General features: G+C 43.0%; 2 protein-coding genes and 1 non-coding gene across 5 annotated transcripts; 1 reads left to right on the forward strand and 2 right to left on the reverse strand.

Moving 5' to 3' along the window:
- Positions 1-19,821: 19,821 nt before the first annotated feature.
- PIK3CG (phosphatidylinositol-4,5-bisphosphate 3-kinase catalytic subunit gamma) lies at positions 19,822-80,488 on the reverse strand. 3 transcript variants are annotated; one of them, XM_088480214.1, is made up of 12 exons: positions 80,427-80,488; positions 80,129-80,263; positions 49,098-51,116; positions 44,347-44,412; positions 40,578-40,803; positions 38,633-38,736; positions 37,233-37,379; positions 35,390-35,480; positions 31,571-31,701; positions 30,853-30,964; positions 24,293-24,450; positions 19,822-21,555 (listed from the first exon to the last, which is right to left on the reverse strand). In XM_088480214.1, exons 2-12 carry the CDS (start codon positions 80,144-80,146, stop codon positions 21,274-21,276), a joined length of 3,354 nt encoding a protein of 1,117 aa, XP_088336340.1. In that variant the 5' UTR covers positions 80,147-80,263; positions 80,427-80,488; the 3' UTR covers positions 19,822-21,273. The 3 variants fall into 3 exon arrangements, 2 of the variants coding, with proteins under 2 accessions (XP_088336340.1, XP_088336341.1); XR_015879419.1 differs by having other exon boundaries at positions 21,469-21,555; positions 30,866-30,964; XM_088480215.1 differs by lacking the exons at positions 80,129-80,263; positions 80,427-80,488 and adding an exon at positions 64,775-64,980.
- Positions 36,923-37,109, reverse strand: LOC148515278 (U2 spliceosomal RNA). The gene has a single exon (XR_015879425.1). It is a non-coding gene; the product is annotated as a U2 spliceosomal RNA (small nuclear RNA).
- A 44,954-nt stretch (positions 80,489-125,442) lies between the features above and the next one.
- Positions 125,443-127,781, forward strand: CCDC71L (coiled-coil domain containing 71 like). The gene has a single exon (XM_088480263.1). It carries the CDS (start codon positions 125,638-125,640, stop codon positions 126,265-126,267), a length of 630 nt encoding a protein of 209 aa, XP_088336389.1. The 5' UTR covers positions 125,443-125,637; the 3' UTR covers positions 126,268-127,781.
- Positions 127,782-144,179: the final 16,398 nt, after the last annotated feature.

The following is a 144,179-nucleotide window of genomic DNA, read 5'->3' on the forward strand; positions in this document are numbered from 1 at the left end:
TTGAGAACCACTGGTGTAAGTCACACAAAGAAAAGGGAAGACATTTTCCCAATTGACCAAGCCCTATCTTAGCAGTTGTAGAGGATTAGATGGTGATGACTGTAGGAAATGTTTAGAAAAGGAATGCTGAACACAGAGGAGGACACATCTGTGCACACCAAAGCAGAGCCGTAACTCCACATTCTTGTGCTTTGTATACATAAAGAACATAGGTGTACCCATTCACAATTGAAGTAGGGAGAGACAGCAGCACAGATAGAGTGTGTGCCGTAGGTGTGCGGTGAAAAAATTTGGTGTGGTCTCATTGTGAAGGGGCCTGATCACACAATAGTACTCCCAATTCAAATTATGCCACACAGTAGTGCCCCTTCATCACATTACACCCATACTTGTCAACTCTCCTTCATTGCCAGAGAGACTCTCTGAAGCAGTAGTAATCTCCCTGAAGAGTCTAGCAATCTCCCTGATTGCACCTTACCCCCATTATGTAGCTGTTATATAAAGAAAAAAACTAAATCAGATATACAAATTCAAATGGGATTATCACTGCCATTTCCCTGCATTGGGTATAAGGCACAATGATCCCTATGGGATGTAGTTGGTATCCAGGTGTGTGGGATGCCAACAGTCTAAATACTGGTGTCTAAATCGTGACAGCAGTATCCCCACCGCTGGCATCAAGAAGGTAAGTATCGCCAGTTAGGGGAGGGTTAGGGTGCGGAGTTAGGGGTAGGGTTAGGCACCGGGGAGGATTAGGGTGCGGGGAGGGGAAGGTTAGGATTAGGCACTAGAGGGGGGAGGTGGTTAGGTTTACGCACCTCTGGTGGGGTTAGGTACTAATGGGGGAGGGTTAGGTTTAGGCAACAAAGGGGGAGACTTAGGTTTAGGCACTAACGGGGAGGGTTGGGGTGTGGGGTGGGGAGGGTTAGGGTACAAGAAGGGAAGTTTAGGGGGAGAAGGGTACTTACCTGACCCCTGTTGGGATACCAACCATCGGGATGCCGCTGTCAGTATTTTGACAGGGGGCATCCCGACAGCCGGCATTACGTACAGATTCCTTAGATAGTCTTATATTGCCAAGATAATGCATATTTGTATGCCCAGCTGGCACTCAGCCAGAAACAACGCCTACCCTCCCAGCTTCTCCCATAGAAGATGAGAACATATTGCACCCCTGCAGAGACCCCCCTCTTGGCCAGCAAATCTATTTTCACTATAAAAATGGGTTAATTTCTATAAATATGAGTGCAGGTATATCTGCCTGAAATGTAAATGTTCCATTTTTATAAATAATCTTCAGAGAGAAGAAAGCAATAAGAGGAAGGATCTAAAACATAAAGTGAATTGAAATAATAACACAATCAGGTATAATGAGCAAATATAATTGAACAAGTTCCAGTGTTGTTAAAACATAAGACCAGATCTGGCTAATATTTTAAAATTACTAGTACATTACATGTACGGCGCCGGCGTCTGCAAGTAGGATCCATCAGTTGTCTCTGAAGAAGGCTTTACTCACATTCCGCCCCCGCCCACACTAGGCTTTTCATAACCACAGGAGCTGTTAGAATGGCATCCAGCCAGATTAGATGACCCATGTGCCCCACCCCTGCCGTGCATCTTCATACCCGGCCGCGTCATGACGTCATGATGCAGCCGCGTAAAGACGTCACTGTGTCATGGCACGGCACCACAACACCGGGCAGCTCTGCACGCTGCCAGCTCACAGGAGCTGGCTGAATAGTGTGCAGCCCACCGCTCGCCCGCCCGCCCAGATTCCAAATGCCCCAATGTAACTCCACACAAAGCCACCATCCACGTGATGACGTCATGACGCGGCTGCGTCATGACATCATTACGGCCGCGGCACTTAGTAAACATGGCGCCGCCCAGGAGGCGGTGCTGCAGTGCTGTGTAAGCGTGCGCTTGGCTGGACCGGCCCATTTGACCATCGGCCCTAGTGGAATTTGCCAGAAGTGCCAGATGGCCAGTCCGGTCCTGCCCCTTTTACACCAACCGAATAACCCAGGCTATTGCCTAGTCGATCCGGGTCGAGCCTCAGTGTGAACAGTTCCCCAAAAAATAACCCAGGACGATTTACCCGGCAATCTTACATGGGTTGAGAGCAGGGTTGAAAACAGGTTGGTACCGTGTCATGCGGCAGTGTAAACGGGTGCTGACCGGTTTATTTGACACAGCTAGCTCCGAAAGATGCTGACTGGAGCTTCTGTGTGGCGCTGGCAGATAATGTCATTTGTCAGTGCCCTGCAGTGAGAGACAGCACATGCAGCCATCACCTGCCTGCCTAACCTCCTGCACCACAGGAGCCTGACCAGCAGCCTCAAAAGCAGGCAGACACACAGCCTGACCAGCAGCCACAAATGCAGGCTGATACATAGCCTGCCAGTGCCACAACTGCAGCTTGCACCACAACCTGACCAGCAGCCATAAAAGCAGGCAGACACACAGCCTGTCATAGACAGAACTGCAACCTGACTAGCAGCCACTACCGCAGGATGATACACAGCCAGAACTGTAGCCTGACCAGCAGCCACAAATGCAGGCTGACACACAGCCAGAACAGCAGCCTGACTTCCAGCTTGAGCCTCACCCGCAGCCTGACCCCCAGCCTGTTCCTGCAGCAGCATGTGTGCTCCCACGAACTGGACCGATGCAGAAATCTGAGAGCTACTGCTCATCAGGGCGGAGGAAGAAATTAAGCGCCAGATGACCGGCACAGTTAAAGATGCATTAGTAAACCGCAATATAGCCCAGGTGCTGGAGTCCCGAGGGATAAAACACACAGCAGCAAGTGGTAAATAAACTGAAGGCCTTGTGTAAGCAGTTCACTAAAGTGCACGATCAGAACCGCAAAAAAAGTGGTGCAGCATGCCAGGAATGGGTGCATTACGAAATACAGCGCTTACAAACCCCATAGCACTGTTCTCCTCAATCGCACCATCCTGCTCCAGCCAGCGTGAGGATAGTCAAGAGATACCGGCTACACAGGCTACCCCGACATCCTCGCAATGCAGCCCAACACCACCGCTCCTTCTGACCGACGAGCCTGGAGAAGGTAGTGGGATGGATTCATCTGTGAATGCTGACAGTATCAATACCACCAAAGATGATGTATTTCAGGCAAGCTCGGAGACAGCGGAACCTTCCACTACGCGCTAATAGTAAGTATAAAAAAAAACACACACACACACATTACACACACTATATTCACTTAAATTCATATAGTGACTGTTGCAGAGTTCTGCTAGTATGCAGGTGAAGACAAGGCCACAAGCACATGTACGTAAACACCACTGATATCTTTATATCACCTCACTGCATATTATCATTTGTTTTTTCTTTCTTCCCTTTGCAGTCTACAATGTGCCGCCCAGAAAGAAAAAGCTAAATAGTTCGGAGCAAGCTGCTAGAGCGATGACTTCTGTGACTGTGGAGCATATCTGTGAATTGGATGCCGACATACAGAATCTTTTAAGTCAGAAAGGCAAATGCAGCAGTCATTAATGACGGAGTTAGTAGCTATGCAGAACAGACAAATGTGTCTTTTTGAGCACATGTTTGCTCGGGGATTTGCAAACCAAACACACCATATACCACAGGCACCAGTGTACCCAGAACACTCATATGGGCAGTACAATAGGGGGCCCAGGGCCGCCATCAGGAGGGGACTGTTGGGACTGGAGTCCCGGGCCCGGACACTCAGGCATAGGAGCGGGGTGGCCCCCCTTCTATCGTCTTTACCCGCTACTACCCCCGTGTAATACAGTGTTATGACAGGCAGCTGCGGGAGGCAGAGGAGTGGATGCTTCTTCCTGGGCCCCGCTGGTTTGTTTTCCCCCTTTGCCTGCGCAGGCTGTCATCAACTTGCTGCAGGATAGCCGAAACATGTTGTCCCAGCGCAATAACGTTTTTATTGTTTAGTTGTCAGGTCAGCGCGCGTGACGTCATCACGTACTTTAGAGATTGAGTAATCCTGTGCACTGAGCTCTATTATGATGAGATGGCAAGCTGCTAACAACCAAATAGGCACCCTTGCCTTATATGTATATATATATATATATATATATATATATATATATTTTCGAAATAAACAAAGGTGTAGCGCTCAGCCTATTTGTGAAATAGTGTGTTGCTAGTAAGTATTCAACCGTTCAGGAAGCAGTCTTATAATCAATAGAGGAATGGTCTATCTCTGTAAATCACCCCAAATAAGACATAATGATGATATTGTGCATGTACTAATAGAATAAAAAATGCTTTAATTGTCTTAAGTGACACAAGGATACAAAAATACTGTTAAGTACAGACAAAATACAATACTAATGAATTGACAGTACATCGTATGGACCTCTTAAACATCAATCGTAATACAAACAGTTCACTCTGAGTATAGTTGTAAACTTCAAACCCGGCTACTTGGTGTGGTGGGGTGTTGGGCAGTGCAGTGTGACAGGTTCTGTCACTGTGCAGGAACACTGGAAAGTCTCAAACAGTCCGCAGCATCCCGCTTGTATGATTAAAATGTTAGTGAAAACAAGTATGGTCAGCTGTTCTTCAAGGAAAAGAAAAAACCTATTAGTCGATGCCTGGGATAGTCTTCTTAGGAAAGGGGAGCTAGGGTACTGACAGTGGCGAGGGTCTCCTGGCTTACTGTCCTTCCCTTCTGACGGGACACCCGGTATTGTATCTGTTACCAGACGCACACCGGGACTTGTACTCGGAGGGGGCTGGTCAATGCCTGTGGAGGGGATGTTCCGGCTGGGGCTTGACTGAACCTGTGACCCCTGGGCACCCCCTCTAACTTGGAGACTTACCTGACGTACCCACTCATGATGTACGCGCCTTGCATAAGGTCAACAGAGGAGCCGCCGCGATGAGGAGCTCAGCAGAAACCAGGCCATGATAGGAAAGGTAGGTGGTTGCTTGAGAGAAGGGGAAGGAGCTGAGGGAGGCCGTGGGGTAGGAGACTAAAGATGAGAGCTGAAAACCATGGAGACACACAGGGAGGGAGACAAAAGATGGGAGCTTAAAATCATGGAGACACACAAAGGGAGGGGGTGGACTAAATATGTAAGCTGAAGACCATGGAGATAAAAGGGAAGAGGAGCTGGGACCATGGAGACACACAGGGGGAGAGGAGCTGGAACCATGGAGACACGGGGAGAGGAGCTGGGACCATGGAGACACAGGGGGATAGGAGCTGGGACCATGGAGACACACAGGGAGAATAGGAGCTGGGACCATGGAGACATACAGGGGGATAGGAGCTGGGACCATGCAGACACACAGGGGGATAGGAGCTGGGACCATTTAGACACAGTGGTAGAGGAGCTGGGACCATGGAGACACACAGGGGGAATGGAGCTGGGACCATGGAGAGACACAGGGGGAATGGATCTGGGACTATGGAGACATACGGGATGGGGGGAGCTGAAACCATGGAAATAAACAGGGAAGGGGGGCTGAGGCCTTGGAGAGCCATGGGGGTTGGGGGAGCTGAGGGAGGCAATGGAAAGACACAGGGTAGGAGCTAAGGGAGTCCATGGAGTGACACAAGGTGGGAGCTGGGGCCATGGAGAGTCACAATTTTAAGATTAGCAGCAAACGGCTGAGGTACAATAATCTTCATTACGACACCAGTTCTATAAAAATACATACTATCTTTGTTGTATGATGATGACAGTGGTTATATTCCTATGCAAACAGATGTCTTCCGGACCTTGTGATCACCTACATGAATAGTGAATACTGACTGAAGTTACCATCTGCCCAGGGAGGATCAATTTCTTCAGAGGTTCCCTGTTGCTGATAAACCACGATGTAGGTAAGAAAAGTCTCAAGCTGTCCATTCTGTACTTTGGAGGGAGGTGGGAGGTTTACAAGACCCCAAAATTTCTGTTGCCGGCCCAGTATTGACTTCTCATTGATGGGGACAGGGGGGGGGGTGCTTTGAGGTTGAGGTGATTAATAAATATATGGAGGAGTATTCTAACTCAATAACCAGACTGTAAGTGTAAGGCCACTGAGATAATTCCTCTGTGTATATCTGTATTGAACCAGTACTTACACCAAGAGACTTAGTCAGACAGTGTCAACTCAACTAGTAAGGCATGTATGAAGAATCCAGATGAGGGTTTATTTCAAGCTGATATTCTTGTAATTATGCATAACATAGTAGGTGAAAAGATGTTAGATTACCAGAGCTCAACAGGTGCAACTGCAAGCTAAAATGGCAGACACACACACTGAGCTAGAGACAGGAAGAAATGAGGGCTGATGACATCAGACCCTAGCTACAGAGAATCAGGAAGGACAAAATTAACAAGATGCAAAGCCTTGCAATAGTAACATAACAGAAACTAAAACAGCAAATGAAACACATATATCCTGGGACATGACACTCCCCGTCTGAAATATTTAGATTTCACGAAAAATCAAACATTATAATAATGTCCTTGTCACGACCAGGGTATTTCAGCATGGTGCTAGGCAGGTGTTACACGGCACGGGCTGTCTGGTGGCGGAGCTGGTGTCTGGTGGGGGGCTTTGGCTGCGCGCGTTGTTGTGCAAGCCTGTTGTCACTCTGCGCTGGTAAGGCCTGGTGGCATCTCCGTTCCGTTTGGCATGGGCGCCGACATTTTGCCTTCTGGCCATGTGATGCGGTTGGCCAATCCTGGTGAGTCACATGTTCCCTCCGGCCAGTAACAGCATGGCATGGGGTATTTAGGAAGGTTCAGTGCCTTCCTTCTTTGCCAGTGCAACGTGTATCTCAGCCTAGCTGAGAGGGAGTTCTCTGTGCTTATCCTGTTCCTGTGAATTGCTGTCTGCCAGTCTGCCTGTCAGCTCCTAGCTTCCGCTGGACTACCCCGCTTCCTCCACCACCCTTGCCCATATCTGAGTGCCTGAGCCTGCTGACATCCTGCTTATTTGCCTTAGTTCACTACCTGCATACCTGGCTTATTATTTCCTGCATCACTACCTGCATACCTGGTTGATTATTCCAGTCTCACTACCTGCACACCTGGACAGTTCGAATTGTTTCTACTTGGACATTAACCCATTACTCCCACCACAGAACTCTAGTGCACGTTTATATATACTTGGACTTTTATTTACTGACGTATTTTATGTCTACTCAAGCACGTATTAAAAAACCTAGTTTTATATTGAAACCCGCTTCTGTGATCGCTCCTGCTACCACCCCGGGTCCACAAACAACCCAGAACATAACAGTCCTTAGATGATGTCCAGAATTGATCTCGGGACCTGTAACCTATAACAGAAGGGAAATGTTAGATCAAGTTCTAAGTAATAACCCATCTTCAGATTGGGGAAGTCGCAACTTGCAAACACTTCCACCAACCCATAGTATAATCCAAATAATACAGTGTCGTTGGTATATCATAGCTGGAAGTTTGTGGTAGAATACTCTAATGATGATCTGAATCTGGTGGCCAAGTCCTTCTTTACGTGATATCTTTTTTTGGAAGAAGAAGCAATAGTTCAGTGATTGGACGGAGGAAAACTCGGACAGAGTCTCCTTTGGTCACTTTGGCCTCCACCTTATGAACCTTTCCATCATCACTAGGAGCAACCTTGGTGATAAGACCCATTGGCCATTCATTGCCATGGGCCTCCTTATCCTTCAAAAGAACAAGGTCACCGATCTGGAGGTTGGGTTTTGACATCTGCCATTTGTGATGACTTTGAAGCATATGTAAATACTCTATCTTCCAGCGATGCGAGAACACATTGGACAGGTGTTGAACCTGTTTCCACTGACTCCTGTAAATGTCACTGTGGTCTAAGATTTCAGGAGGAATTGAAGCAGCTTCAATCTTCTGGGTAAGAAGAGTGGCTGGAGTAAGAATGTTTGGAGAATCAGGGTCTGAGGATACCGGGACAAGTGGTCTTGCATTGACTATGGCAGATACCTCTGCAAGAAAGGTAACTAAACTTCATGGGTAAAAGATGACTTGTGGTGCAGCAACATCTTGCCATGGATGGTGACTGGGGCTACAAACTCAAGAGGATCATAGATACTGTGTATGACAGATAGGACTCCTCGTTTGGTGAAAGGTTTGTCATAGGATGATACTTGGAATGTAAATATGTCCTGTTTGATGTCCCAGAGTAGGCCTAGGTTGCGTTGTATGGGAGGAACATCAGAACCAAGATTAAGGGCCTGATTCAGACTTGGGAATAGAGTGAGATATCTCTCTCAACTGATCATCTTGGTGAACCCATGCTGCACTGCAGGTGGGACAGATTTAAAATGTGCAGAGAGATTTAGATTTGGGAGGAGTGTTTCCAAACTGACATCTAAATTGTAGAGTAATAATAAAGCTGTGCAGTATTTGTGTGCTACATGCAAAATCAGCCAGTATTTTACCTCACATGTAAAAAAATGTATGTATTTACACCCCTTGCATTGCAATATGGTTTGTTCAGGTTCACAGTTGAAAGAGATATCTCACTCTATTCCCATCTCTGAATCAGGCCCAAAGATCCTTCAAGTTGGTGGCATGATCATCAGAGGGAAATGCTTCCATTACCTTTTGGCTGTTGGAGATAATCTTGTGGAGCCTGAGGTTTGCTACAAAAAGCATTTCTTGTGTTCTGGTGAGAAGATCAATTGCCTCTTCGCTTGTGGGTAAGGATTTTAGGCCGTAATCAATGTAGAAGTTATTTTCAACAAGATGATGAGCATCAGATCCATAGTCCTTCTCACCCTCCTGGGCAGTTCTCCTGAGTCCATAGATTTCTACCGCAGGAGAGGGGCTGTTGCCAAATACATGCACCTTCATCCAATAATCCATGACTTCATTATTGACATTGTTGTCCTTGTGCCATAAGAACCTCAGGTAGTTCCGATTGTCTTCCCTGACTATGAAGCAATGGAACATTTGCTGGATGTCAGCTACTACTGCAACAGATTCATGTCTAAAACGAATTAGCACTCCTATCAGGCTGTTGTCTAGGTTTGGCCCAGTAAGGAGCAGGTTGTTGAGGAGACACCATCATACTGAGCTCTGGAATCAAAAACTACTCTAATTTGGTTGGGTTTCCGCGGGTGATAAACTTCCTTTACTGGTGGTGCAGGTTCTGCGTGATCTCTGTCAAATATGTTTTGCATGAAATCCACAAAATGTTTCTCCATCTCTGGTTTCTTCTTTAGGGTTTGTTTTAAAGAGGTAAATCTAGCAACTGCTTACTGTAGATTGTTTGGTAGTTTCACTCTTGGAGAGCAAAAGAGTAAAGGTGCTACCCAGCTGCTGGAGTCGTCCTGGGTGAAATCTTTGTCCATTACCTTGAGAAATTCTTTATCTTCTCTTGCAGATGCTAACTTGTTGTCCTCACTCATTGAATTGAACACTGACGGTCCAAGACTGTCATCCCAAGACAGGAGACAATGTTCATGTTATCTTGACGATCATGCTGCAATTTACTGCTGTCCAGCCTTTCTTTCACCCAGTAATGATGTGGGCATGGCTGAAAACGACCATTAGGCAAGATGTTTGTCTTAAATGAGGAAATCCTGGTAGGCTTCTTCATCTTGTCTTTACAGACATTGCCTATGATAACCCAGCCAAGATCAAGACGTTGGGCAAACTGAGCATCATTTGGTCCATTGATCTGCTGGCATACTTTATGTACTTTGAGGATGTCTCTACCGAGCAGAAGATCTCTACATTTTTGTCAAGGGCTGGTATTTCATTGGATATAGCCCTTAGGTGAGTGTGATGAAGAGCGACCTCTGGTGTAGGAATCTCCTCTTTGTTGGATGGAATCTGGTTACACTCAACAAGTGTGGGTAAGGGTATCTCAAGATTGTCCTTGAGAGAAGCTACAACAAGTCCACTTGCTCTTCTTTCAGAGACCTCTGTAATTCCACCACAGGTACCCAAGGTGTAAGGGTAAGTGCCTCCCTTTAAGTTTAACAGATCAAAGAGCTCTGGTCTTGTGAGTGATCGGTTGCTCTGGTCATCCAAAATGGTGTACACCTTTAGAATTCCTTCTGGCTGTCCCTTGGGGTATACATTGACTAGACATATCTTTGCACAAGACCTGTCACAAAGATCTTCCCGACAGACTTTAGTGCATGGAGAAGATACAATAGTAGGACTTGCTGTTTGATCTGCATTCTCCTTGCCATGCCTTGGTGCGGAAGGAAAATGTGCAGGCGGTGTAGGATTGGATTGAGATGGGTGAAGTGCCTGCACGTGGTCCTCACAGCTGCATTCTATGCACTTAATAGTGGTTTTACAGTCCTTAGCAAAATGTTCAGTAGAGGCACAACATCTGAAACAGTGGCGGAACTCCCGGAGACAATGGAGTCATTTGCCGCCGGGCGTCAGCCCTGAAGGGGGCACCTGGCTCCATTGTCCCCGGGAGCTGCATGGAGAAGGAGCGCCGCTGATCGGCGCTCCACCTCAATTGGCATAACTACAGAGGGTGCAAGGGGTACGGTGGCACCCCCTGCACCCTCCATTTGCCAGGCGCCCGCTGAGTGTGTTACCAGCGGGAGCCCGGCTCCTATTCAAACCCCCGGCGGCAGCCGGAGGACGATGCTCCCTCCGTCTTCCGGGCCCCGAAGTGTACTATGGGAGTGACATCATAACGTCACTCCCATAGTGCCGAGGAGTGGACGCCGGGGACGGAGCTCAGGAGTGAGCTCAGTCTTCCGGGTCCCACAGTGCACTATGGGAGTGATGTAATGACGTCACTCCCATAGTGCCGAGGAGCGGACGCCGGGGATGGACAGCAGCAGCACTGGAGCGGGGATAAAGGTAAGTGTTTGTTTGTTTTATTTGTGTGTGTGCGCGCGCGGTGGGGACCATCACTACTGGGGGCAACTACAGGGGCCTCACTACTGGGGGTAACTACAGGGACCTACTACTGGGGGCAACTACAGGGGCTCACTACTGGGGGCAACTACAGGGTGTTCACTACTGGGGCAACTACTTGGTGCTAACTACAGGGGGCTCACTACTGGTGGCAACTACAGGGGTCTCACTACTGGGGGCAACTACAGGGGCCTCACTACTGGGGGCAACTACAGGGGACTCACTACTGGGGGCAACTACAAGGGGCTCACTACTGGGGGCAACTACAGGGGACTCACTACTGGGGGCAACTACAAGGGGCTCACTACTGGGGGCAACTACAGGGGTCTCACTACTGGGGGCAACTACTGGGGGCTCACTACTGGGGGCAACTACAGTGGCCTCACTACTGGGGGCAACTACAGGGGGCTCACTACTGGGGGCAACTACAGGGGGCTCACTACTGGCGGCAACTACCGGGGGCTCACTACTGGAGGTACTGCATAGGGGGACCATTACTGGGGAGCACTACATAGGCGGGCACTGCACGGGGGACCACTGCTGGGGGCATTATATAAAAGGAACTGCATAAGGGGGGCGGCAGCAGCTGGGGCTGGCATAGGTGCTGGGGGGTGGTACATTTTAGTTTGGGGGGGCACCAACATTTATCTTGCCTCCGGGCACCTGGGATGAAGTTACGCCACTGATCTGAAACATACCCCAAATTTCCTTAGAAGTTTCCTGTGTTCCTGGAGAGTTTTCTTTCTGAAACCAATGCATTTCTTGAGGGGATGAGGCTTCTTATGAATGGGACACAAGCGATTGGGGTTTTCAATCCTTTCACCTTGGCTGCTCTTGTCAGGAGCTGATGTTGGAGTGTGAAGGATTTCAGTCTTTTTTACTGACACTGGACCTCTGTGGCTCTTGTAGTTAGAGCGTGGGCTGTCATACTTGGGAGTAGGTGAACCAAGATGACTTGACTCATTGTAGGAGAAGCTTGGGTCATTCTTGGATTCTGCAATGTTCCTGACAAACTCTCAGAAATAGGAAAAGGGAGGAAAGGAGACTAGATTTTCCCTTTGGTTTCTTCAACCGAGTGTAGTCCATTTTTCTTGAATACCATACGGCAGCTTGGAAACTATTGGGTTTACCCCATGAGCTGTGTCCAGGTAACCTAGGCCAGGTAAGTGAGTATCCGTTTTGGCCAGCTGGAGCTCAAAGAGTAGGTCACTGAGCTCTTGGAATTTCTCATTGTCCTTGCCAGATATTTTTGGAAAATATTGCATAATAAGTATTGAACCGTTCAGGAAGCAGTCTTATAATCAATAGAGGAAGGGTCTATCTCTGTAAATCACCCCAAATAAGACATAATGATGATATTGTGCATGTACTAATAGAATAAAAAATGCTTTGATTGTCTTAAGTGACACAAGGATACAAAAATACTGTTAAGTACAGACAAAATACAATACTAATGAATTGACAGTACATCGTATGGACCTCTTAAACATCAATCGTAATACAAAGAGTTCACTCTAAGTATAGATGTAAACTTCAAACCAGGCTACTTTGTCTGGTGGGGTGTTGGGCAGTGGAGTGTGACAGGTTCTGTCACTGTGCAGGAACACTGGAAAGTCTCAAACAGACCGCAGCGTCCCACTTGTCTGATTAAAATGTTAGTGAAAACAAGTATGGTCAGCTGTTCTTCAAGGAAAAGAAAAAACCTATTAGTCGATGCCTGGGATAGTCTTCTTAGGAAAGGGGAGCTAGGGTACTAAGACAGTGGTGAGGGTCTCCTGGCTTACTGTCCTTCCCTTCTGACGGGACACCCAGTAGTGTATCTGTTACCAGATGCACACCGGGACTTGTACTCGGAGGGGGCTGGTCAATGTCTGTGGAGGGGATGTTCCGGCTGGGGCTTGATTGAACCTGTGACCCCTCATTGTCCTTGCCAGATATTTTTGGAAATATTGCAGCTGTTTGAACAGAGCATTCTGTATGGCTTCAGGACTTCCAAAGCTTTGTTCTAACCTTTCCCAAGCAGCAGTAAGGCCTGCCGCAGGATTATTAATGTGAACAGATCTGAGTCTTTTGACATGTTCTGTAGACTGTGTGCCGAGCCATGTGATCAGCAGATTTAGTTCTTCGGCAGCAGTAATGCCAAGATCACTAATTGCGGTTCTGAAGGCACTTTTCCAACCTCTGTAGTTCTCAGGCTGGTCGTTGAACCTAGTGAGGCCGGTGTTTGCAAGATACATGGTTTGCCATGAACTTACTAAGTCTGACATATCTGTTTTCTCTGACTTTGGGCAAGGAATTGCTGGCTGAATAGAGCTGTTCATATTAATTGTGGTGTTCTGGGTAAGAGACATAGGGGTCTATTTACTAAGCAGTGTTAGGAGACAGAGTGAAAAGTTATAAGAAAGTGATAAGGTGTCAGCCAATCAGCTCCCAACTGTCATCTCACAGGCTGTGTTTGAAAAATGACAGTTGGGAGCTGATTGGCTGGCACCTTATCGCTTTCTTATCACTTTTCACTCTCCTAACATTGCTTAGTAAATAGACTCCATAGGGAGATACGGGGCTGCATAGGCATTCAGCCTAAGAGCTGGTATAAAGTCCCTAGGTCTCGCTGCATGTGGAACTGTGTGGTTGCCAGGAACCTGGTGACTTACTGGCATATTGGTTTGTGACCAGGTGTTTGCATATTGGGCTTGTTGAGGTGTTGGACCTTGGTGCACTGTGGTGTGTGAAAATGGGTCAGGATTACGAAGTGGTTGTGCATTGTACTGACCTTGGATGTGGCGTGTTGCATAGGGATCTGAGTCCCTTTGTTCTGGAAAAATGTCTGTTAGGAATGCCTGCAGCAACCATTGGTTCACTGTTTTGGCTTAGGACGTAGTCTCTTGTGCGCTTAAGAGAATCCTCTGCATCCACTTCACTTAAACTGATGCTGTCCCTTTCACTTCCACTGGCAGCTTGTTCCAAAACCTTTAACCGTACCATTCCTGTGGCATGCTCACATTGTTTCTCTAAAGCTTCTATTTCCGCTGCTCTGGCTTCCTATTCTGCCTTTTCACGCGCTGCTCTGGTTTCCAGTTCTGCCTTTTTTGTGCAAAGTTGGCTTGTATTTTGGTAGTCTCTGCATCTGCACACGTCTTTATAAGTTGCTCGCTAAGCATGGAATATTTTGAGCATCGTGACTTAGATGATCGTTTTGAACGCTGGTGGACACAGAAATATGTGTCGATGTTTGCAATAACTGTGCGATTCTTGCCGCTGTCTTGGATTTAACTTCACGTAATAAACTGTCTCGATCCAAATTAAGATCATTAAAGCTTTGCAATTCTTTTAAAGAATCCTGAGTATTGAGTTTCCTTAGAATGCTTACATATTCCTGGCTTTTCAGTGTATAAAGTTCATTTACTGAACAAAGCTGTCCTAGGGCTCCCTCTAGTGGTGACACGTCAGAAACAGGTTGAGAGATGGTGGACATATGATTTAGCAACTTTTGCCATGAGTTTATGACATCGGAAGATAGTTCATGCTTCCTACCTTCAAGATTCTCTTTAACCTTCCATGTAGGCTTAGCAAGGCGTTTAGACTGCAGGCTGGGATCCAGTATTTCTCCTTGTTCTGATTGTAGATATTGTTCATCTTGAACAGGCTGTGCAGTGTTCCCTTCAGCCATGATATCACACATGTAGAATGGGTTTGAATAATAGTGGAGTGAGTTTGTAGCTTGCTAGAAGAATCTATGCTGTAGTGTGTAGCTGCACACACTGATGATTTCTTCTTACACTGTAGGCAAGCTTGTTATTGTCTTTGTATCTGCAGAACCTCCCAAAAGTCCCTCTGAATGTCCTGGGAAAAAGAGTATCCACTTAAAACGCGACAAGCGGACGCAAGGGACCATTGCAGGGATCTTGGTATTCGCCCTTTTGCTGGGAAGACAGAAGGAGGGCTGGTTGGGGAGACAGAGGGGGCCTGAAGAGACATAAGGGGACTCTGTGGAACTAGAGAGACACTGCGGAGCTAGAGTATCAGAAACATGGGAGGGGAGAGGGGCCGTCTGTTTTGTCATTCCCCGGCCCCACATTTTCTGATGACAGCCCTGAGGGGGCCCAATTATTACAACCCTAGCACTAACACAACACAAACAAACCTAGAGTCACCAGAGTATACAGTGTATAGGCAATTGCCTTAAACATACAAATACAAAGATGGAGTGGTTCACAAGCGCTATTAGATTCGGATTAATATATAGGACACTTGATTTCCTTTGTAGTAATTTTCTATTGTTATAACAAATCAGAAGACAAACAAGGGTTTATCAAACACTGTTTTTTCTCTCCTTTTATGTATTCGTCTGTATATCCAGACTCACCATCACTTAATGAAAATGCGTGCATCAAAAGGTATCTCTGATCTTCTCTATATATACCAGATATCATATATTCCCCCAGTGTTCTGACACTCACCAATTGAACGGTGGCTACATCCACATAAAGGTTTCTTTTTTACTTATGTCCGAGTAGGTAGGTCATCCATAGATCCTATATAAAGTCCCGAACAACCACAAATGTCCAAATAGAAAAGGACTTCCCTGAGGAAGGAAAACATTCCGAAACGCGTTGGTGAGCTGGAGGATCCCCCCATCTTTTTTGGACAAACTCCCCTCTTGAATTGGCTGAAATTCGATCAAAAAGAACGGTTCCGTATCCCATTCCTATGTCCGGGATATGAGTGGTGAGAGGAATATGTTCTTAGTCCAATTGGAGTAGAGGAGAACATATCCATTTATGGGGGACATTGTATATTGTTCTTATATTTTTTTGTATATGTCAGAATAAATTTTTTTGGATTTTAAAAGGGAAGTCCTTTTCTATTTGGACATTTGTGGTTGTTCGGGACTTTATATAGGATCTATGGATGACCTACCTACTCGGACATAAGTAAAAAAGAAACCTTTATGTGGATGTAGCCACCGTTCAATTGGTGAGTGTCAGAACACTGGGGGAATATATGATATCTGGTATATATAGAGAAGATCAGAGATACCTTTTGATGCACGCATTTTCATTAAGTGATGGTGAGTCTGGATATACAGACAAATACATAAAAGGAGAGAAAAAACAGTGTTTGATAAACCCTTGTTTGTCTTCTGATTTGTTATAACAATAGAAAATTACTACAAAGGAAATCAAGTGTCCTATATATTAATCCGAATCTAACAGCGCTTGTGAACCACTCCATCTTTGTATTTGTCTGTTTAAAAGGTTTTGGTGCCCTTGTTGAGTTGGTATTGAACTGCAGTTAGGGGGCGCAAGGTACTTTACCCTATCTTTCTCTTTAGAATTGCCTTAAACATGCCTGTTTTCAAAATTCTATCATTGTACTAACTGGCACTTTTACTATTTTATTATTGTTTTTTCTATTGTGTCGGTAAATTTAAAATGTTTATTGTGTGAAGACACTTTTCGAATATTTTCATACGTTACAAAGCAAAATTTTATAGTGTGGCCCAGGGATCTCCTCCTTGTCTGGCTATGTTACTTGACACTTGTTTAATACTATTTTTATACTGTATTTTTGTGTGTTACAAAGCACCATTTTATAGCGTGGCCCAGGATCTCCTCCTTGTGTGGCCAAACGATACTTGACACTTGTTTAATGCTGTTTTTATACTGTATTTTCGTACTTTTGTATTGTGTCTAGTTTTATCTGCAGGACTCTGAAGGCACTTTTCTTATATATTAATACTTAAGTAAAGATATCTGCAACATTCTGAGATTGTGTTAAAACTGTACATTAAAGTGTATATTAAAACATCAATATATTCACATATTTAATGTTCAAAAATACACAACTTTCAAACCAAATAAACAATATTATTATGTCTTTTATTTAAAAAAAACAACATTTTTAATGACATCTATAGGGAAAAGCAGGGATTACCCAGGTTCAGTGTAAACAGGGCCAACCTGGGAACAACCCGAGTTGAGGTACAGTGTAAATGGTGTCTGAAGCCGGGTTCGACCCGGGATTGACCAGTGTTCAAATTCCCGGGTAGGACCTGGGATTTTGGTGAAAAAAGGGGTATTAAGTCTCTACCTGATTCATATATTGCAGAGATCTGTGTGTCAAACTACATTCTAGGTATGCACAGAGTCAGGCCTAAGCCAAATACTAAGGGGTCTAACATGATTTAGAAATCCAAATGCTAATTTACGTACTATGTTATTGTGCAGAGTCACTGATTAGTGCTAAAATCAGTGATTCAAAGCCAAAAAAGAGAACAAAACTTGATAAATCTGTTCTACACATTGAAGACCTATCTCTTTATTTGGGTCCTGGTTAATCAAAGTCTACAAACAATAGGTATATCTGAAGATGTTGAAACAAGGTCTGAGGCACTTCTGCAAACTAACTCAAATTGATTGATTAAAGCAAATTTTTTATATTTCTGTGCTTGGGAGAACTAGGCATATTGGAGAGCAGCACATGCATTTCAGGGTAATGTTCTGTACCTAGTAGAACAGGATATACATTACTGGGTAATGTTCTCTACCTACCTGGGCATATAGTTCAGGGCAATGGACTATACATGGGAAAACTGGACATACGTCTAAGGGTAATGGTTTATACCTTGAAGAACTGGACATAAATTTCAGGGTAATGTTTTATATCTGGGATAACTGGACATACATTTCAAAGTAATGTCCTATACATGGGAGAACCAAACACACTCTTACATTTCATGGTAATGGATCTATTCATATATATAAATTTCAGGGTATTGTACTAGAGAAGAGGGCATATATTTAAGAGTAATGTTCTATATCTGCGACAACTGGACATATATCTTAGGGTATATCACGGTCTGGGTATTATGTAAATCCTGCTTGGGACCCTTAGGTATGACTGACGTGCATAGGAAATGAGGTGGCTTGATGATACTTTGGCTCCTGGGTATGAACAGGAGTTTAGGTACACTAATGACAGTGTAGGAACCACAGACTTGTGATATACATGGATACTAAACTGGAACCAGAGTGAACAGACCAGGTCCACTGGGCAACCCCTCGTCCAGTTACTTGTGAAGGCTAGACAGACCAGGAATATACTACAGGGACAAGGGTGACCCCCCGGAACTCAGAACAGTATAGTACTGGTAGATAGGAACTCAGAAATCAAGCCAGGAATCACAGTCTTATGTAGTCAGAGTACAACTTGCGGAAGCTGCAACTCTGGTACTGCTCAGACACAAGACCTGAAACTGGAACCAGTGAGGAACTCAGAAACTGAGAGTCAGGATAAGTTATACAGCTTACTGGACACCTCAGTGTACAGACCGTATACTGCACACTGAACCCTAGCCATGGAACCAGAACCTTTCTCTGTTCCAACCCAAGACAATAGCACACAGTGCAGAGAAACCAATACAAGGTCAGCACAATAGTATAACCTGGACAACCACTAAGCATAGAGTAAAATAGCATAAGTAACTTGCATGCACTGTCAAAGCAGTATGATGGAATGAAGACTGTGGCTGTAATCGTCGGCTCTGCAATGAGGAGTAACAAGTTGGTATGCAAAGTGGTTGGAGCAGGTCTGTATGCAGCGTGGAAGCTGTGGCGCTGACAGGTGATGCTACACAGCAGGAGTTGGAAAGCTGGTAGTTGTAAACTCGCTGGATGATCGGAGCGGAAGAAGCAAGTCTGTATACAGCATGGAAACTGCGGTGCTGGCAGGTGATGATACTCAGCGCAGATGGTAAATAGTGAGAATCCATGAAGTAGCTGTCACAGAGGACACGATCACAGGATACAGGCATAAGCCTGGAGCCTAGAACAAGAAACATGTTGTGCAGGCAATGGGTTGCTCACAGGAACTGATTTAAATAGGAGGTGGTGAAGAGCCATTGGTCTAGCTGACCTGGTGAGAACACAGATGCATTAGGTAATCAGAGGGGGGCATCCCTGGGATGTCTTGGAAACTGAAATAAACGAATGTCTGAGTCTGTAAAGAATGCTAAGACCCCGATTCGTGACAGGGTAATGTTCTATACATGGGAGAACTAGACATACATTTCATGGTCATGGTTCTATTCTTTGGATAACTGGACATACATTTCAGGGTAATATCATGTTCTATACCTGGGAGAAGTGGACACAAATCTTAGAGTAATGCTATACATGAGAGAACTAGACATACATTTCAAGGTAATGTAATATACTGTACATGGGATAACTAGTCATACATTTTAGGATAATGGTTCTATTCTTTGGATAACTGGACATTTCAGGTTTATGTTCATGTTCTATACCTGGGAGAAGTGGACGTAAATCTCAAAGTAATGTTCTATACATGGGAGAACTAGACATGCATATCATGGTCATGGTTCTATCCTTTGACTAACTGGATATACATTTCAGGGTAATGTTCTATACATGGGAAAATCAACCACACAGTGTGTGTGTGTGTGTGTGTGTGTGTGTATATATATATATATATATATATATATATATATATATTACAGTCAGGTGCATAAATATTGGGACATTGACAACATTTTCATATTTTGGCCTCTATTCACCACCACAATGGCTTTGAAATGAAACAAACAAGATGTGCTTTAACTGCAGGCCAAAATATGAAAATTCTATCAATGTCCCAATATTTATGCACCTGACTGTATGTATATATATATATATGTGCGCATGTATATATGTGTATGTATATATTTATAGTGTGTGTATATATATATATATATATAGAAATATATATATATATACAAACACATAGTCATTCCATGTGACTCACATCACATTTCATGTAAATTTTTAGAAGTTTAAATGCACCACGCACAAAAATGTACACTCTTAGTAGTTACATTTTATTGTTTATATGCGTGACTCATGTTACAACAGAATGGACATAGGAACTGAGGGGACTTATATATTTATTTAAGCCTGCTCTCCTAATTATTTTTACAATAAGTTTGTTATATTATACACTTATAAGACCCTAAACTTATGATAGACACACAAATAAAAAACTGAATGTTAACCAAACTATACTTAAAATCAATTTTGACATGTGACTAATGTAACATATGAACGTGACTCACAATTCTGTCCCCAGTCAAAGGGCTCTGATACACATTGCTCAAACCTGTAGACTCCACGTTAATTAATCAATGTAGGCCTGTTTATCTTACTGATTAACTGTGAAGATGTATAAAATATTTAATCTATTGATGATGGCCATTTTCAGTTGCTGCCATTGTGCTCACTGATGCTAGGTACACATTAGACGATGTGTGTACCCAGCGATGCGACGGGCTCATTCTATTGGATTGTTCTTGTTCAGATGCAAGGAATCAGCAGCGTATGTATAGAAGACACATTTTTTTATTATCAGCAACCATTTAATTCCAGTTTTCTTACTCTACAACAGTGCATTCAGTTCTAAAAAGTTAGGCGATATTGTATCATAACAGTAGCTAGCTTTACCAAAAAAAGTAATTGCAAAAGGAGCCTGTAAATACGTAATTACACAGATTCCTTCCTCCACACTCACCTCACAAGAATTACCGTTGATTTTTTATTAATTCTGCTCTATAGCCAAAGTATACTTAATTGATTTATGATTTTAAATGTAATTTTTATGTGGTGTGATGTTTCATGTACTGTTACAAGGAAATCAGAAGTCTTTGTGCAACAACCTACAATCTTGTGTAATTATACTCTATGGTCATGGACATCCTGCGACTTTTATTGTTATAATCAACTATAAAGAATATATGAGGAGGAATGTATCAAGCCTTGGAGAGAGAGAAAGTACCAACCAATCAGCTCCTGTCATTTTTCAAACACCGTCTGTAAACTGACTTGGTTGGTACTTAATCTCTCTCCACGGCTTGATACATCTCCCTCATAGTATAATCTGAATTGTTTCCTAAACCACAAAGGAGTGTGAATTATTTTGTGCTCATCACCCCTGGTGGGAGTTAACATTCCCTCTGAATTGAATAATCCGGAAATGAAAGAAATAAAGGCATAATCTGATGTAAACTCTGGACTTTAGACTTGTATTAGGAATCTGCAACCATGCATGGTGGATTTTCTCTAACAAGTTTCTAACATAATTTCAAGATTTTACAGCTTAAAGAGAACGGCGATGGTAAGTCCTTTGAAAAGCTGAAGACTGGTCGGTCATTCTTGTCTTATAACTTCTACAGACTCTCACATATAGAGTTTACATTAATGTAGAGATTAGTTCAACAAAGAATGATTAGTGCAATTATTTTCCTGAAGTTCATAAATGTTACATAATATTCCCTATTCTGCATGCCTCCCTTATTTTGTGTGTTTTCAACTGATTGATTATACACTGGTACTGGAACATATCCATATTGGATCTAGGCAGAATGCTTCTCAACGCCTTGTTTAATGCCTAGTACAAGGTGAAGGAACCAGTTGAACTGCACAGTCCAGCCTTTATCTCTGCAGACCTCAATTTGGTCTAAGAAATGCTTTTTAGCACTGTCTTCATTTTTCCCAACAGTCAGTGAATCCCGAATATATTCAATGTCCTCTTTACTGGTCAGCTGGGGCATGCCGGTCATCAGCATCATTGAGAACAGGATGATCATAAGATTTGTATGATGTCGCAGAGCCAAATACGCTTTAACGCACACATCCTAAAAAGAATAAGGTTTTATATTTAGTTATTAAAACATTTCAAGAAATGGCATTACTCCTGTGTGAGTTACAGTATTCATGCTACTGTTTCCACATATAATTGCATGTTATAAAACAATACATTTGGCAGACCTTTTCTTTCATATAAACATCACATACTGTAATGTAATTCTGCCACATCTTTAATATTAACTCTTTCATGCATGTGTATGTAAATGTTGTAATTTTATTTCTGGGAATACATTTTCTATTTTTTAGCTACTGTATATCTGGCCCTGCTAGCCTTTTTTTTTTTTTTTTTTTTTATATCTGCATGAATTTATAATTTATATATGTGCATTATCACATAGTGCCTAGAATTATGAATACTACTGCTGTGTCCTCTATAATTGTTATATTTATTTGATCCCCTAGGAAACAATTAGGGAGCTGTGACCCTCCTGCTCACAGGTTCTGGGTAATTGTCTTAGCTCCACGAGGGATATTGTATATTATTCCTAGTAAGTACACTTACACTCATGTTAACAAATACAAGATACATATAAATGAACTGGAAATAAACTGTATTGTGGATAGGCTATATGCTCCTATGAGGGAATATGGCTAAATAAGCAGTATAGCACTAAAGACAGAAGACCAGTAAACATTCTGTGGATGATTCATACTGTAGTTGTGTACAAATCCATTTGCAGATGGATCTTGCTACTTTTCATACTGTGCGAGCTGCAGAGGCGAGCATCTCCGCGCCCAGGCTAAATGTTGTGAGATCATGTCATCGGCATGTAGGCCAAACTTGGGGCTATCCAGAATTCAGCATACACAGAGATCTGTCCAATTTCAGACGGATCTCTTGCTGATAGTTATAATGGGTTCTATCACAAGTGGATGGATAGGGGTGGTTTGGTTTATTTATTATGGTTTATTTCCAAGACCGCCTCTGCAGTCAACGTGGGTGCAATGCTGAATCAGACCCTTTATCTGCAGTTAAAAACTTTTACAATTCGAATTATTTAAATATTAATATTTGCCTGGATTGCAAAAATAATGCTCTATATTAAGTAGTTATGTGTCTTCAATCATAAATAAAATGGGATATATATTTGATAATAAGGGGTATAGCTACTAGTATCTTATTATTATATATAAAAAAATATTATTTTTGCAACTAATCATCTAAAATATATAGTGTAGGTACCGCTGCTGGCCCATTTGTCAGTTGCTAATCTGACACAAACAACCACATAGGCACAAGAAGAAGAAGAGGCAGAGCTGCGCTGGTGCCTATAATATATGATGTAGTATGTGAATAATACCAATATGATTCGTTTATCTTAATAATCAGACTTCTCTTACTTATATAAATTTTATCAAATATTAGCATTAGCTACCATAACATCACAGTTAAAATATAACCTACATATAAAAGCTTTGCATAAAATACAATAGTATCTACTCTGTTACTTTCATCCATAAATTTGTTACTACGTTGCGATATAGTCCTCAAGTGCTCATGAATCACACTAATGTGCCTATGTATCAAAGCTGGGAGAGAGATACAATTGTGAGAGATAAAGTACTAACCAATCAGCTTCCAATTTACATTTTGCAGGCTGTGTTTAAAAAAGGATAGTTAGGAGCTGATTGGTTGGTAATTTATTTGTTACAATTTTTTCTCGCAGCTTTGTTACATAGGTCCCTTAATCTGTTGGAGACCAGTTCCACATTAAAGGAAAAGTAATGGTGTGCTCACCCACAGAGTAATACTGTCCAGTACTAAGAGGATTTTAATTTCAGTCCTCAATACACTGATATAAATGTATGCGATGTAAACCAGGTTATAAGGTATACATGTAATCGGGAGTGTTGCGGCTTCTCAGCAGAGAGTATATATTTGATGATTTATTCATTTAATATGTTATTCACCATAACTATTTGAATTGCATACAATTGTATTATTATCATTTCTACAGATCATATCATGTTGTGTATCCTAAAAACTGGTCATTACAGCTTAATAGGCCAATGACAGCACTATAGGCCTGATTCATTACGGATCGCTATTGCGATCGCGGCTGCGATTACGCATGCAGATCTGCAGTGAAAATATGCTAATGAATGCTATCGCACAGCCAGCATAGAGACACCCACTACTGCTATCTCACATCTGTAATACCTTGCAGTCCTGCGTATGCATCGCGTAACATCGGCCCCTCAGGCACAATTACGACAGGTCTGACCTTACTCAGAAATTGCTAACCTCGTCGCACAAGCTGTGTATGCCGACGCAGTGGCTAATTTATGCACAGCCAAGTAACGGCGCTCAAACGGACAGGCACGTCTGCGTTTCTCCGACTACTCCCTCTTCACCACCCCCAAACACTGACCTGACGTCACTCACTCTGCGATGGCTTTCTTTCTGCGTAGACAATCGTAATCCTAGCTCGCACACTGCGATGCATACGCATGCTCAGTACGCACCATTGGCCGATATGCGCATGCAGTTGCAATTGCGATTCATGATGAATCAGGTCCTATGTTAATATCTGTACAAGGTATAAATTACCACAAAACAAATATGCATAAACAATCATCTTGCTTTTTATATCAGATATAAAAAAGTGCAAAAAGAGTTAATGGAATATTAATCTTTCAATCACACATTTAGCCAATGTGCTTGATGCTCTATATATAACACATTAAATTGATATATCCCTCATAAAATGCAGTGGCCCATACCTGAAATTTAAGAAAGTATTCACTTGTTTTCTTTCCTGAGGTTCCCATCACATGTAGGAAGTCTGGAGTTAGGACAAATGGTACTCTTTCCTTGTTAATTCCCAGGAAGCTTTTGTAGTTGCCAAGAATGTGTCCGAAATCAATGTGAAATAGGTTACCTAACATAAATAAATGAGGAAGATAAAAGTCGTGAACACACATTGAACATTGTACATTTGAGTTCTGATGAACCTTTGGGTTTGCTTAATATGCAGAGCCCAGTAAAATTAGCATTGATCTGTCATTACTTTGATTACATTGACAAGTGAGAGAGACAGCCAACCAGCACCCCTACAATCTGCAAAGCACATGACTTTTACACATTCTTAAGAGATCGAGCATTGATCTACAATTTTAGTGATAAACTTTTGGCATAGCTATTGAGATGGGAAAACGCATTTATACAGCAGGTGTACAAATATCAATGTAAACAACCAGTATATTAGGTGAAAAATATTAACGTTCACAATTATTATTAAAGTTCACCTAAAATGACTGTAGACAGGACTCCTAACTTTTCCACTACGTGCAACTGTTGTGCCAAGTGCTTGACAGGGGCACATTCCAACTGGGAAATAAACGTACACTATGTATGTGTGAGGTGGACATACAGGGGCATTTGTGCCAAGTGCTTGACAGGGGCACTTTCCAACTGGGAAATAAGCGCACACTATGTATGTGTGAGGTGGACATACAGGGGCATTTGTGCCAAGTGCTTGACAGGGGCACATTCCAACTGGGAAATAAACGTACACTATGTATGTGTGAGGTGGACATACAGGGGCATTTGTGCCAAGTGCTTGACAGGGGCACTTTCCAACTGGGAAATAAGCGCACACTATGTATGTGTGAGGTGGACATACAGGGGCATTTGTGCCAAGTGCTTGACAGGGGCACTTTCCAACTGGGAAATAAGCGCACACTATGTATGTGTGAGGTGGACATACAGGGGCATTTGTGCCAAATCAAATGTGCTTCATGTCCACATGTTCCGTGCTTAGTAAATGAGCCTTAATATTTTGAAGTACAATGAAAAGTTTAATTATCAAGGAAATTTACATAACAAGTGAAGTAACAAATGTTTATATGCATTTTGTACTGGATGTTTTTATTTGTATTATAGTTGGTGTAAAAGTACTCTGGTTGAAAATACAGGCCAAAGTCCAAACTCTGCCACCTCAACAGGACTGCATCCAAAAGTGAGCAGTTTCCTCTGCTGGATTTAATGACTTTATTCTGCAATATAATTTATATTGTATGAGGCAGCTATATGAGGAGCATTCCTGTACCTAGCCTGTGTTTAGCAAATCTGCTATGTGTCCCAATATGGCTGCAATCTTGAGGTACTAAGCACAAAACAATACCTGAAAAAAACATGCACAGAGAAAGAATGATCACATATGTAGTTAGGTCCGATTTATTGTACAAAATAAGTTAAAACACAAAGCAATCAAAGCAATTGGTAAACAGATTTTTCTTAGTCTTTCTATTTTTATATCTGCACCCTTCCCACTCACTAACATACAACTATGGCCCATATTCAATTTGAAGCGTTAAGTCCGGATCCGCGTTAAGTTACCGCTGATGATGTCATTATCGCCTGTTTTGGTTTTACCCCGTATTCAATTTGAAAGACTTTTTCTGCTTAGGCGGAAAGTCAATGCAACGTAATAGGCGGTAAAGTATCGCCTATGAATGGCAGGCGGAAAAAAGTGCAGAATTGGGGTTTTGGGGTGCAACGTTTTGGGAACCCCTGTGCAGCCTTCAGACAGTCCACCAAAGGTAATCTGCGTCAAAATTTTTTTTTTTTTTTAAACTTAAGGACACCCCAAAAATTTACTTTGAAAAAGGGGGGCAATAAAAAAAATGTTGGGGTACAAACTTAAAACTAGCTAACTTGACTCTGGGGGGCTCCCCAAGTATGCCCCAGGTGTTTTTTTGATTGCAAGTGTTTGCGGCAGGTGGATTTTTCACAATTTTTTCAAATTCACTTTTTCAACTTTAAATATGCTGACCCCCATTATCAAGTACCTCAAATTTGCTGGGATAAGTTATTTTCTGGAAAAAATACTCCTAAATACTATTCTGCATCAGGTATAGAAAAACGCTATTTAGCAGCTATAGAGCCCATTTAAAAACACCAAATACCTTCAGTAAGCCAAATCGGGGGGTACCATAGTGAACCCCATGTCAGAGCATCATTTGGGGGGTGTCAGGCTGATTTCCCCAAAACTGACAGTACTTTCCGCTTGTTAAAGTATCGCCGGGTCCCGTTTACGCCTACTTTCAAATTGAATACGGGGTAAAGCGTGCACGTGCGCAATATTTTTCCACCTCCAAAACAGGCAAAGTCAGTGTCAAGTCCAAGCCGTGTTAACTTAACGTGGCTCGGCTCAAATTGAGTACGCCTCTAAATGTGATATTACCGGAGAGATAAAAGGGGCGAACTCTTGTAAACACCAATGAAAGTCCTAATGTGTCTTCAACCATCACCTCTGGTAAGTACAGAATGTCTTATCACTGACAATTCATCAAAGAGATTTCTGAACTGTACAACAAAGTACATAGCAAATACAAACAAAAAAGAAAAAAAGAGCCCTATACAGAAACTCATAACCAATGCCGCAGATACACTTCATTTCCCAAACCTAGTCTGAATTACATCCATTCAGCCAGTGCAAACTTCAGGCCACCATTGAGCAGTATCACAAAGGCAGCAGTGTAACATCACAAACAAGCATTTGTGCTGTAGTTGTGCACTCCTGGGTTTTCAAAATTATAATTTCCATTATTTTATAACCTAACTACATTCAATATAAATACCCCAAGAAGAGTAAGATGAAGTAATAGCTCACTTAATTCTTTGGAACAATAAATGTTGCAATAATGTTTAAGGGAAAGCTAAAAAGGAACATTCTAGTCTTAAGTCTAATCCATGTTCATTTCCCATGTGACGGAGCCATTATGAGTTCTTACATATTTTAGTAGACATTAAATAATTAAAGCAATCCTGTGTTGGAAGACAAAAATAAGACACGTTCAGTATATTTTCATTTACAAAATACAAGTTGTATTTATTATCTATGGGCCTGATTCGGAGTTGGGAGCAAATAAAAAGAAATGAGCAATTCTCACCTTGGTAAAACCATGCTGCGCTGCAGGTGGGGCAGAGCTAAAATGTGCAGAGATTTAAGGTTGGGAGGGAGGTGTCCTAGCTGAAATCTGAATTGCAGTATAAAAACAAAGCTGTCCAGTATTTGTTCGCTAGATGAAAAAGCAGCCTGTATTTTTCCACAATGCACTCCTTGCATTGCAACGTGGTTTGTTTTAACAAATTGTGCCTTGTTTGCTTCTATTTTTATTTGCTCCTAACTCTGAACCAGACCTTATGTAATGTAAGAGTCATTTTTGTTTTTAATGTCACACCTGTGCTAGAACACCCTCCATACTCGCCAGATCTAGCACCGTATGACTTCTTTCTTTTCACTAAAGTCAAATCTGTGCTCAAGGGAACCCGTTTTGCATCAGTTACTGAGGTAAAGAAGAAAATGACGGAGCTGTTGAAACAGCTGAGCTACAGCACGGCTTTGACCAATGGAAAATAAGAATGCAGCAGTGTGTGGGTGCAGAAGGGAATACATAGAAGGGAACTGAGTTAAAATGTAATTAATATACCGTATATACTCGAGTATAATCCGAGTTTTTCAGCACATTTTTTGTGCTGAAAAAGCCCCCCCTCGGCTTATACTCGAGTGATGCTCCAGGACCAGGGCCGATTCTCCCGTTACGCAGCTGAGTAGGGCGCCACATATTGGAGGGCGCCTTACTCAGCTGCGTACCATGCGGGCCGCGGTGCAGACTGTGTCTCTGTGACACAGCTACACAGTGCCAAACAGCGATGCCAAACACACAGCCGCCGGTGCTGGCAGCTGTGTGTTTGTTTCAGCAGCTGATGAGAGTCTGTCAGACTCTCATCGGCTGCTGCTGCTCCCACTGCGGGAACCATCTTCCGGCTCCCGCAGTGGGTAATGGGAGAGACGTCATGATGTCATGACGTCTCTCCCATAATGCAAAGCGGCCAGAGGAGCCGGTAGCAGCGTCGGGACCAGGAGCTGGGTTTCAGGTAAGTGTTTTTTTTATTTTTTTATTACCAGTACGACTCCCTCTACTGGGGGGGGGGGGCTACTACTGGGGGCACTACCAGGGGGGAATATTACTACTGGGGGCACTACCAGGGGGGGGGTTACTACTGGGGGCACTACCAGTGGGGGATTACTACTGGGGGCACTACCAGGGGGGATATTACTACTGGGGGCAGTACCGGGGGGGGGGGGGGATTACTACCAGTAGCTGCTGCATTTCCCACCCTAGGCGTATATTCGAGTCAATAAGTTTTCCCAGTTTTTTGTGGTAAAATTAGGTACCTAGGCTTATATTCGGGTCGACTTATACTCGAGTATATACGGTGATCAAACAAATGATTGCATCAGTCTCATTATTTAATAGCAGACCTCGTAACTTGTTGATCCTAGATTTTTAATGTTTAAGGTGCTAGATTGCCAGGGCAAACCAGTTTTAGAAATAAGAGAATCATTTATCATTCAATGGGCAAAATTTACTAAGTGGCGGGTTCTAAACCCCAGTGGTTTGACGGCAGTTTTGCTATCCGCAGATTAACTAAGGCCAAAACCACTGCAAAACCGCCGTCAAAACACATTTTAGAATAGAATAGAACAGGGCTGTCATTTAGAAACCACGGCAAAACCACCATCAAACCCCCGGGGTTTAGAACCCGTCAAACCGCCACCAAACCGCCGGGGTTTAGAACTCGCTGCTTCGTAAATTTTGGCCATCATCTTTGACAGCTTCATGACCGTCACTAAATCTTTTGTGCCACTCAAACACACGTGCGCGTGACATACAATGCGTGACAATCTGCCTTGGTTAGCATACGGTGTGGCTATTAAATAACGAGACTGGTGCTATAATTTATGTTTAATTAGATTAAGTATATTTTAACTCCGTTCCCCTTCTATGTATTCCCTTTCTGCATCCCAACACCGCTGCATTCTTATTTTCCACTGGTCAAAGCCATGGTGTAGCTCAGCTGTCTCAACAGCTCCTTCATTTTCTTCTTTACCTCAGTAACTGATGCAAAACGGGTTACCTTGAGGACAGATTTGACTTTAGTGAAAAGAGAAATCACACGGTGCTAGGTCTGGTGAGTATGGAGGGTGTTCTAGCACTGCAATCTGTTTCTCGGCCAAAAACTGCTTCAGAGAGAGAGCTGTGTGGGCTGGTGCGTTGTCCTGATGGAGAATGAAAGCATTTTTCCACAACTCTGGCCTCTTTCTTCTGATTTAACACATTACCCCCGATCACCCCTGTAGTAACACATTCCTCTCCCTCACCTCTGTAGAAACACATTACCCCTGCTCACCCGTTGTAACACATTTCCCTCCCTCGTCCATGTTGTAACACATTCGACATTCCTCTCCCTCACCTGTGTAGAAATACAATTCCTCCCTCACACCTGTAGTAACTTTCCCGCAAAGTTGCTAGAACATTTTTGTAGTAATGTTGCGCCTTCTTGTACCCAATCTTACAAAATAACACCTTTGATATCAAAGACAACAATTAACATGGCTTTGAATTTGGAATTGGTTTGACTTGTTTTCTTCATTCTTGGTGATGATGATGTTTTCCAGTTCATGTACTGGCATTTGTCTAAGGATCGTACTAGAAGATCCATGTTTCATTACAGGTAATAACTTTATCTAAGAAATGTGAATCCGCTTGAATTTGTTCCAAAAGATCTGTACAAATTCACTTTTGATTCTTTTTCTGCTCAGCAGTGAGAAGCCTTGGAAGCAACTTAGCACAAACTTTTGTCATGTCGAAATCTTGAAGCAAAAGGTGCCTAAAAGTTTCTTTGTCGATGTTTACCATCTCTGCTATCATCCGGATGCTGAGTTGATGGTCAATTTGAACACCTTTCTCAGATTTTTCCACAGTTTCATTTGTTTTTGATGCGCAAGGCCTTCCAGGACGTTCATCATCTTTGACATCTTCACGACAGTCACTAAATCTTTTGTGCCACTCAAACACGTGCACGTGATATACAATCTGCCCCGTAAGCCTCGGTTAACATACGGGAAGATTCGGTAGGCATTTAGTTCATTTTCATTAAACATTTTAAGTTAACACGTTGCTCTACTTTTACTTTTGAACTAAGCATTTTTACGATGCACAAGAAAAACACAACTTCTTTGAACTCTGTGTGACAGCAAACTATCTGTGCTAGAGGGGTGAAACTTGCAAAATCGTTTTGGGATAGACCAAGGTCAATGTTCCCCCACTCTCTTTAAACTCACGCAGTACGGTTTATTTATTACAAGTACAGTCTCTTTATTTAATAGCCACATCTCGTATAGAAAAAACATGAAAAAAAAACCTTGGGTAAAACTGCACACAAACAAGAAAATAATGTTATATGTTATATAATTAGGATTGTAAGTTACCTGTTTCAGTTACCATTATATTGTCATTATGTCGGTCACCAATTCCGAGTACAAAAGTTGCTACACAGTATCCAGCACAGGAATAAACAAATCTCTCCACAGCCGCATTTAGCTATCAGGAAGGGAAGAACAATAAGAGTATGACACTGACTTCAGCGCAAAAGTACTTTGTCTTGCCAGAATCTCTTGAACTTATCACTGTTACTGTATGCATATAGGGGGTTATTGAATGTTTCTGCAGCCACTTTTCCCTACAGACCGCTGCATTGTACTGTGTGTCTTGATACTCGCCGCCAAGAAACACCTACTTCAAGTTAGTCTCTGTTTGCATAAGATGCAACACACATGAACCTACTTTGGACACCTTGTGCGCCAAATGCGCACACCATGTTTTGTGACTCAGTTCCGAATCGGGAGATGCGTCCGTTTTCACAGATGCGCATGATTCAGAATCACCTCCCATAATGTTAATTTGGGAATGCAACCCTCATATAAGTTGTAGGTATGTGCAGTAATTATCGTGATTATAACTTAACGAATGGCTAACTGATGAGATCAGTACTCTAGTAACAGGAACTACCCCCTACATAGCCAGAATATAACATCTTTTAAGTAAGCTGATTGTCCATATATATATATATATATATATATATATATATATATATATATATATATATATATATACATACACACACTGTATATATAAATTACAATATACCTTTTCTTCAATTGGACATTTTTCTTTTAACCACAGGCTTAAAACTTCATCTTTAAATGCGCCAGTGTTGCCAACTGTGCTCTGTTGTATTTGGGCAATGGTGGTGGCATCCTTCACAATTTCAATCATTCCTGAAGAGTGACAGGACGAGATATTATTTTACATTGCAAGGAACAAGGCTGAGACAGCCAACAGCAATATGATGGGTCATGGCAGTTCGCTGTGACATGACCCAAATTGATTTACATTTTTTAAAAAGGGCACCGTGCACTGATAGCTTCTGCCATGCAACCTGATGAGGAACCAATCATCTTGAATATTTGACTTATTATAAAGTGTGTTAATATGAAAAAGAAACACAGCGACCAGTCAGACTGTACTTCTGAAATGCAAAAAGAACCATACATTACATACTGAAACAAACCAATATCAGATGGATAGTACAGCAAAACAAAACCTTTTAGAGACTTAGGGGTCCATTTATCAATGATCTCTGATAGATATTAGCGCCCAAAATCGAATTGTGGTATATGAAAATACAGCCGGGATGTATAAAATACCACATGCCAGGGACAGGGGGTCCAAAACTGAAGACCCATGTATCAAATACCACTTGAATGTATCAAATTTCCTCAAAGTGTTGCCCATAGTCTATAGCGGCTAACTCCATCTTCATATGGTCTTAGCATGTGGGTGCCAAGCTTCCCCCATAGAAATCTATGGAGGCTGCGGCTGCTATCTGAAATGGAGGGACCACAGCAAATATACTTAATATTTGCCAGTATCCCATGAAAAAGGGTGTTTTTGGGGAATATGAAGCAAATATTTAATGATAAATAGGTTCCATAGTGGTAGATTTATTAAAGCTTCTAAAACAGAGAAGTGGTGGCGTTGACCATAGCAACCAATCAGATTGTAGCTATCATTTCTCTATTGCATTCTTGAAAATGATAGAATCTCATTGGTAGCACCACCACTTGTCTGTTTTAAACTATAGTACAGGTTGAGTCTCCCATATCCAAATATTCTGAAATATGGAATTTTTTTTGCATGACTGAGATAGTATACATATTCCTTCCTCCCTGCCTACCCAATCTGTATCACACCTGTTTGTCTGCCCCTCCCCTTTAGAATGTAAGCTCTTTCGAGCAGGGCTCTCTACCCTCTTGTGCTTCTCCTTACTCTACTTTCATCTACTTCTTACTCCCCACTAGGGCACCTAACACTTGGTTACTTTGCTCTGTTGCTTATCTGGGTGTTATGGTCCTGTGTTGTATTGTACTGTAAGTCACTGGTCAACCTATTTGTTTATGTACTTTGTAAGGCGCTGTGGAACACTTGTGGCGCCAGTGACTCCTTTGTTTTTTGATGGTTCAATGTATACAAACTTAGTTTTGTTTAAGGCACAAAATTATTAAAAATATTGTATAAAAATAACTTCAGGCTGTGTATAAGGTGTAAATGAAACATAAATGAATTTCATGTATGTACACAAACTTTGTTTGAGCCACAATATTATTGAAAATATTGTATAAAATTACCTGCAGGCTGTGTGTATAAGGTGTATATAACACATACATGCATTCTGTGTTTAGATTTGGGTCCCTTTCCCAAGACATATAATTATGGTATTCCAAAATACGGAATATTCCGATATCCAAAATACCCCTGGTTACAAGCATTTTGGATATGGGAGACTCAACTTGTATTCTAACCTACTATGTAATGACATATAGTCCAAACATACAGATCAACCTCTCTAATGTAGCGTACACACGGTCAGATTTGTCAGACTTGTCAGATTTGTCAGATGAACGACTGAACGATTAAACGATTTGAACGATTTTACCAAAGTTTTGAACGATTTGAACGATTGAACGATTTTTGACTGCATTAAAATGAATGGAATCGTCCAAGTCTGACTGCAAACACATCAGATGTCAGATATCATTATTTGACAAACGGGAACGCGCATCGTTGATCGTCCATCGTTCATATCTGAAGGAAAAATCTGACCGTGTGTATGCACCATAAGCCATAATATCACTGATGGTCATTTCACCAAAGCAGAATAAGCCGATCACTAAATCTGGGTTGTACAAGATAAGTTAACTCATTTACAATAAAGCAAGTTGCTCCAGTGTGTGAACAAGTAGCAACATAACCATGCTATACACTAATCATACAATTATGAAAATCGCAGCATTTCAGAAATAGAGTTCTTAATTGATTCACAGGTATTTTCATACAATCTCATTCCTTGTAGCTTTCTCCATGCTACAACCTGCCAAAATTAATAGGACACTATAACAGTATCTTTTATCATACACGTTACATGTTCTAAAACGTACAGTGCTGTCTTTGCCGCAGAATCTGAGCTGTGTAAATAAGCATCTCTGTTGTTGTGTTGTGGCAGCACCAAAAATAGTCAGGTGTTAGCACAAAACCTCAAGGATTGATTTTGTTTTCTGTCCAATTTGCCATTGGATTTTGGTTCGATTTTCTTAGAGGGGATTTACTAAAGGCCAAATCGAATGTCAAATCGAACAGAAAAATGAATTTCATTCAAAATCGAATTTCTGTAAAACATCAATGTTTTGCCATAGAAGATTATATGATCCCTTCATTTACTAAAATTTGATTTTGAAACCAAAAGTAAAACGAACTCAAAATCGAACTGCAAATCCCCAAATGAATAGAAGAGCTTCATGCTTTCGATTTGAGCATGAGCAGTTCTATTTGACACAGATGCATGCATACATCAGTGAGATGCATGCATGTATCTTAGTGTAAAAAGCTTGTTAAGGGTCCCCTATAATTTCCATAACCAGCACCGGACCCTTTGTAGCGTGGGGGAGGAGGGGGGGGGGTAATGCCACAGCCAGGGAAACCCTATCACCAGGTTCCCCGGCCAAAACATTACCCCTGACTGCTAGTCAGCCCAGGTCGGGGGTCCCTGGGGAGTTGGGGACCCCACCAATAAAGGGGTCCTCCTCTCCAGGGCACCCTAGGCTGATAGCCTGGCGCTATCCCCGGCACCAGTGGGCGGTGGGTGCCAGGTTGATAGTGTAAAATGTGTGTAAAAATAGAAGTGTCAACATTGTCTTTATCAGAAGAACTGCAGGTCCCAGCAAGCCTCCCCCACATGCTGGTACTTGGAAAACCACAAGTACCAGCATGCGGGGCATTAAGGGTCCACTGGTACCTGTAGTTCACCTGTAAAGAAATGTTAAAAGAAAGACAAGACACACACCATGACAGTATACGTTTAATACACACATACACACTCACACATACTCACCTACAATACTTGGACCAGTCCTCTTCTCTATGAAGGCATCCTCGGTCTTCTGAAAATGAAAAAAACCAAAAATACGACCCACATACTCGGTACCATCCTCGACGGATGGTACCTCCCGAATGACATGCTCAGACGCAGCATTTCCCTTAGAAGTGCCGGGGCTTCTCACTGATGTATGCATGTATCTGTGTCAAACAGGACTGCTCATGCTGAAAATGGAAGCATGAAGCAGGCCTATTCATTTGGAGATTTGAAGTTCGTTTTGGAGTGGGATTTGATGTTCGATTTATACATGAACATGCAAAATCAAACATCAATCCCTTCTTAAAATGAAACAAGATCGAATTTGATTTGAAAGATGTGGCAGTGGCAGGTATATGTGACACTTATGTCTTTGGAAAATAAAAATAATTAAATTAAAAAACAAATCAGGTAAATCTTGCAAACACGCTACAACAGATTTCCAGAAAGGGTGGTCGTATGCTAAAGATGATAGAAAAATATTGTTCCAAACTCACCTATTTTGTTTCCTGTAGAAATGCAGCCATAGGGCAACAAGCAAAGGTCCAACGACTCTGCTTCCCAAATTGATTCCATAATACGAAGGATCTTAACAGAGGGTGAGAAAAGTAACAATTTGAACTTGCTCTTTCTCCATAACAGTTGCTATTTAATAATAATGCCAGTCTTAAGCCTTTTAGCAATATTCTTACAATATCAGTCAATTTATTGCCAGTTCCAAAGGGGAGCCTCAGTGTTCTTGCAAAGTTTTTACTGAGAAGGACATTTAGAGTTCAGAACAAATCCAGCTATGGGGTGCAAATATGCTCCTGCACAAATCTTGGTGTGATGCAAGGGGTGCAAATTGTATTTCTTGTCACACAAACACCTGGCTTCTTTATTTTTATTCTGAGATTTACGGTGCCTACACACATAGCAATTTTTTACCTGATTTGGACGATTTCAACGAATCGTGACAACAAATCGTGTAAAAAATTACCAAATCATGAGTTTCCACTCACGATCACGATGCCAATGCGCGTCCCCGCTCGTCGTACATCGCAGCTTCAGATCTGCCATGCTGTAGGGCAGATTTGCCAATCTGGGATACAATGCACTGGATGCACGATAGATCTCAAGTCAGATTGGACATTTTTTACTCCAAATCGTGACCACGACTGCTGGGGAGAGTTCAGGGGAAATCGTACACATTGTGGGATTGTGAGCACATCGCTATGTGTGTAGGCACCTTTAGAGTTGAGCTAGGATCCAGATCCAGGACCCCTCCCTACAGTACATTAAATCTCCATCACTCTGCCAAGCAACATGAATTTAACAAGATCAGTCACCCACTGCAAAAAGTGAAAACATGAGAAGTGAAAAACTCCCTGAAAAATGGAGCAGAACTTTAAACCCTACTAAAAACAGAAAGTGTTCCTTTACTCAAAATCTACCAGGGTCGTAGCTAGGGTGGTGTGACAAGCCACAGCACAGGGCACCGCAGGACAGGGGGCGCTGTTCGGGCCTGTCAATTTTCTGTTGTGTTAATCATTCTCACTTGTAGCTTCCTCTTCTTTTATCCCCGGCATCTCCTGGCCTTACAAACATATATATTTACCCCTCCATCTCGCAACCCCCGTCACATCCTCTTTTTTTTAACTCTTACATTTCAAAATACTGTCATACCCGGGACTCGAACCTAGCATCTCTCACGTGGCAGTCAGACACCTTACACATGGAGCTATCTTCCCACAACTTCTGATGGCAGCCCTGAACACAGCCAACAATTGGTGTAGCTTCACCAGCCCTCTCCTAAACCTAGAGCTGGTGAGTTATACTGCATAATTATTGTGTATTATCAATTCAGCCATCGGTACCTCTTCATCATCGTATGAGACAAACCAGATTGGACATGGCCCTTCGCCATGATGCCACGCCCCTTTTCTAGGTACGCATCTGATGTTCCCTATTTGACGAATGTGGGTGGGGAGGGGGGGGGGGGGGGGAAGGTAACTAATGCACTTTCTGACCCAGGGCCCCAAAAAGTATACTATAAGGTCACTTCATCACCAGAGTTAGGGTTACAAGTGTTCACACACCAGGCTATGGAAGCACTTGTTCACTATGTTCCCGGCTTGGACAGAGGATCAAGATAGGTCTGCTCATCATAAGCGGTTGAACTGAATTCCACAAGAACAGATACTGCACTTAATCTAAGCCAAAAGGCAAAGAAGCAACTAACCATACAGATAATGCAGATTTAAGCACTCTCCACTGTGCTCCGCTGCAAATTTGTGACAGCATAACATGTATAAGAAGCCTGTTGCACCTATTGTGTTCTGAACCTAATACATGGTTTACCTGTAAAATGAGCATATCTTGACGAAGGTCATCTCCATGCTTAAATATTATTCCAATTGCTTCATTTGACAAAGCAGTTGGGTCAGCACATTTAAATTCAAGCCATAGAGGCTTCTTTTTTGAGGCCATTACTTTGCACTTTTCCACCTTTTGTAAAGAAACAGAACAAGAAATTATGTTGTTTTGTTTTATGGATGAGGAAGCAATACTTTTCCATTATAAGGGTCTGATTTGGCTTTGGAATACATGAACCTGAAACCTGAGGGGAGGATGAGGCCGTAAGACTAAAAAAAGGCCCCCTTCTCGTTCCCATTACACGTCATCTCCCTTATAAGGATTAATCGAGACCATCGGGAACCATCGGAGCTGGTCGTAGACCTTAAGGTTGACCCTCTCTTAAGCACTACGATCAAGTCAGTGTAAAAACCTCCCATGTCACATGTGCCATGACACTATTTAGTTAATTATGCACTCCCATAAAATGCCGTTTGCATAGTCAGGCACACCTGCGTTCGGATCTCCACTCCCCCGTTCACAAGCACCTTCCCCTGTTACCACCCACAAACGCCTCATCCTGTCACTCAAGCCAACGACCTGGCCAAGTTGAAGGAGAGAGCAATTTCTGATCGTAATAGCTAGTTTGCGCACGTGCATTGCGAATTTTACACATGCGCAGTTTAGCGAACATCGGTGGCGTACGACCGTGCGGCTGCAACGACCGACTCTGAATGAGGTCCTCAGAGTGCAGTTGAAGACTTGAAGGCTGGGGGAGAGATTGATCATCACTCTCATCATGGTAGAGTTCCATGGGTGGGTAGTGAGATGGGAGAAGTCTTGTAGGTGGGAGTGAGTGGTGGTTACCAGGGAGGAGGAGAGGTGCAGGTCAGAGATTGATCTATGAGGTTGTGAGGGAGATATATATTGCGATGAGGTATGAGATGTATGAAGGGGTGCTGCTGATGAGGGCTTTGTAGGTAAGGATCTGCATTAACATTTGAATTGGTTCTGCAGGATATAACTTCTTTAGAGTTAATACAGCATTTACTTATTCTTGCACAGTCAAAATGTTCTAGTGTACTATGTGTTTTAGGAATTAATACTGAACATGCTTTTTTTATCTTTCTAAGTAGGTCAGCATCATTTTTAACATGCTTAGTTGCTAAACAAACAAAATATAGATAAATAATATTATTGCAGCTATAACTATTATTTCGAGCCACATAAGTAAGAACACTAAACAAATTGCCAATGGCAATAGCCATCCAATACAGAATATGCTATTTTAATTTGAGTGCATTGAATAATAAAATTGAACATATCATTAAATCAGTCATACTCAGTTTCACGACATAGGGATAAGGTTGATCTGCAAAAATACCAAGCAGTTATGTCTGACTTACAACCAGTGTGCCAGCTCGAAGGCCAGGGTCATAGGGCACTCTAAAGCTTTCTGGAAGAGAAGATCCCTGTAGTTTTTCAAGCTTTTGTCGCAGCTGAGTGATAACTGAGAAATAAAGAGCAAGATTCAACAATTACACTCAATACAAACACAGTATCAAGCATGCTATTGTTTCTAAATATAATGCACCCCTTGTGCTACATTAGCTGCAAAAGGCAAGCATTCAATTACAATTACATTCTAGGACTGAGGAAATGTATATGTAAGTAGCACTCTCATATCTGTCCCACTTATACATTTATTGTAAATTGGGTGCATCAGGATTGTTGGATAATAAAAGTATTGTCAGTTAAAGAATTTGTAGGGAAAAGAGCACTGTCCTGGGAAAACCAAGAATCCATAAGCTTGTGTTCTAGTGTTCTATTCATACTGGTGTTCTACTAATAATTTACCTGATTGAAATGTCTTGCTATTTTATAACATATATTTTTTGAATACATATAAAATTAATCAGAAAACAGCATTTTTTGCTGTTTATACTCTTACTATACTGATGCAATAATAAATGGTTAATGTTTGTGGAAATTGGAGTTGTGAATATTTTCAAAGCAGTGAGTTCATACCCAGGGTTATACTTTTTATATACTGCTGTAAATTTACAGGAAATTCTCCTGCATCCAGCCTCTTTTTCAGCCAGGCTCCGGTTTGTTGAGCTTTCCAAAGAAAGTTAGAAAGTTGGTGCCTGGCACTGTGATTGGTGGATAGTATGGTCATTCAAGAGTCACAGTCCTGGTTACCCAATAGACAGCTTCAGATACTCTGACTGGTGAATGTCTGAGGCTATCTACAGCAATGCTAGAAACTATTTAGTGGATATTCAGCGCTCTGACTGGTGATGGGCCGACACTGTCCACTAATCGGAGTGCAGGAGATCCGCTAAATGGTTTCTGATACTGATACATGGATGAGAATGGCTATTCACCAGTCAGTGTGCAAGATACTCATAACCCTGCTCTCAAATTGAAGGTACTCATAACCCTGCTCTCAAATTGATGAATGTTGGGACTATCCACCAATCAGCGCCAGGAGCTATCTTTTCCTAGACCTTTGTCTTCAGTGCACCAACAAATAACTCAGGACTGTAGGATGGGCAAATATACATTTCTAGAGGGCTCTGCATATTAAATCCACCTGAAGTCTGGGGGTATGCATTGTAAAGCCTTCCATTGCCGAGTCTGCATTATCTTGTATAGAGTAGACATCTTAAAGCTGCAATCACATTAAATAATATTGGCTTTTTTAATAAATTGGTGGTGGCTTGTGAGAAACTCATGGTGCTCTTTTTAATGTCCTTACTTTTGTTCTACATGTTGCTATTAATGATTTTCAATTTTCGAAGTGTCATGTGATTACCGGTGAAAGGACAGTCACAGGATATATTATGTTTCAAGCAGGTTTTGGAACACCTCCATTCACAACACAATCCCATTCCCACCTTTCCTCTGCCATCCTGAACATAAAGGGAGGGCTCTAACTGAGAAATCAGATGACCTTCCCAGGAACAGGTTTGAGTGCTGAAATGTAAAATTGTTCCAGATGAGAGACTCTGCTTTGCAGTGGCAGCCATATAAGTCACCCCCTAAGAAACAGTTTGCAAAGGTAAGAAGATATCCTATATTTGTTTTAAATAAGTACAAAAACTTGCAGTTTTAAAACAAGGTCTCAGTGGGACTGGAGCATTAGTAGAGCACTTTCAGTTGGCCATGCAGCGTATTTTTGGCTGTAATTAGTGGACACATTTTTGGTTGGCATTAGCTATGCCTCAGTGAAACAGTAACAGGAGGAAAGGAGAGATAGTTCTTTTCAAATTTCAGCATGGTACTGTATACAGCATCACTTATCTTACTCACACGAAGAACTATTAAGAAAGTGGGCATGACATATACCTTGTGAAGTCACATCATACTTCTCAGCAGAAACACATTTGATCTCCATTGTGACTTTATGTAGAACCTCAGTGACTTGGACTTGCTTCCTGAAATCATTTAACATAAAGGTGCCGCAGCCTCTCAGATAAGCTTCAAGGATCACTGCAAAGCGTTGCTGATAATGCATTGACTGAGCAATCTCACTTCTTAGAAACCAAAATAAGAAGTGGCCAATTCGTTTACTCTGCAATGAATGAGGAATGAAGTATAAGGAATGGGGCCCATTCGATTGTGTGTGTTAGTCAGGGCATATATTATGACATATTGTAGCTTGTAATGCCATTTTTTAGAGCATATATATATTGTCTTAAATTAAATCTAACTGTAAATAGCTACATATATAACATTTGCCTTTAGAATAATGAAGTTCCCATGATATGAAAGGTTAAGCGTGCAGCCTCAGTACTGCTCATAGTGGGCATTCCTTGTGGGAATCCATTGTTTTTAAAAATGTTTTTAATAATTAAATGTTATTGTAACTTTCTACAAGCAAATTAATATCTTATTTATGCTTTTTTAATGTACTGTATACCCAAAGCACCCCCATAATTGCTCATAAAACGTTGCTCATGCTTCATCACCGTGCATCCAGCTGGAGACTCATTCCCACTGCAGACTATCTGCCTTATAATGATTGCACTGGGGAGTGGCTAACCTGATGCAATTGTAGCTACATGGTGGAGTAATGTAATAGTTATTAGAGTAGTTATATAATGCCAGCTCTATACTTTGTGTTGTGTTTGATACCAGTAGTAATCTGGATGTAGTTCTGTGACTTGTATAAAAGCAGCCTGTAGCCTAGCTTCATGTTGTCACTGACCTTCACTGCCGCTTTTTTTATTAGTTAAACGAGGTATAGAAAACAGTGACAGAAGGTTGTTAATCACATGTGTATTAAAGTTGCAGACTCCGTTTGTCAACACATGCTATATGGAAATTAAAACTTACACCTACAGTATGAAAGAAATACATCCACTACCGGGGCCGTAACTAGGGTACTGCGGCCTTTGCCATGGCACAGGGCACCGCAGGACAAGGGGTGCTGTTCAGGCCTGTAAATTATCTGTTTATTATCATTCTCACTTGTAGCTTCCTCTTATTTAATCCCCAGCATCTCCTGGCCTCCCCTATCTCTTCCCTGGCCCTTCCCCATGAGGCCATTCCCCTTTTATGGGTGTGTTACGTCCCTATTTGAAAAATGGGGGGGGGGGGTGCCAATGATCTTTCTGGCACAGGGCACCAAAAAGTCTAGTTAAGGCTCTGTCCACTACATCTATGTATATACATCTATTCTTACTTTTTTAGTCATTTGCCATTTTTACAAAAGTACAGATTTTTTTTAAGCTAAAAATGTACTTTAATAAAGCCGCCAAAACCAAAACACAACATTATTATATTTATATTTATACCTATATATGCAGACACTGGGTTTTGTGCATTCCATACTCTTACAGCAGTTCTGTGAGAAAACATGATCTGCCTGAGCCTGCCCTCTAGTGGTTACATCTCCATGCATAAAACAGCATGATGGAAACAGGTTATGAAAAGTTTATCTTTCTTTTTTTTTAAAAAAGATTAAGTAACAATAAAACAAAAGTATTTGTAATATATGCTGAGTCCAGTTTAACATGCACACAATTTTCAGGAACATTACTTTATTCTAGCACTCATACTACCCATATACACAATATACTACCCACTACAGTAAAAATCTCAATATTTTAATCCCAAACTTCACGCATAGAATAGATTTAGCAGCATTTTCAGCCAACAATTGTTTTGCACTGGTGCATATACTTTATTTGCTCCATAATCATTTGTTTGTCAAATGAAAACTGACTGTTTAGACACCATTTTGAAACTTGCATACTTAAAGGCATACTTATGAGAGCCTGCGGCCAGCCACGAAAATGAAGAATTCTTATCGCTGCAAATCGTGTGGGTTTCCTCCGGGTGCTCTGGTGTACTCCCGCACTCCAAAAATATACTGGTAAGTTAACTGGGTTCTGACAAAGTTGAGGGTCCAAGTGATAGGGAACATAGGAGTTGATATATCAGACAGTGAAAAGAGTGGAGTAGTGGACCAGTGGAGAAGTTGCTCCTAGCATCCAATCAGCTTCGAGGTAGCATTTATCAAATACATTGTATAAAATGGTAGAAGCTGATTGGTTGCCATGGGCAACTTCTCCACTGGTCCACTACTCCACTCTTTTCACTGTCTGATACATCAACCCAATAGATTGTAAGCTCCACTGGGGCAGGGACTGATGTGAATGACTGAAGTAATCTCTGTAAAGCGCTGTGGAATTTGTGTGAGCTATAGAAATAGCTATTAATACATAAAATAAGTATAGTGACCGCAATAATTTTACTGCTGTGTTCGTACCCTGGCTGCATAACTGCAAATGTAAGGCTATCGGAAGATGCCATTAGCTCATGCATGCATAAGCTATGCTTTGCGGATCTTGTTGCATACCATCCCCATAGAAAATTATGGGAATGGTCCTGTGAGGGCTGGCGGACGGAAAGCTTCCTATAGTGTATATTTACGGGACACTTAAACATGCAGAAACAGCAGTTTCTGTATATAATTAAAGGACAGAATTACGTGATAAATAGGCCCCTTTTTATATGACATTCGACTAGTAGAGATGCACCCTGACTTCTGGGACAGATGGTACCCACTACAAAATTCTTCAGACAAAGCAGAAATCCCATGAAAAGTGAGCTGTGGCATGCTATAAGAAGCAATTTGGTCATTTCCTTTTTTCCTTGATTTGTCTCTTCTGCTATTACTGGTTGATCATTCTGTTGATTTGTACAGTGTTGTTTGACTACCATGGCAACCACAGCCACATGATGTAGTGGGCAGAGCAGCCTTGGAATGCCCTTCTCAGTTCTATTTTGGGCTGTGGTATCCTCCTACATCTTCTACCCCCTGCCTTTGCATGACAAGCTTACAGTATGACAGCCTTTGTCTATGCAGGTGACTGTTTTTGTCAGCCAGACAATGTATTTTGTGTCTGCTCTGTGCACTGTGGCATGTTCCCTCTGCCACTATAGGACATGCTGTAAGCTTGTGGCAGCCATATTAGTTTTCTCTCCCACAATGTATTTAAAAGGAGATAATGGTCCATAACTAAGATAGAATGACAATCAAATGCAAATTTAAAAAGGTGCTTAATGGGTTATAATAAACAAAAAAAAACTATCTGAGATAGCTGATTTTGCTCTAATAAAAAAATGTACAAAATAACCTTTACAAATGTACATTTATATGTTCCCAAATTGTGCATAGTAGTTACATTTGCTGTGCAGCTGAGAGAATTCTATTGTACTCTGTATTCATCCATTTCAACTGTAATGTCCATCAACATATAAAGACAGGAAGCCTTGTATGTATAGAAATGCTCATTCATGCAGCAATGTGGCATCTTGAGTATACATTTGTGTGCGTGCATGTGTACCTAATCGGCATAAAAACAATCGTCAATCGGGAATGTACAAAACAAATGACAAGACAATCATCTGATGTGTGGGGGTCATTGACACTTAATGGTCATCATAGGTTCTGTACTAGTAGGGAAAAAAGCTTTAACCCAAATAGTATTCAGAACTGATAAACTCCTGAAACATTCACATATTTACTTATGATTGTTTCTTTTGACAAAGCTGTTATTTACATAAACCACTACATTTATATTAATAATTAAAACAAATATCTTACCCTTAATGCACGTTTCAATAGGAACCTGGATAAAGCGCTGTCATGATATGGCTCAAACTTAACAGCCTACAAATGATAAAGAAGTTTAAAATTAAGAAAAATATTTTTGAAATTTTTTTATTTTATTTTATCGCAGGCTGATGTTCAACTCAAGCTGTATTTCCAGTCTCTTCATATATCATTTATTGGTGAACTGGTGTAGAAATTCTGCTTACTGGCTTCAGTGATCCTACTACGTTTGTTTCAAAGCACAAAACGGCACAGGCTGCAAGCCAGAAGTGCACTCTTGTTGTAACTAGACTGGATGAAAAGGATGTGCATTTCATAGTAATAACACTAAGCATTACAGTCATCTACTACTATATGCATTCTCGCCCCTGACGAGTGAATGATCCATTACTAAGGGCTCTATTTATTATCACTTAATTTCTACAAAAGCAGGTGAAAGGGAAAATTTTCCCCTGCTTTTGTAGAAATTACGTTTTTGAGCCATTCATCAAAAAAGTAATATTTCCTGCTTACCTTTCTCTCCCGAAATGGCCCGCTGTCCCCATACAATAGTACAACACACAATTAGTAGACACACAGAGCACAAAGGCTAGCACTTCTTTCTTCATGTCACACCAGGCAAACTTGAACATGGCTACTTTCACACAAATGAGGGTGTCTTGTGCTTAGCTGGGTGGGCATTATTTAGTAAAAAATGTTGCTGTTCTTCTAACTGCATTTATCTATATTATAACATAACATTGTTGCTCAGAGGCGGTTTAAGAGAGGAGGGGGCCTGTTTGTGCACCCTCCTCTCCGGCAGTGCAGTAGATACTGAAAATGTGCCAAAGGCTACTGCGCAGGCTTCCGGGAACATGGCCGCGTTCCTGGAACAGTTCTACTGCGCATGCTCAAACCACTGGAAAATGGTCGCGGTGGCCATTTTCCCAGTGACTTCTGCAGCCAGCGCCAGGCCGACAGAGGGGTAAATATATTTAGCTTGTGGCTAGATCCATATGGGTGCAGGGTGTGGGCACCAATGGACTCAGGGGCCCATGTGCTCTGCACACACCTTGCACCCATTATAGATATGCCCCTGTTGCTGTATATTGCACACAATTTTATGGCAATCATGCTTTAATTCTAAGCACCCTTATATTTCATTTTCAATTAGGTAAAATAATAGTAATGGAGATAGAGAGGTTTCTATTGTAAGTCTGTGCAATCAGCATATAATGCACATATATGCTATATAAGCACTCACAGGCAGGGCCGTCTTTCCTCTTTCTCTCCATGTAGCACTATCCATGCCACCTACAGTATAATCCTTGTCTTTTGTCTCCAAGTCACCTTCAACAACTCTGATATTCTATGCTTGCCCTTAGGATGGATCCAGGCTCATTCAGTGCCAATCTGCCTTCCCCTCCCTGTGATTTAGCACCACTTGCCTACAAGATTGACGGGGAGATGTACTAAGCCTTAGAGAGAGATAAAGTGAAGAGAGATAAAATACAAACCAATCAGCTCCTAGCTGTCATGTTACAGGTTGTGTTTGAAAAATGACAGTTAGGAGTTGACTGGTTGGTACTTTATCTCATTTCAAAATATCTCCCTACTCGACCTCTCCGCTCAGCACAAGATCTGCGTCTCTCATCCCCACGCATTACTTGCTCCCATTCACGGTTACAGGACTTTCTTCGGGCTGCACCCACTCTATGGAATGCCTTACCACGCACAATACGACTTTCCTCTAGTCTCCAATTCTTCAAGCGATCCCTGAAAACTCACCTCTTCAGGCAATTTTATCAGATCCCAGAACCACCCACATAACCTTCATAGCCTCCATATGTAATTACATCCCTTTTCACAGTCCACACACAACCTCACACATAGTCTTTCTCTCACATCCTCATGACATTTGGCCGACATTCCGGTGTGAATGGATCATGCAGCCCACCAAGAAACTGTGCATTCTGGCTGGACCAAAATGCAATATATAGCACCTATCCTTGTGTATCTACTGCCTATTTCCCTATAGATTGTAAGCTTGTGAGCAGGGCCTTCCTCCCTATATATCTGTATGTTATTACCCAGTTTTGTTCTATTAATGTTTACAATTGTAAAGCGCAACGGAATATGCTGCGCTATATAAGAAACTGTTAATAAATAAATAAAATCTACCTCCACTTTATTTCTCTCCAAGGCTTAGTACATCTACCCCTGGAGAGCTGTCTTACCTTTGCCCCATGTCCTCATCCTACCTGTTCTGTTGTTTTCTTGCAATGTTAATTCACATTGTATTGTACTTATGTCAAGTTATACTGTTACTATGTATAGACCTTATACGACGCTGCAGACCATACTTGCCAACTCTCCCTGAATGTCAGGGAGACTCCCTGAAATAGTAGCAATCTACCTGATTCCCTGAAGAGTCTAGCATTCTCCCTCATTGCACCTTACACCCATTATGTAGCTGTTATACACTTGGAAAAAAACAAATAATATACTTACATACACACATATATATATATATAGTAGAAAATAACCAGCGGCACTCCGAGATTTGAGAAAATGCAAAACGGTGTATTTAGACCATATGTCAAGAAAAGGCCGACGTTTCGGGGCACACACGCCCCTTTGTCAAGGTTAATAATTCACCTTGCCAAAGGGGCATGTGTGCCCCGAAACGTCGGCCTTTTCTTGACATATGGTCAAAATACACCGTTTTGCATTTTCTCAAATCTCGGAGTGCCGCTGGTTATTTTCTACCTAATCAACTATCCATACAGGAGGCACCCGAGTACGGTAATACTTTTGCTTTAGCAAGTGCCGGGCTGATACACGCGTATATATATATATAAATATATTGGAACATCAATGCCATTTCCCTGCATGGGTTGTAAGGTACAATGATGTATTAGTGTAATTTCATCAACAAGTAGATCTCACTGAGCAACAACCTGCTTTGAGGCTCGTTTACTTTTGGATGTAAGTCAACTTTATGACATGCCTCTCAGATGGAACAGTACACTTCCATTTTAACATGTGCTCATAGGTGCTGCTTTCACAGTCTCCCTGAAATGCTTTTTCAAAAGTAGGCAAGTATGCTGCAGACAAATTGAGGAACCTTAAAAGTAAAAGATAATATTATACTAATCTCACCAGCATTAGGGTCATTTTTATGAGATTAGTTGCATATATTTCCAAATTATTGAGCACTATGCACAGAAAAAGAAATTGCTGATGCACTATGCGATCATTACTGTTCAAATTTAAATGTATTTTGGAATTAAATATAATTTCAGAGGTAGTTAGCATATCAGTGCCCAATGATACGGGCCTGCCCACCAGTGTCCAGGTCACCTCATCAAGCAGATCCCTAACATTCTGGGGTTCACATCTGGGGCGCAGGGCACCCCAAAACCAGTCCAGCCAAGGACCCCCCAGGGCATCACACAAAAGAAAAGTGACAGTGAAGTGTTATAAAGTATCAGGTGTGTGAAGGTAGCTAATGAGTGATTAAATAGTAACAAAGGTAAAGAAAATTTGAAATAATACACGAATAATAAACAAACATAAAAAGTGAATTATTATTATTATAATTAGAATTATTGAGAATCAATGATTGTGTATAAAGCTGGGCACACACTGGCAGATATACAATTGATCGGTCAATATATTGGGTGCCCGTCGGCCAGACATATTGCGTCGGATGTGCTGCACAGCCAATGCCCAATATATCTGCAGATATATTGGGTCATCGTGCTGTGTGTAAGGGCGGCCAGCCGACCTCCAGTACACTTGCAGCGGCAGCCCGCGGGGAAGGGGGTGAGACATGCCCCCAGCCAGCGGGACCCGCGCCCCTCCAACACACAGGGCTCGATTCAGACCTGTTCGCTAAGCTGCGGACGCATGCTATGAGCGAACCAGTCACTGTGTCCGGGAATCGTACTCTCGTAGTACACAGACTGGACGCTATTTTGAGTGACAGTGCCGTTTGTGGGTGGTAACAGGGGAAGGTGCTTGTGAACGGGGGAGTGGTGCTGCAAACGGCGTGTCTGGCCATAAAAACTGAGTTTTATGGGTGTGCATAATTAGCAAAGATGTGTCATTGTACACATCACTTGGTTGTATTTCAGCCTACAGTGATCGCAGTGCTTTTGGCAGGGTAAGGTCTACCTCAAGCGCTGCGTGCAGCTCCAATGGCTCTCGATGGTTCATACACTTCCTGGAGATGACGTGTGTTAAGAGAGAAAAGTGGGCGTCTTTATACCAGTGTGCGTTCGCTCTTCCGTCGCTCTCTGAAACATAGAGGGCGTCCTTACACCAGACACTGCGACTGCGGCATTTGCATACCCGGCCCATTTTAGCTGCGAGAGAGTGCAGCTTAGCGTCCGGGTCTGAATGAGCTCCACAGAACACAGATGATGGTTATTCAGTGTGTATGAACAACCATCATCTGCAGATATATCTGCAGATCGCTCGATCTGCAGATATATCTGTCTAGTGTGTACCCAGCTTTAGTCTTATTTCACCATTAGTTAGAGCTAACATCATCTGCTAAGAATGCTGAAGAGCATGTGGTTACAAAGCCAAACCATGGAATATTGCCCTGCAAGTTAGAGGTTGTGGGATGACTCCAAGTTGTAAAAAAAAAAAACAGAACACATCCACATTCATGAAACATGAAAAACTCATTGTGCTCATTCAAATTAAATGTGTAATGAGGAACTAGATGTGCAATTATGTAAAATGTGTATTACCTGTACTAGCTGTAAGAGATAATGCAGGACATCGTCATCCTGCAAACTTTCCAGCTTCTGGACTGCCATAGCTCGAACATTCTCATCAGAAAAGTTGCAGTCAAGTAACTGAATTGTTAGCCCAACATCTAATGAGCAGCTGTCCCACGCTTCTCTTTTATTTAGTAGCTGATATGTTTTGGCCACCATGTCTTGCTGCCCCCACTTTACTGAACTTAGCAACTTTGGGTAAGCATCTGGGTTCTTCATAATTTCATATCTAAAATGCCAAAGAAGTTCTTGGTCTTCTGGAGTGAGGGGATGCAATGGATCGGTGGATATAATTTCTTCAAGTTGCTTTCGCAGTTGATTCGGCATTTCAGATCTTGCTCTGTCTAGCTCAGGATCCGACACTGATTTGTGTTTTGGGAGAGCCACAGGATGGCAGTATTTGTCCAGACTTATGGAAATGGCCATAGATGTATCTTTATCAGGGTTTGTTGCAGATGTTAGTTTGTCTGCATTAATGCTCCCTTGCTCTTCTCCTTTACCTGGTATTTTCCACATGTGAAGGACAAACTCACCTTGCCTTAACAAGAATCTGTGATCAATTAACAGCAGATTTACATAGTAAAGGAGCTGGTTTTTATACTTTGAGTCTGAGGTGGTAGATTGCGGTGACTGTAGATTTCCTTTATTTGAGACTGTCTGGGCTTTGCAACAAAATATCTGCAGATTCAGAAGAGCTCCTTTTGGCAAGTCTTTGATTTTTATATCAAATTCAAGCCATGTGTTCCATAGTACCTCTTCCATAAAGGGTTTGCAGGAAGTCCTCCTCTGGGATAGCACCTGTTGTCCATGCTGAATGTTGGCTTCTACAAAAACAATAAGCTCTGTATTTCTTGGCAAAACTGGGATATCAAACCCAATGATTTTAACTCGAAACTTCCTATTGCAATCCCAAAGGGATATTGTGAAAATCTTTTCATGGTCTTTTCCCTCAATGGTAAGCTGCTCATGATAACCTGTTACACCAGTGCAGTCATCAACCAGAGGCCATTCTTCTTTCTGGACCTTGTCTTCCGATGGGTCAGGTGGCACATCCAGTACGAAATGTATCTCATCACCATTCTTAATACATTGTCTTATGTAATGAAAATCTTTAATTGGCGAATTTCCAATGATAAACTCATCTCGACCACAGACACGCAGAACAAAGTCTAATTCACTATGTTCCTCTGAAATGTCCAGTAATGATTTTTTCTTGGCCATTTTTGTAAAGAAGCTTCGTAGAATTACATCTGGCGTGTCATCAATGGATGCTCTGATTGTATGACTTGTCATACCTTTGTGTATAATGATGAAAATATTATTGGAAGACAGTTTTTTACACAAATATTCTGGTAGTGGCTTTGAAGTAACCCATGGGTCCATGGAATAAAACCTGGCATCTCTTTTCACCAGCTCAATCATACGCGGAGTGACCAACCTACGCCGGGTAAATTCAAGCTCATCATCATGCACATTACTTACATCTGTAACATCGTATCCAATTAGATAATTTAACTGCTTCTGGTATTCCACTGTTTCTTCTGAGGGCCTTTCTTTCTGGATAATATAGATCTTTCCCACAGTTTTTTGTAAAACCTTCCAGTACATAATGCAGTCCAACGTTTGTATTACCTGATGTTTGTCATATATTTCATACCACTGTCCCTTCTTCTGATACTGCAGGAGAAATTGGTCAGGAGCTAGTCTGTGGTAGAAATCACTATTGTGGCTTTTTTCTATTGCATTCATCCAGACCTGTGCTTTCATTTGCTCGACTGTGCAGTTACCAGCTATTTCCAGGAGAATTGTGTCTTGTGCGTTGCTATTTTTATGGCTGGTGGGTAAAATAAATTCTATAGGTACGAGTTCCATGGAGAAGACGTTTGATGCTGCCGCTGAGTGGGGTCTCATTTTTCGCCTTCTGCGTTTATTTTCATCTCTCAGAAGGACGGGCTGATCATAACTCTCTAGTTCCATGCCAGCTGCAAGCTTGGGTAGAAGAAAATACAAGTTACAAATTCCTATAATTCACGAACATACAAATATTATAGCTTACATTTTCTGTGTATGGAATACAATAATTGTTATATCTAGTAAGTGATACAAACTTCTGTTTCAGGAAACATAAAACAATGTTTTATACTGGATTACCCTATCTAATAATCTACAGATATATAGCAGTAATTACAATATTAATAATTTGGTGCTAATAAAATAAGTCTAAGGGCATATTCACACATACTGGGAAAAAATCTAATCCACATGAAAACTAATGCTCCTTTTAGATTTATAATGCATTTTCTTTTTAGTTTTGTTGTATATTGCTGTGTCCTATACAATCTATTACTGATTTAGTGCATGGTAATGCTTCAAATATAAATGGTATTGCATTATAGAATATGAATCGCAGTGGTGTGAACAAGCCCATAATACACCATTCATCTTATTTTTTTTTAGAATTTTAGACATTAGGTAGAGGCTGAAAAGTAAACTAATAGCAGACAGATGTGAGCAAGCCCTAAATCCAGCATACTATTAAATACAGACCAGTAAACATATATTCTTTAACTATGGCACTCTCTACTAAGCAACTGAAGTACTGTTCAAATGCGTAAAATGCAGTAATTTGAAGGTAAAGATAAAACTGTTTGGGAATAGGTAATTTAAATCATTTCAAGTATCTATATTGCTATGTGGAAAATGTAACAAGGACATTATTCTTAAAACCAACACAGGGATTATTGCAGCCAATAAAACCATGTACTGATCTATACTTTTTCCAGCCACACAGAGTGTTACTGTTAAGTCCCTGCTCCCACAGAATCCCTATGCATCCAGTCACCTTTCCTCACCACAAGCCGGAATGCATACAGACTTTGGCACACACCCTTGCCACCCTCAGATGTCTTTAAATATCTGGGTCAAGCTCTGAAAAACTAAGTTTTTCGGAGCTTGTTAAATTGCTCCAGACCACAGTCACCATTTAGCATTATGGGGGCTGCGGTATTCACCATTATTTTGCCCAACTCACTCAGGAGATATCCCTGATATCTCCTTTATTATTTTTTCCTTAAATAGTGTAATACTATATTTAGCTTAACTAAATAGTATAGTTCAGTATGCCTGTCTTTGTAATTTACCTATCCCAATATCCATTTTGTTACTGGAGGCCATTTATTAATGCAAACAGGTCAAGACAGTGCAAAATTACCTGTGGTGATGTTCTGCATTGCGGATTGCATTTGTCCATCTACATTTTCAGAATGTGCATACGCTTGCAAACCAAGATAGCAGCAATTTGAAGAAGCAGACAATTGTGCAAGAGGGAAGAAGTGGGGCGTGCTGGTAGGAGTTACCCTTTATTTGAGATTGGACTCCCAAAGGAGCACTAGCTGTGTTTTTTGGTTTTGTCAAGATTCAGGAATGCTACATGGACTGAAGAGGATGTGAACACAATGCAATATTAAGTTTGTGTGTGTTTGATCTGTCTTTTGTTTAATTTTTTTTTTTTACAAGCACAGGTGCCAGTGGGCCCTTGTTGTCCAGGCATGCTGGCAATTGTGGTTCCACAAGTGCCGTCATGCCCGGGCAGCCTCGTTGGGACCTGTAGTCCACCTGTGAAGAACAATATTGTTTAACCTTTTATTACACTATTAGCTCTGGACACAAAGCCCAGGACTGGTTTGTCCTTGTGGAGGGTGGAACCCATTTTTTTGAAAGAATCCTCACTACCCTAGAGATTCAAGCCCTGGACTGACCAGTCGAATGCTGGTTGCTGGTTGCTGTTATGGCAGGGAGACCTCACACTGGTAAGGCGCTGTGCTCATTTTTGCAGCCGGCCACTAGAGAGAGAGGAGGGAGCCCTGGACAGAGACTGCACACGGGCCCCCTCCTCTGGCAAGCCCCACAGAATTTTATGGGACTGCAATGTGCACATATGCAGCAAGCCTATGAGTTTCTTTCTGCAAAAAGTCCCCTATGTTCGTGCATGCACATTAGGACTGGGTTACTTCTTCAAAGGGACAGCTCTATGCTGGTAAGCATGCAAATAAGGGCGGGATGTATCACAATCAAATTTCAATACGTGATACACCCCAACCTTTTTATCAATTTACAAAAACACACAATGAACTATTCCCCGCTAGCTCATTCTCACACCTAAACACTTTGGGCTCGATTTAATTGAACGCAAATTAAATAGCGCCAGGAGGGATCTCCCGGAGCGATTCAATTCTCCTCGCTGTGAGGTCGGAGAATGCCCGTTCTCCCGCCCCTCGCACCTTAAACAGGGTGTTTAGTCACGAGAACGGGCATTCTCCGACTAAGCTATCCGGCACGATGTTGTTTCCGCCGCATTAAGTTCAGAAAACAGCATCGCGCCTGTACTTATGTCGGATTTCTGCTCGCACCCCTGGAGGGGTGCGAGAAGAAATCCTTAACAGCACGCTGAATTGAATAGCTCCGTTCAATTGAATCGAGCCGTTTGAATGGACTTCTCGTGTTAAAAAATGCAAGCACAGTGCTTTAACAATAGAATCACAATTGTCATCTAAAATCTTAATGCACATGTTAAAGAGCAAAATGTTCCATTTTATCTATAATGCATTACCAAAACAGTGGATTGAGTGAAAGCGCAGTGTATGCATACTGCAAGGAAAATGCTGTCATGTGGTTTGACCTTTCTCGCAGAACATATATGTGAAAGAGCCTTTAATATTTTTTAAAAAAGATGACCAACATTATATTAATAAATTTTCATTACAAACACATTTAATTTTTTTTTTAAACATAGGCCAGTAGTCACTTAGTTTGACGTACGCAATAAAGTTTCACATGCCGGACCTTTCACCTACATCGTGTATTTTAGCAGCGAAAACTTATCATTCGCCCTATTCAATTCCAAAAGACGCGAAAAATGGAGGCACGCGGAGTCAGAACAGGCGAAAAGTGGTGTCAGAATCGGGGAAATCAGGCTGTACCGCCCAAAAACACGCTGTCCCCGATTAGTCGTAATACAACTGTTTGGGGTATATAAATTCGCACAATTGTCACTAATTAGCGTCATTGCACAAGTGGTGAAGAATGGCATAAAGCAGTATTTTATGGAGAAAATAAGTAGTCCTGGCAAATTTGGGGTACCTGAAATGGGTGCTAGCAAATTTTAATGTCTCAAAAGTGCAGTTTTAATAATTGCGAATTTCCACCCTCATAAAAGCACCTGCAATCCCAAAAACACTTGACCCCTTCTTAGAGCACCCTCAGAACCTTATTTCACTAGTTTACGAACTTGTCCCCCCACTTTGTGCTTTTTCGCCCCCAAATTCAAAGTACTTTTTTAGGGTGATTTTTTGATGCAGTTATCCATTGGGGGCTGTCCTAAGGGCTCTGAGTGGTTTCCCCACATTTGCCCCCCATAACAAAAATGTTGCACTTCTTTTCTCCTGGTATTCAGAGGCGAATCTTTTTCGCCTATTACATTGCATTGACTTTCCGCGTACGTGAAAAGCGGCTGGAATTGAATAGGGAGATAAGTTTCCGACAGGCAAAAAGTCGCAATCGGCGATACTTTTTCGCGGATCTCGGCTTTTTGCTTCTTGAATACGGCCCATAGATGACTTCCTTTAAATTAACATTATACAGTATAAACACATAGTTATACATAGATTCTGACCACATCTAATTTAGGCAGGATTACATATTAACCCCTTTGCTGCAGAACCTATTTTGGCACCTTTTGGGCTGGTCACATTCCAACATCAATATTCGTAATATATTTATACAGTACCCACACATATTATACACTTTACATTTCCCGAGAAAAGCATTAGTTTGCATATTTATTCTCACACAACAAAACCAAAATGGCCAAAAAAGTTATTTTTCTTTGAAATTTCAAGAAAGTAAACCGCAAATGTGTGTATTTTTTGGCTCTTTCTTTGGCTTTAGTCAACCTTTCCAAAATACCAAAAAGACAAACACAAAGATTGTCATAATAAAATTTGCACTTAAGAATGAGAAATTGTTGTTTTTTTAATGTGTTTGAGTAAAATGCATAAAATGTGTGGGAATAATACAGTAGCCCAAAAAGTTGGACCAGTTTTTATTTTGAAAAACAGACAACTAACCGCATCAATTGAAAGGACCTTTATGTTTTCAAATACAAAAATGGATGAGATCAGAGCATTAGGACTCCTCCATTTCTGGATTTCTTAACACTACTGTAGTATAGAGTGTTACTGTCTGGTGACACCAAACAAGGATACCCAAGAGTTGGTACGTGCCAGGATGGGTGAGATTGTGCATATTAAGTGCCCTCCTCCATCCGTCGAGACTATTAGTATTTCTGCAGTGCTGGTTGATATTGTCAGATGATCACCAGACAATACCCACTAAGAGTCCACATCATTTGAAAACACTGCTCTTTCAACTAAGGATGCCCTGAGTTTATTGAAGTCAGGATGGGGGAAATATTCCACCATTCCTGGACTTCATAATGATTTCTGTAGTACAGCGGTGTTCTCTAATTATTGCACATGATCACCAAAATTATATTCTCAAGGTTGACATGAATTCAAAGAGGAAACTCCCCTGTGGGTGTCAGGATGGTGGAGATAGAACATTTTTAATGCTCTCTTTTCTATTTTATGACTTGTTAAGATGGGTTGGGTATGAGATGCTGGCAGTCGGGATCCTGGCTGTCAGAATACCGAAGCCGGGATCCAGACAGGGCTAGCATACTAACACTTGTTGGTTGGTATGCTAACCCTCCCCCTCTCCCTACCCTAACCCTCCCTTTGGTGCCTAACACTAACCTCCCCCTAGTGCCTGAATCTAACCCACTCCTCCCCGTACCCTAAACCCAACTCTCCCCCCTTAGTGCCTTACCCTCCCTCTAGTCCCTAACTCCAACCACCCCCCCCCATAATAATAGAAAATCTACATGCATATGGAGATAATAAAAGCTATGCATGTGTTAAGTAGCGGGATGTATCGCATTCAAAATGCGATGTGCGGTGCATCCCGCCCATAACAGATAAATTACTTAGGGGCAGATGTACTAAGCTCTAGAAAGTGATAAATCGGAGAGTGATAAACTAACAACCAATCAGCTCCTAACTGTCATATTTCAAACACAGGCTGTGACATCACAGTTAGGAGCTGGGGGCCTGATTCAAGTGGGTTGATGGCCGGGGCATGCGCGAGCCCCGGAGCGAGCGAGAAATTACTCGCTGCGGCACTCGCATCCAAAAGGGGCAGCTCTCGATGTTGATCGACAGCTCGCCCCGTTTGGAAGGCGGGTCGTGGGGGGGTGGGGGTGGCCAAACGGAGGCGTTCCTGTTTTAGCTGTGTGTACCCAGCTTGAGTCTCTTTCCAGTCAAATCTGATGCTCTGTATTGCTTGGCATATTAACCAGTCATGTACACTGCTCTCTTTAAGCTATGTCTGCTACACATGAAAGAGACTAAACTAAGGGGCATTCTGCTCTAAAAAGCTACTTTGACGATTTTATGATCCCAGTAGAAGCCTGAATAAGTACATTTCAGATTTACCACTTATTTCAGGAGGGTAAAACATTACCTCCAAATCAATCAATAGATTTGTGTTATTATTGATTTATACAGTACCATCCATCATGTTACACAACTCTGTATGGACATTATTTGTCATTCATATCAATCCCTGTCCCACTGGAGTTAACAATCTAAAATTCCTAGCATACAGTACAAGTGTACACACATACTTTATTTAGTCAGAATCCAATTAACCTCTAAGTATGTGGGAGAAAACCCAGAGGAGACCCACACAAACACAGTGAGAACATACAAACTCTACACAAATAGACCATAACTGGGAACTGAACTTATGGGCAGCACAGATGATGTAATGGTTAGCATTACTGCCTCACAGCACTGAGGTCGTGGGTTAAATTCCCACTACATCCCTACCTGTGTGGAGTTTGTATATTCTCCCTGTGCTTGCGTGGGTTTCCTTTCATCCCACTTTCAAACATATACTGGTAGGCTAATTGGCTCCCAACAAAAATTAACCCTAGTGTGTATGTACGTGATCATGTGGTAGGGAATCTAGGGGTCTATTTACTAAGCAGTGTTAGGCGACAGAGTGAAAAGTGATAAGTCTGTGATAAGGTGCCAGCCAATCAGCTCCCAACTGTCTTTTTTCAAACACAGCCTGTGAGATGGCAGTTGGGAGCTGATTGGCTGGCACCTTATCACAGACTTATCACTTTTCACTCTGTCTCCTAACACTGCTTAGTAAATAGACCCCATAGACTGTAAGATCCACTGGGGCATATATTCTCTGTAAAGTGCTGCGGAATATGTGTGCGCTATATAAATAACTAGTAATAAAATAAATACATGATGAACTCAGTGCTGTGAGGCAGTATTGCTGACTGCTATGCCACCATGCTGCCCCAGATGAATATAGAAAAGAATACTTACAGATGAATAAGAAATTCATTCCTATTTCAAATGATGTTACCACTAACATTATGTCCAAATGATGTTACCACTAACATTATGTCCAGCTATTACATCTTATTGATAGAGAAAATATAGAGCCTGTCTTGGTCTTTGACAATAGTCTGAATTCCTCCACATGTAATAGACTCCTATCAGAATTACACTGTATACATGCCCACACAAACTATCAAAAATGGCTAATCACAGAACTTACATAGATGAATCTGTGGATAGATATTTGTGGAAAAAGGTCACACTATAGTAGTGATATTAAACATAGAAATATACATACATTATAGTGACATTAAACTGCTTCTATCTAATAAAAGTTACAGCGATAATAATTCTACATTACATGTACAACAAAACTGACAAATATATTTTGATGGAAAGAAACTTGGTGAAGCATGAAAATGAGCTCGTCACACCTGTTTTAGAGATGCATTTTCAATGCTTTTTCTGTGTGTTTTTCATGCATTACTCTATTACCAAAACAATCTATTGCAGTAACACACACTAAGATATAAGCAACAGGGCAACCTTATACTTTAAGAACACAATGATGAAAATTACACTAATGATTCTTATTTATTCTTGATTTGAATAGACTTTTGTGTATTTATTAATGTGTAAAGAGTGCAGTAAAAGTGGATAAGCATTGAGCAAGTCCTGAGAGAATGATACAAATGGACATAGGCCCTCATTCAGAGCCGTACGCTCTGAGCAGAGCGCACGCTCTGAATGAGGGCCGGGCTCCATTTTCATGGAGCGTCCTCCTGGACGCTCGTATAGCTGTGGGTCACCACCCACAGGCTATACGAGCGTGCTTTTTGATGGCCGCGATGGTCGAGACCATCGCGACCATCGAAATTGCGAGCCGGAGCCTGCGGTTGAGGTTTTCAACCGCAAGCTCCAGAGTGATTTTGGCTCTATCAGAGCCAAAATCACTCCCACTGACATCACTAGTGATGTCAGTGGGCCGGCTTCTGACGGGAGGCGTTCCCGTGGGAACGCCCCCGTCAGGGAGGCACGCCCCCGGCACGCCCACCAAAGGGGGCGTGCTGTCAATCAACATTGACAGCACGCCCCCTTTGATCGGACACAACGAGCGAAGGACTTTCCTTCGCTCGTCGCGTCTGGCGCATGCGCACGACGGAGCTCCCTCCGTCGTGCGCATGCTCAATGCATAACATCGACCCACTTGCGAGCGGACAGCCGCTCGCGAGTGGGTCTGAATCAGGCCCATATACAGAAATCCATGGATGGTGCTATATGATAATTTAGACCAACAATAAAGAGAAGAGCTGCCAATACAATGAAATAAAACACATGGTATTGAGATCAGGATGGATAATATAATAGCTCATCAGAAAACATTATCATGCAACGTCTATTGCATATTATGAAACGTATACTGCCTGTAAAAAAATATACTGCTCAGATGGACAACTAAAGGGCCTATGTATTAACAATTGCAGCACTTCCGCGATTATTAACAATCCGTATCGCGGCAGATATTTTGTGAAAGACTCCTCTGGAGGAATCTGACACTGCGCATACACACTGTCAGTTTCTGCTGCAGGACGGAGGAACTGAAGATCCCTCGACTGACTGCGAGTAAAGCCTCCATAGGATTACAGTGATTTACACCATCTGAAGATAGTATAAACTGAAGGGCCAAACTGTGAAAAGATTTGCTTTTTGGAGTTTGATACATAGGGGTCAGAATGTAGTCCCCATTGATGATAATAATAGGGACTTATTAGCACTATGCCAGAGATCTCCTGAATTAGACTATTTTGTATAGTAACAGGTCATAAAATGATGCAGAAACTGCAGTTTATACATAATTTTATATATCTAAATATAATCTTGATAAATAGGCCTCTGTAGCTGGTGAGCGCAAATGCTGATTCTATCTCCTAGCATGTGTTGTTGTTATTACCTTACATACCATCAATGTTTAGTACCATCCATATAAGGAATGGGTATGAAATACCGCCGGCCGCATGTCGGTTCGATTCCCGTCAGCGGCAGCCCGACAGGAGCAGAGTGCGAAGCAGCGGAAGCCCGACAGCACTGGAAATCCCGATCGTGGATAGGTGAGTATCCACTAACCTAACCTAACCTCCTTAACCCTAACCCTCCTTAGGGGTGCCTAACCCTAACTTCCCCCCCAAGTGCCTAACCCTAATCGCCCCTCTAAGTGCCTAACCCTAACCACCCCCTTCCCCACTGCCTAAACCTAAGTCCCCCGGGGGGGTGCCTAACCCTAAATCCCCCCTGGGGGTGCCTAACCCTAACCCTCCCTCCCCCTAGCCTAACCCTAACCCTCCCGGGGGGTGCCTAACCCTAAGTCCCCCCCTGGAGCCCTAAACCTAACCCTCGCCCCCCGCGGCTGTCCGCTCGCGGCACCCGGCATCACTACGATCGTGATGCCGGGCGCCAGTCTCCCAGCGTCGGGGAAATGCGGGCGTCTACATCTAGACGCCCGGCATTTCACCCTTGCCGGGATAAGACAGTCGGGAAGCCGGCTGCCGGTATTTAGGCAGTCGGCTTCCCGATTGCTTCCCTCCATATAATGCTATCAGGATAATTTTGTGGAGTGACAAGTCTATCTAACCTCACAGATTGGTTGCCAAACATCACTCAATTAACTGATGATTATTACAAGTAACCCTCAAATTTTCATATAACAGTAAGAAAAATGATAATGATATATACAAAACTACCATTGAAATAATTCTAGACATTATGTAGGGTTGTGAACCAGCTATTAACAAACCCAATATATTGCAAATTCTGTTGGCAATAATAATTCTAGATGTTAGTAAATTTGTGTCAGTAAAACAATTTTCCAGGGTTGGTTACTCTGCTCAAGCACAAAAGTGATACAATGAAATAGTTACCTGCTTGTATGGCAGAGGTAATGCCACTGGAGACTCATTTGTTTAGGCTTTGCAGACTACTAGTTGCCGGTACTGCTGTTGCCAGGATTGTGTCTCAGATACAGCAGCTGTTCTGCTTTACTGCTCGCCTTTCTCTCTAGCTACAGAGGAAGTGCTACTGGCAACAGGAAGGAAGCTTTAACCACATTGATTATTCATTTGATTACATATTTAGAAAAGCCGCTGTGCACTTCCCCTAGCTACAACACAAATGTATTGAAACATCCATCCATAGCTTTGTTAGAATTTATTACTCACTAATATTCCATCGCTATGTAAATTCATTAAGCTGTGCTGTGCCAGCATCACACACTGACAGGTAGGTCTAGGAAAACATATCAGTAAGCAGACATAGTACTATCACCTATGATTGGACTGTATTAGCCACTAATGAACTGCTCATTAATACCCCTTTCACGCAGAGTGCAAAACCCCAGGTTTTTGCACGTGAACGCGCGTCAACCCAGATTTTTGCTATGTGCGGATGCAAATGACTCAGGTGAAAGTCCCAGGTTCACGACCCTGCTCTGTACCAGGGTTGTGGACTGAGACCCGAGAAATTTACAGGTTGATAAACCCGTGTATTTCCCGGGTAGTCGGTCTGAAAGGGGTATTAGATATGCTAAAGGATATGTCCACCCAAAATGCTAATTTTAATTGTGTGGAGAGCTGCAATACAGAAGAAAACCGCATACTCTCCTCCTGTCTTCCACAGCATGCCGCCCCCTGACAGACCCAGTGCTTACTATGCAAATCAACTATGCTATGCAAAGCAATCTCACTTGCACCCAAATGTAGCCTCAAGCTGAATGAATAAAACACTGACCTTAACATATCTATATGACTGTGTGTGTATATATATATATATATATAGTAGCCTGATGACAGTGCCATGTATCAAAGGCACTGAAACGTTGCTGTTTCTTCTTTTCTGATGTAATAAAGACCGATTACAAGCACCCTGTGTGCCACATCTGGATGATAAGTATTTAACGTTGTTATGTGGCCACCTGGCCAAGATTTCTATTGCTTGGTTGAGCAGGACCCATTGTGATATATATATATATATATATATAGCAGCAAGAGAGACTAAATAAATGGTCACACAACTACAGTGTAATAGGCTATTACACTGTAGTTGTGTGCCCATTTATTTAGCCTCTCAGAGTGCCATCTGACTTTTTCTGCTATCTCCATTCTATTTGGAAGGGCACCGAAGCATATACCACTACAATGGAGGATTGAGTGCCAGACCATCACCCATTCTGCGTATGGCATATTAAACGCATGCACAGATTTGATATGCATTTTCACATGTAGTGCATTTTTTATAGTGCACACCTCCTCTCCACTCATCAAAGTCCAATCTCCTACACTTGGAATAACAATCCTTTCCATCACATAATATTTTAACCTTTCCTCCTAAAGTACTGCAGCCTTATACTAGTTGTGCAGAGTGTGGGTCCATGGAATCCCCATGCTTCCTATACTCGTCAAGCAGCGACATATTTACAGTGGGTGGTAACAGGGGAAGGTGCTTGAAAATGGGGAGTGGAGATCAGAACGCAGGCGTGCTTAAAGGTCAAAACGGGCGTTTTAAGGGTGTGCATAATTACTACTGGAGTGTCATTGACCACGTCACTGGGTTATTTTATAGCCAAAACTGCTCGCAAATTTGTGGTAGCAAACACCAGCCCCAAGAATAGCGAGCAGTTCATACGCTGTTCGATGTACTCGATTAATCTAATAAATAGCGGACATGACGTATGGTGCGAGCGGCCAGGGTGCGTCTTTTTCAAAATTACAACTGCAAGTTTTGTTCGCTCGTTCAGACATAGAGGTGTCAACAGACAGTAAAGAGCGAACGGTTCATTTGAATAGCCACCCCTTTTTGTTGAACGAACGACCGCAAATAGCGACCGGCTCTGAATCAGGCCCTTTGATCCCTTCTGCACAACAGCACAAATATCAGGAACATCAACGGACATCGAGGAGCCATGCAGCTTCTGAGTAAGTCTAACCTGTCTCAACCACTGCGTCTCTCCTAACACACAGAGCTCTCATGCTGCGAAGGAGATCCCATTGGCTAATTTATGCACGCACATGAAACAGAGTTTAAACGGTCCCAACATGCCTGTGTTTGACTAGCCATCCCCCGTTACCTCCCCCAACGCTGACTACAAGTCACTCACTTTGCGATGTATTAATCTATGGGTGCGTGATTGCTAATCAATCACCACTCGTGTGCATTGTGGTTCCGGAGCATGCGCAATGGCTAACAATCACTCCACTTACATGAAACATTGACTTTGCGTCTGGATCTGAATCAGGCCCTATGTTCACTATCACTTGCACACACATACACACTAGGGTTAATTTTTGGTGGGAGCCATTAACCTACCAGTATATTTTTGGAGTGTGGGAGGAAACCGGAGCAGCTGAAAGAAACCCACGCAAGCACAGGGAGAATATACAAACTCCACACAGTTAGTGCCATGTGAGAAATTGAACCTAAGACGTCAGTGCTGTGAGGCAGTAATGCTAACCCTTACACCATCCATACTTCCCAATGTGTTTATATTGTGCTAATAACAACTGTGTTTTACTCATATTTCATTATATTTGCGTTCTTTATGTCTATATCATACCATTTTTATACTAATAAAGTTCTCGAATTTTGAAAAAAGATGCTAATGTGCTAAACAATAACAGTACATTTATTCTCCAGTTCATGTTTTTACTATATTATCAAGTGTATTTACTCCAAAAGGGGACTGGCTATCTCACTAGATTTCCCATCATCATTCAACAAGTGGTTATTACTCTTATGTGGTTATTACTCTTATTATTAAAAAAGAAATTAATTCTTACCCATCTCTCAACTCCCACAGCCTTACAAACTTACATTGGTTGCCTGTATTATACCAATCTAATATAAGATACTTCTACTAAAATACAAGGCCAGAAATAAAATTGCACAAACATAGAGGACTTTTTTTCAGGGTTGCACTCACTTTCTGGATGGAATACCCTCCCTCCTACAACAAGACTTTCCCCTAGCCTTCAAACCTGCCAGTGATTCCTGAAAACTCACATCTTCAGGCATGCTTATCAAATCCTCAAACTACCCTCTACCTGATTACCATCCTTCCAAATGCTTCATACAACATTTACATGTGTACTATTTATACATTCAATCAACCTACACTGAAGTGTGACTAGATACCTTAGCGCCACAAAGCACTTTTTACACTTCCAATCTGGTCAAAATGTAATATGTGTGACACTTTCATTTATTTATTAATTATTTAAACTCCTGTATTTTCCAATAGATCGCAAGTAGGTACCTCTTGCCTCTTTACATGTTTGCTAATACCCCGATTTGTTTTATAACTGTGCTTATTACAGATTTAAAACACTACACGATATACTGGTTTTATATAAATAAATGTAAGTAGTAATAAATATTAATAATAACATAATGAATTCCTATTTTCCAATAATGTAAATATTGTATGCAGGGCCTACATTTACCTCTTTGTAGGTTTGTAAATACCCAGTCTTAAACTGGGTACACACCATGCAATATATAGTCCAATATATCACCCCAATGCGGATCAGAACGATATATCGTATACATTGTATGGTGTGTATGCCTGATCCGTCATTCCCTGCCATCGATCATTGTATCATCCCATTGGATGCTCAATGTATTGCTACACCGCTTGCTGCATCACTGGGTCGTACCAATATAAGGTGTGTACCAAGCTTAATTCTATGACTGCGTTTGTTCCACTTTTAGGGGCATATTTATCACAATTCTTGTTTGTGATAATAATGTAATAGCGCACCTGAAAATGTTTAGCTGCTTCTGTACTTACTATAAAATAGAAAGAGTAGTTGTATGTTGTAAGAAGCGCTTAAAATGGTAAAGGTTTAATTAGTGTAAGATGCCTGCAGATCCACCTGAGAACTAATATAACATCAAAAAATTAAATGGAAAATAAATGAAAAATATTAAATAAAAATATACTTGGCAATCAAAATAAAAATGTCAAAATAAATAAAATTATGAATCAAAAACAGATAAATGAATAAATGTGAAACTGGTAAAGAAATAAAATAAATAGTGCAATCGATGTTTATGCTCTTTTTCCGGGATGATGGGTGCCTGCTGCTGAAGTGCAATGCATGCGGGTGACTGTCCCTATCTTACCCTGAGACACGGAGTCGTCCTGCGATGCCGGTAAGGACTTCAGCGCTCAGTGCTGTGTGAACGCTGTGTGGACGCTGCACTGGTGCAGAGATGTTAACTTGCTCCGGCTTGCTACCGTTTTGCATGCGGGGGTAGCGGCTTGGTCCTGGGCTGCTCTGGTCTCTTGCTTCCAACGTGCTTTCTGGCTAGTAGCTCTATTGATGAAAGGACCGTCGGCTTGTCAGTAGTGAGGCTCCAACACGTTTCATCCACGTGACGGACTTTATCAAGGAAGCCGGGCTGTCAGTAGTTGTTACAATTTCTACTCTGGTGTTTGCACTAATTGGTTAATGAGAATTGTTGCACCTGTGCCAACTAATTCACTAATTCCTACTCTTTATTAAAGAAATACTTTAAAATTGCAAGCCAGGAATGTTGCTTGCTCTTTAAAACTCCTGCTGGAGATTGCACTCTTCCATATGTTATATAAAAATATGAAAATAAGATAATATACATAAATAAATAAATATAAATAAAAATAACAAGAATTATTTTGTATTAGTTAGAAATGAGCTCAGTTCAAAGTCTATGTTAAGACCTCCAGGATGTAGGGTTTTTAATTCATAGATCCATTGGGTTTCTTTTTTTTATAAAGTCCGTCACTTGGATGAAACGTGTTGGAGCCTCATTACTGACAAGCCGACGGTGGCCGGAGCAATTTAAAATCTCCGCACCAGTGCAGTATCCACACCGCGTTCACACAGCACTGAGCGCTGAAGTCCTTACCGGCATCGCAGGACGACTTCGTGTCTCAGGGTAAGATAGGGACAGTCACCTGCATGCATTGCACTTCAGCAGCAGGCACCCATCATCCCGGAAAAAGAGCGTAAACATCGATTGCACTATTTATTTTATTTCTTTACCAGTTTCACATTTATTCATTTATCTGTTTTTGATTCATTATTTTATTTATTTTTACATTTTTATTTTTATTTTGATTGCCAAGTATATTTTTATTTCATATTTTTTATTATTTATTTATTTTCCATTTCATTTTTTGATGTTATATTAGTTCTCAGGTGGATCTGCAGGCATCTTACACTAATTAAAGGTTCACATTATTTTAGTAAAAATAATATTAATAGGCCCGTTAGTGTTTTGGAGTGTGGTGGCTTAATATTAATAAAGGTAATAAATGGACTTCCAGTGGGCGGGACATCCAGCATGGCTGCCTTTTAGCTTTTTTCCTGCAAGAGGGTCTAGAAATCCTACACCCGGTCCCTGCTGCCACCCTTTATCCAGATCAGTGTATTCCTTGGCTGGCTTGTGGTCCCTCCTGTGGGCTACTGTATCCATCTGTTGCTCCTGCTATTATGATATTGTTGTGACTGGGCCTGCTACTTACCTTTGGCAGGGACTGAGCTCTAGCTGCATCGTATGCAGGTGAAACTGGGGACAGTGACTGCTGCTCTGGGACTCTCAGCTTCCTCTTTCTTCCACCCTATATAAGCCTTCTATGGAGTTCATGCTCTGATCTCCAATTATATAAGGAATTTCACTCTACGTTATTTTGTGACTCACACATCACACTAAGGGCCTGATTCAGAGCCGGACGATATTTGCGCTCGCTCGTTCAGAAAAAGGGGCCTGATATTTAAATAGAGCGCTCGCTCTTTGCGGTCTGTTGACGCCTCTATGTCTGAGCGAGCGAACGAAATATGCGCTCGCTATTTTGTAAAGACACTCCCTGGCCGTTCGCATCATACGTCATCTCCGGTATTTATTAGATTAATCGAGTACATCGAAAGGCGTCTGAACTGTTCGCATTGCTTGTGGTTGGATTTTCCTACCGCAATCATGTGAACAGTTCAGGCTAAGAGACAACCAAGTGACGTGGCCGATGACGCTGCTTTGTTAATTATGCACACCCTTAAAACGCCCGTTTTGACCGTTTGGCACGCCTGCGTTCGGATCTCCACTCCCCGTTTTCAAGCACCTTCCCCTGTTACCACCCACAAACGCCTCATCCTGTCACTCAAATTAGCAGGCACTCGCTATTTTGCGAGCACACGATTTCCGACCGCACTGACTGGTTGGCGCATGCGCATTACGACCCATACGCATGTGCAGATTTGCGAACATCGCTCGGCGCGAACAAGCGGCCGCTTACGAGCTGCTCTGAATCAGGCTCTAAGTTTGTTTTACACTTATTCTGTATTATAAACATAAGTGTGATATTGTGAAGATCTTCCTTTATCATTAAATTATTTTTGTTGTACTCATTATAAGCATTTACACGTACATTTTCAGCTAGTTTGTTGCTGGAGGGTTTGCTCTGCCACCTAGTGGTAAATATGATTGCTGTAGCCCCTTGTCTGGTACTTTGTGGGATCTATCCTTCCCCATCTCCTTCATTTCGCCAGTAATGGAGGCCATATTTTCAGCATCTGCCGCTACAGCATTCGCTACTCAATTGGCGATGGAGTTATCGAAGATCCTAATACCCTACCTAGATGACTAGTTTAATCGCTTATCATCTCTTATAGATCTTGGTCTGATCCCATTGAATTCCCAAGCCCCTTGCCCAGCTATTCCAACTCAGTTACAATGTAACTCAGAGTTTAATGTATCTGCCCCACTTAGCCTGAACTTTGAGTCTGTAACCATGCCTTTATACCTTTCTGAGGATACCGGATCTAATTCTGCCCTGCTACCCCCCAACATTTCTCGTTCTTTTACAATTCAAGACCTACATCATGTTGTGGGTAAATTAGCTAACTGCTCCAAGGCTACAACTATTCTCTTATCAGTGCTCTCTGCCTTACACTGTATATCTGCCTCCACATTCTGTTTTGTTACTCAGCCCTCTTGTTTCCGCAAGCCCACCATTGTACATTGCATTATTGTTTCTGAGCATTGTTGGCTTTGTGACATGAATACTGCGTAAACATTTTGTTTTATTGACCTGCCTGCTGGTGAACGATCTCGGCAAGACTCCTCTAACGATCCTATGATTTAAAATGTATTTGCTCTGTGTTCCATAGCTTCTCTTTGTTGCATTTCTTATTTAAATAGGCTGGTCCTATCTGGCCCTAATTTTTTTTTGTTCCCTCCCCCCCTTTTTCCACCTTTTCCCCCTCTCTGCATTTGCCTATTTCATAAATGTTATTGTTTAGATAGTGACTATCTTTTGTATACTATGGTATTATTCTGGCACTGCTATTTTTCAAACATAGAACATGATAGCGAGTACTGTTCAGATTATTGGTCCAGTATTTTCCCGGTAGCACTTTCATTACTTTTATGCAGTGTTTACTATTGCATATACTGTATATCTGTTTTATTATATTGCAGCAGACTGCAGCCCAAAACAGGATTTTGGTACTTACCGATAAATCCCTTTCTCCGATTCCATAGGGGACACTGGAGGCTAAAGACAGTTGGATATAGACAGTGCTAAGTGGAGCCTGGGCACTTTAAATTTCAAGAAGAGTGACTAGCTCCTCACCTTCTATACCCCCCTACAAGCCTCAGTCTTAGAAAACTGTGCCCGAGGGGAGCTGAGAAAAAACAAACCGCAGAGGAGGAGGCGAAGCAAGTACAGAGAACATATGAAAAGTTTGAAATAACAGTAACACAACCAGAGACAGAAAACAATTCTCTAACAGTCATAACAAAACATGACAGCAACCCTGGCAGGAAGGAACAGCGCAGTGTGGGCGTCCAGTGTCCCCTATGGAATCGGAGAAAGGGATTTATCGGTAAGTACCAAAATCCTGCTTTCTCCTTCATCCACTAGGGGACATTGGAGGCTAAAGACAGTGGGGACATCCCAGAGCTCCCAATACGGGTGGGAAGTGCTGAAAACGCTGCAAAACAGACCGGGCATGCTGCAGAGGCCGCAAACATGTCAAATCTATAAAAAAAAAAAACGGATTGCTGGCTAGACTAAGTAGCCACTTGGCAAAGAAATTCCAAGGAAGACCCCGCGATCAGCCGCCCACAAGGAACAGACTGAGCGAGATGAACTCTCTGAAATAAAAAAAAGGACCGGAACTCCCTATAAGAAGCAATATCCGCCTGTCTGAAGGTCAGACAACTTCATCAGGCCAGCGACTGTGTGGAGCTGGTCAGCCAGGACAACAGCAGCATACAAAACAAATAGAGAGTCTGTATTACTTATGTCTGCAGTCCTGTCCACAGAAATACAAAAAAGCCCTAACAACATCTAAGGTTCTAGAACAAAGATGAATCTTGTGGAAAAACCGGTACCACAATCAGATGTTGATGTGGAAAATCCGAAACCACCTATGGAATAAAACCCATTGTTGTAAATGAATCCGCTGCATCCTCGTGAAAAACCAAGAATGGAAGACAACAGGATAAAACTCTGAGATACTCGACACCCTCCTGGGTGAGGCCAGTGTGAGAAGAAGTGTTACCTTCCACGAAAGGTATATGAACTCCACCTACTCTAGAGGTTCGAATAGAGGAGACTGTAAAAAAAGGAAAGTACGAGATCCAAATACCCTGGAGCCATAGGAGAAACAAAGGGTGAACTTTTGAGCTTCTTCAGGAAGAAAACCGTCAGAGCTGAAACCTGAGTGTTCAGAGAACGAAACAGTGTAGAAAAACTAGTTTGCATAAAAAACAGAAATCTGACTAGATTAAATTCTGTAGGGAGAAACTCTACACATTCACACCCTGAAACATAAATCCGCCAGAACCGGATTAAAACAGCGAAGCTGTCAAACATAGCCGCTTTAGGCCTGGAGGACCCTGAAGGAAGAGATGTCCTCTCAGAGGCAAAGGCCACGGATTGTAGATCAGAAGAAGTAGAAGGTAATAATACCAAGCTCAGAGAGGCTAATCTGGAATCTACCAAAAGAATCCTGACCATCTTCCTTTGATGCGATGTAAAATCTAGGAACAGGAAGTCAAAATTGTAAATTCCACGGCGTTGACAGTGTGTACCCTGTCACAACCACCAGGTCTCTCGTCAGAAAGCAATAGAGAGGCAGAGGATGATTTTGTCTAGAAGTCATGAGTTCGACCTGTGGAAGACTCCGCACCATAGGACTAGCTGTTGAAAAAAAAACAAAACATGCGGATGTAGCCCCTGGATGTATCCTGCCGGCTGAGCAAGACTGCTTACCAATATCCTACTCCAATTGCGAACTTTGTCGCCTAGGAGTGAATACGGCTTACTTCTTTCATAGTGGCCCTACTACTGGAGCTGCCGCTACTGCACGCCAATGTCGTGGCGAAGACCCTGGACTCTGACTGCTCGTCCCCTCAACAGGAGATCTGGAGTTTGAATAGCAGAGAACACTGCACCAATTCCAATATAAATATATCAGTAGACTCGCTCCCTGTGATATCTAGCGGTTATGGATTTTCAATTACAGCCTCCCATCCTCACCTCTGTGGAAGAAGAGTCTAATCCCACACCCAATCTCTTCCCTCAAAGAAAAGAGATTTGAATTATGGATCCCATTGGTGAAGGAAAAAATGGGATTCAGTACACAGAGAGGAGGTGAGGCCGAAATGATCCACAGTGAAATCGTCTGAAAGGAAAGTTCTTGAATGCTGTAACCATCATCCTCAGGAGGTGAATGGAAACATGCTCCGAAACTAGACGATGTCGAAAGATTGTCCTCATCATCTCCTGAATGAAAGTAGCTGATTAGTGTAGCGTCTGCTAAATGGAGAGGAGACTTGGGAAAAATTCAGAATCCACCTATGACGCAGAGACTGAAATTTTGTAGCAATTGGACCCTGGAATGGGTCTTCAGCAGAAGATCGCCCAGATGAGGGATTATAGTGATTTCTGTATTCAGAAGAGTCTCATCACAGCCCTGATTGTTATGAATATCCTGAGGGCTAAATAATAAGATGAAGGGTAAGTGGAAAAGAGAGTTTCGAAATACAAAACTCAGAAATGCCTGGAGAGGCGACTACATAGGAATTCTTGAAACCAGAGATGTCGAGATCGTTCGTAGTCCCTCACTTCTTGAGGAAGGAGACTCTATTCTTAGGAACGGATTGAGATTTCTGACACAGCCGTCCAGCATCGGAACCACAAAGTAGTAAAGTCTGCTTTCCCCGGTCTGGGGACCTGGATTACCACACTTGTGGATGAAACTAGTGTATAGTTTACTATAAAACGATACTCCTGTTGTGCAAACCTGTGGTAGAAAAAAAAAAAACCAAGGTAGAAGGAGACTAAAAAGGTCAACTTTATTTCGAGCGTTAAGAACCCGGACCCAAATGTCCGTACCAATTTCCGTACCTACTACTCTGAATTCCAAAGACCCCCAGGTGAAAGGCACTAGGCTTAGTAGGGATGTTGTTGCGACTCTGCCACAACCTCCGGAATCACGTGAAGGTGATGGTTCTGTGAACACTCCGCAGGACTAACGAACCTAGGTGAGGGTCTCGAGAAGAACTACTAGGGGGAGGAGCCGCAGACGGAATATAAAAGGAGATACCTCCAGTAGCTTGAGAAATCCATTTATCTAGATCTACTATAAGCAATCCACTATCGCTAATGGAAGTGATGTTACAGCTGTCTCAAATTCCACATCCGCCCTTGAGCAGATAACAATGACAAGCCGCAGTATCACACCTGCAGCAGTATAAATGGACTTGAGAGTATACTCGAAACTCCAGCCTGATGTCTTCAAAAGGCATGGCCCCAGGAAACCGGTAATATCGTAATAACGAAACCAATGGACCTAGTGTAGTGTAGTAAGTTTTACTGCGATAGCATGAAAAAGAGATATAATCTAGTTTTCCTGAAACCTGAAATTATTTTATTTATTTAGAAAGAAATACAGTGGAACAGGTCTAGTGTACTTATCCTGCTCGCATATGACACTATTTAATGGTGTGGGAAAGAGCCATAGTCCTAAGCGAAGGTCATACTTCTAGAGTTCCTGCCCTGGAAGCCCCTCTATTTTTCAGAGCAGCATTCGGCTCAGCATAGAGAAGTCACTGCGTAAGCCACGGTGCTCTATTCGCCGAATTGTCTCATGGAGGCGTATAAGGTAAACGTAATAGGACCAAGGTAAGATGCTGCTTCATAAAGGCAGTCAGCCAATCGTCCAAAGCCCAGTTGCTTTATTAGTGCAACCTGCGCCATTCAAGATGGTGAATCTGCTATCTCTGAAGATTACTGTTCAGAAAGCATAACCCTAAAACACCTGGTATTTCCAGGGTGTATACAGGGTGGCGTAGGTTATTTTATAGGGAGTTAAATGACTGCCTCTGTACACTATCCTGCATATTATATATAGGTAAAAATCGTATAGATGTCATGATACATACAGACCCCCCACACACAACAGTAAATGTAGTGAAAAAAAAGGTAAAAATAAGAAACTGGTATACACAGAGGCAGGAGAGAGGCACACTAGCCTAATAGTGCTCCTAGCAGTGCCAGAATACGCATAGTATATAAGGAAATAGTCACAGATACTTAACTGCTCTACTGCCTTGCCTAAACCCCACTGGATAAGGCAACCAGTTGTATGCAGCAGCTATTTATTCATACAGCAATCAGGACTGGCGGTGTGACTGGCGGGGGACCGTATGTGCGCTGCACGCACTATTGACTGAAATTAATGTTGTTGATGTTTAAAATACTGTGTGGAAAATCATGTCCAAATTACATGATTTTACCTGTCTTTATGAATTCTTAAAGAAATCCAAACCCCAAAATTTAAGGTTGGTTTTGCCAAAACCACAACACAATAAAGATTTAGAACCAAATCCAAAACACAGGAGTCTGTGTACATCTCTAATTATCAGTCCGTATTGTGGAGTTTAGTACATAGGAGTCAGACTGTAGTCCCCATCGATAATTTTTCATAAAATTATGCAGTTTCTGGTTTGATAAATAGGCCCCAAAATCACATAATCCTCCCTTCAATTTCAGTAACTCATTTTTTCTCTTCCACTTGTCTTGAGCACTCATTTAAAACAGTGACTCTCTTTATTTTGATTTCATCCTAGTGCTTACAGAAATGGCCAATAGTCTTCTTGCCGCCAAATAAAGAAGTAACTATTAGATATGACTACAGTAAATTATCTACACTCCAGGGGTGTATCTATAATGGGTGCAGGGTGTGCATTCACACGGCCCCCGGGTACAGGGGGGGCCACAACGCATACCCTGCACCCATATTATCTAAAACTGACCACTCCGAGGTCCCGCGTCAGGTTTCTCAGAACGCCAGAAAATGGCTGCCGTGGCCATTTGCAGTAGACTCTGGGCACACTCTAGTGCCCAGAGTCTACTGATGCTGCGGTGGCCGGCCAGCCGCGCCAGTCAGCTGCCGGCCGCTGAGGAGAGAGGAGGGGACCCTGGACGGGGAATGCACATGGGCCCCCTCCTCTATTAAGATGCCCCTGCTACACTCTACTGCAATTTGTGAGAGATGTGTATCTGATATATTGCATGTTGCAAACCTGTTTTGTGTGGTCACACCTGCCTATGTGTATTAAGATGTGATTCAATGGATTCATCCTGGTACCAAAAATCAAATAATATACTACTCCACAGTCTCCAGCACAGTGTATTTTACACATTTTTTTGTTTTCTTTTAGGATATTTTTTTAGCTATATTTGGAAATTCCTGTATAAGACACTCCAATATGACCCCTTCCACCAGGTACAAAATGCTCTGCTCATGGACTTCACTCTTAATTAATTATTGCCTTCATCTGTGTTGAATTGATTAATTGATGTGAATGGTGTTTCAGCACAGGTGAAGGCAATAATCAAATAAGAGTGAAGTCCAGGAGCAGAGAATTTTGTACCTGGTGGAAGGGGTCACGTCAGAGGCTATGGTATAAATACATTGGGCCTGATTCTGACTTTGGAGTAAATAAAAAAAAAAGCAAGTAACTTATATCTGGAACAAACCATGGTGCAATGTAAGGGGAGTAAATACATTTATTTTTGCATGCAGGGTAAGTACTGGCTGCATTTGCATGTAGCCCACAAATAATGGACAGCTTTAATTTTACACTGCAATTTAGATTTCAGTTTGGACACACTCCTCTCAGATGTAAATCTCTCTGCACATTTTAAAACTACTCCACCTACCATGCAACATAGTTTATCCAAGGTGCAAAGTTATAGCCCTTTTACACCGGAGCTAAAACCCGGGTTTTTGAAGGGTTAACCCGGGCAGCTCACTGGTGTAAAAGGGGAGAGAGTTGGATCGCCGGGTCGAGTGACCCGGCAATCCAACCCAGGTAGCTAGCAGGGTTTAACACGGGCGCAGCCCGTGAAACCCTGCTATGAGAACAGCGCACTCCGGGTCACGATGACCTGGAGTGCGCTGCTAGCCGGCCGATTGGTCCGGCTTCAGTGGCGCTTGGAGATGACGTCATCTTCAAGCGACCACTTTCACTCCGCAAAAGCCGGGTCTAAGCAGACCCGACTGCGGTGTGAGCGGTGCTGACTCGGGAATATCCCGAGTCGGAGCCGGCAAAATTCCGGGTCTCATCCGGATAGGAACTTTGGGCCTGATTCAGAGCCGGACGCAATTAGCGCTCGCTCGTCCAGAAAATAGGGGTGGCTATTCAAATCAACCGTTCGCTGTTTGCGGGCTGTTCACGCCTCTAGGTCTGAACGAGCGAACAAAACTTGCGGACGTTTTTTGGGAAACTACGCCCCCTGGCCGCTCGCATCCTATGTCATGTCCGCTATTTATTAGATTAATCGAGTACATCGACCTGGGTATGAACTGCTCGCTATTCTTGTGGTTGGTTTTTGCTACCACAATTTTGCGAGCAATTCTGGCTATTAAATAACATGACATGGTCAATGACACTGCTGTTTTAATTATGCACACCCATAAAACGCCCGTTTTGACCTTTAAGCACGCCTGCGTTCGGATCTCCACTCCCCGTTTTCAAGCACCTTCCCCTGTTACCACCCACATACGCCTCATTCTGTCACTCAAATTATCAGGCATTCGCTATTTTGCGAGCACATGAATTTTGACCGCACTGACTGGTTCGCGCATGCGTATAACGATCCGTACGCATGCGCAGTTGGGCAAACATCGCTCGGAGCGGCTCTGAATCAGGCCCTTTTTTCCAACTCCGGGTCAGACCCGGAATTTAGGTGGAAAAGGGGTATTATTTGCTCTTTTTTTACTTTGCTCTCAAATCAGAGCTAGGCCCTTTGTTAAGAAAAACTCACACATGGTTAAATACATTTTTATTTATGTATGTACACCTAACTTAGGCCCTCATTCAGAGCCGCTCGTTAGCGGCAGTACGCTCGTTCCGAGCGATGTTTGCACATCTGCGCATGCGTACGGTTTTTAGTACGCATGCGCAAACCAGTCAGTGCGGCCAAAAATCGTTTGTACGCTATATAGCGAGTGCCTGCTATTTTGAGTGACAGAATGAGGCGTATGTGGGTGGTAACAGGGGAAGGTGCTTGAAAATGGGGAGTGGAGATCCGAACGCAGGCGTGCTTAAAGGTCAAAACGGGCGTATTATGGGTGTGCATAATTAATACAGCAGCGTCATTGACCACGTCACTGGGTTATTTTATAGCCAGAACTGCTCGCAAATTTGTGGTAGCAAACACCAACCACAAGAATAGCGAGCAGTTCATACGCTGGTCGATGTACTCGATTAATCTAATAAATAGCGGACATGACGTATGGTGCGAGCGGCCAGGGGGCGTTTTTAACAAATAAACGAGCGTATGTTTTGCTCGCTCGTTCAGACTTAGAGGTGTGAACAGACTGCAATTTGCGAACGGATCATTTGAATAGCCACCCCTTGTTTTTGAACGAACGACCGCAAATAGCGAACGGCTCTGAATGAGGGCCTTAGTCTTTCAATATGGGCCGGATTCTGAGTTACATGTAATGCTGATGTTTATAGAGTTGAGCAATTTGTTGCCACTGTACAAAAATCCCTAATAACTGATAAGATGAATGTGTTGCATTGTGTACGCACAGATACATGGTATGAGAGATTTAGGGGGCTATTCAATATGTGAGCGAAAAGTCCCTGCTGGACTTTTCGCTCCATATCGGAGGTTTGACGGGCATAAAGTATCTGGCGCGCGCCAACTTTTTCCCCGTATTCAATTCGAAAGCTGCGAAAACGGGACCCGGCGGAAAGGTAAGTATCGGAAATAATTCTGGATTTTTCGGGAAAGCGTCCAGGGACGCCTCTAATAATGTCCTGACATGGGGGATCATTATGGGTACCCCCATTTTGGCCTGCGGAAGGTAAGTATGGTTTTTAAATAGCCGCGGCAGGTGTTTTTTCCCGACAGGGAAGAGGGGGTGAAGAAGAGCACTTTTACAAAAAAAAACTAGGTGCATGGGGTACATGAAAATGGGTGCAAGCACATTTTTAAGTCCCTAAGGTGCATTTTTAAAATTCTTTAAAAATGCACCTGCCGCTACCACCCGCATTCTTTAAAACACCTGCCGCATACTTGGGAACCCCTCCAGAATTTATTTCGTTCGTTTTAAACTTGTTCCCCATATTTATTTATTTTCACCCCAAAGTTCAACTAAATATTTAGGGGTGTCCCGATTTTTTTTTTTTTTTTAACACAGATCATTTTTAGGGGCCATTCCCAGGGGTACAGGCTATTCTTTTTAAACCTGCACCCCTAAACCCCAATTCTGCCCTTTTTTTCACCATGTAAAACATGGTGAAAAGTTATCCCTGATTTTTACCAAGACTTTTTGCACCAACGAAAAGTCTTTGTAATTGAATACGGGGATAATTGAAACATGCAAAAATGACGTCATCGATTCCCACTTTTCGCAGCCAAATTCAATACTGCCCATAGTGGAAAGGTGCAGTACGTTCCTGGGTGGTGACAGGGTACTCAGACGAACAGAGGGTCTAATTCAACAGGGAACGCATGTTAGACGCACGCACCCGTCCGCTGCGAGAATATGCTAATCAATGCATACGCACGGAGACCGCAGCACAAGATACAGACGCCCAGACCCATATTAAACCGCCCATCTCCCTTTACTCACAGCCTGATCAGTACGCAGGATAGCGTAAACATCGGTAACATTGAGAACCATCGAACCCATATGCACAATAGTGGTTGACCTGACCTGCAGCAGGATTTTGGCTGTTTCCTGTGTATAGCTAACTCAATGGATGCGTATGCAGCCGCACTACCTTAATTATGCACGCCCCTATAATGGCATCCTAATGCAAAGGCACGCCTGCGTTCGCCTGACCACCCCTGTCACCACCCACAAAAGGCACTTACTGTCAATCAATGTCGGAGGGGTCTGCCTACACACTGCGTGTAGTCTGCGTACCATAACCAGATTGCACTGGCTAGTTCGTGCACGTGCAGTGCGATGCATGCGCAGATCGCAAACATCAGCCAAGTGCGTGTGTTCTTTCATGTGCATTCCTTGCTGAATCAGGCCCAGAGTCTTATGGGGACTTTATGGGAGTGACACAGGCGTGTTGCTGAACTGGTTGAATACAGAGACATTTCATTGCTCACTCTGAAGGTCATACTCAGATGGAAAGTCTGCACCTGCATTAGGGCTGGTGCAAGTTTCAATGGTGGCCCGATTGTGGCGTCTGAAGACGCTCTAGTTGGGCGCCTTGGTCCTTGCACAGTCAGACGCACACCTGTACACCAGGAGAAGGGCTGATAACAGCATTATAAAAAAGTAGCAGATGCGACTACGGCAAAAGACACTAAAGCGTTTGCAGCAGCATGTGACTCAGAATCAGGCACTAAGGGGTACATTTACTAAAGTGCAGGTTTTTAGAAGTGGAGATGTTGCACATAGCAACCAATCAGATTCTACTATACATTTAACTAGCACCTTCTAGAAGATAATAGCTAGAATCTGATTGGTTGCTATGGGCAACAACTCCACTTCTAAAAACTCTCACTTTAGTAAATTTACCCCTAAAGCTGCACACGCAACGATTTAGTAAATGAACGATTTTAGTAAACGATTTAATTTTTTCAAGGGAAAAATTAAAGAAAATCGTTTACTAAAATCGTTTACTAAAAACGTTCATTTACTTAATGTAATGAACAATTTTTTTGAACTGCAAACGATTTTTGCATATTCCCTTGCTGAAAATCGTTGAATTGGTCAGTCTGACTGAACTACAAACGTGAACGCGCATGAACGATAATCGTTCATCGTTTTAACTCAGAAAGTGAGCGATTTTTTCAACGATTGAACGATAAACTATATCGTTATCGATAATCGTTCAAAAAATAGTTGTGTGTATGCACCTTTAGCCTCATTTTGCCTAAAACTGCCCACATTACCTTATATACTGATCAATTTATCCAAACCTATTTCTGTGAGTTAAAGATTCTCAGCTTGATTTTTATACATAATAAAAGTTTTAATTGATGATGAACTATTCTAATGCTCATAAAATAAATTCCCCTGTTTTTTTTTATATTAGGATATTTATTCAAATACATATAGAGGAGATTATTCATGTACCAGTGAAAAGCCCATAATCAGTAATAACAGGGCTTTTCACTACTTCTGCCCGTATTAAATTTGGAGCGAAAAGTCGAGATCGGCGAAAAACTTTCCCCGATGACGTCATTTCGCTAGGCGGAAAAGTATTGCCGTATTCAATTTGAAAGACTTTCCGCCTAGGCGGAAAGTCAATGCAATGTAATAGGCGAAACTTTCGCATATGTATAGCAGGCGGAAAAAAGTCCAGAATTGCGGTTTTGGGATGCAACGTTGTGGGAAAACCCGTGCAGCCTTCAGACAGTCCCCCAAAAGTAAACTGCGTCAAAAAATATTGAAAAAACACTTAAGAACACCCCAAAAAAATCACTTTCGATTTGGGGGCGAGAAAAAAAAAATTGGGGGACAAAGTTAAAAACTAGCAAACTAGACTCCAGGGGGTCCCTAAGTATGCCCCTGGTGTTTTTTCCATTGCAGGGGCTTGCGGAAGGTGGATTTTTCAACGATTTTTTAAACTTAACTTTAGCAACTTTAAAATATGCTGACCCCCATTTTCAAGTACCCCAAATTTGCTGGGATAAGTTATTTTCTGCAAAAAAACTACTGAATACTATTCTGCACCATGTATAGAAAAACGCTATTTAGCAGCTATGGAGCCCGTTTAAAAACACCAAATACCTTCAGCAAGCCAAATCGGGGGTAACCATAGCTAACCCCCATGTCAGAGCATCTTTTGGGGGGTGTCAGGCTGATTTCCCCAAATCTGACAGTACTTTCCGCTTGTTTAAGTTTCGCCGGGTCCCGTTTTCGCGTACTTTCAAATTGAATCCGGGGATACGCGAGCACACGCGCAATACTTTTCCGCCTGCAAAACAGGAGAAGTAGCCGAAAAGTCCGGGAGGCGGAAAAGTATCGCGGGTCCGCTCAAATTGAAAACGGCTCTTCGTCTTATTCAGAGAGGCGGTTACCGTTGACAAATCTCCGATTTCTCCAGCAGTTCCCCTACATATCGCTTCCCCATACAGTACTATGGGGAGATTGATTCAGAGAAGCACGGAAAGCCCTTTCGCTTCTCAATAAAAAACTCCCTTTCTCAGGTTGGCGTAAAGAGCCTCATGACAGGAGAAGAGCAGCTAACGTGCTCCATGTGCCCCCTTCTGTTACACCGGCCAGTTAGAGGGGCCCAGGGAGAAAGTGGCACTGGCACCATTTTGCAAACTAGCACCGTTCCGGTAGCAGCGTGCGGCCACCATAGACACACACCCCCTATCTGTGTGCTGGCACCACTCACAATTGATGCTTCTCCTCATGTCGCTGTACTCAGAGCCACTGGAATGATTAGCTGAGAGGCTACACAACCAGCCATCCCAGCCGAGTGTAGTTCCCGGCCATAAACCTACCCGTGGCCTGGAACAGCCGGCAGCAGTCCCCATGCCGACACACAAATACAGGAGAGGACTGATGTGAAGAAGACATATCAGACACTCGATATATCTGTCTTCGCACTGCTTCCTGGGATTACCGGGAGGACGACCCCGTTCAGGTAAATTTACAAGAATTGCTATAAAACATTGCTATATAGCGCATGCACAGAGCAAAAAGCACAAGAACACTCAACTCTGCACCAGCTTTTATGTTCTAAACATTTTAAACGCAGTAATAATACTTTAGCATGCAACTGCGAAAAGTACACGCCAAGATGGTAGGCGTAATTGAATGGTCTGATAATCTGAGGAAATGGGGGATCCTGCTGCCTCTCACATCTAGAGCAGCGAGCACACACCATTACTGCACACATTGCAGCTTCTGGGTGTCACTCCGAGTTGATGACTTGAGGAAGTCTAGTCTAATAAAATGGCACCAGGCACCAGCATCACACAATACTTACAGTATCTGTCCAGTCCATCTAGTAGTGCTCACCACATGCACAGGAGAGACTCCCTAAGCTGTGCCACTGATCAGCGTGTCAGAATTAATGCCGGGATCTATCCTCCAAAGATCTTGTTTTGTCATCGAAATGCGTCTGTAATGCATAAGAAAAGCCATTACTGCCTAATGACAGGCAGCCTCGTACACAGAGTGAGTCGGTGACTACTGTCCCTGCTGACCTGCGTCCCCGTACTTTATAGCACAGTGTTATTATCAGCCGGGGACAGCCGGCCGCCGCATGCACAGCTACTACTTACCCCAGCCCCCTGCAGCAGCAGCAGCCTTTCCCCTTCTTGTTTATTCTGGTCTCTTCTTCTTCCGTCCCTGCTGGATTTGTATGTACTGTACACTTATTTCAAGATCACTGGCACCATCTAGTGGATTTATTAACTTGTTTGTATCATGTATGTAAGTTTCACAATGACGGAATTAAAACTCTCCTGGCTGGCACTTTCTTTCTATGGGGGCTATTTATTAATTGTATTTATTATTTTATTAGAATTGTATTTATTTTTATTAATACTATTGCAATCAAGGGACCTATGTATCAAGCCATTTTTTACATACAATTATGCAGAAACTGCAGTTTATGCTTAATTTTATGTATCGATCCTATGTACTAATAGTACAATGCAGGATATTTCACAGAAATCTCTGGCAAAGTGCTAATTAGCACTCTGATCGCAGTCCCCATTATTATCAATGGAGAGTACGATCTGCCCCCCATATACTAAACTCCAAAAAGCGAAGCTTTTCGGAGTTTAGCCCCGGTAGTTTACACCATCTTCTACTACCAACTACTGTTTACCTGTGGGGGCTCCCGATGCAGGAGAGAGATCAATCTCTCTCTCGTAGCCCCCAGCCAGTCCCGGAAGCGGACACTGTGCGCATGTGCAGTGTCAGCCTCCCCCGGAAAATTATTTAACTTCTGTGAAATACTTCTCCAAAATACCAGGGATATAACTCGCGGGAATAGCGGTTACCGCAACCGATGTCCCTGTGAGTTCCCAGTAGTACAGAGCCGGGATATTTTAATTAAAAATGAAAATATTCCCGGCGAGATGGAACGTTAATAATCGCAGCAATGCCGCGATTATTAATACATAGGCCCCTAAGTCTCCAAAAACTGCCGATGTATAAAAATTTTGATTTCTATTTAGACTGTGAAATGGCCAATTTACCGAACTCCAAATAGTTTAGCTTTTCGGAGCTGGTACCTGGTAGCTACCACCATCTAGCAGTTGGCCATTGTAACCTATAGGCTATCTTTTCATAAATGTTTCGCTGGAAAGCGATCCTACCCCAGCACCTTATACATTTGTCCCTTGATAGCTGTGCTTGCGGAGTAGGTATGCTGGGTCTGAGCCCGGCAGTAAAGTGATAACTTAAGTTATTACTTTACTTTTACTTCTCTGCTGCAATGGCTCTTATCAGAGCCACTGTCATGGCAACAGATTTTTGTGATATGTAGTGATAAGCAATTGCACAATTTGGAGCTAAATTGAGGTGTCATAAATGGACTACTTAGGGCCGAATTCAATTAGCCAAGATAACCCATAAACAAGTATAAATGTGACTTTTTTCGAGACATGCAAATTTGTAGTTATTCAATTATAACGTCCATTAATTATTCATAGAGTTAACGGATATTTTGTCCCCCAGGACCTCCTGAACAGGTGAAAAGTTGGGGAAAATCCCTGTTTTAAGGTACAAATGTGGGGTCTTGGTTCACATCCATTGGGACAACCTCCTTAATGATTAATTAGGCACTTAGAAGTTTTTAACTAGCTGCATTTGGTCAATAATGACATGTCATTTTTGGGGTAAAATTCACCAAAAAAACTAAGAAGTTTTTAAGCTAGCAGGTGAGAGTTACAGGTGTTCAGGTGTTTTTTTAACACATTTTTAAAAGTGGATTAAAATGACACAAATATCTACTTACAGACATTTTTATGCACCCCAAATTTATCTACAGCAGTTCATTTGCATAAAAATACTTGTTTTCTATAATTTTTTCACTGTTTTTGAAAGATGCATATAACAGCCATCTGAAGCATTTTAAGAACTTCAAATACTTTACTTTTGGCCACTTACAGACTTCTATACTGTTATCCTATATTAGTTTGCATTTTTGAGGGAAACAGGCTGATTTATCCATTTTCACCCACACTTAACCCTGTGTCAGGCGCACCTCTGGGACTCCCAGGTTCGGGCGCAGTGCGCCTGACAGGCGCCTGTTATAAAATCGTCATTAGCACCAAATTAACTAAATTATAACATTCTTAAAGTGATCAGTGACCTTCATTAGGATGTACAAAGAGAGAATATATGGAAATCTGCTTCACAAAACCACATTTATTAACCTTAAAGCAAGTAAAACAAAAAATACAAAATATTAAGAGGCGCAGTGTTCCTAAGAGGCCACCCTGGACAAACCTACATATTTCCGCAAAATACCCACAACCTTTGTAATTAAATACATACTTTCAAAAGTCGGATGAGTTCGGGCGCAATGAGCCTGAGAGGCCAGGAAAGTCACTACTGCACTCCACCAGGCGGCGGGAAAACTGACTAGGGGGGTTTCAAACAGCACCTAGAGATAGGAAGGTACTAGGAGGGGCAGGCCCCTGCACCCCCTTGCGGCGGAGAGGTGAGCGAGAACAGCTTTATGGCGTCTGTCAGGCCAGCTGTACCTGACGCAGGGTTAACACAGGTATTACCAGCAAGATTTACAGTGCAAATGCTGGAATAAACATTTTCTAATTGAATTGCACATCAGACAAGAGCGTGCATAAACCCATTAATTGAAAATAATCGCCGATATAATTAACACGCGATAACAATTTTATTTATCGCAGCAAACTGAATATGGGCCTAAGTCATAATTTAACAATGAGCTGTAACCCCTTTAGCACTTGCTAAAGGGGTTTATATCCTTTTTTAATATTTAATAAACAGCAGTAAACTAAGATTACAGCTGTTTGTCACGGTGTCGCTTATGCCAACTATAGATTGTGAGAGCTATACGGTCCCCGGTGAGGACCCAGCAACAGCCTTTCCAGCTTCAGGAAGGTCTTCCAGGTTTTGTTGTGTCCCCGGTGGGTGAAAGTGTTAAGTGCATGTGCAGACTGGCCCTCGTGCATGCGCATGACACAGCAGCCCGTAACTGGCAGCATTAGGCTGCCAACAACAGAGCATAGGATGCCACTAAGGAGGTTGTTGGAGCTGGCCTGAGGGGTAAGTAATGAATGCCAGTGGCATATTAGTTAGTATCACTGCAATACGAAAAATGTCTCTGGTAATAAGACTCGTTATCAGAGCCGTAACTAGACTTTTTGGTGCCCTGTGCCAGAAAGAGCATTTTCATTTTTCAAAGGAACATAATGTACCCAAAAAAGGGCCTTGGCTTCATAGGGAATGGCCAGGGAAGAGATAGGAGAGGCCAGGAGATGCTGGGGATGAAATAAGAGGAAGCTACAAGCAAGAATGATAATAAACAGAAATTTGAAAGGCCCAAACAGCGCCCCCTGACCTGTGGTGCCCTGTGCGATGGCATCGGCCGCACTACCCTAGCTACGGCCCCTGCTTGTTATTACATGGGGCCCTTATTTTCTCAGGCTTTCATTATCATCCTTTATTTATATGGCGCCACAAGGGTTCCGCAGCGCCTTACACAGTACATAACCAAATGAGCACACAAGATACAGTTATTAACAGTACAAATAATACAGGACAAATACATGATATATAAACATTGCTGCATAACACTTAAATAAGCAGCAGGGTGTCAGCAACCAAGTGTTAGGTGCCTTTGTAAATTAAAGTATAAGTAAGGAAAAGAAGCACGTGAGGGAAGAGGGCCCTGCTCGTGAGAGTTTACATTCTAAAGGGGGGGGCAGACAAACAAGGGTGACACAGATGGGCTGGATTGTGAGGAAGGAACATGGAGAAGTGGGTTAGGATGAGCGCTGGAAAGCTTTGAGGAAGAAAGGGGTCTTGAGAGCCAATTTGAAAAGATTAGGAGCCAAGAAGCAAAGTTATCAGGGAATTTTGAGCGAAGTCCAGGGGGACATAGAAAGGCAGCTACTCGACAAAGTTGGAAGAGGCGAATATCATGAGCATTGAATGGAAAGAATAAAATGGAGATGCAAAAAGAACAACCTTAAAAGCGCTCAGAGGTAAATGTCCAAAAATACAATAGTCCCAATAGGTATGATAGTGATGTCTCAACGTAGTTGTCCTATTTTCTCAGGGCTCCATCACAGAATTTCATGATGAAAAAAACAAAATGAAATGCAATATATTACATAACTATTACAGTTATGACATGCAAATATTGATAGAGGTATTCCACCAGATCCCAAGAAATGTGCTCCGGAATGTAGAAATGAGTACACCTTGTGTGGATCAGAGGATAAAAAAGTGATGCTTACTGCAAGCTTACATCAAATAAGCTTGTTACAGGCTTATAAAGGTTTCTTTTTTTCTTCACATATGCTGTTTGATTTTTCATTCATACGATGTATATATAAGATGAGAAAAAAACTCAAGGTGTGGCTATAAATCAGTTTTTAATAATATGGCATAAATTAAAAAGTGGGAGGTAATGTATCCATACCAGATGGTAACAAGCCAGATTAGTACATACTCCAGATGGTATAAACCCCGAGTACTCAATGGTGGGTGTAGGTAGCTGGCTTGGGCAGTATGGAATCTGTCTCCCACTGTCACTCACAACGCGTTTCGACGCTCACTGGCGTCTTTATCAAGTAGAGTGACTATAAAACAAATATATAACAAGTATCCTCCCGCAATGAAGATAATATCTGCACAATAAAACAGACTTACCCTTGTAACAGGTACATGCTGCACTCGTATACGTGGCGCCATCTTGTCCGCTTTGGATAAAGTGATGTCACCTCCCATGTACCCGCATGTTGAACAATAAAGTTTTATTCAAAAAACCTTATTTGTTAAAATATAAAAAATGCAAGTTTGCTCAAATATTCTGGTGTTTACACCAAACACAATCGCTGATTTGAGACATCACTACCATACCTATTGGGACTATTGTATTTTTGGACATTTACCTCTAAGCGGTTGTTCTTTTTGCTTTTACATTTATATATGAAGTGGTGATTAATTTTATCAACCAGAACTGCTTTGAGGTGTAGCGCCTCACATTCTAGTGTCTTGTTTTATCATAGTCTATACATTACACCTATACACCTCAATAAGGCTGCAACATGTTCCAACATAGAGTGAACAGATCACTGATTGTAGAAAAAATCTTTTCTGCTTCCACACAAGATGAGTGTATTTCTTTGGTTGATGAAACCTTAGATGGGATAATGAAAAAATTAGAAATTATTCTCCTAAAGGAAAATAGAGTGTGGTGGGAGATTGTCACCTTGGAGCATTATATTTCAGCACAAATTGTCCCCAAGGGTCTAAGGATTGCTAAAAAAGCATCTTTTGTAACATCTACAGACATATTTAAAAAAGCATGGGAAAGAATTACGAATGAGTGTTCTTTTTCTTTAATTGAACTCATCTTACAAGAGAAAAGGAAAGAACTTAAGTCCCTTGAGGAACAGATCTCCCACTTAGAAATATTGAACCCGTTTATAGATTTAGAGGAATATAAACTCTTTGAAAATCGTATCATAGAAAAAATAAAGAAAAGTGAGAGAGAACTGACTCTCAAAAAACAAAGAAAGTTTCGTCGAGATAAGGTGGATATTCTTGAAAATGAAATACCTGCCGATTCCTATATTAAAAAAGATGGAGGTAGAGAGATGTCACTTTTTATTACTAAAAAAGAAACCCCTAAGGCAGCACAAATTCGTAGAATGCCTAATGAATAGGCAATAACCTTATGTCATCACTTTGTGTATCCATTCCTGTCTCCATCTATTTATCTTTTTGCTTCTTCTTTCCCTTTTTTTCCCCTTTCATTTAAAATGTTACACTCTTCTCCATTGTCATTATGTGACATGTATGCTGTGTGCATGGCTGCAGTAAGAAGGCCCCCCCCATGAAAATACCAAACATATGGGCTTTGCATAAAAAAAAACAACACATAGGCCCCCACATTAGAAAAAAAACATATGCCCCAGCATGAAAAAAAAACAACAACAACACACACATAGCTACCACATGAGAAAAAAAACCCCAAAAATAAAATAAAAAATTTCAATCAATATCCATCACATCTAGGGCCTCATTTACTAACAAGTTTTATCACCAAAATGAGTGATAAATTTCACTGTGTATGATAAATGGTGCCCCAGCCAATCAGCTCCCAACTATCAACTGTTCGAAAAATGACAGCTGGGAGCTTATTGGCTGGAGCACCATTTATCATACACAGTGAAATTTATCACTCATTTTGGTGATAAAACTCGTTAATAAATGGGGGCCTCACTCCCAGCATATGCAAATTCAGCTAAGTGATGTCAAGGCAGGCGATCGCATGGCAAGGCATAAGCACGTCCACTATGTCTTGGCATGCGATCACTTCGTGTATGCAGACACCCACCAGCCCCCTCCTCTCTGTCCGGCGGCCGGCAGCGCACTGAGCTGTGTGTGGCCAGCGCCGAAATTATAGACTCTTTACACTAGAGTGCGCCCAGGGTCTACAGAGTATGCACAGGTCAAAGGGAAAATGGCTGCGGTGGACATTTTCTTTGTACTGCGCATGTGCAAACGACAGGAAAATGGGCGCGGCGGACATTTTCTAGTCGTTTTTAGAGCGGCGGACCCCCGCTCCGACGTGGGACTCTGGAGAGGTAAGTATGCTATGGGTGCAGGGTGTGCGGTGCGGAGCCCCCCGTGTGTCCCGCACACCCTGCACCCATTATAGATACGCCCCTGCTCCTAACACTGCTTAGTAAATAGACCCCATATTGTCTGTAGAGACCGTTAAATGCACTTTGCTGTATATTATTTGCTTCTTGCAAGCCAGTTCATCTGCTCCTATCCCTCCTGCACTTCTCAATGCTCAACGACTCCTCCCTATCCCATTCATTGCCTGGCTGTCACAGATGTGTCACTGCAGGGTCCCATCTGCACCGAGTAACAGCACTATGCTTTGCTTCATTGATGACCTGGGGGTGGAGCTGCAGCCATCCGGGGGCGGGGCTTCGGGTGCCTCTGAGGGTAGGCGAGGTTTCAGGTGGCCGGGGGATGTATTCTTCAGTCTGGGTAGCCAGGACTACAGGCGGTGAATGATCGGAGTAATGACAGAAAGAAGAAAAATTGCCTGTCATCAGTGCCTGCTCTGCAGAGGATGCTGACGACCTATTTTCATGGGGAAGCCTGGAGCTGTAGCTCCACCCGCCCCATTGTTAATCCGGCCCTGGATCTTTCTCCTTCCCAGGGTCATAACACCATTTGGGTTATCATGGACAGGTTCTCCAAGATGGACCATTTCGTCCCAATGGTTAGACTACCCTCCGCACTACGTCTTGCTCAACTCTTCAGCCAGGAGATTTTTAGACTGTGCAGATTACCTCCTGAAATCATCTCGGACAGAGGAATACAATTCGTGGCAAAATTCTGGAAATACTTTTGCTTTGCCCTTCAGGTGAAACTGAAGTATTCCACTTGGTATCATCCCCAGACCAATGGGCAAACAGAAAGGGTCAACCAAGATCTAGAGCACTTCCTTCGCTTATTCATTTAATCTTCACAGGATGACTGGATAGAGCTTCTCCCTGGGTGGAATTCGTCCATAACAGCCATTACCATACCACCACATGTTCCACTCCCTTTCTGACAGTTTACTGTCACCATCCTCGGGTCCCAGAATTGCCATTACTTCCAGTAATTGATGTTCCGGCAGCTAAAACTTCTCTTTAATACTTTACTAGAATTTGGAAGAAAGTACACTCTTTTTTAATCAAGTCTTCCGCACATTACAGGAAGTTTGTGGACCTTAAGAGATGAGCAGTTTTCAGCCAGGAGATAAGATTTGACTGTCTACTTTAAATCTCAGACTCCGAGTGCCATCCATGAAACTTTCTCCACGTTTCATCGGTACTTTTCCAATTGAGAAAGTTTTGAATTCGGTGGCTTATAAACTAAAACTACCAACCTTCCTTCACATACCTTATTCTTTTCATATTTCTCTCTTGAGGCCATTGATTTTAAATAAATTCCAAAAGGTTCTTCCGAAGACTTCTAGGGGTAAATTTACTAAGAAGCGAGTCTGATGGAGTTTTTATTTTTTAACTCAATTAGCATCGGCAAAACTCAGGTGATTTGAAGCTTCTGAAACTCACAAATTTACTAAGAAAAGAGTTTAGCTGAGAGTGAGTTGGCCGATGGTGAAGCAGATCGAGATTTCTCCCCTGAGTAGCAAGTTTTGAAGGAGATTACTCACCCAAGATTGTAGTGTCTTCTCACTGCCTATCTCTCCCAAACAAGCAGCCTGCACATATCAGTGAGATATGTGAAGGCTTCTTGTGTTATACCTGTAAAAAAAGGTTTCATTTTTTTTTAAATGACATAGGGTCCCTCCCCAAAAGCATAACCAGCCCCATGCTGCTCAGCCAATCCTCATTCCTAAAATTACAAGGAAGAAAACATGTAGGGTTCTTCCATAATTTAGGAACCAGCACCTGGCTGCAGGGCCAATATTGGTTTTAATTATAGGGGTAAAAAAATTTTTTTGGGGTCCCCTATATTTAAAACCAGCACCAGACACAAACCGACCGTGGTGTAATGCCACAGCCAGGGAACCCTATCACCAGGTCTCCCCAGCCAAAGCATTCACACCCCAAGCTGGTCAGCCCAAGAAGGGGCTATTTTACAGTGGGGGTATGGGTGCCGGCCGCCTGCTGGCACTTGTAGTTCCACAAGTGCCAAAGGGCAGGCATGCTGGCACCTGTAGTTCCACTGTAAAATACAATAGTTTCTCTAATTTTACACCATTATTAACCCCATACCCACCACTTCAGGGGTGCGGGGAAGAGCCCTGGGCTTCAGCCTAAGCCTGGGGTGTCAGGAGAGGGGGACCCCTTTTTTGGGGGGTCCCCACCTCCCCTGAGATCCCCGGCTTGGGATGATCGGCTTGGGGTGTGAATGCTTTGGCTGGGGAGACTCGGTTATAGGGTCCACTGGCTGTGGCATTACACCCCAGTTGGTTTGGGTCCGGTGCTGATTTTAAATATAGGGGGACCCCTACACATTTTTTTCCCCTATATTTAAAACCAAGACTGGCCCTGCAGCCAGGTGCTGGTTTCTAAAGTACAGGGGAACCCTACATGTTTCCCCCCCCCCGTAATTTTAGGAACCAGGACTGGCTGAGCAGCCCGGGGCTGGTTATGCTTTTGGGGGGGCCCTACGTTATTTTATTTTTTTAATTAACCATTACAATACTGATTCCATGTATAAACATACACAATGCACACTGATCTGTGTATGTGTCTGCCAAACTTGCAGCTCAGGAGGTGGTCTATTTGAAACTTCAATTTAGCTGCGAAATTGCTACAATTACACCCGAGATTGTAATCTTGTTTGTTAGTAAATTCCCGAGGTGTATCTTTTTCAGTGAAAGTACTTTCGAGTTTGGCCGATGGTGAGTTTATTCGAGTTTGCAATCTCACCCGAGTTTTACAGTGAAAAGAGAGAAATGTCTTCCAAACTTACCCGAGTTTGTCTTTAGTAACTTGTGAGTTGAAAAAAATTTCTAAACTCACCCGAGATTGCAATCTTGACCAAACTCGAATCTTAGTAAATTTACCCCCTAGTGTGCAAACCCAACGAGGAGTAGAATTCGAAGTAGAGAAAATTTTGAACTCTCATTGTCGTTAGGGACATCTCCAATACCCTATCAATTGGAAGGGATATAGGGGCTGATCCAGAGCACTCGCTTGCGCTGTGCGTTAGCAAGCGGCCCGATGTTCTGTGTACGCGCATGCACATGCTGCGTTCTGCTCGTGCGCGAACTACACACTGCAATCGCAACCCTCTCGCTCACCCAGCAAAGGCAGCCCAGGGTAATGAGTGACAGGAGAGGCCGTTTGTGGGTGGTAAAAGGGCAGGACACTAATAACGGGGGAGTGGAGATGCGAATGCAGGCATGCCTGAGTGTTTCAACACCGTTTTAGAGGCATGCATAATTAACAGGCAGTGTCATAGTACACGTCACTTGCCTTTTTTTTACACTGATTTTCTCACAATGCTTGCGGTAGGATAAAGCTACCTCAAGCACTGCATTCACATCTGATGGTGCTCGATGTTTAAATGCACTTCCTGGAGATGACATGTTGCTGGTGGGCGGCTCTGCCTGTGCGATTGGGTGAACGCATACACAAAGTGGCCACTCGCTAAGACATGGTGGGCGTGCTTATGCCTTGGCGAGCAATCGCTTCCCATGACGTCACTTTGACAAATTTGCATACGCATCTAGCGAGAGTACGCAGATAGCGAATGGGTCTGAATCAGGCCCATAGTCCAGAGGAAAAAGACTGGACCAATTTATTTGATCTTCATTCCCCTTGTCTAATTAAGGCTTTCCATGCCAAGTTTGATCATAATCCAAAAAAGTGTCCAGTGGCCACTCATGGATATGGGGGGTACTGTCACAGCCCTCTCAAGACCTCAGCCACAGACCCTGCTGCTTACCTGTCCGGGCGCTTCTCCACAGCGCTCCGGGTCCCCGGCGGTGTGCTGCTGTGGGAGCTCCATCCTCAGCCACTCTGGTGCGACCCGCCAGTCTCTCTTCCTGCCGGCACCTGCATTCTCTATACACTAGCAGGTCCAGCATCCCACATACTCAGTCATCCACAGCCCCGGGAGTATAGGTGTATACATGTTTGGTCACATCAGCTGACCACATTGTAGCCAATAGAATGGCTTCCCCTGCGTCTCCGGCCAATCAGCAACAGACAGCTCCTATAAATGAGATTCCAGCAGCACAGTCAGGTTGCCAGTGCAACAAGACTCATAGCCTCTCGCGCGAGACCTGTTTCTGTGCTCCTCAGAGTGGAGCTAGTGTACTCTCTGTTTCATTCATCGCCCTATGCCTTTTGGCTAATATTTCCAGCCAGCATCTCTCTTGTACCAGCTCAGAGTCCATCCAGCATCTCTCCGGTACCAGCCCAGAGTCCATTCAGTGTCTCTCCGGTACCTGCCCAGAGTCCAGTCAGCATCTTTCCGGTATTAGCCCGGATTCCAGCCAGCATAACTCTGGTACCAGCCCAGAGTTCAGTCAATGTCTCTCCAGTACCAGCCCGGAGTCCAGCCAGTGTCTCTCTCTGGTACCAGCCTGGAATTCAACCAGCTTTCTTCAGTTATCAGCTCGGAATCCAGTACTAGTCTCCTCGGAACCAGCCAGGGGTCCAGACCTCGTCTTCTCAGCATCTGCATGAGAGACTAATTATGTTTATCTGGAATTTAGGTGGACTTCAGTTTAGCTCCTAACAGCTGTTACACAATCTTCTAGTTGTTGGGCCCACTTCAAGTTCCATTGCCCTAGAACTTTAGTTTATTGGCTACTATATGCGTAGGAATTATATTAATCCCCCAAGTTTTCTGCACTTAGCTGTACCAGGAACACCAGACCCAGACAGCAGATCAGGAACACAAACTCAACTACCTGTGACTGTGACAACTATGATGCAAATATGCCAGTGACTACTTGTTTAACATTCCAACGTTGTTCTGTACCTTTCCAATTTTGGGTATTTCACCAGAAGTCGATGTATGTAAATCTAGATGTATATGAATTATATAAGGAACTGTCAAGATCAGCATTTTAATTAAATATATGTCTGAGGAATGTGTATGTAAATGAAGAAAAGTCTTCGGGGAGTATATGAATCAATTTAAGGACTGGTGATGAACGTAAAAATGTCACTTGAAGAACTGGATAAGTCAAAGAAGGACTAGCAAGATGGGTTTATGAACGAAATAAAGCACTGGCAAAACAATTCTATGAACTGCATAAGGGATATGGGTAATTGAGTGTTTGATCATTTAAGGACTGGCTAAACAGGTTTATGAATTTTACAAGGAATAGAAAAACAGAAGATACATTATGGGTACAGTACCATAGTGGAAGAGGTACAATGTTATATGGCCCCCTGGAGCCCCAGTCTAAGCCTTCCAATTATGTAACCCTGCGGTATGAATTTAAAAAACTAGGGTGGGCTTTTCAGCAAGTCACTAAAAATCATTTTAAGAAAGTTACCTTGAAATAAAATTCCTTTTTTTAAAATAGATTTGCAGTTTTCACATCCTGAATTTGCTATGGTCCCACTTTTTGTTCCTCTTGACAAAAGAAGTTTGGTTTGTTGGTTTGTTTAACAAGGATTTAATGATATACACACCACAATGTTGACACAAGAATGATGATATGGTTCAACACGTGGACAGGCACCATGAGAAGTAAAAAATACTTGTGCCAATGAAAAAGGTCCAATTGAGGTTAGGAGTATGCAGCTTGAATTTTTGGAACTAAACCAATAATTCCTAGAAGATAGAGGGACCCAAGTGTGTGTGTGTGGGGGGGGGGGGGGTCCAGCACTAATTCAAAGTTTAGTCTCAAAATGTGTGGGTTATTTTGCCAAATAAAGAGGAAAACAAATGTAGTGTACACTGTATGAGTCCAAAAACATACGCCCAATATGATATATGCTCACTGATTCTTGAATGTAATGGAGCCTTGGGTAATATAACACCGTTAATTGCCGGTGATTGCAGATTGCACTGATGACTTTCAAACCTTCTGGCATGTGTTCCTCAGGTTACTCACAAAGGGTTACAGAAAAACAACATAGTGTCTACTGTCGCGTATGGTGAATTGGATCAAATAAATCCTTCAAGATCGTGCCCACCCTTTATAAATATGTTATTCAGCCTGGACATTCATTCATAATCACAATGTACATTGGCGTAATAGTAATGGACTGAGCAGCAGCAGTCTTTTCTCTCTCAATGACAGATGTGCCAATGCAGGCGGCTGAGCTGCTATACAGAGGTAGTAGGCAGAGAAGCACACAGGAAGGGGCGATTCTTCCCCCCCATCCAGGAGTCTCCCCTGTGCACCTTCCGGTTTTGGCCACAACCCCCTTCCCCAGTGCCTGGGTCCATCTGAGCTCCTTATGGCCCTGGCTGGAGTAACAATGTTCTGCTCTGTTAGCAGCTTGTCTTTTTTAAGCCTCTGTCTCAATTCCCGGGCTGTCAACACTCTTTACCTTCCTGTTGTGGAACACATCTCTTGGAACTAAGGGCCTGATTCAGACCCGCTCGCTAGGATGCGGTCTCTCGTAGCTGGCCGATTTTTGCATTGTGCACATGTGTACGCATCGCAGTGCGCGTAGCAGTGAGAAAGATCGGGAAGCGTTCGCTCACTGCGCATAGACTGCCCAGCAGAGTGAGTGACAGGAGAAGCCGTTTGTGGGTGGTGACAGGGGCTGGATATTATAAATGGGGGAGTGGAGGTGCAAACGCAGGTGTGCCTGAGCGTCTTAACATCGTTTCAGAGGCGTGCATAATTAACAGGCAGCGTCATAGTACACAAAACAACAAAAAGTATTCCCCCAGCACACTGAATGAAATCAGCAATAAGATTTGAAAAACTACATGGTGGTAGATAATCCAGAGATCTCAGTTGCATATATTTGCAAAGATATGGCTAAGCCTCCGGGCCGCGTCACGGCGTCTCTGATACCGGAGGTCCCTATCACTTGGTCAGAATCTGGGGTGCGGAACCCCAAAAAAGCCGGCGATAGCCAGCCACCCCAGCGAAGCACACCAGTGAGAGACTAAAGTGTTAGTATAGGATTAAAGGAAAAACTATGTGTTAATAAGTGAAGGTGTAATTAAAAGGCTAAGAAAGAAAAAAAAAAAAAAATATATATATATATATATATATTATATTTATATATATATATATATATATATACACAAAATATATTGGAAAGTTTAAAAGTGCTAAATAAAGTGTTAATGTGTGCCTCACCAGAGCAGCCCAGCCACACCAACCCCAAGGGGCACCGCACCCCAAACTCATCCCCAAAACTGATAACTATATCCAATTTGGGTAATAATTGCCCAATATAAGGCCACATGATAATGGCACATACAAATATACCTGAATTGAGAGCTAGCTTACCTTGGAGTCACCCCTAAGTCCTCCTAATGGCACTACAAGAACCAGCACGCCCTCCTAACGCTGGTCCCATCTATGCCTCTCAATACAGAAATACAAGTTGGAAGCTGCTCAATCACTTCAGTAATATCACTCAGATGCATGTAAGGGAGGGGTCAGTCTATACAAGAAACAACAAAAAGTATTACCCCAGCACTGAGAATGAAATCAGCAATAAGATTTGAAAAACTACATGGTGGTAGATAATTCAGAGATCTCAGTTGCATATATTTGCAAAGATATGGCTAAGCCTCCGGGTGTAATTAAGACACCTTCACTTATTAACACATAGTTTTTCCTTTAATCCTATACTAACACTTTAGTCTCTCACTGGTGTGCTTCGCTGGGGTGGCTGGCTATCGCCGGCTTTTTTGGGGTTCTGCACCCCAGATTCTGACCAAGTGATAGGGACCTCCGGTATCAGAGACGCCGTGACGCGGCCCGGAGGCTTAGCCATATCTTTGCAAATATATGCAACTGAGATCTCTGAATTATTTACCACCATGTAGTTTTTCAAATCTTATTGCTGATTTCATTCAGTGTGCTGGGGGAATACTTTTTGTTGTTTCTTGTATAGACTAACCCCTCCCTTACATGCACCTGAGTGATATTACTGAAGTGATTGAGCAGCTTCCAACTTGTATTTCAGAGTCATAGTACACGTCACCTGGTTGTATTTCACACTGAGGTGCTCGCAATGCTTGCGGTAGGGTACAGTCAACCACAAGCGCTGCGTTCGCTTCTGATGGTCCTCGATGCACCGATGGTTGCATACACTTCCTGGAGATGACGTGCGCAAGTGGGCATCTAAAGACAGGCTGGTGGGCATCTGCATACACAAAGCGATCTCACGCCAAGACATAGTTGGTGTGCTTATGCCTGGCCATGCGATCGTCTGCCTTGCTCGGTGTGTGCCGGATTTGCATATGCTAGGTGCGAGTGTACGCATCTAGCGAGCGGGTCTGAATCGAACCCTAAGGGTGCAGTCATGCCCGAATGGCTCAGGTTGGCTGCTTGTACTCACATCACTAGCTTGAATCTCACAACTTAGTATACTTGCATGTGGCAGTGGATCTCCAATAACTCATGATCACTCACTTTTTAATATCCAGGTCCTGCTACCACTCTCACCAGACCCCATCAGGAATAACTTTAATCTTCTCACACCTCTGAGAGCGATACATTACATTCAGCACATGGAACATTAAAAGTAATACCATACAACATACACCATTTATTGTTCAATGTGTCTTTATGTTTTTGAATAGTAAATGGTGCACATAAGTACACATTAACAGCATTTTCTAGAGCTTTCTCATTTTATTTGCTTAATGGAATTCTGAGGACATAGATTTATATCAATATTTATACAAAAATAATGTATTTGTTTTTCTGTGATAGTGCCTTTGTCAAACAAAGCTCATGAAGCACCACCATTGTTCTTGTTGCCTTACTAGGTAAGACCTGATATAAAGCTGAACTAAAACTATACTATGCTTTAGATCAGCTTTGTGCCTTAGTTCCAACAGGATCATATTCCCTCAAATATAAAGAAATTTACATTTTATAAAGGTACTGTGAAAGCTACGAGGAGTCATCACACCAAAAACTAGATTGTTAAGATCTATTGACTACCAACTTAGTTCAGCTGTTGGACCCAGTGAGTTCAACAATCATTGCTGTTCTCATCTCCGTTCCTCCTTTGGTGTTCCTCTATGCCAGTGGTTCCCAAACTGTCTGCTTCAGCATCCTGGGGTGCCATGGGTTGATGGTTCTGGACCAAATCAAATTATTTATGGTCAATGTGGTAGGCAAAACCAGTGCTTTCAGCTGCCAATCATAAAATATTTAGACAAGCAGAAGATGTCCACCACCACATAACTGAATCTAAATGACAGGTAAGCATAATTTACTTAATTTTATTTATTTTTTCTGAATTTTTCAATAAGGAACTTTGGCTTAGGGGTGCTGTGAAAAAAATGCTGATAATGTAGGTGATTCAATAAAGTTTGAGAACCACTGTTCTATGCTACCAAACATGATGAACAAGTGTCCTACCTATATTCCCACAGCAAGCATGATAGTAGAGATGAGCGGTTCAGTTTTGACTCTGTTCTTTTTGACAAATTAGTGCAAGTTCGGATTAGTTTGGATTTATCTTTTTGGCTATTCAAAACAGATGAGTGCCAGATAGCCAATATGATGTCATTTTTGAGATCTGAACATAGCCGAGTAAAACCGAGCATATCTGAACCGCTCATCTCTACATGACATACTTAACAACTCTCCCCCTTTGTCAGGGAGACTCCCTGAAATAGCAGCAATCTCCCTGACTCCCTGAAGAGTCTAGCAATCTCCCTGATTGCACCTTACCTCCATTATGTAGCTGTTATATACTTAGGGGGAAAAAAAATCAGAGATATAAACATTTAAATGGGATCATCAGTATAATTTCCTTGCATAAGTTATAAGGCACAATGATCCCTATGACTACATGCATTTTCATATAAGGTTCTTTTGGCCACTTATATGGAACCACTTGTACAACACAATGCATGTAGGTCTTACTAACTGCTTTAGGGCTCATTAACATTTGGATGTAAGTCAATCTCTTTGGTGAAAGGAAAATAACACATTTATTTTGAAAGGTACTGTAAATCATAATGATCAGCTGATCACACATACACACATATATATTGCTTAATTAAATTGATTATAACAGACTAATATCCTGAAACTTTTCTCCTGGACCACCTCCAATCTATTTACCACCAACTTTACTCCAATACACAAAAGCCAAAACAGCCAAAACAACCAACAAACTTATCTAGATCCAAGTAGCATTTTTCTAATGTCTTCTAGATATAAAATTTTGGTTTTGCAAAGATTGATCCATACTGTTACAGCTATCCACTTTCTTGATCTCAAATATAGTCAAGTCTAAATATTCCTCAAAGGTTTCTAATCAGTTGTATTCTGGACATAGTTTAGTTAATTAACCTCTGATGGAGCCCCAGCAGGGAGGTGTCGTGAGGATCAGGTGCACTTAAGATTGCTATATTTCAAAAATTCTCACATTAAAATAATGTGTCAACTGAATATATAAAGAAATAATTTTAAAAGCTTTCATTATGTTAGTTGATGGTAAGTCAGTTCCTCTCTGTGAACAAGCCAGAGGGGTGAAACATAGGTCAGGGCGGTGGTCAGGCACTGTGCACACAGCTATACCAGTGAATCTTTATGCAGAATCCACCAAAGATACTTTCTTAACTTACTGTTTCTGTCTGATTATCTCATACTCATTGTGGGTAACCACTATTCTGGTAATCCATTCCCCAGACAGGCTTGATAAACAGACACTATTATATTCATATAGCTACACTGCAATATCCTACTGCTTCCTCCATTACTGCATAGGACACGTCAGAGGGCACAGCATATGAAGACTTTGCTTATATCTGTTTGTGTACTCTCGTCAGTCAATCAAGGACTGTTGCCCACTAAACAGACATACATCTCCCAGACTGAATGCAGATACACATTTTTACTTATTATGAAATACCACAGGATACCCTCATCACGTTTAATGTTATTTTAAAAAACGTATAATAGCAGATGTCTGTGTTTCTTTCTAACATAAGTCTTTTCCACCTGCATCTATTCTCATTTTCATGGAGCCGCCCCCTGTACATAGCATTTGCTTAAATTTTTTGGGAGGGGGCGTGGCCACACCTCTCTGACCTGTCATAGCTCTCGACTGCCCTGACCATAGATCAATTGGCTAAGTTCTTCACAAACTCAGGGGGCTCAGACTGGGCAACTCCTGACATTATCTTTGTATAGGAAAACATACTTAAGAAAATAACTAAAGTGCCATGTTAATTAAAAGACCAGACAAATACTTACCTCAGCATTATCTTATGGTATTGTATGTAGAAATATTCATTTGACTTTAACGGATACTGTTTTGAAACTTGAGACACTATCTTAATGCTTGGAATATAGTAATAGTTATGTGACTTTTGTGATACTGCTCTAAATCTTGAAATGTATGTAACACCCATGTACATAATGGGGGTTATGGAATAGTGGTAGAGGGAAAGTATATATATGTATATTATAGAAGTACTGTTTATTATTGTAATAAGATGTATATTAAATGTATTATGGTGCCATTGTACATGAAATTACATCACTATAGTGGCATGAGTATAGAAGGTGCCAAAGCCTTTTCTAAAAACCTCCCACGTGCAGTGAGAAATAACTGGCACCACCATGAGTGGGAGAGTGGCGTTTGACATAAGAAGGTGTAAAACCGCGGCATTATGGGGAGCTGCTGCCAGGTGTCTAAAGTGTGAGAGATGGAGCTGTACTATCACTGGGGAGAGAGAGGCGAGCCGGAGCACAGAGTAAGTAAGAATCCCTGGCTGGATAAATGTACAGACGGAACTGGAAGGTAGCTGAGAGGGAGTTGCTCTATGTTCTATGATCACATATACATCTCTATGTTCTATGATCATATATACATCCCACATATGGCTCCCTGACACCAAGCTAATATTAGCAGCTCACTATCACCTGGCTGACTAATTCAGCATCAGGAGCACCACCCCTCTGACTCCCACAATGCTTTATACTTCACCAGACACACACCAATCAGACCCATGTGGAGCAGATGTGTTTTAAAGCTATCCATCAGGGAACAACATCTTTACCCAGGGATTTAGTCATGTTCTTTATAGCAGAACATGGCAAAGAACCCTCTTTGCCATGTGATCCGGCCTAAAGATTACAGTAAAAAGGTAGACATTGTCTAGCTAGACACCAGGGGATATATTTACTAAAGGTAATCAAAATCGATTAAAAGTGATGTTGTGATTGTGGGGCTAAATCACACATTTACTAACAGTCAACTTTTTAATTAGTTTTTTTAAGCATTAGTAAATGTGTGATTTAGCCCCAGAAACAAAACATCGATGTTGACCGATTTTGATAGATTTTTAAATCGATTAAAATCGGCCTTTAGTAAATATACCTCCAGATGTTAGACAGTCAATAGGTCGACAGGTATGTACTATAATTAGGCCTAGGTATGTACTGTTGGCAGACTGTGCAAGCTTGGCAGTACCTCTTAACCGCCATGTGGATGCCTACCCAGTAAAACCTCTGGAGTATTCAACTGAGAGTTTTCTCCACTCTCAAATGCCCTCCCTTGGGTTGTACATGGGCCGCTGCCAATATCAAAGGAACATGTACCCATGGCACCATGAGCTGTTTAACTCGTTTCCCTTGAACCACCACTATTCTACATAGGAGGTCCCCTTCTATTCTAAAGTATGGTTCTCTTTTAGCCAGTCCTCCAGTCTTCCACACTTCATGCATTCCCATAAAATTTTTATAGGCATTCACCAATGCAGAGTCCTTTCATTGGTCTCTAGTAAAGTTGTGCAGTGTTACAGTCCTGGAAACAGGAGACCAATCTCAACAGCTGGCCAGGTTTCTGCTCCTCCCATCCTTTTCTGAGCAGGTCTTCTTCTTCATGCCTTCTGGTAGGCAATGCTGGTCTGATTGTAGCCAAAGACTGGCACCCAGGCTCCAGATCTTGCTTCTTTCTGATTTCTTCCTCCGGTTTCTGAAGGTGAGTAACACGATCATGTAGGGTAGGACATCCGGCTGGTAATTCAGTTGCTGGCATGTCCGGACTGATCCGATCAAGTATAATCACCCCAGAATAAGGGAATATGGCAACCTCGGTGCTATTGCCACTATAACTTGCACCGTTTGTCCCCTCATGGTCACATGAAGACAGACACGGTCATATTCCTCAGTGTCCCCACTGACACACAGGCTCTTTACTGATGGCAGCCGGTCCATCAGTTCTTCTGGAACCAGAGTGCTGGACACCAGGGTGACTTCACTGCCCAAATCCACCAAAGCCAACACTGCCTGTTGCTGTCAGGACTGGCACTTGGAACAGCTGTGGGCTATCCCGGGATAAGGATATGGTCACACTGACAGGGAATGTGGGGCCCCATCCCCCCATCGAACACTCCATCAGTTCCTGCCGATTTGGACAATTCCTCTGAAAGTGCCCCGGTTTGCCACACTTAAAGCACACTTCTGGGGTCACTCTCAGCTCTGTGCCCACATCTTGCACTGATTCTTTTATGAATTTTGGCCTGACAACCTTCTCTGCTGTCTGGACCATATTTCCCAGGGCATAATATTGGTCAATGGCTACCGCAAGCTCCTCAGATGCGGATTGCTCTGCAGAACCCATCTTTGCAGCTCTTGCTTTAGGTTTCACACACAATGATCAATTGCCAGGATTTCCAGGATCCTGTCCAGTGGGTTTTGCTCAGGCTCTAACCAACTCTGGGTTAACTTTACCAGATCAGCTAGCTGAGCACGTGTTGTGGACCCCGGCCTTTATCGCAAGTTATAGCAATGCTGCCTGGGCTTCCCTGCGTATCCACATAGGCCCACTGTGCTTCACCTGACATATAAGGAGCCAATTGTGCCGACAATCCTTTATTGGCCATTTAAGCCGAGTCACCATCCTCTCAAAGGACAACAGAAATGCCTCAACATCGTCTGATGGTGTCATCTTCTGCATTATGGCAGGCCTGCATTCACCCAATTGCAGCTGACTGAGCTCTGGGCCTGATTCAGACCCGCTCGCGAGTACTATGAGCTCGCAAGCGGGTCGATGGTGGCCCAGAGCACATGTGCACGACGGAGCTGGCTCCGTCGTGCGCATACGCGAGACCCGGATAGCGACGGACAAACCGTCGCTCCGGGTCTCGTACCAAAGGGGGCGTGCTGGAGATGTTGAGTGACAGCACGCCCCCTTTGGTGGGTGGGCCGGGGGAGTGGCTGCCCAAACGGAGGCGTTCCCATGTGAACACCTGCGTCTGGGGCCAGCCCCACTGACATCACGAGTGATGTCAGTGGGAGAGATTTCGGCTGTCAGAGCCGAAATCTCTCTGGGGCTTGCGGCAACGAGACCCTACCACAAGGGTCTCGTCGTAAGCCCGATGGTTACGATGGTCTTGACCATCGCGACCATCTTCCTGGCCACTCGCTATAGCTGTGGGTGGTCACCCACAGCTATGCGAGCGGCCAGGAGGCTGCTCTAAAAAACAAGAAGACCGGCCCTGATTCAGAGCGAGCGCTCTGTCAGAGTGTCCGGCTCTGAATAAGGGCCTCTGCCCACAAGTTTGTTTCTCACCAGCTGAGCCTCAGCGACTGCTAGCATCTGGGCTTGCTGGGACTGTTGTGCCACAGCTAGATTATTTAAGGCTCGGAGGATTTCCTCTATCTGCTGTATATTGTTGTCTGAGGAGCGAAATTGGGCTTCTCTTGTCACACACCGGCCAACCAGTGTTTAACGCCAATATAAACTAGCTGCCAGCGGCCACTGCATATTGCTTTCTAAGAGGCACAACATGCCCCAAAAAATAATTTCCTTTAAGTGGATTTAAACAGTCTTGCAAATTAATGGTTTGTCCACAATACGCACAGGAACAAACTCCATGGGTTTACTTGTACCACATTGTGTTTCAATACAGTCAAAACATTTCTTCATGTGGCACTACAATAACCAGCAATAGTCAAAGCACTGTCTATTTAATTGGGCTTATATAGACTAACACAGATACCTTTCCTTAGCAGCCTGTGCTTAGATTTCTGTACCACACCCCAAACTTAACAAGACCATGGAAAAGAAACACATTTGGCGCTTTTCAGCCAGATAAAGACCTCTTTTTTTTTTTGTTCTGCTGCAACAATCTTAGAAACAGTTGCCTTTGTTTAGAAATAATCACTGTGTATACACTTGTTTCTCTTCACAAATAACATAGCATAAACTTTATACATTTACACCCAGCACAACTTTTTCACATGTGCAAATAAACCGATTTTTACAGGCCGGTTAACTCACTCACTGACCCAACAAGACAGTGTCTGGTCTCTGCCACGCGAATCGTGGCTAGCAGAATTATTCCACAAATTACATCATTTTGTAAAATTGTCCTTACAAAGAAACACTCTTGACAGCAGTTGTCCATGTCAGATGGCTTTTTACTAATGCAAAATGTTCTGTCATCACATTCACAGCCTGCATATGGCTCCCTGACACTAAGCTAACATTAGCAGCTCATTATCACCTGGTCAACTAATTTAGCGTCCATAAGTCCATAAATAAAAAAAAAAGGTCTGCAGGAAAAGAAACACTGACGCATTTCTCTGTCTCTATCAGGGGATGGTTTTCTCAGAGGGTAGATGGGATCTACCCTCTGAGGAAACCCTCTAGCCATCTACCATCTAAGGAAACCGTCACCTGATAGAGATGGAGAAACGCGTCAGTGTGTCTTTTCCTGCGGGGCTTTGTTTGGAATTTATGAACTTGCACAATCACTGCTGTATATTCCAAGTTGCACAAAGGCGGAATACTGAACCCCATTACATTGGGTAAGAGACAGATTGTCTGCGATATCTCACACCACACTGTGGTGTATATTGAGCTACTGCTTGCTAACTGTGAGACACCTGCTAATTTCAAGATACATTGTAGCATGGATTAAGTCTCCCTCTCTGGCTATATATACATCTGAATTGTTAGACTTGCCAGCTGACCTCTACCTTAAGACAAACAACGGCTATTACAGAGAATAATTGGGTGGAATGAAAACCCTGCGTCTCAATATTAACTATCACTGCAGTGACACTTTAAACTGAGGAACTGGACCAGTGGAACTGGACTTACCATTTTCTAGGAAGGACCCTGGGAATTTTTCCAACTCCATATGTTTTGTGGAACTATTTCTCCACGTGTTTGATTAAATTAATTATCTTGGAATATAGTGCAATCCTATTTCCTCCTGTTAATTGACTATAAGGAGCTGAGCATACTTATTGACATTGAGGTTGGTCTGCTAGGATTCATTTTATTGGTCATTAGTATTATTATGAGTATTGTAAAATTTTAATTTTAATGTTTAGTGTAATAAATGACAGCTGATTTATTTGTGTCTGTTGGTTATAACTCTAAACGTGCACCCAGTATTTTACACCAATTTCCTGTATTAAAAATAATTACTGTTGGGGTGCTTAAATTTTTTTTTTTTCCAATAAATTTTTATTGCATTTTTAAAAAGGAAAACACAATTGCAGTAACAATATAAAGGAAATCACAATACTAATAATTGCAATAGAGGGAAAGTACCACAATACACAGAAATAAACATTACATTATATTGTAGTCAGCAGGAGGTCTAGTCCCTCCTGAAGATCTGACTCCCACTGAGCTTGGGACTTGGTTTTAACTGGAGGACTAGCCTCAAGACATATGGAATACCAGAAACCAATAGGACCCTTAGAGTTGCCTCTTGTCAATTTAGCCAAAATATCTGATGATGGTAATTCCAAGGGACTGCACACTTTAATGGTACTAACCACCCAATGCTGAATTTCGGAGATAGGTAAATAATTCTCCAGGTGGCACCTGAAATTGGGATTGTGTTTGAGAAAACGGGATGAGTGAGGAGGAACTCGAGATATCTGCGATAGATTCTATACCTCTGGAACACCAAAGCGCTACTGGTAAATCAGGGACTAAACGGGCTATAAAGATAAAGTTTTAGCCGGTAGTTTAATACATTTAGACTGAGGTACCATATCATCCCACCTTTTAAGAGAGTCAATAATAGCTCTAGGGGTATTACTCAGTAAAGAGCGAATCTTTTTGGGTGCCAATATTTGTGATACTAAGCACGTTGATTGGTACAAAACTAGGTCCGGAATTTGCAGCCCCCCCTGATTCTTAGGTTTAGTCAAGCGCTGGTAAGCTAGCCGTGGTGTTTTACCCTTCCAGATGTAAGACACTATTAATTTACGGGCCTTAATTAGGTAGTGTTTCGGGACCGAAAAAGGAATGGTGCAGAATAAGTACATTAGCTTTGGCAAAATCATCATTTTGAATGCCGCAAGGTGGTATACAATCGGGAAGCCGGCTGCCTTAATACCGGCCGGCCTCCCGACTGTCATATCCCGGCAACCAACATCCCGATCGAAGGGATGCCGGGCGCCGCGAGCGGACAGCCATGGGAGGGAGGGTTAGGTTTAGGGCACCGGTGGGGGACTTAGGGTTAGGCACCCCCCCCGGGAGGGATAGGGTTAGGCAGCGGGGAAGGGGGCGTTAGGCACTTAGAGGGGGGATTCGGGTTAGGCAATTGGGGGGGAGGTTAGGGTTAGGCACCCCTAAGGAGGGTTAGGGGGTTAGTTTAGGTTAGTTAGTACTTACCTGTCCACGATCGGGATTTCCAGCGCTGTCGGGCTTCCGCTGCCAGGAACTCTGCCTGTTGTCGGCCAGGCGCTGCCGGGAATCGAACCGCCGGCCGCATACCGATTCCCGCAAGGTAACCCAGCCAGGAAACCTCAAAACCCAATCAATTATGTAACAGTTCTGCTATATGTTAGACTTGGATTAAAAAATGTATCTTAGCAAAGTCATCTAGTCGATTTAGTATGTTAATACCTAGATAGAGGAGATAGGGCCTGATTCAGAGCCGTTCGCTATTTGCGGTCGTTCGTTCAAAAACAAGGGGTGGCTATTCAAATGATCCGTTCGCAAATTGCAGTCTGTTCACACCTCTAAGTCTGAACGAGCAAGCAAAACATACGCTTGTTTTTTTGTTAAAAACGCCCCCTGGCCGCTCGCACCATACGTCATGTCCGCTTTTTATTAGATTAATCGAGTACATCGACCAGCGTATGAACTGCTCGCTATTCTTGTGGTTGGTTTTTGCTACCACAATCTTGCGAGCAGTTCTGGCTATAAAATAACCCAGTGACGTGGTCAATGACGCTGCTGTATTAATTATGCACACCCATAAAACGCCCGTTTTGACCTTTAAGCACGCCTGCGTTCGGATCTCCACTCCCCATTTTCAAGCACCTTCCCCTGTTACCACCCACATACGCCTCATTCTGTCACTCAAAATAGCAGGCATTCGCTATATTGCGAGCACATGAATTTCGGCCGCACTGACTGGTTCGCGCATGCGTATAACGATCCGTACGCATGCGCAGATGTGCGAACATCGCTCGGAACGAGCGTACTGCCGCTAGCGAGTGGCTCTGAATGAGGGCCATAGTCCGTTTTCCAATTGTATCTGTATTGGGCTTGTAAGCGAGACAAAACTAGATCAGGTAAATTAAAAGGCAGAGCCTCGGTCTTGGTGGTGTTCAGTTTATATAAAGAAGCTGCACTATATTTGTCTAGTAATCTATGGAGGGTTGGCAATGAAGAAGCTGGGCTGGTTACAAACAAAAGAATATCATCTGCAAACAGACATAATTTGTGGGAAGTCGAGCCAACTTTCACCCCAGGGAATGATGGGTAATTTCTAATTGCTGATGCTAATGGTTCGATAGCTAATATGTACATCAGTAGAGATAGGGGGCAACCCTGTCTTGTACCATTCCTAATGTTAAACGGGGATGATAAAAAGCCGTTGCTATAGACCCTAGCTGTGGGGTTGCTGTAAAGCGCCTTAATAGACTGCAATATAGCGCCCTGAAAACCAAAATGCATTAATGATTCATAGAGAAACTATCAATGGAGGTGATCAATCGCCTTCTCAGCGTCTAGGGAAAGAAGAATGAACTTCTTGCGTTGCCTCAAAATCAGTTCTGCCAAATCAAAGACTCTGCGTGTGTTGTCTGATGCTCAAAAACTGCGTGGCTACAGATGAAAAATGGGTCTCTTGTAATGCTACAACTTTAGCTCTATGTCTATGGTAAGTGGACAAAGCTAGCCTACGTTTGTTAGGGGAGTTTAGTCTGTGAACATTTAAGGAAAAAAACTGAACCATTATCTATGTTTCATAAAAGAAGACATCAAATTTGACGTGAATACCCAGAGTATCTAGCGAAAGCATAGTAGTGTGGACAATGGCACCCAAAATAAAACAAAAAAGAAGAGACAAAGGAAAACAATAAAACTATAAATAAAAAAAAGGGAAAACCTTGGGGAAACTGAGATAGCCCAAAAAATTAGGACTACAATGTTTGCCGTGGGGGTAAAAAAATGGCAAAACTAAAAACATGGTGGAACATGGCCTGTGGCAAAGGCCACCCATGCAGTAGAACATTAGCAAAATACAAATATAAGTGAACAACATATATATGAAAGTATAACGAGGGGCGTGGCCTAACTGGCAGAGTGGACAGACGTGGCTTTATACAGCTCCTGCCTTACCTGTCCTTTATAGAGAAGAGCCTGCGTCTTACCCACTTGACACATCGCTGCTCATACACCTGTGGGAGCCCACACCACCCTGGCTCCATAGCCCGGACTATTGGAGCGATTTGAGCCCCCTGCTCGATTGAGGCCTACTTCTCCCCCTGAAGCCGCGGCCTCGAGTTTGGAGCCTCCGTGGTCCGCGGGTTGTGCCTCCGCTAATGTTGCCGCTCCTGACCCCAGCTATCTTCCGGGGTGTGCCGCTACCTTCCTCCGTGGAGATCCTCCGGTGAGTGCCTCTCCCACTCCGTCTTATAAGCCCCCTGGACACCGCTTTAAGGAGCGCTATTTTAATCGCGGCTGCCGCCGCCGCTGGCTCCTGCTGGGCCCCGTGAAGTGACACATCAGCCCACAGCTCTTTCCCCTTTGAAGAGGCTTTAACACTGGGCTCTGCCCCACCGCCCTCCTTGGTGACCATTTAAGGGGGTCTTGCAAAGCCCTGCAGGCCGCACGGATGTGTCCCCCTGGCTACATGTACACAGCCTCCAGCCCCAACTGAAACCTATAACACCCCTCCCAGTCCATACTCACTATAAGTGTGGGTTGTTGTCTCCAGGGAGTCGTCTGCCTTCAGGAACATTCTGAAGAGATGACTGGGCCTTCTTTCTCTGTATAACCCTCTGTGGTGTCCGTTATCCTGTTTAACTTGTGCTGGACTCCGTAATTATTCTCTATTACAGTGTTCTCTGATCCAGTGATACTGGTGCTCCCCCCGGTGGTCATAGCTTTTATTGCATGCCATAACAGCACTTGGCATTAGATTTATATTTTTCACCTTTGTCGACAACACTTTTGAGCGATATTTATGTAAAAAGGGCTCTTAACCACAATGACTGTCTCTAACATACTACCATGAAACAAGGCGTTATACATCCATAATGGCTATATAATAATCCCCTGGCCTCTGGGGGTTGGTGATCGACTGCCTCAATTTTTCATATGACATCGTAACATTTAAACGAACGTTTACTGCCTATCATTAACCTACATTTTCAGCTACCTATATGCCATGGGCAAAACCGGGAAATCTGCTCACAAGAAAGAGACTCCTCATCCTAGAACAGAACCATCTCAATCTGACCTACGTCCATTTCTCTTGCCAACTCCTGCTAAACAAGACTCTATCTCTGACTCAATAGCATCTTCACCAGATCCATCAAATCCTCCTAGCCCTATGTCAATGGAGACCCCAGCAATGCAATCCTCTGCAAAGTCCAACAATGACATACAAGAACTTCTGACATACGTCAAGACATTACCGACAAAGTCAGACATCCAAAATACTCTTCGTCAGGAATTGGCGTCTGTTAAGCAAGATCTTTCTTTACTGTCGGACCGCCTTACGTCCCTAGAAGATAGTCAAGAACACACAGATTCCTCTTTGTCTAAGTTGACAACAATAGTTGCCCAACAATCAAGGGAACTACTCTCGCTTAAAACCAGAATGGAAGACTTGGACAACCGTGGCCGAAGAAATAACATACGCGTCAGGGGCTTGCCTGAGGATGTCCTCCCCTCGAACTTAATCGATGCTTTAACAAAGATTTTCAATGAAATTCTCGGCAATAACCCAAACGACAAGCTACAATTTGACCGAGTACATCGAGCTTTGCGGCCGCGTGGCTCCTCATCCGACCGCCCGAGAGATGTAATCTGCCGATTACACTATTTTGCCCAAAAAGAGGAAATAATGCGGAAAGTCAGGCAACTAGATGGTGTGGATTTTAATGGCGATGTTATTCACATCTTTCAGGACTTATCGTGGCATACTCTGCAACAGCGCCGAGCTCTACGCCCACTGACTGATGAGTTGCGCAAACGCCAATTAAAGTACAGATGGGGATTCCCCTTCCACCTGCAGGTGACTCTCTCGGGCAAATCGCACACTCTCTATAACCCCTCTGACCTATTATCCTTTTGTTCTGCTCTGGGCCTTCCGAAAATTGAAACTCCTGATTGGAAAGAACCATTAGCTCAATGGGACTTGCCCTCAACTGAATCACGGCCTTCCTCTTGGCAGACGGTCAGGAATCCTCAACGTCGAAACAGGTTTTCCCCAGATCATTCCGCAGCAGAAGTTACCTGATTGTGTATTTCCATTTCCCTTTTCTAGGATAATGTTCACTATAGAGAGCTAATTTATATTTAATATTGACAGTGTTATATTTTCCCATAATGTAATGTTCACTAAACTTTAATATGTCTTGATGTTTATATCTAGAGTTTTATACCTTGCTAACCTTTTGAGGTTGAAGTTGACACCAATCCCCTGTGCCCCCTCACCCGCTTAATGTATATTACTACTGAGACTTCGGACCATAATTGTTGTTCCGTGGTTTCAGTCGCGGGTTTTTCAGTATTGTTTATCTTGCATATCTTGTTAATGTCTGTTTTTCAATGTTGTTTTCTTTTTTTTTTCTTTATTTGTTTTTTCTTTTTTTTCCCTTGGGTCTTTGAATGCCATTATTTCTTTGCCATCCATAATGTCCCTGCCTACTAAAATTTTAATCTCCTCCGTCAATGCCCGAGGATTAAATTCTCCAGAAAAGCGTTCTCAAATGTTGCGCGCTCTATGGGCAAATAGAGTTGATGTAGCACTGGTTCAGGAAACACATTTTAAAATTGCAGCGCGCCCTCAGTCTTTGTGTGATAGACATTATTCTGCTGCCTATTATAATAATAACCCAGAGGGGAAGTCGAAAGGCGTCGCAATTATTTTCTCACGCAAACTCCCCATTTCTGATGTAAACATACATAGATTGATTCCGGGTAGACTCCTCTTACTTACATGCCACATATATAATCAGGTCTTCACTTTCATCAATATTTATGCTCCCAACAAGGGCCAATATGATTTTCTCCGGTCTGCAATGGATATGGTTGACCCCCTACTTCAGGGTATTGTTCTTTTGGGAGGAGATCTTAACTGGTCCTTAGACCCCTCACTAGATATATCTAAGGATGCGCCTAGGTATCCCCTTGCTAAGTACAAAAAAGTCAAGACTTTGTTTCATAATTACCAACTGGCAGACTCCTGGAGGACATTATATCCCACGGGCAGTAACTACTCCTTTTATTCCCATCCTCACAACACATACTCTCGCCTGGACTATCTATTCCTCAGCCATAGACACCTCCACATGCTCGCTGAAGCTGACATTGTGCCAATAACATGGTCAGATCACGCTCCGGTCTCATTGACGTTGATCCTTCCACATTTTTCCTCTAAACAATGGACGTGGCGATTAAATGAATCCCTCTTACAGGACACATACTGTAAAGCCGAAATCGATACTGCGCTATCTGACTATATTACCCACAACGACTTACCAGAAACCTCCCCAATCTCAATATGGGAAGCGCACAAGTGCGTTATCCGTGGTAAGCTTATTCAATTGGGCTCCTATATTAAAAAACAAAAATCCGCACAGATTTCGACCCTTTTACAACAAATTAAATTACTAGAGGCGTCGCATAAACAAACCATGTCTAAAGAGGACTATCATAAGCTTATGGAATCTCGTAATATTCTTAGCAAATTACTTTCGAACAACATACAGTTGTCCGTTAAAAAGTGTAGAAGTCGCTTTTATCACTGGGGTAATAAGCCGGGACGTCTTTTGGCTAGAGCGCTGAGAGCCCAGCGAGCATGTGGATTCATACACACACTTAAGGATAGTGGGGGAAGGCCTCAAGTTGAAACCTCTAAACTTGCAGAATGCTTCCAACAATATTATTCTTCTCTTTATAACCTACCTAATACTAATCCTGTATCCTCTAATCCTCTTACTTCACAAAACGTTCTTGATTATTTGGCTTCCATTTCCTTTCCTACTATCTCACCTCTAGATAAGCTGGCGTTGGAGGTTCCATTCTCTGTGCGTGAGCTAGAGTTAGCATTAGCCTCTTCACCTACGGGAAAGTGCCCTGGCCCTGACGGCTTAACCATAGGTTATTACAAGAGTTTCCAGAATAAACTAATCCCTATGATGTTGAAGGCTTTCAACCATATCTCAGTGGAATCGCAATTTTCTAAACAATTCCTAGAGGCACACATCTCAGTCATCCCCAAAGCTGGTAAGGACCCCTCCCTGTGTTCGAGCTACAGACCCATTTCATTATTAAATATGGACCTTAAATTATATGCCAAGCTGATAGCTAATAGGCTAAACCCCCTCATTCCTCAGCTGATACATACTGACCAAGTCGGATTTGTTAAGGGACGGGAGGCACGTGATAATACCACAAAAGTCCTCAATTTGGTACACTTTGCTACTACTCAATCAAAGATCCCTATTATCCTACTCTCCACCGACGCTGAAAAAGCGTTTGATAGAATTAATTGGTCTTTTATGAGGTCTGTGCTGGTACACATGGGATTGGGTCCCGTGACACTGCATAGAATTCTGGCCCTTTATTCCTGTCCTTCGGCGAGGGTGAGGGTCAATGGTGAGCTGTCTGGATCTTTCTCCATACACAATGGCACGCGACAAGGCTGCCCTCTGTCGCCATTGATTTTCATCCTTTGCATGGAGGCTCTGGCCGGATCTATACGCGCCAATCCACTTATTTCTGGGATTATGGTAGGTGAACAGGAACACAAACTGGCTCTTTTTGCGGATGACCTATTGGCTACTGTTTCCCACCCGGTGACGTCTCTGCCTCACTTGATGCATGAGTTTGACCGTTTTGGAAAATTGTCCAACTTTAAAATTAACTTCACAAAATCTTGGGCCTTAAATCTGTCTGCGCATGCTTCTGTAGTTTCGGGTTTGCAGTCGGCTTTCCCATTCCCTTGGCACCCTTCTCATATTACCTACCTAGGGGTTAAAATTCCTAAAAACATGTCGCATCTCTTTAATATTAATTTTTCTCCCATCCTCTCCTCCATTCGAATGGACTATTCCCATTGGCATTTGAAACAACTTTCTTGGCTGGGTAGAATAAGTGTGGTGAAGATGAATACGCTTCCTAAATTGCTTTACCTCTTTCAGTCTTTGCCCATTCAGATTCCAGATTCCTGGTTCCGTTCGCTAAATGTCTTAATTCAGCAATTTATTTGGTCTAGGAAACAACCTAGGATTAAACGTACTCTTCTAACTCGACCAAAACAACTGGGTGGTCTCCAACTCCCAGATATCAAAGCATACTATCACACTATCCACCTTAATAGAATTCTTGAGTGGACTAGATATAGAGAGGTGAAGCAATGGGTTGCCCTTGAAGGTCGCTTCATGAAATTTCCCCCTGAAATAACACCTTGGCTTCCTTCCATTCCTAAACTAGATTTCCATCATCCAACAATTTCTCCTTCCCTTTCGGTGTGGAATTCTTTAAGAAATCTCCCTTATATTTCTTCACGCTTTGGACCTCTTACTTCTTTTTTGGCTAACCCGGATTTTCCCCCTGGTATTGATTTTAATCAATTCCCTAACTGGGTGCGGGAAGGCCTTTTTCGGACTGGCCAGCTGGTGACTAAGTCAGGTATCAAAGCATTTCTTGATATCCAGGAAAGGTGGTCAATACCTCATTCAGATTTTTGGAAATACCTGCAAGTTCGCCATTACCTGTCCTCTGCGGGTAGAATGAATGTTTCTAGTCGAGATCTCACTGCTTTCGAAAAACTTTGCATTTCACCAACCGATCCATCCCACACAATTTCTGCTATCTACCAGATACTCCTTAACAACCCTTCCTGTATCATACCTCCTTGGGCTAAAAAATGGGAATTAGATTTAGGCATTACCCTCACAGAGCAAGAATGGCAAACAATATTTCTCAAGGCACACTGCAGCTCAACTTGCTCAATTATCAAGGAAACGCAATACAAAATTTTGATGAGATGGTATAGACACCCTACACTATTACATGCCATGTTCCCAACAAAATTCAACTGTTGCTGGAGATGTCTTAGGGCTCCAGGGTCATTACTACATATATGGTGGGACTGTCCACAGCTATCTAAATATTGGTTGGAGGTCATTTCCGTTTCACAACAAATTTTAGGCGCGCCTTTCCCCACTGATCCAGCATTTTGGTTAATAAATTATTCTGAGTCCTCACTGGGATACTACAAAAAGTCCTTGCTGCGCCATTTGAGTAATGCCGCAAGAGCTGTCATTCCAATTCTTTGGAACTCTTGTAACCCGCCCACACGTAGGGACTGGTTCCAAAGACTCGATTACTACATGTCAATGGAAGACTCTTCAACCCTCTCCATCAATAGCCCTTTTATTCTCACTAATACTTGGCTTCCATGGTTGGAATACAAAAACTCTATGGAATATAGAAATTATATGTTTCCAGCCGTAATTACCCCGTAATATAGACTGCAGCTTCTTTATATTGGCTAACCACTTACTTTTAAAACATGAAGACACTTCCCTGTTCCCCCATTTTTTGTTACTTAGTATATAGTTTTTCTTTTTACTTTACCTTCTTTATACTGTGTGATATGTGTTTATTGAAATGTAAAAAAGTGGTTTCTAATTTGCGTACATTTGGACACGTACACGTTGATAATGTTTTGCTTCTGTATGATGTACGTTCTTTGTTTGAAACCTCTAATAAAAACAGAATGCAAAAAAAAAAAAATGAAAGTATAACGAAATCGTTACACACAATAAGGCATAGTGCGTATTAACTATTCAAACCTCTTTAGGGGTGAAGAATGCAACATAGCCGCTTCCAGAAACTAACTAACACAAAGTCATACACTTAGAAAACAAAATAAAAGTGGAGTCGCTAAACCCACAAAACAACAAAAATAATGATATTACAGTAAACTTCGTAATCCAAACTGCACTAGACAGCATAGTCAGTGAACATTAAACGTAGATAGGGAAATGAAAATGCTCCAGAGAGGGGACCCAGGTTAAGACTTTTGCAATGGTAAGGGGAAAAGAACTCTTGTAAATACCATCCCCCATTTCTTAATAGTAAATAAGTCCCTTAAACTAGCATGTTATGTATATAGACAGATTGTTTCTACCCAGTATAGTGCAATCAGGTGGAAGATTACAAGGTAAAACATACATAAGAGATAACTATCTCATGTAAAATCTCTGGTTATAAAGAAGAAACATCACTGAAATGAATACAACATAATCAACACAGTAGCTGAATGTATGGAGCATTCTCACGTGGCTTTAGACCAGTCCTGGGTTACTTGACCGCTGGAACCGGAGGCTCGAGTAGGCACTGTAATGTCCCATTTCGCCAAAAGCTTAACTCCAGTCTCTACAGTGGAAATAATATGAGATAAGACCAGTTCCTGCATCTTTCCCTCTAGATGGTCTGTGCGATTGCCTAGCCCCACAAGATCAGCTCGGATAGATTGTATAGAAGTATACACACCCTTTAGCACATCAGCCCAAAATGCTGCAAAAACCTGAAACATTGCTTGGGTGCTAAGTGGAGCATTCACATCCAGGTCAAGGCCCAGGCCGGCAGGTATGACCGTATCTCGTGTAGCGGACATAGAGGTCGATCCCGATGCTGGGGAAGGCAACTGTCCCACTGTAGATATAGGGGCAGCCGGAAAGTGAATTGGTGTTGGAAGTTTGTGTTGTCTTGTTTTCCTAGATTGCATAGTCACGGGTAGAGGTAGAAATCCTAATTTAAATTGAACCAGAGAGACGTGCCACGACACGTTGTGGGGATAGCGACTCGGGTATTGGTGGTAACTGCATGGGTGGGTAAGACATTATCCAGAGAAGTACATCATTCTTTAGACAGGTAAGGTCATATTATTGACACTGGTATTTATCTAGTAGGAGGTCGTCCGCTTCCACGGTATGTGGAAAGACTGGTATCACTCACTGGGAGACAGGTGCTAGGTGTATAGAGTTTGGGGCCGTTCCAGTGGTGACTTTACAGAAAACCTGCCCTGCAGCTCTGTCGACAGCCTGTGCATATGACTCTCATATTTCCCTACATTAGACACTTTTCACTGTAGGGATGTAGGCAGGCAGGAATGGTGGGTATTCAGCTCACCAAGTGGTCAGGGACAGCACAGCTGAGGGATATCTGTAGGGTGCAGGCAGAGCAGCTGATGAGGAGCCTGGAGAGAATCCCAAGATGGTGGCTGGCTGGGCAAGGTACAGCAGCAGGAGGCCCTGTGAGAGGCAGTGGCAGCAGTGATCAATGGAGACTGTGTGGGCCAAGCAAAGCTGGGGTTGGCTCACCTGGGGTAGCTTGGAGTAGTCAAGTCATGGCCAGCCGGAGGTGAAGAGGTGCCAAGCATCCACGGGTGACACGCCGGTCGGAAATCCAGTCCGCGGCTGCAGCACCGGAAGTGGGCCCCAATGGCGCCGCAACCTCCGCAGGCTGGTCTCCGGAGGCAGAGGAGCAGCAGAGGTGGCGAAGCAGAGCAGTCCGGACCCGGCCACCAGGAGGTGGGGAGGTGCTGGGTGATTGCGGGCGGCACGCCGGACAGAAATCTAGCCCGCGGCAGCTGCAGGACGTGAAGGAGGCCTCACTAGATGGTGGCAGCTGGCGGCGTCGTGGTCACTGCAGGCCGGTCTCCGGGGGGTAGATGAGAGAGATGGTGTGGGGACAAAATAGGTCAGGGATGGGTGGTCTTTGTGCCGCAATTTAACCCTGGAAGGGAGAGCTCAGAAGAGTGCGGCTTGTCTGCAATTCAGTCAGGCCACACCCCCGGAGGGGGCACTTCAATTTTACCACACTTTATACAAACTTGTATTAATGCATTTGCTTTACAAAAATTAGTATCTTCAGAGGTTTATAGGTTCCGATTTGTTTCTTCTAAGATGGCAGTGTTCAAGGTGTTTCTGCTTGTTTTCAATATTTTGACCAATTAGTCCATAAAATATAATTGAGCTTGTCTTTAATCCTCGTCGAGGATATTGGGCCTGATTCAGAGCCGGACGCAATTAGCGCTCGCTCGTCCTGAAAATAGGGGTGGCTATTCAAATGAACCGTTCACTCTTTGCGGTCTGTTCACGCCTCTAGGTCTGAACGAGCGATCAAAACTTGCGGTAGTTTTTTGGGAAACTACGCCCCCTGGCCGCTCGCATCCTACGTCATGTCCGCTATTTATTAGATTAATCGAGTACATCGAACAGGGTATGAACTGCTCGCTATTCTTGTGGTTGGTTTTTGCTACCACAATTTTGCGAGCAGTTCTGGCTAAAAAAAAACCCAGTGACGTGGTCAATTACGCTGCTGTTTTAAATATGCACACCCATAAAACGCCCGTTTTGACCTTTAAGCACGCCTGCGATCGGATCTCCACACCCCGTTTTCAAGCACCTTCCCCTGTTACCACCCACATACGCCTCATCCTGTCACTCAAATTAGCAGGCATTCGCTATTTTGCGAGCACATGAATTTCGGCCACACTGACTGGTTCGCGCATGCGTATAACGATCCGTATGCATGCGCAGTTGGGCAAACATCGCTCGGAGCGAACGAGCTGCCGCTTACGAGTGGCTCTGAATCAGGCCCATAGTTTCCAATGTAGGTATAACAATCCACTTATGGGGAAACTTTCCTACATCTTCCAGTGAAGGGAATACTCCAATATTGTGTCCACCTTACGCTTTTAAATCCTACGTGTCTCGTCTCAATCTGAGACTTCTTCAGGGGTATATCTCGAATAGGTGTGTACTTAATGACATTCGTAGATATTATCGGACAATATATTAGAAGATTTCTCTGAATCAGACAATTTAAAACTGAAATCGTATGACCTGCACCTCCAAGTCCAACTGCTATATATATATATATATATATAGCAATCCAGACTTGCTTTTTTGCAGAGCAGCATAGTATTAGGAAGTCACTGTGAGCAGTACCAAGGGAGCAGGCAAGGAGAATCATCAGATGGACCAGATCAGAACACAGGTAAATACGCACAGAGTTCAAACAGACCAGACACTGGAGATTTGTTAGTGAACCTAATACTCTGGCACTGAATAGTGCTTGGAGACTTCCTTAAATAGGGAGGGGATTTGAATTTGACTGACCCTTTAAATCATATACAGAGCGACATGCGCGTCCCTATGGGAATGCCTTCAGCAGCGGAGGGAAGGAGCAAGAGCCACCTGCACAGTGACCGGGAAAAGCGCCGCCAGCCCGATAAACGCCGGGCAGAGGAGAGGCTTAAGGATGAGACAGATGCCAGAAAGTAAAAGACTGGAACCAGCTGGCCACAGCACCACAGCAACCAGGGAGAACCAGCGTCATTGGACCCGGTAAGAAGGAGCTGAGCTCCGGCACGCTATGACACTGTGCATGAGCCAAAATCAATAGTGTGGGAAAGGGATGTGTGTAATAAAGCTGTACTATCTAAGCTGTACTATGTTGTGTCTTTATTTAACTATTTATTTTACAGTGGGGGTACAGGTGCTGGCTGCCTGCTGGCACTTGTAGTTCCACAAGTACCATAGGGCAGGCTTGCTGGCACCTTTAGTTCCACTGTAAAATACAATAGTTTACTTCAATTTAACTTTATTACCCCCGTACCCACAGCCCAGGGGTGCGGGGAAGAGCCCCGGGCTTCAGACCAAGCCTGGGGTTTCGGGAGATGGGGGACTCCTTTTTTAGGGGGTCCCCTCCCTCCCCTGAGATCCCCGGCTTGGGGTGATAATGCTTTGGTCCTGGAGACCCACTAATAGGGTCTCCCTGCTGTGGCATTGCACCCCGGTCATTTTAGGTCCGGTGCTGGTTTTAAATATAGGGGGAGCTCTGCGCAATTTTTTCCCCCCTATATTTAAAACCAGGACTGGGCCTGCAGCCTGGTGCTGATACCTAAATTACAGTGGAACCCTACTCGTTTTGTTTCCCGTAATTTTAGGTACCAGGACAGCCTGACAAGTGGTTATGTTTTTTTGGGGGGGACCCCATATTATTTTTTTTAAAGAATTTAACTTGTTTTTTACAGGAGTAACACACAAGCAGCCTGCACATATCTCAATGATATGAGCAGACTGCTAGCTCGGGAGCAATTTGCAGAGAGAAAACTCTGCAATCTCGGGTGAGTAATCTCCTGCAAAATGAGATACTCGGGAGAGATATCTCATTCTGCTTCACCATCAGCCAACTCAATTTGCCTCAAATTGCCTGTTGGTAAATTTGAGAAATAAAAAGTGATTAAATCACCCAAGTTTTGGTGAATTCCAGCAAAATTAATCTCATTGAAAATTGGAACCATCTCGAATCTTAGTAAATTTACCCCTGAGAGTGGAGGCTCTGCCACTGAGATCTATAGAAATCTTACGACTATCAAGGCATTCTGGAACGAAACATACTGCCCAGTGTCAGAAAGCTCTGTCTCAATCGCAGGTAATGTGTCCTCCGACAGAATAATGACCCAAAACACACAGCTAAAATCACCCAAGAATGAATAAAACCTAAACTTTGGACTATTCCCTTGCGGCCTTCTATTGAGCTATGATCTGCATTCTGTCCAACATCTATGGAAATAGCTGAAACATGCAGTCTGGAGAAGGCACCATCAAACCTGAGACAGCTGGAGCAGTTTGCTCAGGAAGAGTAGGGCAAACTACCTGTTCACTGGTGCAGAAGTTTGATTGAGACCTACAGAAATTGCATGATTGCAGTGATTACCTCTAAAGATTGTGCAACAAAATAGGGGTGTGCAATAAGTTCCGGATGCACAAAATGTATTATATTATAACAAAGTGAACGTTACATTTTTTCAAAGTATTCACCAGAGGAGTCTATGCAAAGTTGCATGCGTTCAAATCACTTGGTAAATCAGCTGGACCAGTCCGAAGCAGGTATGTCTTCTACAGGCTGGATGAAGGTCTCCACTGCAGCTTCGAGTGACTCAAAACGAATCCTATTCATCTTGCGCTTGATTTATGGGAGAGGACCAGGTCTCAACTGTACAGGGGTTGACCATGCTCATCGATGTGTTCATAGGCCAGAAAATCCACCACTTTCCTGGACTTGTGGGCAGGTGCATTGTTGTGATGGAGAAGGGCACCACGAGCGCTAGTTCTTAGATGATGTCTGGAAATGGCTTCCAGTACTTGCGAAAGGCATTGGTTTGCATACCAGTCCCAGTGACGGTGCACTGCTGCAAGAGTGGTATGGTAGCTACATGACCAGTCTTGGCCACAAAAACAGCCACTATCTGCTTGGCTACACTGCACTCACATCAGAACTTACGTGGTGGCACACCTCCAACTGGGGTTCAGTGGGCCGACTGTTGCTTGGTCTTGAGGTCAAAACTGTAGATACAGGATTCAACACCACTGATGATATTCCAGACAGAGTTTAAGCGACCGCCAACAAACCTGCCCAGCATGTTGCAGCTCCAGTCACCAAAGCCTCCTTCTGTTCTCGAGTAAGCTGATAGGGCACCCGCAGAAACCTTGCTCAGGCCAACCTTTTTGTGAAGTATAGAGCAGATGGAATCCGATGAGATACCTATCTCCTTCTCTAACTGGGCCACAGTCACCCTGTCCACTTCAACTATGCCAGCAACGTGGTGGACACAGGTCGGTCACAGCACTCCTCGCCTTCCAAGGACCGCCTCCAGTGATCGAGGTGAGTGACAAAATATGTGAGTCCCAGGGACCCTCCACACAAAATGGGGTCCTACCTGACCATTTCTGGGTCCCACCATAAATTATGCTTTAGAGCTCCCCACATGCCTCCATACATCCCGACCCCTAGAATTCCCATCTGATACCCCCTACAGCATCAGACCTCCCCACATGCCCCTTTAATGCATATTTAATGCATCTATGGTCCTACAGGTGATATGACTTGTCTGTACATAATACCCATAGTGAATAAGACATTAAGTAATAAAAGGCACATTTATCAAAGAATATGTGTGTTATATCCCAGAAAACAACCGAGGTGCTATGTAAATATTAAGAGCTACCAGGATGTATGTACAGAGGACCGCAGCTGATATTTGAGATATCTGCTGCAATCCTTTAGTCTTCATGTTAGGGCATGGCGCCTTACAGAAAGGGACACTTCACCACGCGCCGAAGGCATGCCCAAAAAAGGGGAGTGGGCATTTAGAAGAGTGGGCATGTTCTTGAGATGCGTCCCTTTTCATCACTGTAAGGGGTGTGCCCAGCACTCATGGAGATGCTGGGCTGCCCCCAAGCTCCTCCTGCAGTGTAAATAGATGCCGTGCCATGTCAGTCACTGCGGCCCATGGGTGGGGATGGCTGTTTTAGCTTTTCACTGTATAGTGTCCCTTATTCATGTTACGTCACACAGTCTTTTATTTATGTGACACCAGAGTAGTGCCTCATATAACACATTATGCCATGCAGTAATGCCCATCCTTTACACATTATGCCACACAGCAATTCCCATCCTTTACACATTTATGCCACACAACAATGCCCATCCTTTACACATTATGCCACACAATAATGCCCATCCTTTGCACCAGGAATGGGGAACCTCAGGCCGTATAAGGCCCCTGGAATCATTTGGTCTGGCCCTCTGAGCTATTTTCTGCTAGCCTCATCTGGCAAGCAGGGTGCCTAGATTGGCACCCTGCAGCCAGAATCTAAGCAGCAGTGTCATCTGGAGCGTCCTTAGGATGCGTCAGATGGTCACACTGCTGCCCTTACAGCTCCCCGGAGCATCCTCAGGATGTTTCCAGCATTGCTGTGATCACCGGCGATTGTGGTCCCGCCTCCGTGTGACATCACATGGAGGGGGCGTGGTCTGCATTAGGCCCTTGAATAATGTTATATATATTAAAACGGCCCTCGGACAAAAAAAGGTTCCCCAACCCTGCTTTACACATTATGCCACACAATAATGCACGGCCTTTAGACATTATGCTGCTTTCCCCCAGCAGCTTTTTACCTAGCTGTATACTTCTAGCAGCCCTCACTGAGATCAGCTGGCTGGGGCCCCCACGGTTCGGCACTCTGTGCTGCGGCTAGCACTGCTGTCATTCAAATATGGCACCGCTCGTGAGCCAATCAGAGCTCGCAGACCGGCAGCCACTGCTGATTGGCTGGCGGTCCGCAAACTCCGATTGACTTGCGACCGACGCCTGTTTGATTGACAGGAGTGTGGTCTCTCTCTGCAGGGCGGCAGGGTCGGGTCCCCGGGGTAGCGCTGTGCTGAGGCCAATCCATTACAGCCTATCAGGGAGTAGCTGCAGCACAGCGTGTCCCCAGGGACCTGGCCTTTTTTTAAAAGTGAGTCTCTGGTCTTCTAGTTCGGGTAAAATACGCACTATAGCGCGTATATGGGATCACTACCATCTCCCGTGCAGAAAGTCTGCAAACCACTCAAACACAGTGGTTTAGAAAAGTGCTTCCTCCCCTAAAGCAACTCACAGCCGGTCAAAACTCTGCTGCTGTTGCAGACCACCTGTAGTAGTCGTTGAAGATCATGGCTCTCCAGTGGCCTCTGTTGAGCTCCATAACGATTTCTTGAAGGAAGTGATTGCAGCCTGACATAAGGACATCCACTTCCCCTTACTCACATCCGTATACTTGACGAACATAGTAAACCAATCGGTAACATCGAGTAACATCAGTTAGAGAAGCCCAGACCTTACTCAGGAATTGCTTACTTATGCGCACACTATGTGCACTGCGGTACATACGCATGCCACTGCGTTCCTTGCTGAATCAGGCCCTTAGTCACAAGCATTAGTTGACAAATTGGACAAGATCCATAAAGCTGGGTACACATAAAATGTTATGTGTACCCTGTGATGCGACAGGCGACCCCCCGACGGGCCGACATATCTGCAGTCGGTACACATTAGACGATCCGATGCCCGACATTTCGGCCTTTGCCACATCTCGCTGCATGGGGTCATCAGTCACATCGTCAGGTTGAGCTGCATGTAGGGACGGCCTGACGATGCGGCTTATGACCATTTGGGAGTGGGCAACAGCCGACATAGTGGGTACACTTTAGACGATATGTCTGCCCAATCCATCGAATCAGCCCAAAAATCGTCTAATGTGTACCCAGCTTTAGACTTCAATTTATTTAACTTCTAAATACATAAGTCCTGATCACATGATCTGTAAGGATTTAATAATCAAAGTAATTAAGGATAATTTAAGGTGTGCAAAAATTGAGTACTGCCTGCAGTGCTTCTTTATGTGACTAAACATGCCTACTTACCTGCTTAGTGCATTTTAAGATCCCACCTTCTTTGAGTGTTTGGAACCATATCAATATATGCATAATACATAACAAATAGGTGTGTTAGGTTATGCATATATCTGAAAATATGCATGGAGGAGTGACACCTACCTTTATTTATTTAAATGATTGTGTTCTTATTGAACAGTATTGCTTCATTTGCCTTATTAAATGTCCTAAAGCAATGTTTCTCAACTCCAACCCTCAAGTACCCCCAACAGGTCATGTATTCTGGATTTCTTTAATCATACACAAGTGAGTTAATCTATTTTGCTTGGTCAATAATTATTTTCATCTAATTCCACAGATAAAAATATAAAAATACAGTATGACCTGTTGGGAATATTGGGGGACTGGAGTTGAGAACCACTGTCCTAAATGAATCATGAGAGTAAGGAAATGTGGGGACTGTATTTATTGTGTAATTTTTGTGTTTTCAAAGCATTTTCCACCTTGCTTCAAGGGTGCCTTAAAATGAGCTTTCCCGTAGAAGTACTTATTAAACACATAGGATAAGAAACGATCTCCAGCATTTTGTTGCAAAGCAGAGTAAACCCTCTACTCTCTACACTCTCTGGGCCTGATTTGGAGCTGAACGCTCTGACCAGAGCGCTCGCTCTGAATCAGGGCCCTCCTACCTTTTTTTGGAGCGTCCTCATGGACGCTCGCATAGCTGTGGGTTACCACCCACAGCTATAGCGAGCGTCCATGATGATGGTCGCGATGGTCTTGACCGTCGCGACCATCGGGCTTGCGACGGAGACCCTGCGGTAGGGTCTCGCTGCCGCAAGCCCTGGAGTGATTTTGGCTCTATCAGAGCCAAAATCACTCCCACTGACATCACTAGTGATGTCAGTGGGGCCGGCTTCAGACGGTAGGCGTTCCCATGGGTATGCCTCCGTCTGGCAGGCACGCCCCCGGGACGCCCACCAAAGGGGGCGTGCTGTCAATCAACATCGACAGCACGCCCCCTTTGGTGCGCGACCCGGAGGGATGGAGAGTCCGTCGCTCACCGGGTCTCGTGCATGCGCACGACGGAGCTCCCTCCGTCGTGCACATGCGCAGTGGGGGGACATCGACCCGCTTGCGAGCGTACTGCCGCTCACGAGCGGGTCTGAATGACCCCCTCTGCCTCTTTACCTCATTAAAAAAATCTTGTCTCATAAAACAAAGATTTGTTTCTACATGATAGCGCAAATGTAGGCAAAGTCACGCTCCTAATAAAAAATGAAGAAATTCCCCAATGCGTTCAAATCAAATGTTAACGCCTCCTATCTAAACTGCATCATCTTGGACTACAAATTCATTTACTTCCCCACAAAGTGTCTGGTTCATAAAATATCCAGCAATATCTAGAGATGTTAAAAATATAGCAGTCTATACAGGGCCGATGCTACTATTAGGCAGCTTTAGGCAGCTGCCTAGGGGGGCCAGCCACTGGAGGGCGCCACTGAGCCCTCCCAAAAAAATGAAGGTAGTCTCTTTCAGTCCCAGCCGGGACTACTGATGACCAAGGCTGACGCAGGAACTTCCCCAGCCACCAGAACTGCACTCTCACTTGCTAGTGAGGTGAGGACAGCAGCAGTGGTGGTGGCCACTTCCCTCTCCTCCATTCATCTCTTTTCCTCCAGGTGCCAGCCTGTCTCTCAGGGTGAGTGTTTGAAGAGTGCTGGCTGGATGTGTCTGTGTGTATGGGGCTTAATGAGTGGTGGCAGGAGGGTGATTGTGTGTGGAAGGGGTTAATGAGCACTGGAAATGTGTGTGTGTGTGTTATTGAGTGCTGGCTGGCAGGGGCGTATCTACCCATTGGCCAGGATGGCACTCGCCAGGGGCGCCGACCAAAGGGGGGGTGCTGCCCGGCAGTGCCACTAGTAGCCAAGGGGTGGACAAGTCCCCCGGCCCCACAAGTGTAGGGCAGACCGCAGTAATAGCGGTCTGCCCTACACAATTTACAAACAGACAACCGCCAGCGGCGGCTGTGTGTTTGTAACAGCAGCCAGCTAATGAGAGTCATACAGACTCTCATTAGCTGCTGCGTCGTCCGCGGACGGAGCCGGCTGGAGCTCACTCATGAGCTCCGTGTTCTGGCTCCCCCCGCAGCATGTGATGGAAGAGACGTCAAATGACCTGCTCCGGGGACAGTGGCAGGTGGGGAGTTTGACTGGGGCGGTACACCTGTCAAACCGTAACGCAGGTGTCCTAAGGCGAGCTCAGGGAGGACAGAAACCTCCCGTGGAGCCGAAGGGCATATGTCATGACGTCTCTCCCATGCAGGAGAAGAGCGGCTGGGACTCGGACAACGGCGGTCGCGTCAGGAGCGGGGACCAGGTAAGTTTAATTTTTATTTGTTCTTTGTGTGTGTGTGTGTGTGTAAGCCTGGCACTACAGGGGGGGGAGGGGAAGCACTGAAATAGGGGGTGTCTGCTACTGGAGACACTTTATGGGGGGGTGCCCGCCACTACTGAGGTCAATTTATGGGGGGTGGCCACTACTGGGAGCACTGTATAGGGGTGCCCACTACTGGGGGCAATTTAGGGGGCTGGGGTGGCCACTACCGGGGGCAATTTATGGGGAGTAGCCACTACTGGGAGCACTGTATAGGGGTGGCCACTACTGGGGGCAATTTAGGGGGGTGGCCACTACTGGGGGCACTGTATAGGGGACTACTACTGGGGGCACTGTATAGGGGGGCTACTACTGGGGCAATGGAACATAGGGGGGATTACAACTGGGGGCACTGCATAAGGGGGGTAGGGGGGAGCCAGTACATTACATTGCCCGAGATGCTTGGATCCCTAGATACACCCCTGCTGGCTGGGTGAGTGTATGCAGATTATGAATTTGAGGGACAGGGTGCAGTGGGCGAAATGTTACCTAGGGCGCCCTGAAACCTTGCACTGACTCTGAGCCTATAGAGAGCAACGTTTACATAAATTTGATTCAACTTTCATGCAATGACAGCATTGCTCACAGTTGCCTAATGTTTGGATTTAGTTCCACAACAATGGTAATTGTAATTACTAAGGCATTTAGTCTAGACATTAGGAAACCCCTCTGTGTAGGGACTTTAAAATAAAACTTTTCCTTTGGAAAATACATTTTGGCACATGATTAATGAGGTGCAGGGCTGAAATATAGCACTGTATGTATCACAAACATACATTACTTCCCATGGTCTAGAAAATATGCTTGATTGGACAGTTTCCACAAAAATTTTCAACAGAAACCACAAATACGTTCAAAGACATTACCATATTGCTAAGGGTATGGTTCCCATTGATGTCTAGATGCATAAGCCTCATATGTATGTAGGCTGTTAATAATAACTTATGTGCCGTGTATTTTGAGCTTATCTGATGGAAAATGATTTTCCCTGTAAGAACCAGAAACAAAAGTATGAAGGAAACAACATCAAACAAAGTGCGCCCTTCCCAAGCTGCTAACCTAGTGCTAGGTAATATGGCCGACATTGGGTTCGCCATGTATTGATCCGCCGAGAAACCCCCTCCACGCCCGCAAAAGTCCGTCCCATTGTCTCGCCATTGTCCAATCCCGATGCGACGGTGCGCCATTTGGCCAATGAGAGCACCGGATCCCAGTAGTAGGCGGGGTTGGGGTATGTCGTATTTCAAAGAAGCAGTTATATAGCCAACGGTAGGGGCCGTTGGAAGAAGCCATCTTTGTCTCCGCCATCGTATTGGAGCTCGCTGCTGCCGCTGAGCTGCTGTGAGGCCGGCGGCCAGGAGGGGGGCGCCGCACGTCGCTTTGGCAGCAGCCAAGTTTTTTTTTCTTCTCCCTCTCCGCAGTTGATTTAACTCTTTACCCGCTCAGGCCGGGGGCAGACAAAGACGCCGGGAACATGGAAGACGAGAAAGTTGTGTACTCCCGCTCACAGCTGCTGTTCGCCGGCACCAAGCCGCTGGAAGACGCGCTGGAGATATTCGTCCCGGGGTCCAAGCAGTTCATGAGCTCGGACACAGAGCTGTGGAACTTCCTGTGCAGCCTGAAGCGGGACTTCTCCCCGGTCATCCTGAGGAGCAAGGACGTCTACGGCTACTCCTCCTGCCGCTCCGTGGTGCCGGACCCCAGCCAGCTCTCCCGCAAGAGATCCAAAGAGCCGGCGCCCGCCCCGGCTAAGAAGCCGCCGGTGAAGAGGAAGCGGAGAGGCGCCAGGCTGACCAGCAAGAGGCGCCCGAGGGGCAGCAGGAGCGCAACCAGCGAGGAGTCCGGCGCCAGCAGCACCAGCGGCGGCAGCAGTGGCTGCAGCAGCCCGACTCCTTCCGAGGTCCCGGGGATCATGTGCGGATCGCTGGAGGAGATCTGGAGAGCGGCAGCCCCTAAGCTCACCATCTTCCCCAGCATACGGGTCCGGGACGTCTCCTGCGATGCCACGGTGGCTGCCGCGCGGAGCAGGGCTCAGAAGATCCTGCAGGTGAATCTGCAGCCCGTGGTGCTGATGCGCCGCTACCCGCTGGTGTCTTCGTCCTGAGATCCCCCGGGATCCGCCTTGGCCCCTGTGCACTTTTCATGCTGGACTACTTGCTCTGGAGGTGGCCGCTCCGGAGATCAGTCGCCCTGTTTACATGGCCCCCGGATTCCTTGTCTCTCACTGCACTTTACTGTAACGGCTACTACTAGGGGTAAAGGGATCTGGTGCGCGGGGGGGATCTCGGAGATCCCACCACGTCTGCCGCTAGCCTGCGGAGTAGCTGCAATATGGGGGCAGCGGGGCCGCTTTCTCTGGGGTCTCCGTGTGAGATTCGGGCTGCTGCGAGCACGGCGGGGGACCTCTTCACCCGAACTGAGCGGCAGCAGCACCGGGAATCCAGTGTAACGATGACATTGGCGGAGAGAGATCTGCTAGCTGAAGTGCATGGTTCTCAATGACATAAGTTACCCACAAGTTCACTTGTATGCAAAGATGATCTTTCCATAGATGTCTGAGACTTTGTGGCCGGCAACTACCTCAAGAAATTCCGGAGCTCAACTCTAACCCCTATCCAAAGACTTGTTTTGTACTGTCTATCGTTTCACTTTGCTTTTTATACTTACAACTTGTGTTCCTTTTGCACCATTTGCCAAGTATTTTTGGAAGTGTCTTGATGGTTAAGAACTGTGATGGGCTGGATGGCCCCTTATGCAATTTTTTTTTAAATATATAGTGTCAAGGTAATTGCAAATATGTTTAAAACTGTTAGACTGGTGTTATAAATACATGTATGTGCCAAGCCTAATGAACAAATTAGAATTAGTTGTTTTGGATCTTCCTGTGTTTTTTTTTTTTTTTTTTTTTTTAATTTTTAGATGTGTAATAAAGTTTGTATTTCATAAGAAACTTCAAGTCATGTTTTCAGTGGAAGAGGTCATGGGCTAGTTTTGTATGTATAGTGGCATTGGTGCACAATATTGTTACGTTTTCTACAAAACTTCCTCAGAAGGATATTGCATTACTTCTCTGGTGCTAGCTTGTAACAACAGGTACTGATGAAGGCTCTGGTAACCTTTCAGTTTAGGCAATGCCAATGAATGATTTATACATGTGCCTTTTTTTTTTTTTTTTTTTTCATTTCACCCATTGCCAGAACCCGTGTCAGATTGTTGATGGCATAAGAAGTGATCATTGACAGATTACTGGTGCTATGTTGCCTCCTTGGTTCAATAACTTTTTCTGCAGGAATGTCTACCTTCTTTTATTGGTACAGCTGTTATTAAATCCTGCCAAACTATACTACTTTTGTTGTAACATGTTGTCCTTTGGTTTACATAGACCCTTTCCACCGGAACAATATATTTGTCTTTTTTGTTAACAGAACTTTGTGTTCAAGCTTACTTGGCCCTATTAAACATGTCCACATACCCCAATGTGACGCAACAACCATAAATACAAGATATAAAATTATTTTGTCCCTTTTTTTTTTTTTTTTTTTTTTTATTGCGGTTGGCATTGGAATGGCCACTTAATTTTGTTTACTCCAGTGTGTTGCATCATGCTAAATGGTTTTTGTTCATTCCTTAGTAACTTATTGAGTAAATAAACTTCCTTCCAAATATCCTGTTGTCTAATTATTTTTAGAAATTTGCACATAATCTTGTAAAATGTTACCTACAAACAGTTTGGTGTAAATGTGTGTATTCTTCCCTCTTGATTTGTATTGTCTTGCTAAAATACAGCTTGACCCTACCCCTAGTGAGAGACAGACCCTAAATATAGCATTTTTTTTTTTTTTGCTATAACATTTTAATTGGTATCTTCCATTCTTCTGTGTCTAAAAGTGAAATGGCAAAAGTGATTTTCCTGCTCTACCTAAGCTTGAGGCATATTCATCCTCAACACTCATTTGAGTATTGTAGGTTAATTAACCATTGTAATAGGTTACGAATGTAATATGGGGCCCTAGATTCTTGGTATACAATAAACTTTTGTTAAGAATTTTTAGCATATAAAAATGTAAGGCTTACTGTCAATTTGTATTACTCATCTGCCTACCACACTAACTGACATCATAGTGATCCCACTACTTGGTATCGGTATTGAATGAATGACCTGTTCTTTTTGGACAACCACATAAGTGCCCAATTGCCAATGGAATCTCGATTGAAGAACAGGATTGGCTTGTATGTGAGACAAGTATACTGCTATTCATAAGGGTCAGTACCCTTCGCAAAATATAGTAGCGGAGCCTATGTTACTTGATGTAAAGTGTTGCCATTGACTGTGAAGTTGGAAATGTATCACACTGGCTTAAACATATGTATGCAATCAAGGTTCTAACGCTGGCCATAAACCTTAAGATTATCTGTCCAACTAGGTAGATGGTTGGAATGAAAATCTGGTAATGTATTAGAGCAAATGACAATTAGCCGTTTTCTTCCAAACCCCAGAAAATAGACAAAAAACTGTTGTTCTCAAAGTTGTTTAAATCAAACAGATTTAACCAACCAACTTGAATAACAAAAGGAAGGTAATTTCTCCAAATGCACAGGTTACCTGCAGCTCACTGACAATACTCCCGAGAGTGCACCCCACACGCATGAAATACAAATGGATAACAGTCTTATGAGCCCTTTCACATAAGGAACCTGGGGGGTTTAATCTTTATAAAGTCCACCGATGCTCATCAGATTATACACATGTATATTGTCCTCTGTCCAATCTCGTTCTTCACTAATCCACATGCGTAGGGTATAATTTTCAGCACACCGTCCTATTAACGCCAATGCGTTTTCAATATTTTCATACAGACTGAGACCATCACAAGGGTGAGTGGGGATTAATCAGCACCCTTTTTTTTTTTAATTGCCTTGACAAAGACTCTGTATGGGGTTGAAACGCGTTGGCGTTAACAGAACAGTGTGCTAAATATTATTGTGAGGAGAATACGTGCGTGGTAGTGGAGGCGATACCTTTGAAGTGGGAGACCCGGGACCCAAACATATAGGGGCATATCCAATTAGCTGCGGTTTTGGGCAAAAGTCCAGCGACGTGGAGATTAGCTATTCAATTAAATAGCTATTTCCTAGCGACATTAAAACAGGACTTCCGCACGAGAACACACTGATTCAGCGAGAACTGCGGAATCAGTGTGTTATACCCGCTCGCGCAAGGCCGAATAGGGCAACCTCACACAGATTTTACCTCGCACCTACATGAGGTGCGAGGCATAGTCTGACAGCGGGGACTCTGGTACACCCGCACGTGGAATCCCCGCTAATTGAAACCCGACCTGCACGATAATTAGCCCCGCGGCTAATTGGATATGCCCCATGGTGTCTGATGACACAAGGCTTATTAGAACTGCCCGTTGTCAGTTCTCACCTGCCTCTGGGTTGAAATGTACCATAACCCTACGCATGTGGATTGTTGAGAGAGATTAGACCACAGAGGATGATATTCATGTGGATAAACTGATGAACATTGGTGGACTTTATAAAGATTACCAGGTTCCTTATGTGAAAGCGCTAATAAGACAGTTTCCCATTTATAATTTAGATTTAACCAATTTGTCTGACAGTTTTCGTTTGTTTTCCGGCATTTGGGAGCAAGTGGCTGATTGTCAGTTGCTCCCGTGCATTACCAGATTTTCATTCCAACCAGCCAACTAGTTGGATGGTCACCTTAGACACCTAGGCCACACTTCAATTGTTGTAGACCCCCTCGTATACTAATATGCTCCTGACGGAGCAACTTAAATGTTTCTCCATTTACGCGCCCATTAGTAGTTATTGCAGCCAAATTGCCCGGGGTTAGCCGCACACATTTGTTAAACCCTTATAAAGAAGTGGTTAGGGTGCCCAAACTACCATCAGTGTGCCCAAAAAAATGAACTTAAGACACATTTCTTCTTGCACCTCAGCAGGCTGCGAGAAGGATTGTGCCTCCCACAGCTTTAGGCGACCAAATGGAGCAACAGTTGAATTGCTCCGTGGGGCACCTATTTCTTATAGACGCCCAGCAGGGGGGTGTATATAACAATTGAATTGCCCCTATAGAGCTATAATTACGTCTTTCACAAGTGTCAGGTGAATATTTAAATCGGCTCTCACTTTTAGCACCCCTGGGCTTTACACTTATTGTGAATGGTTTAATGTATATTACAAGTACATTGCAATTCTTTTAGTAAATTTGCCTTTTCTCGCTGGCCATTAACCTGCAAAAATGGCAAGACCACATGGGTGAATTGGTCTTCAGCATTCTATGTATAAAACATGTAATTGGGCTCCAGCTTTTTAATACTGCTTCCAAAGGGATCCACAAAACTAAGGTAAGCATTCACAGCAGAAGTATTAAGAATGACAACTGTTAAACTGTTTGTTTTCTATTCAATTGAATGAAAGCATGTATCAAAAAGGCAGTACAATGAATAGCCATCTTTTGCTTGAGTTTTGAATGTAGCACCTATGAGATGAAATCCCCACAAAGGGGGCTCTAATTTGCAGTAGGCTGCACATGATTGCTACAATGTATCCGCCTCTTGGCTGCACCATTGCTGTGGGCTGTTGATGGTCAGAGTCTGAGCACCACTTGTTATTACACTGGCCTCATTGTGTTGGCTGTGTGATTCAGCATGTTGACAAAGGAAAGGTGATAACATAAGGATCCTCTGCTTCCTCCTTCCTTTTTCCCTTATGTGTCACAAATCCCCTCTACCATCCTGCATGTCACACACAACGCATGTAGCCACCAAAAAGCCTCATTTCTTCCAGCAGTTTTCTGCCACCCAAGACCTTAAGTCAATCACACATTTACGTTAATCTCTTGTGCACTTGGGAGTAAAAATAAACACTAAAATGTGTTTATTAATTAAACGCTAAGGGGGGTATTCAATTAGCTGCGGCGTCTACCCTGTGACTAATTGGCGGACAAAATCATGACTCATGCGTAAACTACGTAATAAATGTTTTTTTCCCTGCGCGCGAGCCCGATTTGGTGCTTTTTACACGGACTTTACCTTGCACCTCCATGAGCTGCGAGGTTCAGTCCGTCCGTGGGAACTTGCGCGTAGGGTAATCCCCGCTGATTGAACAGGTTCGGCGTGGCAATTGGCCATGGGGTAAACCCCACGGCAAAATGAATACTCCCCCTTCCTATGTGTAAAAGCTATACTTTGAGAGAAACCAGTCCAGAACAGTAATCGGGTGGATGTAAAGAGTAACTGAATTAAATCCAACACTGCCTTGAGGAAGATAGTCTGCTGCTCTCGAAACGTGTTGGTGGAAGTGACAGGAGATTCTTTAATAGCTAATATCCAGGGACACCCCTTCATTTGAACCCTGTATGAGGTCTCTGGAGACCTCCACCTTGTAAAAGCTACAGGCCCTTATTGAAGGTACATCTGGTAATTCTCCAATTCATTACCAAAAGTGTACCCTTTTTTGCACATGCTGCACTTTGTTTCATATTCATTTATATTGTTATTTAACTACTAGTTGGATACCCATATGTATATACTGGAGTGTTTTCCATATTGAGTTTTTACCTTATGCTGTCTGGAAATTAATAAATAGTGTGTAACGTACTACACCATACCCTTTGCATTACTTTGTTTTTCATATTATGGAAAAACGTCAGTTTTAAGAAATTACACCTGCACACGAGATTGACTGTGCAAAGATTAAAGGAAAGTATATTGTGTTTTCTCTAAATTGTAACACTAGCGCAATCTAAATAATCACTATTTCAAAATTAAATCCAAGTACAGTATATACGCTATGGGCGTGAGTGTAAGATTCACGCTATGTCAATCACAGCTGCGATCTCTTAGGGATTGTGATAGCGAAAATATGCTAATGTCTCCAAAAGCTTACCCAAGTATAGGGACGCCCACTGCTGCCTCCTCATAGCCGTCCAATGACGTAAACTAGCAACACAGATTGGGCAGCCACGCTGCTTAATAGTCAAGTCTGACCTGCCTCAAACATTGTGGCTCTCCTGACATGCTGAGAGCTCTCATGCTGCGAACAAGATCACAATTGCTAATTTATGCATGCCCATGAAAACTGCATTTAAACAGACAGGCCTGCATTTTTCTAACCACCCCATTACCTTCCCCAAACGCTGACTACCTGTCACTCACTTTGCAAGTGAATCCTCTGTACCAGTGTAACTGCATGTGTGCAGTGCTGCATTCGCATATGCACAATGACTAGCAATCGCTCGATCTGCGTATATATCGGCATTGAGTAAATCTCAGAATCAGGTCCTATATACAGTAATGCAGGGTAGTAGTGTCAGCGTGTCCACCTAGAACCTAGCAGAAGCCAAAACGGTTATTTCCAAATATCGAACACCTGAGAGTCTCTTGCTCTCTCCTTTTATTCCATTTTCAAATTCCCACAGGAATGGCGACACCCCCAAGGAAGTTAATGACCGTTCCAGATGACATTATTGGCAATGTTACAGTATAGGGGTTGATCGGAGCATCATGACTAATTTATTATTTTTCCCTGCTGAACCGGTGCAATAAAGTATAATTAGGTGTCCTCTGGGAACAATGGATCATCATTACTCCACCTTCCAATTTTCATCTCTAATGTGTTTTTGCATTGTAACCAAAGTTCTAGCTTCTGGTGGAATTGTAAAGGAGGGGTTGAGGTTCTAGCTGACAAGTACCAACTTCTGTCCAGAGTCTGAACAAGCCAACTATAGGGCTGGTCACTGATTAGCCTACAACATCTCATGCCCGACCAGCCGATTATTGATGGTTGGTCACGGCCATACACTAAGTGATTATCGGCCCGATTCGCCGATAATCTGCGGATCGGGCTGACAATTGCATAATGTATACCCGGCATGAGCAGACTAAAATATAATACTGGCAATATTGTCTATGGTAACTTAGAACAGAATCGGTGAAGTGACCAGACAGCAAAGAAATAAGCATTACTTTACTTGTATCTTATACTGGTCAATGTGTGAGCCAAGGATTTTGATGGTGAATTTTGAAATTTGCATAGGGTTCTATGGGTTGTCACAGTCTGTATTTAAAGAAAATGATTAGGGCAGGCTGTTGTCTAAGAGTTGTCAGTATCCAAAGTAAATGTTAAGGTTGTGCATAGGTCAATGAATAACCTAAATCCAGGGGTCAAAACCAGAAACAAGCTAGTAGTAGCTGGGGTTTCAAAAACAGCATGGTTGCACTTATAACTGCAGTGAGGTAAGATGGAAAGAGGGTGACGCCGAACACAGGCCCCCGGGTAATTAGTACCCACACACCCCCCCTCGGCGCCCCTTCAAACCGGTGCCCGAGATTCCCTAGCAGTTCATGTTTTCCATGCCACCTGTGGAACTGTAGAATGTGTCAGAAATGAATGCACCACATGTTTTAAAATGTGACTGTCAGCAATGACTATACATTTTCAAGACCACCTAGCTGGTGCACAGGAGAACTGTTTGGGGATGTTGAGGATCGGGTTGTCCACCCTTTCCCTATACCATAAAAGTCAGGGATCCAACTAGGAAACTCCTAATGTGCTGAGCCTCCTCAAATAGTGCTAGGCTGCAGTACGATCATGTCATCGGTCTGCACTAGCAGCATGGCTGCTCAAAAGCATCTTATCAGCTGGGTGATATGCCGGAGAATTGCATCTATGTCCACCACTCCTAGGGGCATATTCAATTAGGTGCGAGAATAGCAAAAATCCCACACCTGCTGGGTTTTCCCTGCAGGTGCGGGATTTTTGCTATTCAATTAGGTGCTGGGTTTATTCAGATTTTGAGCGCTGGGAACATTTTTTTGCGCACCTCCAAAGCACAACCAATTTTTCCATACTTTTAGGAAAAATGGTCGGGAAATGCTCTGGGACCCCCGTGGCACCCCTCCAATAACTAATTACGCAATTGGAAGTTTCCAATTAGCTTAATTAGTCAGTAAATACTCAACTTCCGAAGAGCTGTCTTCAACTTCCAGTGTCGGAACCCAGTCTCCTGCAGCAGCGTGTGTGTAAATAAGTTGTGTGAGTGTGTGTGTAGTATGTGTGACTGTAAGTGTGTGTGACTAGTGTGAGTGTCATTTAGTGTGACCCCAGTGATTGTCTGAGAACACCCCCCCCCCTCCCAGAGGCAGCTGTAAGGGGGAACCCTACATCTCCCAACAGCCCCCTCCCCAGTACAAACATGGAGGGGAGATGACCGGGAGTGTGGAGACCAGTGGGACGGTAATTCGTTTTTTTTTTCTTGCACCGCAGCGTTTTCATTGCTGAAACCCTGCACTTCTAATGGGAAGTCACTGCCACTGCCAGGAAAGACTCATTGGCTCACTGGGAGTGGTAGATGTTCCTGGTGGGACTAACTAACCATACATTTGATTTTGATTTCCAATTTTATTGTGATTTATGATGATTTGCATTTCCTCTAAATTATTAAACACATTCCAATGTAAAAGTCCACTTTTTTAACCTTCCCCCAAAAGTGGTCCATTTTTATGGAGAATTAATTTCAATTGTTGCAGAAAGCCCATAGAAATGCTATTGCTAATTGAAAAAAGGAAACATAGTTCACTAATTAAATAAATGGAACACTATAGTGGTGGGAAGTCATTTAATTATTGAGCACACAGTATACTCTGGGTACTATTGTTTTTATTTTATATTTTGCATATATATTTATATATATATATATATATATATATATATATATAAATGTAGCTTTTTATGTTTTATTGAAATAATACATTTAGTTAACTGCTACATTGAGTATATTATTATTATTTTACTTATATAGTGCCTTAATATTATACAGTGCATTATAGACAATATTTAATTAGCCCCTACCCTACTGGAGTTTAAAGTCTAAATTCTGTACAGCACAAACATTAAGATCCATCCTTGCCACAGCCAATTAACCCCACAGTATGTCTTTGGACTGTGGTTGGAAACCCAGGCAAATACGAGGAGAACTTACAAACTCCATCCAGGCAAGGCCCTGGTTGCAGTCAAACCTATGACTCCAGGGATGTGAGGCAGCAATGCTCATCACTGAGTCACCATGCTGCAAATGTAAATACTTAAATTATTTTACCCTCAAAGTGCTTTCCATCATGGAAAATTTTCACAGTGAGTCATATGACAAAATCACTTGTCCATTTGTGACACCATCAAAAATATGCTTTCACCTTGCTTTGTGAGAATATTGAAATGGGATAAATAGATGGAACTGGTACATTTTTAGAGGTGTTCACTCCCCAAAAGGACATATTGCAATGGGTGGCCTTTGGGTCCTATCCTGTAACTTTAAGGAAACCATTCTGCAACGTCATGTTGCACTTCAGCACTGTAAAAAATAGCTGCACACATATAAAAAGATGACTTATGTAATGCAAAATCCTGATGTCCTCTCACTCTCCCCGTTCAGAGTGATGGTGCACCACGTGTCCAGACATCAGAGGTGCTGCCGGTCGCTCACTCCACGGGGAAGAGTGGCGTTTTGCTCCCGGTCTAGGCTATACTAAGCCAGGAAGAGACAGAGAGACGGGTAAAGTGGAGAAGTGCTAGGGGCAGTCTGGAGACACGGTCAGCAAAGCTGTCCCCATTGCTATATCTACAGCGTGGTATGTGAGTACTCACACTACATTTACAGTTAATACCGTGCACGGCCTGAGAACTATGCTTTATTGGAGAAGTTAGAAGGTTATTGAGCCTGGGGTCATTGTATCTTCATTTAGGAAATTGCCAGCATTACCAGCATTGTCCAAACAACGTGGCTATTCAGCAAATTGGTTCTAATGAACCTGTATTTATGACATCATCTGGAAGTGCTGACTATAATTTATTCATTTATTTATTTTTCTTCAAAATATGAATGGATCTATGATGTATGACGCAATCATTGTCGCTGGTGCTGACTCTGTCTTTTAAGCTGTGAATTCACAGTGGGTATTCATTACCAATACGTCTTGAGCTCATTATAGAATATTATTGGTATTTTATTATATATGTGATATTAAATATGTTTTAATTTTATTCAATGGGTCAGCGCTGTTTATTCGTTATTAACATTTTGCACATTTTGTGAGGTCCTTCCCCTCACATCCTGAACAGCTGCAGACCATTGAATTGCTAAATTAGTGAAATTGTGTATCTAATACATGAGGATTATTAGTCACACTAGCGCTTATTAGTATTATTTTACGTTTTTGACATTTGGATGTAATTACCCTCAAATTAAATCTGAAAGTCTGCAGTTAAAGCACATCTTGTTTGTTTCATTTCAAAGCCATTGTGGTGGTGAATAGAGGCCAAAATATGAAAATTCTGTCAATGTCCCAATATTTATGCACCTGACTGTATATCGGCTACCTCACAGTGATATGATGTTGAATTTTGGATGTTAATAATACAGTGATACGATATTAATTATTTCAATTATCACCACTGAGTAGATACCAAAATAGTGGACTCTAGTCATCCAATAGGTTATTGACATATAAAATATCGGATTAATATATGAAAATAGAACTTTCTTCCCTTCACTCATTATATGATGACATAGTAAATTTGAAATAAACGTGTATAATAATAACACAAGACAATATATTGGGGACATTATATATCATTTATTTGTAATACAATTAATTCACAAATTTTAAGGTGTGTTTTATATTTCACTTGCTTAGAATTTTAGATGTACGAAATAAAAGTTATATTTTATTTGGGGCATTTTGTCTTTATTCATGGTCAACAGATCATGATCAGTAAATAGATTAATAATACAGATCTATAAAAGTCGTGTGAGTGCCCCATGTAAGCAATACTTTCTTAATTTGTGCTGTTGTGTTCTCTCACTCCAATAATGAATTTATGCTATAAATTAGGCTAAACTGAGAAATATTGTGGGAAAAATTAAAAAGTTTAATGCAGTGGTAGGGGTGCTGCAGGCAGTAGGACCATGTGGTCCAAACACTTGCACAGTCTTTTTAGACTTTTAGGAGTCTCCTAATGATAATGTCCTTGTTGGTGCAACAAATATTTAACCAGCTTTTGTTTCAATGCTAATTATTTTGCATTTCAAAGAAGCTTTAGGTAGGGGTTTGTTTGTCAATCAAGGAACTGATTTACAGTTAGGAGCAATTGCAGCTACATACTGGAAAATAACATTTTGTGCTGCAAGGCGGAAATGTAAAATGCACAACCTGATATAGAGGTGTGAAAAGGGCGTGGCCTAGCCAAAATGTAAAGGACTGTGTAATAATAGAACTGGCCAGTGTCTGTGTGTGTACAGCATGCAGTATTTATCCTGCATATACAATGAGGTTTTCATTTTCAGCCACTGCATTGCAACATGTTTTGCTCGACTGCAACTCTGTACCCCGACAACATTTGCATCTAAACCTGAATCAGCCTTTAAGTGCTTTGTAAGGTCACAATCAGGCCTATCCATAACAAAAGAGACCAGGTAGAGGGAAGAAGTTGTAAACGGTTACTGAATACAATTATCTCACATAGCTGAAGGATTCAGTTGGTCACATTTACAATTATTCATTGTAGACTTTGAGTGAAATTAGATACTGGCTACTTCAAAGTAAATGTTTTAACATCTATATCACTGGTAATGTGGCCTTGTTTGTAAATGTATCAATGATTGCTTTTCTACTTGTGTTCTAAAAAGTAGCAACACAAACAGCTGTTGTCTGATCATGAAAATACAAGAAGTGAAATGTTTGTGGGTATCTGCCTAATCGCCACCTCAATTAGGAAACACAAAATGGCCTAGATGCAAGGAAAGTTCCTCTTTGTTAGACCTGTATGCTTCAATATGCGCAGGTGTACCTACATTTTGGTTAAAGTACATAAGTTCACAAAAGAGCAGAAGTTTGCACCAATTGCTGGCAAGATCGGGTACATAAGTGCGCCTAGTTTTAGCAACACAAAAATAATGTTTTATTTTGAGATGATAAAAATGGGATAAAGAAAGATTTATAATTAAGAGTCTTAATTTTGTCACAGTTTTGTCATTCAGACATATATGTAACTAATTACTTATTCCTTGCAGCTCTGTACTTGCCTCTAGTAACCTTGGTAACTAGCTTTCAGTATTCATTTACTCACTTTTTTCTCTTCTTGTTAATTTAAAAGGGTGATGTAAAGCCAACTAAACACTCCACTATTTACCAGACACATCAGCCACTGGGGAGATTGAGTAAATTTGTTGATTTGATTTGTTAGATTTTATGCTTTTACATTAACTGAACAAGCAGCATAACAACTCACACTTTTAATAAACTGTTAATAAAAATATATACAGGGTGTGCTCATTGCATGGGTAACATAGGACTACTTGTCAATAAGTCCAATAAGGGGCTTCTCATGCTCCAGGAAGCTAGGGAGAGTTATCCCACATTAGTGACATACCCTCTTGTATTTTTACAGGCCCAACACTATGTAAATTCAGTTGTGCAGGTTTTTGTAACTCAGATTGGGATAATCCCTTAAACCCCGTATATACTGTATGATATATATTGGGAAGGGGTAGAGGAAAGATGGTAAAGAGCACAGCAACATAAAAGGAGGGGACAGAGGCACAGATATGGGGATGGGGCAGAGGCACAGATATGGGGAGGGGGCAGAGGCACAGATATGGGGAGGGGGCAAAGGCAGGAATTGTAAATTGGATGCTGGAAAAGACTGTATAGGAGGAATAGCTGAGGCACCTCTGTGTATGGCGCTGTAACTGTTTTTTTTCTTAAGGGGACATTGCCACTCCTCCTGCGATTAGGCCACGGCCTCTTCACTCAGGCGCGGTGCGGCTCTTGGCAGCCCTGATGCTGGCACTCGGGCTCACTGACAGTGTGTCCATATACCTGTCCTCAAATCGTGCCCAATAGCCCTGTTTGGCACACTTTTGGGACTTTTCCACTAAATATGCATCTTAATCTGCTACTTTACACCAATTTCAAAGTGTCAAGAATACTAATCCTAAATACTTAATACACGATAAGTGAATTAAGATGCTAAATTCAGGGGAAAAAGTACTCAAGTATGGGAATCGCTATCCGTGGAGGAGTTTCTAAGTCGCTTCATGTGCTTTACACCATATGGCACAAAAAGGATAAGTGTTTGAGGACATATCTGTATGTTACTGCTGAAAGCAGAATAGACGTGTTAGTATTCATATGCATCCATATGTAAAGGAGAGAATTAGTTGTACAGGAACATATTATAAAATGTGATAATGAGGTGGAGAAGACACATAGAGGGGCATTCCTGCCTTTTGTAATGGCACACAGCCTTTCCCTCCAGCTAATGACATTGATTTTCCCATTACCTTTGAAGCAGCAGAAGTTGTGTCTCCTCCTATACTGCCATAGGGTGCCGTTTATACTTTTAGTTGGATCCACATTTCAATTTGGTGGATAAGCAAATTTCTAGGCACACTCTGGGCACTGTACTGAAAAGTTCACACACAGTGGCATATCTATAATGGGTGCAGGGTGTGATGAACACTTGCTCCTGAGTCTAGGGGACCAACACCGCACACACCTGCACTAATGTTTAATACTCACCTCTCCAGAGCCCCATATCGGCAGCAGCGGTGCTGCACAAATCACCAGGCGCCATGTTCCCAGAGACCTGCACAGTGCCAGATTCTACACCCCTGCACAGCGGGCTAGAGAGGAGGGAGTTCGCACGGAGACTGCACATGATCCCCTTCCTCTCTTAATACTTCCCTGATTAAACATGCACATAATAGAAACAGTTTTGAGCTCCTTTAACTTTTTTGATTAACCTACGATGTAAATTACATTAAACCAGGCAGTATTTTAGGCGAAAAATGAAAGAGATTAATTTAATGAAGGGCAAGATTGTAAACTAATAGGAGACTGGATATTCAAGCTTTTACACACGGCACCTCTTAAGATGGGTACACACTATACAGATATATCTGCAGATCGAGTGATCTGCAGATATATCTGCAGATGAGGGTCGTTCATACACACTGAACGGTCATCATCTGTGTCTGGCTGTGGGTCCCGGTGGCCAGGAGGCGAGTAAGGGGCGTGTCCCGCCCCCTCCCCGAGGCTGCCGCTGTATGTGTACGGATATCTGTCCATCGGGTGTGCAGCACAGCCAAAGCGATACGACGACGTTCACCGACATATTGCGGGTACACACTGGCCGACGGGCAGCAGATATATTGGCCGATCAATTGATTGGCCAATATATCTGTCAGTGTGTACCCAGCATTAGACTTGTGGAGGCGGCTCCCACTGATAAGAGTGTGGGTGCAACAAAGGTTTAATCAGCACTTGTTTTCATGCACATTGTTTTTTATTGTAAAGGGACATTAAACAATTGTTTGTTAGTCACTTAAGAGTATTGTTTAATCACAATCCAGCCTCTCAGTAACAAAAGAGATGTCTGCATGTAAAAAGATGTAAATAGTTACTGAATATGGCCTCACATAGCCAGTTACATTTACAAATATTTATTGTAGACTTTAACAAGTCTAAATACTAGCTAAGTAAACATTTTAAGACTCTATGCAAGTGGGAGTTTTACTTTGTTTGCAAATGTAATGATTTGCAAACAAATCTTTACATTTGCAAACAAAGTAAATCTTGGCCCTGATAGCTAACAATATCTGAAGATGGTGTTAGCCTATAGTAGCCTATAGATCCCTACTGTTAAAATAAAACAAAATATACACACAAAGGCGCTTGGAATGCCCTAAAGAGTTCGATGTAGAAATATAAGAATCTGTAATAAAGGACACTTGACTAATATTCCTCCCAGTTCCAAGAAAATATGAGACAAAAAGGAAAATAAGGGGAATGTAGTATTTTAAAACATTATTGCATCCACTGTGTGCATGCAGGAAAAGTAGAATAGTGCATCAAATGTCCCCACTTAGTAAATATTTTAATAAATATAATTTTTAGCCATGTACTGAAAGGACAGTTTCTTAGTTTACGGAGGAACTATTCTCTTAAGGAAACATTTGACGAACAAGCCAATACCAATGGAAGAGAAATTTATGGAAAAAGGCTACCATAAGTCAATTATAGTAGCCACAATTAAAGATGCGGAATGTTTGGAAAGAAATATTTTACTTCAATCTAATAATAAAGATAAACAAGATTTAAGTCACTGTGGAAAGGGGGCCCTAGACTGCACACCCTGAACATATATATAATGGGAGGTGCTACCAGTGGAGACTATTGTTGCAAACATACAAAAAAGAATTACAGATGCACAACTCCAACATTACTCATTATATATAATAATACATTTTGCAATAGAATTTTGCAAATAATAAAAGAGGTTTTGGCATAATCATGGCCATGGTTATGGGCCTGCCCACCGCGCCCAGGTAACCTCTGAGGGTAGGTCCCTAACATACTGGTGTTGAAATCTAGAGTGCAGGACACCCCCAAACCAGCCCACCTCCCATTATATATATTTTCAGGGATTGCTTTGGTTGGGCTGCTTCAGGGCATCGCATTATATACACCTATTTCCTTTCTTGCACTTTTAGCCCTTCCATTGTTAGTTTAATATATATGTATTATTTTCACATCTTTATTTCTCACCTCCCTACATGCAGCAGCAGCTGCTCTTATCTATCCTACACCTTTTACACTTCACCTTTCCTTATTGGAGTGATGCCCTGGGTGGCTCAGCTGGGCTGGTTTGGGGGTTTCCTGCACTCTGGATTTCAACCCCAGTATGTTAGAGACCTACCCTCAGAGGTTACCTGGGCGCGGTGGGTAGGCCCATAACCATGGCCATGATTATGCCAAAACCTCTTTTATTATTTGCAAAATTCTATTGCAAAATGTATTATTAATATATAATGAATAATGTTGGAGTTATGCATCTGTAATTATTTTTTGAAGATTTAAGTCACTATTTGGCCTTGAATACATGGGCCTCATTTATCAATGAGTGATATTCTTGTTATCACTTGTTACTAATCTTAAATGGTGCTCCAACCAATTCGCTCCTAACTGTCATGTGTTTGAAAAATGACAGTTAAACTGGATACAGCCCTAGCAGATATACAGTATCTGCAGATTGAGTGATTTACAGATATAGCTGCAGATGATGGTTGTTCATACAGACTGAACAACCATCATCGTCTATCTGCTGGAGGGACCCCCTCCCCACGGCTGCCACTGCAAGTGTACGGGTGGTCTGCTGATCGCCCATACACACAGCACAATGGACAGATATCTGCCATCGGCTGTGCAGCAAATGCGATGCTGTATGTCTGTGAACAGCGTCGTTCACAGACATATCGCTGGTACACACTGGCGGACGGGCATACGATATATTGGCCGATCATTTGATACATATACCTGCCAGTGTGTACCCAGGTTTAGGAGCTGATTGGTTGGAGCACCATTCAAGGTTAGTAGCAAGCAGGGCCACCATCAGGGGGGTACTGCCGGTACAAATGTACCGGGCCCGGGCTCATTGGGGGGCCCGGCAGTGTGCGGATAATCAGCATGCTGATAATTAGTGTCTGCACGGACTCTGGAGTGGAACATCGGCATGCTGCGGGCCCTGACTCACACACACTGCTGCTTGCACTGACGGAAGTGACACAGCATCCAACAGTAGACACCGGCTGTGTCACTTTAAGGCGATGTGTGAGGAACAGACACTTGTTCCTCGGTGGTGGAGTCACTGGTGTTCTGGAAGGATAGATGGCAGAGCAGCACGGCATGCACCACGTGCGTGTGAGGTGAGCGGCCGCCAGCGGGTCTGTCCATCCAGCGACGCGATCAGCCCCCAGCCCCACTAAACAGAGGACATGGGCCCTCATTCAGAGCCGCTCGTAAGCGGCCGCTCGCTCGTTCTGACCGATGTTCGCACATCTGCGCATGCATACGGATTTTAATACGCATGCGCGAACCAGTCAGTGCGGCCGAAAATCGTTTGTTCGCTATATAGCGAATGCCTGCTATTTTGAGTGACAGAGGGAGGCGTATGTGGGTGGTAACAGGGGAAGGTGCTTGAAAACGGGGGTGTGGAATTAGATCGCAGGTGTACTTAAAGGTCAAAATGGGCGTTTTAAGGGAGTGCATAATTAATACAGCAGCGTCACTGACCACGTCACTTGTTTTTTTTTACTCCGAACTGCTCGCAAAATAGCGGTTGAAAAAACCAGCCACAAGAACAGTGAGCAGTTCATACGCTGTTCGATGTACTCGATTAATCTAATAAATAGCGGACATGACGTAGGATGCGAGCGGCCAGGGGGCGTATTTTTCAAAATTACAACCGCAAGTTTTGCTCGCTCGTTCAGACTTAGAGGCGTGAACAGAACGCAATTAGCGAATGGTTCATTTGAATAGCCACCCCTTGTTTTAGAACGAACGACCGCAAATAGCGAGCGGCTCTGAATCAGGCCCATGGTCAGCAAGATGGAGGAGGAGCCCCTCTACACCCGCTCAGTCCCGACAGGAGAGCGCTAAGTATATATATATATATATATATATATATATATATACACACATTGTGTGTGTCAGGTTGAAGTAAGGGGGGGGGCCTGTCTTTTTTATCTGTACCGGGCCCCACGATTTCTGATGGCGGCCCTGGTAGCAAGAATATCACTCATTGATACATGAGGTGCAATTTTCAAAGTTACATAAATATGTGGAATCATTTGTAGAAAATATTACCTATTAAACCCCAGTTCGTTTATAGAAAGGCTCTGAGTAGCAAAGACAAACTAGTATCCTGTGCCTTTCAAAAAGAGGATAAAAATCATTTACCTAGTAATAAAGGATTTTATAGATGCAGGGAGCTGTATTATGTGCATAACTTGTCCACTGGGTCATTGAAGACCAGATTGGCAAAACATTGCTGTAACAACAAAATAGGTCTTGAAATAGATCCATTCTCAGCTCATTATGAAGAAAAACAGAATTGCTAATTAGACAATATTAAATATTTTTGGAA

This window comes from Taudactylus pleione, unplaced genomic scaffold, assembly GCF_031769625.1.
Source record: "Taudactylus pleione unplaced genomic scaffold, aTauple2 ptg000251l, whole genome shotgun sequence".
NCBI classification, from domain to species: domain Eukaryota; kingdom Metazoa; phylum Chordata; class Amphibia; order Anura; family Myobatrachidae; genus Taudactylus; species Taudactylus pleione.

Bases quoted from the DNA above. Each gene is read 5' to 3' on its own strand.
- PIK3CG (XM_088480214.1), bottom strand. The intron at 37,380-38,632 runs GTAAGTCAGACA...TCTTTACAAAAG, and splicing joins TTCGAGCTGGCACACTGGTT to GTGGAAAAGTGCAAAGTAAT. The intron at 24,451-30,852 runs GTAACTTACAAT...TATTTATGTTAG, and splicing joins TATAATGGTAACTGAAACAG to GTAACCTATTTCACATTGAT.
- CCDC71L (XM_088480263.1), top strand. From the start codon at position 125,638: ATGGAAGACGAGAAAGTTGTGTACTCCCGCTCACAGCTGCTGTTCGCC.